The sequence below is a fragment of the Meriones unguiculatus genome, chromosome 8 (assembly GCF_030254825.1).
Source record: "Meriones unguiculatus strain TT.TT164.6M chromosome 8, Bangor_MerUng_6.1, whole genome shotgun sequence".
NCBI lineage: Eukaryota > Metazoa > Chordata > Mammalia > Rodentia > Muridae > Meriones > Meriones unguiculatus.
The window spans coordinates 114,406,512-114,550,690 of NC_083356.1; positions in this window are offsets into that span (position 1 = coordinate 114,406,512).

The window sequence follows — 144,179 nt, forward strand, 5'->3', positions numbered from 1 at the left end:
CTTTGACACTGAGCTGCCATGGACTACATCTGTGCAGGGGTTCTAGCTTATCTCCATGCCTGGTCCTTGGTTGGAGTATCAGTCTCACAAAAGACCCCTGTGGCCACATTTTTTGGTTTTGTTGCTCTCCTTGTGGAACTCCTGTTTCCTCCAGGTCTTTCATCTCCCCTTCTTTCATAAGATTCCCGTCACTCTTCCCAAAGTTTAGCTGTGAGTCTCAGCATCTGCTTTGATACCCTGCTGGGTAGTCTTTCTTAGGCCCTCTGTGGAAGACTCCTGTCCTGGTCCCTGTTTTCTCCCTCTTCCGATGTCCATCCTGTTTGCCTTTCTGAGTGAGGATTGATCAACTTACCCAGGGTTCTCCTTCTTGTTTAGCTTCTTTAGGTGTACAAATTTTAATATATTTATCATATTTGCCCTTCTGAATGAGGATTAAGCATCTTCCCTAGGGTCCTCTTTGTTGTTTAGGTTCTTTAGTACTATAGATTTTAGTATGTTTATCCTATATTATATGTCTAATATCCACTTATAAGTGAGTATATACCATGTGTGTCTTTCTGCTTCTGGGATACCTCACTCAGGGTGATCTTTTCTAGTTCCCACCATTTGCCTGAAAATGAGATTTCATGAGATTTCCTTGTTTTTAATTGCTGAGTAGTATTCCATTGTGTAAATGTACCACAATTTCTGTATCCATTCCTCAGATAAGGGACATCTGGATTTTTAAGGTGCCAATACAAAACAAACTATTACAAAGAGTAGCATTCCGTATTGTGATAAACACCATTACCCAAGACCCAAAGGAACATGGGAATATGGGGTTTGTTTAATTTACAGATTACAGTCCATCATGAACATAAGTCAGGGCAGAAACTCCAGGCAGGCACGGAAGGAGAGACAGAGGGGGAACACTACTTATTGGCTTGCTCCTGAGACCTGCTCACTGTGCTTTTGTAGACAACCTAGGACAATCTGCCCAAGGGTAGCAGCACCCACAGTGTGCTGAGACGTCCCATATCAATATCCCACAGGCAACCTGATGGGGCAACCTCTCAGTTGAAGTCCCTTCCTGGATTACTCCAGTTTGTGTCAAGTTGACCCAAATGAAACAAACCAATCAAAAACAAACAAACAAACAAACAAACAAACACAGAGCAGTAACTACATCAGACTTGAAACTTATACTAAAAAATAAAACCATTCTAAATTGAAAAGACTTCGCAAATGCGAAAGAACCTAATCAACTGTGTACCAGAAGCTATGTTTGTTATAATTTTAGACAACTTGCCAGTTGGAATTTATGGCACCTGGAAAGTACCCTGTTAACTATAGTGAAAATCAGCTATTTACACAGATAATATTTGGAAAGAAGAGATTAAAAAGTCATAGCACAAGCATACCAGAAAGCTCATAGCAAACTAAACAGCCCTTCCAACAGCTGTTCTGTGCCATTCTATGAAATTAGTTTTAAGGGAAAAAAAAGTCACAAAGTTTCAGCTCATTGATTTTGAAGTCTGACTGTGAGAAGTGCTTATCTATGAGGTTTATTTGTAATGAAGATTTTGGATTTCTGTAATTTAAGGTACAGGTGAGATAATGTCCCATGCTCAGGTACATGGGAACTTTTTATATGATAACAGTTCTCTGTTTACTAATTGATCTTCAGACAGTTCCAGCAACTTCCTCAGCTGGGGCTTGACATAATAAAAAAGAATCATTGTGGCAACAGGAAATAAACAAGAGTTAATGGAACTTCGGTTGAATACAGAGGGAATGTTTCCAATGTTTGGCTAAAGGTTCAATTTCACACTCGAGAACATTCTATTCTGTCCTCTTTTCCCTGCTCTATACCATTCACACTTCAACAAGGAGTGAAAACAAACAAACAAACAAACAAATGTCAAGCTGTCAGGGGCTCTGTGTCTCTGGGTGACACGCAGGTGCCAGGAAAAAAAACAAGGTTTTTGTACAAGCATGAGCCATTAGGGCATCTGGGTACACTTCATTTTATCACTCTTTTCTGTTTACTACAAGATACAAAGTCATGCATTTATCAGGGGGACTATTCCTTGAACTCAGTATTCTAATTACATAGTCAGATACTGTTGCTTTAGGGAACTAACTGGGTTTCTCAAGCCATCTCTGGAACTGAGCTTAGCAGTCCTGGAGGTCAAGTTTGATCATTTAAGCAGACCGTTTCTAACCTTAACAAAGAACCTTAGGGTTTCTCCTTCCCTCACCCACAAAGTCTGTGCAAGATGAGAGATTGCAAAGCACTTTTTCAAAAGCAATTACTAAACTGCTCCTCATCCACCTCTTTCAAGAGAGATGTTACTTTCCAGGTCTTTCTGGAATTGGTTCTGTTTGAGTCATTCTCAAGTAGTCTGAAATACATAGCAATCATTTTTCGCAAGCATTCCTGAGATATGCATTTCACAAATTCAAATCGTTTTACAGTGTCTTTTTGTTGTCTTTAACCAACCCCAATGAGTGACTGACAATTTGCCTCAGTTGTTGAATCACGCCTTCTTTTTCCTTCCAAATACCTTGCACACTGATTGATTGATTTGGCTATCCATTCTAAATCATACTTTTTGCATTTTTATAGATGACCTGCTAATTTTTCACAGATAATAGAAAGCTCCTTTGTTTTTATAAGATATTCAAACATACAAAACTTCTGGTTATATCTTTTTTATTAAAATGTTTTAATTAAAATAGAATTGCATTCACTTCCCCTCTCACTTTCCCCTCCAGCCCCTCCCAGCTATCTTCTCTCAAACCCTCCTCCCTCTCTCCCCCACTTTCAAGTTTGGTAGCCCCCTTTTAGGTGAACTTTCCCTTTATAAGGGAGATAAAATGCGACTATGACACTCCACCCCGATAGAAGGACCAAATACTGATTTGAGCACACAATAAGACTTCGTTGTTGTTATCAGTGCTTTCAGAACCACAGGCTTCAGGCCAAGGAGACTGCAGACCCAAGGAAGTAAGAAAAGTGCTGAACAGTTTATGCATTCTCAAGGACATGACTTCCCAGATGTCATAGTTTATAGATTTCAAGTGTTGTTTACTCAGACGTTGATAGTATTTTCTGCCCTAAAATTCTGTACTGGCTACCTCCAGCCCCCTAGTGACATAAATATCCTGTCCATGAGAGTTTCTGTCACAACGGTCCCTCCCTTGTCCAAGCATTTACAAACAAAAATATTCAACCTCGTATGAACATGAAGAGTAGCTACTTCTTTGTGCTCTTTGGACCATGGCTTCAGTATTAATTACCTTAAACTTTCCCTGGATATTGAAAGACCCATGTCTTTTTTTTTTTTTTTTTTTTTTCAATGCAGTTTATTCAGGAACATTGAACAATCCTTGGACCCCGGGGAAAGCCAGCCCACAGCTTAAATAGCCTCTGGGTAGCCAACCCAGGCGTGCCACGGGGGCAATGCAGATAGGTCCACATACATGGAAGCAAGCCAGATCCTCGGCCTTAGCCAAATGTGGAGTTGTTCGTGATAGAGAGCACTCACCATCGGGAAGGTGGAAGGCGGAAACCAGCTCCATCTTTAAGGCATAGCATTCCGCAGCTCTCTACAGTTCCCCCTTTTTTGTTTTAGACGCATCAGGCAAGAGTAGAGGTCTGATCTCTGATATTAGAAATAAATTGGGACTTTGTACAGATGTTCATTTAGGTGTCATCCACCCAAAGAGCATCAGACCCGTCCGATACCTTTTTCTCAGAGGCGGGACCTGGGGCATCAACCCGCATGCAATCAGACATGCTCTTCTCTGGGTCCAATGCGGCTGACCCTGAGTGCAGTGCTTAGCCTCGCATCCTGAGCGTATCATTTTAGCTTTTTATGGTATCCAACCATGCTTGGGGAGGATGTCCTGCTTCAATGGCTGTAAAGGCCTGAATGATCATGGCTGCATCACACTGTTGTGAGACTCTAATCTTGCATATATACCACAGGCAAACCAAGGAGACCAACACCAGAAGGCCTGCTAACACTCCCATGGCATAGAGCACGTCTCGCCCCTGGGGGCAATGGTCTCCTGAACCTACTCAGACCTCGGACACCACCACTGCTAGTTCTAGAACTGACGCAGGATGTTCCAACGAGGGGTTAAGGCTTCTCATAATATTTCCTATAAGCCCACACCTGTTTGTCTATATCCCCCATTTTTATTCATTATTAGCCAGATAGAGCCAAGTAATTGTGGTAATGATACTTGCTTTTTTGCCCAATGCTGGAATGCTAGTAAAGTTAGGTATGCCCTGGTTACTCGCATGCCTCACTGGGTGCCTATGCCCATTGATGCCCCTCACGCTATGACTCTCTTCAGACAGAAAAGGGACCTTGGAACTACAGCCACCATTGTTACTACCATCTCATTGACGGCTGTTGGAGCTACCACCAGGGCATTAGCCATGAGTCATACTGGGCAGACTGCTCAGACCCTGAATAATCATTTAGCCAATGTAGCTCATGCCTTAGTTGTACATAAAGGAATTAATGCTCAACTAAAAGGAAGCTTGATGGTGTTCAATCAGAGGATTGACCTCTTGCAGGAGCAAATTGATACCCTATGGCAAATCGCTCAACCTGGCTGTCAATGAAAGTATGCTGGACTTTGTGTCACTAGCATACAACATGAGAATTTTTCCTGCGCTGCAAATCTGTCTAAACAATTGTCGAGCTATATTTTAGGTAATTGGACTGGAGAATTCGATACTACGATGGAGCAGCTGAGAGTGGCCATTGTCACAGTAAATTCTACCGGAGTGGACGCAGGACTAGCCACAGGATTATCAACATGGATTGCTGCAGCCATGAATCATCTGAAGACCCATGTCTTGATCTCACAAAAATTGTGTGTCTTGCTTGAACTTAAAGAACATGAGTAGAAACAATTTAATTCAGTCACACCTTTATTCAATCTTTTATAAAATATCCCTTAAAACTGTGTTGAAAATTTGAATGTTGGATATTTTTTTTTCTTCCTTGACATGTTAGGTGGTTGAAAGAGGCAAAAGCTGAGGCTATGAATCCTCCCAATCCTGAGTTGTTCCTGGGCTTTCTTTCTACTGCCTACAGCCCCCAGTCCTTCGGAACTCACAGCATATGCTGGTCTATGTCGAGAACGGTGGCCTCTGGGAGTCTGAGCCTCTTTTTGAGTTTTGGATTCAGTGGAGAAAATTAAAAAGAAGCCAAGTGAAAAAATTTAAACCTGGAGTTTTCTTTAGGCAACAGTGGCACTCTGTGTTTATAAACATTATCTTGGATGTTCCATCCTCTCCTCACAAGCAGTCCCTTTAGCATGTGTTTAGGTATCGAGCAGCTAGGACAAGGGCATTACTGATGGCCTCGTTTCTCTTCCGGGCCTCGCTCCCCTTATTATTTGACAGTAGAGGCAGACGCTGCAGGTGTAGTTGTTTTGTTTCTAACTAGATTTGCTTCACGTTGAGTCTCTTAATAGATTATTCAGAAACATCTGAGTCTGTGCTCTATTACCGGCTTTATAGGAGCTGATAGGCCTTTACTCTAGGAATCCTCTTCATTTTCCTTCAAAACTGTATCTCTCAGGAATTTGAGGGTTCTATTGTTTGAAGATAGAACTCTTTGTTTCAATGGAAATAAAACTTTTTTTTCCCTTTTATTGGTGTTGGTAGATTTGAGAAAGTGAGTTGTACAAACATTTCCCCAAAGTATAACTGGCTACCTTTATTGTAAGATTATGTGCTTTATATTTCTTTTATTTATCACTTCATGTCGAGAAAGCCTACCTTACACCATCAATTTTCAATGTCTTCCTTTCATTCTGTAGTACAGCCAATATAAAAAATATCTAGAGGGGAAGAAGACAACATGTTTGAGTGGACAGAGGATTTATAGGCAGAAATCCAGGAGCATCTTGACAATGTGTGATCATGCAGATATTCTACATCATCTTAAAATATTTTCTTACACCAAGAAAAAGATTCATATCTGGGAAAATGGTTCAGTCAGTAAAGCACTTGCTGTGCAAGCCTGGGGATCTGAGTTCAGACCCCCAACACCCACATACAAAGGTGGGTACTATCACACACACACACACACAAACACACACACACACACCTGTAAAGCTAACTCAGAGGAGACAGTGATAGGAGGATCCGTGTGAGCCCTGGCCCAGCTAGTCTTGCTGAATCAGTGGACTCCAGGTTCAGTTAGAGACCGTGTCTCAAAAAGTAAAATAAAGAGCAATACAGAGACACCTGCATCAACCTGTACTCTCCACACAACCGTGCACCCACATATAAATGTACCCACCAAAAGACATGAACATGTATGAACACATGTACATGCACACTCTTAAAGAAATAAATGTAGACCCATTTATCTATCTTTCTATTGTCTATCATCAATCATCTATCTATCTATCTATCTATCTATCTATCTATCTATCTATCATCTATCATTAGCTAACATCTGTCATCCATTTTTCATCTATTTTTCTATTATCTACACTATCATTTGTCTATCAATTTTTCCATCTATTATTTTCTTTCTATCATCTACCAATACATCATGTGTCTGTCATCTATCATCTATCTATGAACCTATTATCTATCTATCTATCATTTATCTATCCTTCTATCATCTATCAACTATCTATCACTAACCATCATCTGTCTGTCACCTCTCTATTATCTATATATTATTCTATCACTTATCTATCAATCCTTTTATCATCTATCAATCTTTTATCAACTATCTATCATCTAACTATCATCTATTTATCTGTCTATCATTCATCACATATTTAACATCATCTGTCTGTCACCTTTTATGTATATATCATTCTATCATTTATCTATCAATCCTTATATCATCTATCAATCATTTATGTATGTATCTATCAATCATATCTATACATCTTCTATCTATTATTTATCATCTATCATCTATCAAGGTATCTAGCTATACTTTTCTATCTATCATCTATCACATATATATCATCTATCTCCACTCTGTATCTATATCTACTTTCAGGGACATACCTTTAGGGTCCATGTAGTGTCTTCACTTCCATCATAGCAACCTAAGAGACTGTGAACCAGTGTGCTGAGTATGCTAATCCATATCAGATATGTCTGTAAGTTCCAAGAACAATATTTTGAATTTCTTTTGAGTAATAAGTTCATTGCAATTACTTTGGTGCAAAGGGATTCTTCCTATTGTCTATTTCTGGTTATTTCCCAAAGCAACAGGAGAATGGTCTAATCAGCTTGCTGTTATGATTGTCTGTCCCTGCTACTTAGTGTGATTGTTGAGGCTGATTCTTATGCATCTCTGTAGACACTGAACATGATTCAGGGACCCTCCTGCTGACTCAGGTTCTTCAAGGGGTCCAGTGCTGCACTTTCTTGTTTTGTCACTGAGTCTGCATGAATACTACTTAGTCTATCTGGGCAACTGTGCTTCCTTTCCGTCTAGAAACTCTCTTTTCGACCTATTTATGTAAACAGTTCTAGCCATGAATGACCAGTGATAAACTTCGTGCATGGATCTCAGGAAGTGAGAAATGTAATAAAACCATAAACATTATCAGTATATCTTCCCCTACACACATAGAATCAAAAAGCCATGCTCCTGCGGTACCCAGGAGTAGAGCCATTCAAGAAATAACAGGCAGGTTTATGTGCTCTGGCCTGAGTGATGGGCATTAAGTAGGCTTGGGCTGGCATGAGTGAAGACCTGAGGGTTTATAGATACTGAAGAAGGAGCTTCTGTTGTCCCACTTAGTCACTCTGTGAGACTCAGACAAAGATATGCATACATTAGTCATTGAATAGCTGGTTTGATTCCTTGATTTTGGTCTTCGCTTCAGAATGGCACATCAATAGACAGCATAGAGCCTATCAACCATATAGATCAGTCCCAGGTTTTCCTATCATTATAAGGATGCTGGGTTATACCCTAAGTCAATTGGGAAGCTATTGGAAGATATTGAGTGAGAGATCCTGACTTGATTTGCCTTATAAAGAATTACTTGTGCTGCTCTGTGGAGAGCAAGGAACAGTGGCAGCAGCAAGAAGGCCAGTTAGGATGGCTGGGGAGATGGTTCAACAGTTTACAGTAAAAGCTGCTCTTCTAGAGGGCCTGAATTTCATTCCCAGCAGCCACAGCAGGTAGTTGACAACTATCTGTAACTCTAGTTTTAAGGATCCAATGCCCTCCTAGGGCCTCTCCAGGCACTTGCACAAACAAGTGTGCACACACAAAGACACATAAACACAGAGATAGCTTTTATAAATCTTATTTAAAAGTAAGAGAAATGTAAGAATAGTGCACATGCCCAATAGATGTGATTTTATGAGGACATTAGTAATCAAGACACAACAAAAGTTTAGGTCCAGGCACTATTTTAATGATAGAACCTAGAGGAATATAAGGGAAATCACCAAAAATGATAAAAATGGCAGTAAGGGTTTGAGTGAAAATGTCCTCCATAGGCTCAGCTATTTGAAGACTAGATCCCCAGGTGTAGATACTGTCTGAGAAATTTAGGAAGTGTGGCCTTGCTTAAGAAAGTGTGTAACTGGGGTTGGCCTTTGAGATTAATTTGTGTCCTGCTGAAGCACAGGCTTTGAGATTAAACCCCTCTACCACGTCTCTCTCTGCTTGGTAGTTATAGATCAGGCTGTGAGCTTTCAGCTTTCACATCTAGTATGTTAATATGTCATCCTGACATTATGGACTCTTATATCTCTGGGCTGTAAGCCAAAATAAACTCTTTCTTCTATAAGTTCCCTTGGTCATGGTATTTTGTCACAGCAACAGAAAAGTAACTAATACAAATGAGCCTAAAATTCTAAATAACCTTCACCAAATCAGTCATGAAATAGATACGTTTGAAAAGACAGATCAAGTCCACTACATTGTAGAACCCTATTTTTCACTTGTTTCTCAAAGATAATTACAGTATTTACCTAATTACTATACTTTGTCAGTGTGAGAACCATATGAAATACTGCGTGTCAAAATATTTCAGGAAGCAAAATATGATACAACGGTAATTATTATCTGAAGGCTGACTTCTGTGTATGTTTAGGAGTACCTGGAAAAGACTTCCTGCAATCTTATTTTTCCCGCTATTATGTGCCAGAGGTCCCTAATAAACACAGTAGACACCTATCTATTTGAGTCTTGATTTTTTAAGCATTAAAGAGCCCTTGCAGCACTTAGACGCATTGGCGGATAATAGCTTTTTTGTGATTACCAGTTCGCAGCTCAGTGGGGACTGATCACAGTACAGAAAAGTGACACTGTGTGAATAATGCTCAATTTATGCTTTAGGAAAGGATACCTAGAGGGCTGATGGCAAAAAGGAGAAGATGTCATATTCCATATTTTTGTGCCTCACCATTTCCTCCATAATCTAGAATATTTTCCATGCCCCATGTCACATAGGTATATTTTTAATAAGAAGAAAACTACAATTAACATTTCATAGTTTTTAGGTAGCTATTTCAGAGTGATAGTGCCTAAAATAAGGAGTAATTTTGACTTATATAAATTAAAGGAAAATAAGAGCTGAGGGTTGTCTTAGTGAGTAAAATACTTGCTGTGTAAACATGGGGACCTAGTTCTGGTCTCCATAGCCATGTAAAAGGCAGCTGTGGCTGCACACATCTATAACCCCAGATTTGAGGGCTCATGGATAAGAGGATACTGGGGGGCTTTCTGGTCAACCAATCTAAAGTGACTGGTAAGAATCATGTCCAGTGAGAGACACCGTCTCAAACAAAAGGTGGAAAATAGAAGATAACACCTGACATCTCAGACTCTGACCTCCTGTGTGCACATACAGATTCACACACACACACACACACACACATATGCATATGCCATACATAAAAATGGGTGAAACAGACAAAGAATTCTGTAACTTTTATGAGAAAGGAGAATAAACTGTCCTTACTGTGACAAACACAGAAAGAGGCAGTATGAGGAATGGCTTATTTTTATCTCATGTTTTCACTCCAGTCAGCTGGCTCTTTTCAAGGCCAGCAGCGGAGCAGAAGTATTAAAGTAGAAGGGCATGGTGGAAAGAAATAGCTCACATCATGGCAGCCAGGAAACAGAGTGATAGATTAAGGAGCACAGGATGAGGTGAAGTTCCCAGAACACACTCCAGGGACCTGCTATCAACAACCAGTCCATGAAATTTTACACTACATCCCAAGAACACCATCAACCAAGCACAATTAAATCAATGAATTAATCTACTGACTAGATCAGAGTCCTCATGACCTAATCATGTCAGTAGTTGGATTCATCACCGGAGGATCAGTCCTTCAATACATGGGCCCCTTGTGGAGAATGCTTCAGTTCTGGGTGACAGCAAGCAATTTCCCCAGAACTGTATCTAAGTTCGATAGTCTCTGAGGTTGTTAGCCTAGAATTAGCATACATGATAAGAACATGATCTACTTCAGTGAATTTCAGATCTTTTTTCTCCTTGTCTAACTTTCCCAGCTGTTTTTAATGTGTGTTCAAGGTACTCCCTATATACTATTTGTCGATAATAGAGAAAATGTCAATAAATTTGATGATTTCTATAGTCTTCATTTAAATCATAAAGAAAACAGTGACCTCATTCTTGAAGGTCATATGTTCAATATGTAGTATTCATGTCTTCTTATTAAGCCCTAGAATTTATAGTAATAGTAGTGTTTATTTAATACTATTTATATGCCCATATATGTATGTATGTATGTAGTCAGTCCCTTCAGCACTGTTGGATATTACTAGCTCATTTTATAGATGAGAAGGTTGAGAATCATTAGGTGGCAGCTCAGTGGAGATGAGTTGAAAGGTGAAGAGACATCCCCCATGTTAGTGGAATAAGAAATAGGCAGGTGACAGAAAAACTGATAACCAGAGAAATTATAGAAAGTCACTGAAAAATAAAGTAGTTTTACATCAAGACAATTTTAACCACATATAAAACGAACTACTTTGTAACACTACGTTCAGGGAAATCTTTTTTAAAAATAACCCTTATTAGTGTGATGACTATAATTTACTAATTTTTAAAATGCCATTATGAGTGATTTCCTGAAACATAGAGAAAAGTCAATTATATGTAGATTTACAATAATATAGTCTAGATTTTTAGTGTCAATAGTAACGCGCTCTACTCGCTGAAAAAATCCTCACCTACAGCATTGATAACTCAGCTTATTTAGTTTCTACTAAAGATAAAGGAGATGTCGCACTTCAGAAGTGTTTGTCATGTGTCTTCCGTGTGTCAGAATCTGATCCAGATACTCTGGATACGCTGGGAAGCATAGCTAGACCCTGTCTCATGGGTTCCCTGATAACTGTGGAATGCTAAACTACAAGGGAAAAATGATTTCTGAGTAGTATTACAGAAAATTTAAAAAAAAATCTTACAGTGGTCCCTCAAAGTATTATCACAGTTAATTAGTCCCTAAGACCTCAATTCTGAGCCATTCTTACTTTTGAAAATTTTTATGAAAGAAGTGTTTGATAGATTTCCTCACTAGGGTAGCTTGGGGATTTATAGTAAGAATACCATATAGGCTTAATCAAATCCATTTCAGGCTTACTGGTTACATTGAAAAGGTTCCTGGGAAACTCTAGAGAGGTTCTCAGAAGTTTTGATAGGACTGTGGTGATGGTTAAGCCACCAGGTCTGTCTGGAGCCATGAGCTACGGAAGGTATCCATGAATGCTCACTTGTCGTTGGCTTTCTTTCTCCCTCAGGTCAGTGTCCTTACCATCTCTGGCTTCTCTATCTATGAAAGTAAAACATTAAACAAAGATATGGCAATCTCACAAAGAAATCTAGACCTAACCGTAGTTAGTGAAAGCTCACACCGAACATCTTCCAAATACTTAATGTTTAGTCACACAATTTGCACATCTGTAAAATGTGGGAGATTTAAAATGCTTAGCTGGCTCTTGGGATAACTGACAGTTCTTGATGGACAGTCTCAAGGAAAAATGTTTCTGATGATCTTGAAAAGAATTATTATAATGAAAGATACATTTAGCAGGCAAAAAGAATGTGCTTTAATTTCTTTGAGTTATAAATCTCATCACTGTAATAAAAACCCAGCTTTCTCATGAATGGAGAAGCCAGTTAAAAGAACTTTGGTAGTCAGTTCTGCAAGATATTATATTCAGTAATTAATTTTATAATAACTGGTTCACACACATAAAGTAGTCCATTTGCATAAAAAATCACTGCATAAATGACAAATCAATTATTACACACAAAGTCAATTATTATACACTTGTTTAAAGTTGAATATCATAATTAAAATTTGAGTAATTTGCTGTTTTTCCTAATGCAACACAGTACAGTAATTAGTATTCTAGCACTGTGAGATTAAGCATCTCTATAAAGTCATTAAATAGAAATCCCTAAATCTAATGCATAGTAAAGCCTGATAATGTAAGGTTTCAAAGAAAGGTGCTGTTTTTCTTTTAATAGGGTTGATCATTGAGACTCAGCTCCTTGCTGCACCTCAAAAGGAGGTAAATATGACAGCTAGACAGTGCTCTTTATTTTCCTAAGACAGGCATGAGGTGAGGAACCGGGTAAACTTGGGGGGAAAGCATCTTTCTGATTAAATGAAAGTCAACCTTTCTCTATGAAGCAATTGTAATTCTTGCAGCAGACATCAAAGTGGGGCTCAGTGCTGAGTTTTCTAATTAGGCATGTAACTCCCAGTGGAGATGCGCGTGTAGTTAGTGTATTTTAATCCTACTGAAATATTCTGAGTGAGAAACACTCCCAATGGCGGCCAATTCATCATAGGTGAGCTAAAGTCTGCGAGCGACTTCTGATCAAGCTTCATTCAGGAGCAAGCATGGGTCCACAGCCATGTGGATTAGACAAGCTAGACAGATTCAGTTTTATCTAAACCTGACCCTTTGGGGATATTCTAATTCTGAACTTCAGAAGGATAAGGCCCAAAGTCACTGAACTACTGGTTCAGCAAAAATTATGGCATGTTCAAAATTGTTCTTCTGTGCAAATCCTTGAGTGGCTGTCATCTCATGAACAGTAAGTACTTGTGTCCTGAGCTGGCAAGAATGAGGGCCCAAGGTGGCAATGTGTTGAGTGCGAGGGCTGGGAACGAGAAATAGAGAAGATGAAATATAAAGACAAAAACAATGGCTGAGAACATGAGGTCTTGCACAAACTGATGACTTATTCTAAGTAAATGTATTAAGAAGTACAAAATCTTATATAGTATCTTCAAGGAGTAAAACAGCCAAGATCAAAGAAAACATAGTCAGATAATGCTGGCAAAGAGAACACGGGATATCATAGACAGAGCAGCCCAAGGACTTGATAACCACAGCCCAGGGGAAAGAGTCAGGTCCCCAGGAACCGCAACTGTTACTCCTCTATGGCCCTGGCTCCAGTCCTAGACTGGGCTTGCCAATTCCACTCTTAGACAAAGACACAAAGCTAAGCTCTCTTTGTTCTTTTATCAGGGCCTCTAAGGAACACTTGCTGAGGTCTGGTTCCCACATGTCATGAGCCAGTGCACCCTGGCCAACCCAGCAACCCCTCCCTGAATCTGTCTTCTCCTACCAGCTTACTCCCTCCAGCTCAACCTACCAGGCTTCCTTTTGCCTGGCTGTGAGATTGCTCAGCTGTGCTTTTCTTAGTCTGCACAGCTTTTCCCACACTCCCTTCATGGCAGGCTCATTCCCTCATGCCCTGCGAGTCTCAGCTCAAGTGTTACTTTATGCATTAGGCATTTCCTTACACACCGTCTTACAACTCCCTATTCCACTTTTCCCTTTCCTGAAACATCATTTAACCATTATTCACTTTTATACCTCTATTTTCCAGCAAGAATATAAATTCCACTAGCACAGGGATTGTTCCATTCACTGTCATACCGCGAGCATTCTGGCCAGTAGGGAGTGTTTTGTAGAAACTCCATTATATGCTATTGAATAGATTGGTGGATGTATTCATAACATACTGTAACCCAACACTGCCTTCAATGTATCTATCCAGACTATGTCGATAGTTATGATGAATGTACAAGTTTATACTAGCACTGGCCATCACTTATTTAACAAAGTATTATTTATTATCTCTAATATGTCGAGACTTTTACAAGTACTGCAGATGTAACAGTGGACAGAACAAACTTACACCACTGAGTATGTATTTGATTGGTGATTACTGACAACAAATGCTATATAATATAATTCCCAACACTGATGAGAGCTACACTGACAAATCAAACAGGAGCTGTTCTGAGAGAGCTGGTGAGGAGCAGGACCCAAAACGAGGAGTGTGAGTTAGCCAAGGTGAGTCCGTCCGAAAGAAGAGCTGTCGGAAGTGTACCTGGGTGAGCTGAGTGTTCAGGTGTCATAGAGGAGAAAGGGAGCTGAGGGCAGGAAGAACAGAGGTGGAGGTGGCCATGAGGCAACCAAGAAAGCTGGAGAAACACCCAGGGCGTATTCTCTTAGGGTTTTATTAACACGGGTCTCTCAAGTGACTGGAGGCTCCTGGAGAATTGCCAGCAGGACAGGGACTTGAGCTGACTTAGATCACGTGTGATGGGGTGCTGGAGACTGTTATGTAGAAAGCAGATGAGGAAGGCATGAGTGCGAAATCTGGGGAGCTTCTCAGACTTGTAAGGCATGATTGGCTTGTGCACTGATGGGGCGTTACTAAGGTCCCTTGGCAACTGGGATCTGAAATAAAAGAGCTTAGGTACTCATTCCTCCGGTATATATGAAAGCAGATTATGGTGACTGGGTTCCACAAAGGCCACTGTCACATTTATGTAAGTGGTTCATAAGGGAAGTCCAGAATTCAGCACACCCAGGATACAGTGTTTCCAATACTGGGGGGAAATACAGCAAGAACTACAGTACTTTCCAATCCTTCAACTGCAAAGAAAGAAAAATAGAATCAGCAGAAATAGCACATGAAATTAACCATCCAGGCCCGCCCACCCCCCTGGGAAATCTGTGGCCAGATTGGCCCCATTAGTTAGTCATGATCTCATAAATAAGACATTCATGGGGGAAGTCACCCATGGCCCCAAAGGAGCAGTCACAGCATTGGCCAGAGCAGAAAATAAGTTTTGCTTTCCCTGCCCTAATGTGCAATTTTCTTGTTTCTAATCCCTACCGTCACATAAGTGGCTCAGCTTGCTTTTCAGTAAAGAAAATACTTTATGCTACTCTGCCTTGAAGTCACTAATTACTGGTCATTAAAATCTTGCTAATTTAATCCTGCCATGTGACTACCCGTGCATACTCATATTGGCTGTGCCTGAGAGACGTACTAGTGAGTAAAGGTACTTCAAAGTCTTGTGGACTCATCAGATTTTGACCACCAAAGGGTTGCTGGTGCCTTTGAACAACATGATTTAAGCCTCTGCCTAGAAGAGGTTCAATTCCACACCCCAATTCTAAACTTCCTAATTATTTCTGGACGGTCCCATTATGCTCAGGCAGCTAAAATGCTTAGCTGGTAGCAGGATCTCTCTCTAAAACCATTCCCTATGATTGCATGGGATGGAAAAGCAAGAATCGGTTCAGGCTCTGAATTCAAACTATCCAGATTTAAATTCACGTTTTTCTAGTTAGTAGCTATGCAATATTTGGGTGAGTTATTTAGTCTCTGTGTGCCTCAGTTTCTCAATATGAAAAAGAGGGAAACCACTTTCTCCTTCTCTCATAGGAATTACCTCCTCAAAGTGGTGTCATGCAGAATTATGATCTGCATATGAACATAAAACATTGATAACTGTGTCTGCAATCTGAGAGGTGGCTATGAAGAGTTGTCAGCATGACTGCTGTGACTCAGGGATGAGGCCCTTTCCCACCAACCACGGTTTCTGATGATGTCACCTTGGAAATGGCTATGTCTAGGCAAAACATTCTATTTCCAGGTCTTCTCAAAGCTATCTTGCTTTGGTCCTTGGTCCTGAGCTGAGGCAGAAAAATTAACTGTCTTTGAACTCTGTTAGGTCTTTGTCTCCTGTGGCCCAAACATAATTGGGATTCAGCACCATGACAAATTTGGAGCATATGTTGAATGGGTTTTGTTGTTTCTGATCCTGGCTCTGATGAGTGTTCAAACTCATAGTTTGCACCTACATGGAGAAGAGCAACCCCTCCCAGCAAGGGTCTTCTTCCATGAAAGCTATATTGCTTCCTTAATTACTGAGTAACCTTCACTCCCACCAAATGCCAACATCTACAAGAATGGATAAGAATATATTTATACTGCCAGTATCTTCATATGGTTGATCAGCAAACTACATCTCTTTGACGTGTTGAAATTTTATCTACTGATGTGGGTCATATCTAGAAGGCTTACAATACCTTGTTCTGAAGGGCGTAGTATATTAATTAAATATATCAGCCACTGTTTCTAAGAAATGAGCCATCCCTGCATCAAAATATGTGGATTTTATAAAATGGATATTGAGCCTGTTTGGCTTATAGTCAATGAGATATGAAAAGAATAAAAAGAATCCAAGATTGCTGGAACTATCTGGCAACTCTGCTCCACTCAATCATTCAAAGACTGGATTAAATTCTTTACATTTGGATGATCTGAACCTTTAACCTTTAATGAACCTTTTAGATCTTGTTTAGAGAGAAAGAGGGGTTTGCTAAGACAAGTGCTAAGACAAGGCTGCTTCCTCGAGCACACAGTCTTTTCCACCCACAGTCTGTTATGAGAAGGTCGCATGACCACACTTTACTTTATAAAGGTTGTTAAAGGCATTCCTTAAACAAGGCTATCGATATCTTCTCGCAACACCTGTAACCTACTGAGGGCAGGACAGTCTTTCAGTGGGCACTTAACCATCTCTGAACATAGAGAGAACAATGCAGATTTACCTAAGTCATTCAAAGTGCATACCATTTTAATTAAACTTTAGAACTGGCTTAGTCCAGCCCAAACATAAAGCCCACTGATAGTTACTATCAGACAAAAGAAAATATTGTAAAAGGAATAATTTTAATTGGAATACTTATTTCTTATGGCACATTCTTTACAGGTATTTACAGTTTTAGGAGACACTATTTGCTGACAAAGAACATTAGATAAAATCTTACTCTAAAACCATGTCTAGTAAAATTTAACCTCGACTAAAGAATAACACAAACATTTAAAAATGGTGGCTGACACTAAACCTGTTAAAAAAAAAGTGGGGAAGAGTCTTGAACTCATTGGCACAGAAGACAACTTCCTGAACAGAACACCAACAGCACAGGCTCTAAGATCAACAGTCAATAAATGGGTCCTCATGAATCTGAAAAGCTTCTGTTAAAGCAAAGGAACTGTCATCAGAACAAAATGACAGCTTACAGACTGGGAAAAGATCTTCATCAACTCTACATCTGACAGAGGGCTAATATCCAGAATATATAAATAACTTAAGAAGTTAAACACCAACAAACCAAGTAATCCCATTAAAAAATGGGATACAGAGCTATATAGAGAGAGGATTCTCAATAAAGGAATATCAACTGACAGAGAAACACTTAAAGAAATCCTCCAAGTCCTTAGTCATCAGAATGATGTAAATCAAAACAACCCTGAGATTTCACCTTACAACCATCAGAATGGCTAAGATAAAAAACTCAAGGGACAACACATGCTAAAGAGGATGTGAGGAAAGGGGAACCCTTCTCCATTGCTGGTGGGAGTGTGAACTCGTAAAACCACTTTGGAAATCAATCCGGCACTTTGTCAGAAAATTAGGAATAGTATGACCTCAAGATCCAGCTATATTAATCCTAGGCATATATCTAAAAGATGCTCAACTATACAACAAGGACATTTGTTCAACCATGTTTGTAGCAGTTCTATTCATAATAGCCAGAAGCTGGAAACAACCTAGATATCCTTCAACAGAGGAATGGATACAGAAATTGTGATAAATTTACACAATGGAATACTACTCAGCTACTAAAAACAAGAAAATCATGAAACTTGCAGGTAAATGGTAGGAACTAGAAAAGATCTTGAGTAAGGTAACCCAGAAGCAGAAAGACACACATGATATATACTCACTCATAAATGGATATTAGCTACAGAATATAGGATAAACATAGTAAAATCTATGCTCCTAAAGAAGCTAAACAATAAGGAAGATCCTAGGGAATACGTTCAATCCTCGTTCAGAAGGTCAAATAAGATAGATATCAGAAACAGAAGACAAGGAACAGGACAGGAGCCTACCACAGAGGGCCTCTGAAAGATTCTACTGATTAAGGTATTGAAGTAGAGGCTGAGACTCATAGCCAAACTTTGGGCAGAGTATATGGAATCTTATGAAAGAAGGGGAGATAGAAAAACCTGGAAGGAACAGGAGCTCCAAAAGAAGACCAACAGAGCCATAAAAACTGATCCCTGGGGGTTAGTGAAGAGAATGACACCCCAACCAAGGACAATGCATGGACAGGACCTAAAACCCCTGCTCAGATGTAAGCCATAGACTCATTCTCCAAGTGGGTTCCCTAGTAAGGGGAGCAGTGACTTTCTCTGGCATGAACTCAGTGGCAGGCTGTCTGATCATATCCTCCTGGGGGGGTGCAGCCTTGCCAGGCCACAGAGGAAGACAGTGCAACCAGTCCTCATGAGACCTGATAGGCTAGGGTTAAATAGAAGGGGAGTAGGACCTCCCCTATCAGTGTACTAGTTGGGGGGGGGGGGCATAGGGAGAAAAGAGGGAGGGAAGATGGATTTCAGAGGAGACCAGGGAGGGGGCCACAGCTGAGATACAAATTGAATAAATTATAATAAATGATGATGATAATAATAATGAAAGAAAAAAGTGAAATAAAAAACATGGTAGCTGAGTTGCCTCTTATAACCACTTAACCCCCCCCCCAAAAAAAACCAAACTTTTCTATCATCAAATGATGACCAACATTAAGAGTCTCATAAAGCCAGTGATGGTGGTATGTAACTGACCTCATGGCGTTCATTAGCAATATTTAAGGGACTATTTTTAACTTTAATAAGCTAATTCAGTTCATGCTCAGGAGTTGTTGAAATAACTGGATGTTAATGCTAAACAAATACCTCCAACGCAGGCCTCACCATTGTCTACATTACTAATGCATTACACAGAAGCTTCTCTAATATTGGTGCCAGTGTGCAAACAGTCCTGTCACCAAGAGCCACATTCACCTTTTGTAAACAAATGATTCAATTAATAAACCTCATCGGGGAATAGTACTTTTGACTTAAAGGTTGCCTTTCTGAGATTGTGTTATAAAACACTCTTCACACTCTGCAAGCTTATGACCTACGTGCATTTCAGGACTCGCTAATGAACTGCCCAGCTGCTGAGCTGGGTAAATAGAAAAGGCCGTTTCTCTTTGCTCTTTTCACACCTTTTAATTGGGAGAAGTATGTTTTGGTCTGTTGCGTGCCACTTTTATGTGCTAAGACTTGTGTGCGTAAAAATTCGATTGAAATTCTACAGGCGGCAGGGGTCATATTTCTTGACGCCCGCAGCAGCGGTGCTCTGATTCTACAGGACAAGGATTAATAGATCCTGAGTGACATGACGGATTGGTGTGAGAATTACATTCCAACCTAAGTGAGTTTTAACTCCCATAATGTGTCTGTCCACGTTTCTAAAGCAATTATTTCCCAAGTAGAACGCACAAGGTGGCCCAAGGGGGTCAAGAGAGATTGTGTTAGTCAAGATTCCTTCCAGAAGCACCTCAAAGTGGATTAGGCAAACATGCAGTGTTCAGTGCATATCTGTGTAACATCTACAGTTAAGCTGATTTCAGCCGAGGCTGGTATTCCATTGGGCATCTCAAAAACAAACAAACAAACAAACAAATAAATAAATATAAAAGTAAATAAGCAAGCGAGCAGTTCTATACATACACATGCTTACACTCATGTTAACAAAAAAAACAAAAACAAAAACAAAAAAACAAAACAAAAATACCGATCCATTTATTCTGACAAGGACTGGAAGGAAGATAGAAGAGCAGTAAGAGAGTGGCCATTATCACAGTAAATTCTACCAGAGTGGACGCAGGACTAGCCACAGGATTATCAACATGGATTGCTGCAGCCATGAATCATCTGAAGGAATGGGCGGGCATGGGAGCGTTAGCAGGCCTTCTGGTGTTGGTCTCCTTGGTTTGCCTGTGGTGTATATGCAAGATTAGAGTCTCACAACAGCGTAATGCAGCCATGATCATTCAGGCCTTTACAGCCATTGAAGCAGGACAGTCTCCCCAAGCATGGTTGGCTACCATCAAAAGCTAAAATGTTATGCTCAGGATGTGAGGCTAAGCACTGCACTCAGGGTCAGCCGCTTTCGACCCAGAGAAGAGCATGTCTGATTGCATGCGGGTTGATGCCCCAGGTCCCGCCTCTGAGAAAAAGGTATCGGACGGGTCTGATGCTCTTTGGGTGGATGACACCTAAATGAACATCTGTACAAAGTCCCAATTTATTTCTAATATCAGAGATCAGACCTCTACTCTTGCCTGATGCGTCTAAAACAAAAAAGGGGGAACTGTAGAGAGCTGCGGAATGCTATGCCTTAAAGATGGAGCTGGTTTCCGCCTTCCACCTTCCCGATGGTGAGTGCTCTCTGTCACGAACAACTCCACATTTGGCTAAGGCCGAGGATCTGGCTTGCTTCCATGTATGTGGACCTATCTGCATTGCCCACGTGGCACGCTGGGGTTGGCTACCCAGAGGCTATTTAAGCTGTGGGCTGGCTTTCCCCAGGGTCCGATGATTGTTCAAGGTTCCTGAATAAACTGCATTGAAAAAAAAAAAGAGAGAGATGAGCTTGTACAGTAGCTCAGGAGCAGCAGAGAATCTCATGGAGGCCATTTGTATGACTGATGATGAGAGGTGAAGACTGGGTCTTCAGAGGAAAAAGGAGGGTAGTTTGTTTTTGGTTTTGGTTTTGGTTTTCAGAAAAAAGAGTAGAGAAGGCAATGTCATCCTGTGAATTCACTAAATCGCTGGCACTTCAGAAATGTAAGCTGAACCTCATGGGGAAGACACTCCACTCAACAGACTTGACTATTGATTTCTCTAGGATCTGTTCTCTGAAAAGTAACTCCTTTTACTTGTTGCACATCGATTTGAGAATCCGAATGCTTATTAGTCTTTTTTCTCATCTTTTCTGATTCCACCTATTCAATCCTTTGGCACTTGCCGTTTGCACAGGTAGAAAACAGCTCTGTTCTCACCTGAGAGACAGAACGAACAAGGTGGCATTGGTAATACGCTCTCAGCATTCATGGAGGATGGTTTTTGGAGAGATGGCTCAGTGGTTAAGAACAGTTGCCGCTCCTGTAGAGGACCCAGAACCCACATGGATGCTAACAACTGCCTGTAACTCCAGTTCCAAGAGCTCTGATAGCCTCTTCTGGCCTCCAAAGTCACTGGGTGCATGTGGTAGCTCCACAAACATAAAAGCAGGCAAAACATCCACACACAAAAAAGTATGGTTTGTTGGGGCTGTTGAGATGGTTCATCACTAAAGCGCTTTCCACCAAGCCTGACAACCCAGGTTTGATCTCCAGGACACGGTGGAAGGAGAACATTGATCTTTCCATGTTATCCTCTGACCTCCACATATGTGCCCTGCTGAGTGTGCCCACATACATAACTACCTTAATGCAGAAAAAAAGCCTAAGAAGTTGTTCTTAGAATTCTGGGTAGTTTAGCTATGAAAATTAGATATTTCTTGCAGATATCTGAAGTTATAAAAAATGCACAACTTTATTTTCATAATGAGGTGAATCCATAGTTTCTCTTCAGCTCTTAGATTGGTAGACAGCAAATAGCTCATTGCTGCTGAGGTTTACACCTTTCTTGTGCAAATACTCTTTTAAATGGCTCACAGCCTCTGGGGGAAACAGCCATGAAATGATTGATCAGCATCTGCGTTCAGGAAACCCCACCACCACTCCTTCTTCCGCTTAGAATTTTTTTTTCCATTTTGTAAGCAGACAAACATGAAAAGACAAGCATGATCTATTAAAAAAAAAAGGAAAGACATTTAATTTAAAATATCAACATCAATAAATCAGATTTCTATAATTATATCTGAGAAATACATGATATTTATAAAACTAATTAGAATAAAATATAAATTTAAAATATCAGAATAAATCAAATGCAATGATATTTGGGATATGTACATGATGTTTATAAAAACTAGTTACATAATGAAAAGAAATTCTCGTATCTAGGCACGTTTGCAGTTTTTCTAGAGACAAGACCTGCCCCAGTTAATATTACTTTAAAATCAATTTATGCTCTTTCTCACATTAATTTTCAGCGTCTTTAAGTAAAAGATATGGCATATTTCTGCCTACGGGCACACTAGAATTCCATTCTTTTCACAGCTCTGTCATTCTCTGTGCTTGTAATATGTTTAACCAGATGATCAAGTCAGCTAATACCCCAGCAGCGAAAGGAGCTGGTAATGTAAGGGGCATATCTCTGTGTCAGAGGACCAGGACAGGATTAAAAAGCTGAAGTGAAGTGAGGCAGGCAAGTACAGAGAAAGCTTAGCAAGGGACCCGCATGACTTGAGCCTCACATACTCGCCTTTTCCAACAAAGCACAAAGCAACCCAGGACCAATCCTGCAGGAAGCTGTAGGTACATCCCTCTCCAAACAAAGCAATTTTGTGTTACTTCAACCTGTGGCCACCTAGCAACCCTTAGTAACTTCCCTTTTGTGATCATAGACATCTGGAAATATATCCAGAAAGGAGGGGAGCAAACCAGTTCAGACCAGACATTTTAAATATACGTGCAATAGCATAAATAGTGCCCTCAGAATGAACTTCTAAGAGGACCCTCTATGGTCTTATGTATATGCATGATTGAGCATGGCCATGACATAAAATCAGGTGTATCACGGGAAAGGACATACACAGAGAAGAAAGGTTTGTGTAGCAATTGAAACAGAAAAACTTCCCCATCTCACCCTTAGCAACTGTATCCTCTGGATCCCAAACAAGGAGGCAACAGCAAGATTTCACTTCTCTTGAACATTGTAAGCTGGGTAGGCCCTGGCTGTTCTACAGAGTAGCTCTCCTGTACTTTGACTTAACTTTTGAATAAAACTCCTCACTGCTTTATTATTTGTGCGTTCTTCCATTCCTTTTAGCAAGACTGGTCCACACTGAGACCACGTTAATAAAAGCAGATGGAGGTGCGGAGAGAAGGAAGCTTTCAGTTTCTGGTGTGCCTGGATTCTCAGCTGAATGAAGATATGAGAACCCCAGGGCAGAGAGCCAATCCACCATCTACATGTAGATGCTGGAGGTGGGACTGGGCTTAGAGAGCCAAACACTGCATAGGCTACCATAACAAAGCACCATAAACTCAGACTTGTGATTTAAACTGCAGGGGTTCATTGTCCACGGAAAATGATGTCTGAGGTGTTAAAGCAAGGTGTTAGCATTGTTCTCTTTAGAAGATGGAGACAAAATTTATTTATGCCTTCCTCTGAGCTCACGGAGTTCTGCTGATGCTCTCGAGACATCGCCGTCTGTAGAACCACACTGGTAATGTCCACCTTTATCATCATGTGCGCTGATGCGTGAAAGCACCTCCTTTTACATCCGAGTCTCCTTACGGGGGACTTCATTCATTTGACTACCACTCTGGCAAGGTCATCTGCTCTATATATCAACTGCTTCTACAGAGATCTTCTTCCCAAATACATCCATATGCAGAGGTAGAAGGAGCCAGGACTGATGAACATGAAGCTTTAGAAAGCACAATCCATTTCCTGTAGGGCATTCCGGTTTGACAATCTGTGTTTAGATACACAACAGTAATAATGTCTGTACTATCAGGTCAGATTAAATGTGTTTGTTAGAGCAGAAGTAGGCATGAAATTAGGAACTACACCATGCAAGAAGAACTGGAGACTAAGAGGAGAGGAATTCTCACCTGTAGATAATGGCTTTGTGAATATTTTAAAACCACAGAACCTTCTGGCCACTCTTTCTTTTTCTTTCTTTTCTTTTTTTTTTTTTGCAAAGAACTATTAAACATACCTAAGCCTTTATTATTTTCTTTAATTTTTTTATTTTTTTTAATTTTATTTTTTTCTTATCAGTTACATTTTATTAACTCTGTATCCCAGCCCTGTCCCACTCCCTCATTCCCTCCCAGTCCCTCCCTCCCTCCCTCATCTCCACCGTGCCCCTTTCCAAGTCCACTGATAGGGGGGGACCTCTTCCCCATTCATCTGATCCTGTTTTATCAGGTATCTTCAGGACTGGCTGCAAAGTCCTCCTCTGTGGCCTAACAGGACTGCTCCTCCCTTGGCGGGTGGGGAGGCCAAAGAGCCAGTCATTGAGTTCCTATGAGAAATAGTCCTTGTTCCTCTCACTTTGGGAAACCAATTGGTTACTGAGCTACCACAGGCTACGTCTGAGCAGAGGTTCTAGGTTATATCCATACATGGTCCTTGGTTGAATGTCAGTCTTAGAAAAGACCCTGTGCCCAGATATATTTGGTCCTTGTGGAGCTCCTATCCTTTCCCCATCAGACTAACTCCCCTTCTTTCTTATGATTCCCTGTACTCTCTAGCCACTCTTTCTTGCATGCTGCCAGTGCACCGGGATATTTTTCCTGGCCTGGCTTTCTGGGGTTGGACTTGTAAAGTCTAGTGAGTGAGGAATGACTTTCTGAGCCTCATTCTTGTCTACTAAATAAATGAATTAGATCAGAACAGTGCAAGTTCCCCAAATGCTAGGCATCTGAGAGACAATCTCCTCACAGGGTTCAATGGAAAAAAAAAAAGGAAAAAAGAAACCTGGAGTAATTTAACATGCTACTCTCTCTCCTTTTAAGGAAATTAGCATTTTGGAAGAAATGACAAATCCTACAACCAACAGTATGTTTGAACATATATCTTGTTTAAACCAGAGTTTCCCAAACTGACTTCACCATATAAAATATTTTTTCACTAACTCCAATTCTTCATGCTGTGTAGCTAATGCTAGGAGAGACATATATCAGGAAACAACATGCCAAAGCCTTTTGTCAATATAGATTATTTTTTTTTAATTTTAGGAAGAGAGAAATATGATGAAGAAGGAGAACTAACAACTAAATAACTGAGTTTCATTTCTTAACATTTTAAAATTGCAGAGTCTGATATATATTTCATGTTCCTGACAGATAAAACATATGTGGGAGATTCATGGCAAGCCTAGGCAAGGCCGAGCTTCCAGAAGGAATTTGTGTAATGTATCACATACCCAGTATTTAGTTAGTTAGGGTTTCATGTCACCCAGTCTGGCCTCAAATTTACCACGTAGTGGAGGAAGACTGAACTTCTGGTCTCCTGCTTGTACCTTTCAGAGTGCTGGGATTAAAGATGGATGCCACGACTGGCTCATGCAGTGCCAGACATGAGTCCGGGGCTCCGTGGAAGCTAGGCAACACTCTACAAACTAAGCTGCAGCCCTGAAAACTATTTATTATTTGTGGCTGCAAATACAAAAGTGAAAAGAAACAGAGTTTCTTCCACTTGGCTTTAAACAAGCATGTTATGATTAAGTAACTATAGAGCAGGGTCTCAGAAAAATATAGCATGAACAGTGCTGACCGTGCCAAGCACAGCAGAGAGTTTGGTTCTCAGCTTAGCTGTCTGAGGTCAGTGCAGTTATCCTGGTTTTACATTTAGTGTTCAAAGCGCCCACACTAGTGAGGAAGAGATCTCTGTATCTCTTATGTCCATATCCTTGTTACCACAGAGTTTTGTAGAAGTCCCTCAGAGAAGGGGATATCTTAAAGCATGAGAAGCTCATTTAGCATGCTGAGGAGGGGCTTGACCAAAAATGGCTTGTCCTAGAAATGTGAAGGAAGCTTCACCAATGATGCCTCAGCCGAACGGCTGCCTAAGAAAGATCTGAACAAGGAGATCACTAATGGTTAAGTTAACATGAAAGGGGGAAAGTCCCACCACAGTCTACCTAGACAAAAAATTATAGGCAATTAAGAAATCCTGAGAACGAGAGAGTTCCAAGACTGCCAAAGCTACAGAGAAAAACTCTGTCTCAAAAAATGAAACAAACCTCAAATCCCTTGACAGCCCAGATGTGGATTATTGCAGTGACTGTATGTGATGTTCAAGGATCCTGCTAGGTGCCTGATGTACACTAGCTATTCTGGCTTTCTGAAGCTTCTCAGTGTCACAAGTCAACCAAAATTAGTATAAAATGAGATCACCAAGAGAATCCTGAAGCAGCCGGCAGCCAAGGTAGCTACGTTGTCATTGAAGTGCATAAGCAACTCACTGCAGCAGGATCCAGGGACAAATGAAGAGCAGGCTGACGTAGAAAGCTCCCTAGGGACACTGAAGCCATTTCTAGTGGCAGAGCAGAGGAGGAGGAGGTGGTGGAAGCCTCTCTGGCAGACAGAGCAGTATGGCAGGAAGCATCACAGATGGGATGACTTTTCGCTTGAAGGTGTCAGGCAGACTGTGAGGGAGCGACAACAGATTCTTCCATGACGACTGCAGATGCAAATGAATGGGCAATCACTGTGTCCGCAATGCAGAGAACATGGGTTTGCATTTACTCAGCATCAGTAACACCCATACATCCCGACAGAGAAAAAGCACAGGCTAGACTTTGAGTTAAAAAAAAAAAGAAAAAAGTTTACTCACCAGAAAAATCCTTCAAGAACTTCGAGTATTGAAAACTTGTGGTTTCCTACGGGATTTCCTTGCTCAGCACCATTCTGTTCCAACACACAGTCAGACTTCAGCACACTGAAGAGAAATCTTTATCTCCATCACTAACAGACATTTTCCTTCCAAGCAGGATGAGACAGATGGGATAACATGGGATGGAAAGAATCTCTCATATTATTATCATTTTAGCGATATAATAGAAACCAGATATTTGGTAGAGAAGATAGTGGCATTTGTCTAACTGAACTGATCAAATTAGGGACAAAAAGGACTTTAGATATAAAAAGCTATTCTGCAAGAGAAAGCACAGAGAATTCAAAAGACCAGAGCAGACACCAGTGGGAAGAAACCGCAGATACGGATGTTAGTTCAGTACCATGCAGGCTTTTCTAAATCTATATAGCAGTCTTGTAGCATATATGACATGGAAGTAGCCACCTCAATGCTGGTGGTCAGTAAATATTTGCTTGGGATGCTACAGGACATAGAATTGATTCATTTCATAACCAGAAGGTTAATTACTTTTATCTCCCATTTGTTTTGCTCTTATTTCTTCTAAAGGCTGTAAGCTCCTTGAAGATAAGAATAGGATATTCTACCAATTCCTATCTCAATAGAATATAACAGAAATATTGAAAACAGAAGACTCTCAAAACCCATGATTAAACTGATTTCATAACTTGGTTATCAGACTACTGTGGCCTAAAACTGCAACCATATCAGCTCACATTGACTTAATTAGTTCAATCCAGAAGTGATAAGTTGCAGAGATTTATTTAAAAACTGAATTTTCTTTCAACTGTTGGCCTCTTTTTCTTTGATTGCAGTTATATACAAAATGGGTGCATATGGTGGTTTGTATGAGAGGAAAAGAACAGGAGGGCAATAATTTTCAAAACTTAATTTGGAGTCAACTATATATACCATGACTCTAAAACAGTTCAGTTCTTTGTTAGCTATTATTTAATATTAGATCATATCATGTATGTCAAAAGGACCAAGGTCACTTGACTAAAGACATTTTCCACTTCCCAAGCTTAAATACTCTTATCAACTGGATACCATTATCTGCAGGAAAAAGTATCTTTCAGACATTTAGGAGATTTACAACAACCAAGCAAACTAAATGGCATCAATCTATCGTTTCTAAGCTCCTGTTCCTCCATGTATCCTCTTTAAAATGTAAAAATGTATTAAATTATTAAGCGACTTCAGTCTCATCTTTCAAAACTTAATCTTTGCTTGAATGATGTACTCAAAATATCATGGCGACCTTCAGATCTTTGCGCTTGAGACTCTCTTTAAAAATGTGGCACTGACATGCCTATCTTAATAGACATTTCATTAAGGTCACTTCTGCAGTTGCTATAATAAATAGAGGAGAATTAAGAGCTCCTTGACAGTGTGGTTGTACAACACTGAATAGCTAGAATTATGTGCTTCACGAGATGAATTGATGACAATTGGCAAACTGCTTCAAAAGCTGCTGCCTTGAAAAATATCTTTGGGCGCACATGTTTCTATGAACATTTCTCCTCCTTCAGCATATTTTATTTTGACAAAATACAGCCATAAATTGGAGTTATCTTTTTAAGATTCACACTTGGACTCCATCATTTAACTATTCTCTAATGAGGTCTCAGGGATCCATGGCTTAGCAGTTGTAAAGAAGTTCAAAATGTAGTAGTTGAGTGATGACTGAACATATGAGCTGCTCTCCGACCCGAGGGAGTAATAAAGTGATGTTTATGTTAAACAAACAAACAAAAATGAATAATAATGAGGAAATATGTTCCACGAGTCATGCAAAGGTATACTTAGAGATACTTATGACATCCTTTGTGTAAAATCTAGCATCAATCTATTTTCAGCTGTGGAGAGGAGGCATGGAAAATCCAATGGAGCTGTGAGCTGCTTATTTGTATCTTACCAATGTTCAATTTAAGAAAAGATTGAAGAACATCAGGCTGCTTTAAAAACAATTTGTGGAGAGTAAATTTGGTATGTGCCAACGTTTCTTAGAGAAAACAGCTTCTGAGCAGAGCCTGGATGTGGTGTGGCATGGGTACTCAGGCAGATTGATTATCAGGCATAAAATTAGTTCAAGAAAATAGATGCACCATAGCACTGAGTGTACAAAATGAAAGCAGCATCTGCTCTCAAAATCTATATAGGTCTTGTTAACTGAGAACAGGTAGGAAGAGAAGTGTGTTTGCTGCTGTACGTTAACAATTGGTTTTCTGTAAGAGTCGTGTAATGGCATACTATGATATAATGAATTAAAGAAAAATAGCCACTACCTGTGAACTAAGCTTGTCTCTGCTCTTCTCTAACGTGAGCCACAGAGAATCAAGATGGACAGAAGAGCATGGGATGGGGGAAGGATCTAAGAGGAGTTAATAGTGTTATCTGTAATTCTAGTGTGTACCGTACAGGTTTAAAGGGAATGGAACTTCAAAGTAAAATCAGTGACAGAAAATTCAAAGAATGCTTTTGTGGAGGCTGGAGGACCAAAGGAAGGAGACCTTTGAAGGATATACACTTCAATAAACATGGGTAAGTAAAGAGTAATTGATTGACCACAAAACCACGGTTCAGAGAAGTCTACGGAGTCAGGACACCAGGTGCCAGCTCTGCACTCCTTGTATTTGTGTCCTTGCACAAGCTACTTGCTTTCTTTGTGCCTCAGTTTCCCCATCTTCTATATTATGGCATCCGCTATAGTTTGGATCTGAAGTGCCCCTGAAGATCCCATGTACCAAAGCTCAGCTTCCAGCCTGTGGTGTTAATGAGAAGTTGTGGGGACTTTAGAAGATGGCATCTCTTAAAGGGACATTAGGTGACGGGGTAATGTTTTTGAAGGGTATATAACAGGACCACAGTCTCTTCGTTTCCTACATCACTCCTGTCATGATATTCTACTAGCCAGCCCAGCAAGGACGCATAACCATGGCCTGGAATCCTCAAAATTGTGAGCAAAACTAAGTCTTTCTTTTTCCCTTTAAGCTGTACATCTCAGGTATTTGTATCAATGACAAAAATGCTACCACGTGGGCCTATTCAGCATACCTACCTCTAGGAGTTGGCTCAGGGATTAAATGAGATAATACAACTAGAGCTGTGGAGTAGCAGTTAACATGTAATAGATACTAGAGAGAACTACTACTAATATTGACATTTTAATCATCTTTTCCCATGAGCATCATCTAGGTTGGAGTATTCATTTCTCTAATGGGTGTGAGTGCGCGTGTGTGTGTGTGTGTGTGTGTGTGTGTGTGTGTGTGTAATTGGATGCCTGGCTTCCTTAGAATGGCCTTGCTATTACATAGTTCAAGAAGAGATCCACATGGACCTCATACATTTCCTCTCCTACATTGGTTCCTGCCACCAGTGATTGACCCAGTAATCTGGTATGGCTCAGATTTTCGTGCTTAGAAAAAGCTCTCTTCTGTGCCCTTCTCTATTATCCTTCTATCTCTCTGGCACTTCCTGATGAAGAGGAAATTCATAAAGACAAATGCAGGAGGCTGGGCTATTGTTGTAAAGCAGTTTCTCTTGAAGCGATGAAGAATCAGTACCTTCTAAAGATTCAGAAAATTCTGAGGGGAGGTGTGATGGTTTGAATAAGATCGGTGCCCGTAGGCTCACATATTTGAATGCTTGGTCATTAGGGACTGGCACTACTGGACAGGGATTAGGAGGTGTGGCCTTGTTGGAGGACATGTGCCACTGGGAATGGGCTTTATGGCTTCAAAAGTTCAAGCCAAGTCCAGCATCTCCCTCCTTTTGGTGCCTGTGGTTCCAGAAGTAGAACTCCTCCACCACCATGTCTGCCTTGCATGCAGCCATGCTTCCCGCCATGATAATAATGGACTAAACCACTGAAACTGTGAGCCAGCAGCAGTGAAATGTTTTCCTTTACAGGAATTGCCATGGTCATGGAGTCTTTTCACAGCAATAGAACATTGACCAAGACTGTAGACTTTTTAAAACTGGGAGTTCCTGGGGGAAGCATCTTTAGACGCAGGAAGTAAACAACTCAGCAGTCTCGGTAAGTCCCTGAAACTGACCAAATGTTCCAGGCTCATTACTCCCTAACATTATATAAACAGTAAGGACTGCTGAGGAGACAGAGAACAACTGAGTGAGTGAGCTACGTGGAAGATATGCTCTCTGGCATGCCTGCAAGTTAAGCTGTAAATTCTAGGTTTCTGGGTTTTGTGTCATTACCCATGCAAAGGTGCACTTTCAGTGTTATAGCTGCTTTTGAGTCAACCCTGCTTCTGTAGCTAACCACTCATCCACACTTCTGTTAATAACCCAATATAAAAGTATTAATTTAGCAGGTTAGACGTTAGTGGCACTCTTACTTTGCTCTGGCTTCGTATCTGAGGGGAGTCAATGCTTGTTCACATCTCCCCACAATCATACCCTACAACAGCTGTTAGTCACTCCTCTTCTGAATTGTGCCCTCTCTCTTCAGTTCTTGTCAAGATTACAGATGGATGAGTAGATCTTAAAACTGCCAGTCCACAAATATATTCACCAAGGAGATGAGAAAATAGTGCTAATTTGGAGATGTCTTTAAGCTCAATGATTCTCTTGGACACTGTTCACATATTCGGGACCATATTCCTTATTTCTTTCCATTCTCCTAGCCATCACACACACACACACACACACACACACACACACACACACACACACACTTTCCTATTGCAGTTCCTTCTTTGAAAGAGGCCTCAAAGAGAAAGGATCAAGACAGAGGAGTAGGGGAGTAGGTGGCTGCCTTTGAAGCCACCTAGCAAACATTTAAGTGAGGATCTGCCTCTTAGACTTCTGATCTGAGGTCTTACCTGAAAATGCAGGAAAATAAGAGCAAAGATTCCTGAATATCCCATAATACATAAATGGCACCTAATGAATTAGATACTTTCAGTTAATTTTGGGAGATTCTATTCACTTTTAAAATTCCATTCCAAGTTAAAAAATGTTAACTTACTCCCTTGTAGGTGTAAATGCGATATACCATACTTAAATTCCCATGATACTTTAATTCATGAGTGTTGACATATATTCATTATATATTCCCATATTTAATAATTATAAATTATTATTAAAGTAAATATTATATTATATAACATTATTTATCTTCACAACTTTCATATTTAGAAAATTTAGGTTTAGTTATAGTATGTGTATGAGTTACTTGCCTGCCCATATGTGTTCCACTATGTGCATCCTTGATACCTGAGAAGTTCAAAAAAGGCATCTTATGTTCCCTAAAGCTGGAGTTACAGATGATTGTGAGCTATCATGTGGGAATTATGACAGAACTTGAGTTTTCTACAAGGGAAACAAGTGTTTTTAGCCACTGAGTCATCTCTCTAGCCCCTTTTTTAAAAAAATCACTTTAAGTGATAACATCATTATAATAGGAATAGTCTTCATGTTCCACCAAAGATCTCAGAATGAAGTGAGCTTAATAGAGGTAGATGGAGGAGCACTTTGTAAAGTGGATTAAATTTTATATTTATCATAGTACATAAATAGGATGAACTTTCAACAAATGGAACAGAGATACTGTTACAAACTTGAATGGTAGGATTCATTACAAATATACGTTACCATATGATATAAGGAAACAACTCAAACAAAATGGAATAACATTAAGACACTTGTTCTATGCACTCTGCCCAACAGTTGGCCATAAGTCTCAGCATCTGCTTTGATACTGCATGGAATCTAATGAAAGAAGTGGGAAATAGTAAGATCTGGAAAGGACAGGAGCTCCACAAGGAGAGCAACAGAACCAAAAAATTTGAACACAGGGGTCTTTCCAGAGACTCATACTCCAGCCAAGTACCATGTATGGAGATAACCTAGAACCCCTGCACAGATGTAGCCCATGGCAGTTCAATGTCCAAGTGGGTTCCATAGTAATGGGAAGAGGGACAGCCTCTGACATGAACTGATTGGCCTGCTTTTTGATCACCTCCCCCTGAGGGGGAGTAGCCTTACTAGGCCACAGAAGATGAAAATGCAGCCACTCCTGATGAGATCTGATAGACTAGGATCATAAGGAAGGAGAGGAAGACCTCCTCTAACAGTGAACTTGGGGAGGGGCATGTGTGAAGAAGTAGGAGGGAAAGTTGGGATTATGAGGGTTTATGGGGGATACAAAGTGAATAAAGTGTAATTAATAAAAATTAAAATCAAAACATCAAAAATTGCAAAAAAATAAAAGACACTTGTCCTAATGTTTCATTAATGAATGGTTTCAGAGTCTGAACCAATAGGAAGAAAAGAGCACCAATTTTCACACACTAATTCTCATGTAATCATAGAAAAAAATAACTCTTAAAATGTAAGATTTAGACAATATGAAAAAATATTTGTTGAAGTCATAATTGAAGGATGAATAGAAACTTGGATAAAGATTATTGGAATTAGTAAAAAGCATAAGCATATGAATAAAATCTGGAAGGAAGATGAATTTAGTGGATTAAACATATGGTATTGTATTTCTTGTAATTTAGTTTGAAACCACAAATACATTTAAATCAAATACTTCTGGATTTTGAAAATGATGCAAAACACTACTGGAACATGTTTTCTCTGTTCAGCAACCAGAGGACACCAGCTTTGTCGGTAGCTGAAGAGCCTCCATTTCTCCAGATCAGAACCTTCTGTTTTAAAGCCTGTCACCTCTCTTTGGGTCTTGTTTTCATTTTTTTCCCTTGGGTCTCTATTTACCTGTCTATCTAAAGCAAACTGTCAAGCAACCTTGAAGAGTCACCATGAGAACATGGATAAGGTGAATTCTGCCAGTCTGCAGTGGACACTAATGGCTGTCACGGTGTCAATTTGCATCTTCTTTTTTTCTTCTTTATGTTTTGCCCTCAGTGGCAGAAGACTAAAATTTATAAACCTGAGACCAAGGCTATTAGATATCTGGTCATCTGCTGAATCATTAAAGCTGCAAAACAAAAACACAAATCATTCAGAAGCCACTCACCTCCTCTGCTATCCTGTGAAGTGTTGTTTTTAAACATACATTTGTTCATTTTCTTTAAAGTCCCTTTTGTAAGACTAGCAGTACATACTGGAAACTCTCCCTGGGTAACTCAGTCAAAAATGCTGGTCTATAGAAAACAAAATATCACATATTACCAAACTCTCAGCTCCCATGCATTTACTGATTTGTGGTGATGACTTCCAGGTCAAACCTTTGGTGTTGCTTTGTGACTCTGGTGCTTCTGAGAATGCTCCATTGGAACACAGGGACAATGTTTCTCAAATCAGTGATCAACTTAAATGTGTGCATGGAAGTCTAACCTGTATCTTTCAGATAAACATAGGCTAACGTACCTACCACAGGATTTCAATGTGTCTACCTTTAAAAATATCTTCAGGTGCATTTTTGTTACATAAACAAAAAAAATAATAATTTAGAAGACCACTTTTTGTGATTACACAAGAATCATCTCAATTTTCGTCTTAACTACACTAAGCCCTCAAGTTCCCATATCTTTGTTTGGGGGCTAGTTTATCACGATACTAGAGTTACTTTTGTAAAATAAACCTCACACGGGCTATAATGTAATTACCACTTTACCTTCAATTAACCTTCTCCTCAATGGCTAAATTAACCTAAATTAGACGGGATGCTATTCCCAGCTCCACAACCTTACCGTTAAAACAGTGGTTATCTCGTGAACACAGTGTCCCCATTAGGAAGAAGAAAATCGTTTTGAATGCATAGCTGTACATTGCTCTCATTTATCTTTTGGTCTTCATTATGCAGTGCTCTTCCTGGAAATCAGTAGATACATAATGTCAGTTGACTCTGCCTCTCTCCCCCTTGTCAGCTGAAATGTAACAGAGCCAAAACAGCAGTACATTCATTCATCATGTGGGAAGTGAATCATCTGACTGTGCATGGAAGCTTGCCCCCCTTTCAGTTGGGTGATAGTTACTTGCTTTTTATCCTTAGAGATAGAAGGCACAACTGGTGGAGGAAATTAAGATCAACAAGCCTTGAGATGGTCACATTTTGAACAAAATCATTTTGTATTCTGCTTTCTCAAAGTAGCAATGTTCAACCTTCTCATAGGATGATGTGACTGTGCCCTTCACTCAAGACCTGGTGAGTTGACAGAGGGGACAGCTCATAAGTGAAGAGCAGAAAATAAGAAACTCCCCATCTCATTACCTCACTGCCTGACCATACCCCACTGCCATCTAAAGGGATCAGGATGAGGATCTGACCACTCCAGCTTTGATTACATTTTTCCCTAGAGCAAAATTAGAAATTCTGGAAATGCCTCAGCAGAGAAGGGTGGTGATGACTGCCTGAAAATGACTGTGGACCTGGGAGTGACCTGTGGGAACTGACCTGCACAGTATTAAACTATCTCTTCCAAGTCGCAGTAGTAGGACCATCAAGATTTAAACCCTAGGAAGTTGCAAAATTCTATTTCTGAAATTAATATATAGACTAAATAAATCAATAGAATTTAAGCTTATATTTTTTTCTAGAGAAAATGAAACAACAATGTTGTTTTTCACAATAATAGTGATTTGGCCATCAGGTATGATTTTCTATTCTAAGATAGGTAAGCTTCAGCATTTACATTGATTCTCTAAAGTCTATTACACAGAAGAAACACAGAGATAAGAATAGATCTATAGAATTACAGAAGTGCTGCTATCAACAGCCTTAAAATAGAGGAATTTTTTGGAAAGTTAAAAACAGTCAGGACACTTAACCATGAAAGCAAACATGTGAAAGGGAAGAAATGACCTCACTGGAAGAGACTATGTTACAACAAAGGAGCAGCCCCGTGATCAGGAATGATGGGTACAAGGGCGGACCAGGAGCGACTCTAGCAGGAGCTACCGACCATGATGGTCTATTTAAGGGGCAAGGGACATTTCTCCAGCATCCCCAATTTCAGTTTCTTGCTACAGTGTTCTCAGCAAGAGAAAAATCATGAATAGAGCTCTTTGACTAATGTAAGTCAGTGGAAGGAAGCTCTTAGAATTAACAGCGGCTCATGCCTGTAACCTGACATTCAGGATGCAAAAGTGAGAGGATCAAAGTGCCGAGGTATATAACAAGCATCTAGCCAGCTCGTGCTAAATAGTAAGACCCTGTCTAAACAGACAAATGATGGAGACTGTATCTTAGTACTTCTGTGCTGGCATAGTATTCACAAAACCTAGAACTACCATTAGCAACAAAAAGATAAGAGGGAAGGAGGAAAGCAAAGACCGTCCATGATAAACCAGGGTCCACCTGAAAGGCAAACTCCAGGAACACACAGACCAACACTACTTGTTCTATCTATAGCCTGGATCCAGTGTTTCCTATGATATTTCCTGAGAGAGAATAGAGATTTTTAACTCATATAGGAAGATTGTATTGCGCATCAAAATAGACCAAAGAATGCCAACCATTTGAGGAAATCATACTCATATATCAATTTACTTTCCAATAAAAATGTTGGTACAAAAATTTAGAGAAGGACCTAATTAGAAATGTAACCATTTGCAGAGGCATTAAAGGGGCTGGCTATAATAGCAAAACATGCAACTATGGAAGAAAAAAAAAAAGAATTAAAGTTTGAAGTTAAAAAAAAATCCAGAAAGTTGGATTACAAGAAAGACTGTTTTTCTGTCTAGTCTTTCACACCCACTAAAGTTTGGCCCTGCAACCAGCTTCAAGCTCTGTCATATAAGCAAAAAAAAACAAAAACAAAAACAAAAACAACAACAAAAAAAAAAAACAAAAAAAAGAAAAACAACTGCAGCTGTCTAACATCTTAAAATCTTTGAATAGTAAAAGTGATCTTCGTTTCTGTGTGACCCACAAAGCCTGAGTCGTTCAGGACTCAGGGCTACCCCTGGTGACACGGACCGATTCCCTAATTGATTAAAAATGAAAGGAAATAAGGTGAATTAAACCATAGGGGGAAGAAAAAAACAGTTGATATAACAAAGAACAATGTTGTTGTCAGCCCAATAGAAACTCATGTTTTCAAAATGCCAAATCTGAACTGCTGAATATGCCAGCAGCCACTGAATGTTTCTTTTTTCAACTCTTGAAAAAGTAGCGCTCCTCCGGCTCAAAACTGGAGATGCTGCTATGTGATTTCATGCTTCCGGCCAAGGATGATTTCACTGTGTAAGCAACGGTCCCGAAGATGATCGAAACTGCCTCACGACCGGCAATCATACCCATGCACAACAAAGGCAATGATGCGATATTAGACAGCATTATGGGATTTCTTGATGAGGTAAGGCCGTTTCCTAGATGGCTGAGCATCATTTTAAAGGTCAATGACTGGAGGTGAACAACTTAGTGCGTTCTCCAAATCATACGCAGAGAGTGGCCGGACACTTAAATTGTTTGTGCTCCTCGAGTGGGCCTCACACGGGCTCTCTTCCGCAAGGAAGAATGCTGACGCAGCTGCACGTTCTTAGACAGCAAGGGCTTTTCTTCCTGCGGGATAGCGTTAGGAAATAATTGATTAAAGGCTGTGCGCAAGTAGTCTTGGTGATGAAAATGGAAAAGAACGTAATTTGATCTTTCAGAGACCAGAAAAGAGGTATTTTTTTTAAAGTTAAACTTCTCTGCTGAGTTTTATTTACATGTTTGAATGAAGAAAGAAGTATCCTAAAGTATCACTTCCATTTTGACATATTTTGACAATGAGGGGGCCTGGAGAGATGGCTCAGCAGATAAGAGCACTGTCTGCTCTTCCAGAGTATCCGGGTTCAATATTTTGACAAAGTTTCCCAAGAATTTTTTAAATGGCTTGTCTTTTGTCTAATTACTAGGACTTTTATCAAACAAGCTTTCATAGTATTTAAAGATTTCCAGAAGGGTATATTACCATTTGACACATGATAATAAATTCATGCATTGTAATGGATTGCATTTCTGGAAAAACCATCCATCAATAATTAAAACAAGGTTTTGTTATTATTACTTCAAAGAAGAAGGACATGACATTGCTGCTCAATGTCTGTAAATATTAGCTGTGCTGAAGAAAATTAACTGTCTTTTGTAATCGATACTAATCCAAGCTTTACTTACTCATGTTTAGCAAATGTATTCAAAATGTTGTCATTCCTCGTTGCTGTAGAATGTTCTAGAATCTAGATGCTTAGGGATGCCTGAAGCAGGTAATAAGACTTTATTTTCAACTGTAAACCTGAATCTCCATCCAGGTTTATTTTATGGTACTGGAATGACTTCAGTGACCTCTCTGACAAAGCAGGATGTAAAATACTGGCATAAAACATAGGAGGTCGGATAAGATATGAAAGAATAGCTATTTAGAAAGTCAGTGTTATTGGAAAAATGAAGATTTGCATTTTACATGAACAGCTTCATTTAGATACTGTGAGAGGGCTGTGTCTACAAGTGTGCATGCTAAAGCACACCGAGCGTCCACACAGAGAACATGCCCATGCTTCCAGACATGTTCACCAGGCTCTCCTCCATCCCATCTACCTTTATTTCTGTCCCACCAGTCTCTCTCCCTTCCCAGTGTCACACACTCTCTCGCAACTATGTGGCTGTATGTTGGATCTCTCAGAGGGCAGTATACATCCTTTTCTTTTTAGGAAATTATATACTTCATTTTTATTCAGAATGCATCTGCTAGAATTAATTACATGGACCCCTCATTGCAAATAAAGAAATATCATTCACTCATGTGCCCTAAGATCATGGAGAATTAGACTTTCTGCCCATTAGACATGCTTATTATAAATTAGAAATATTGAATTTGGACTTTATGTAACATATTTAAAAAAATGATAGGAAGTGCTTTCTTCCTGAACTAAAAGCTTCTCTTGAATGTATACAATGCGTATAATTATATAATATAATGCATATAATTTCTTTCTGAAGTCTGAAGCAATAATAATCAAAGAAAAGGGTGTGTGGCATTCGGGAGATTGGAAGGAGATACGGGAGAGGATGTGTGATGTAGTATATTTTAATTAAAAACATTTTTCAAAAAATATTAATTTTTTTCTAGGATCTTCCATACTCTTACTGTAGTGATTTTAAAACACTAAGAGTTTCCTAAAAACAAAGGGCCAATAAAACTAAATTTTTATCAGAGACTATCAAAATCCCAAATAAATATTGTTTTATATTTCATTGCAGTGAATAGAAAGAGTGACTTCCGTGTGTACAATAGACATGTGTTATAGTCTAAAAACTTCACCTCTGAATCTTGGGCACTAAAGTTCAATGGCCACAGTGTTTAAAGAGACAAGACTTTAAAAAAAAATAGTAAAGTCATGAGGACTTGTCCCCTCATAACTAGAATTGAGTATCCTAGGCCTTGCAGGAGGAAGTTCATCTCTTTTGAAACCTCTGCCTCTGAGAATGCAGCACCAAAGATACTGTCTTCCAAGCTGAGAAGAGCCCTTGGGGCAGCTGGCCTTCCGGCACTTCAATATTAGATTTCACAAACACTAGAATTATAGGAAATAAATTCTTCCTATGGTTTAATATGGTAGCACTTGGCGTTTCGTTATAGCAGCACAAACAGATTCAGACACCACGCACGCCAGAGTTATCAGGCTGTAGAGCTTTAATCAAATTTAAAAAGGCCTCATGTGAGCTCTGTAATTTTCCAGGTAGAAAGATTAAAGCGGTTTGCGGCACGCTGTATCTCAAGTACACAGTAATGAAACTGTGTAAAATTAGTAAAAGCAGGACTTAGTCACCTTGCCTAGTGGCGCACCTATCTCTCTACTACATCTTCAATTATCAAAAAAAAAAAAAAAAAAAGATTATGCTAATGAAAAAACCTTGCCACTGACTGGTCCTTTTCCTTCTCAGCTCCCAGGTCCCAGTGCAAACCGTGACCACGCCGAGCACACTCTTCGCTAGTCATCTCACTTGGCATCTATTCACCCTCCAAAGTGTGAACTCCAGGAGCAGCACCATGACTTGAATCTCTATATCCCTTTATATGCCACCCCCCACCCCGCTCTCAGGGGTGCTGAACACAGTGTTGTTGGCTATCAAATGATCGCTGAACCCATTAACCTCACACGGAAGCTTAAAACTTCAGGATGCCTCCCAGCAGAAAACTACGAGATAGCCTTGGCACATTGATTCTGACTCCAGGAGTCCCAAAACCGCTGGATAAAATTATTATTTTATGCTCATAGATCTTGCCGTGGGTTAAAAGCATCCGATTCGATTCCCACATTCATATATTCTCTTTTATCAACAGAGTTAACTAAAGACGCCATAGGTTAACATAAACCTGAATTACAGGGTCAGTTAGCAAAAGAAGGGAGACGAAGCCCGTGTCCTCCTGCTTGGTGGGGGCTGTTTTGCAACATGGCAAGTTGCCCTACTATTAATGTAATGAAATATTTCACCCTTGTGTTATACATTCACATCGGTTTCTTTACTCCCTACGGGATGAGGATGGCTGACAGGCACAACTTAAAGGGGAAGGACGTGTTCTGAGCCGTGACTCGGGATGCAGTCTGTCACGGTAGAGACAGTGTGTCTGTGGAATGGCCGTGAAGCTCTGGCGGAAGGACCAGGAAGTGACACGCTCAATTTTGGTGAATAGGTATATGGAGAGCTCAGGTCAGAACCAGGCCTGAGCTATGGCCCATACACTCACTTCTAAAGTTCAACTCATGCCACTGGCTCCATCGTGAAAGGGTTCCTTACAAGCACCACTAGCTGGGGACCACGTGCTCAAATAGAGGAACCTGTGAGGAAGATTCACAGACTGTGACAGCACTCAAACCCTAAAGGTTCTGTGCTGCTCTAATACTGACCCGGTGACGAATCGGTGACGTTGAGTTATTGTTAACTGAAACTGCAAAGCTTCCGCATCTATAATATTGCATATAGACAACAAAAAAATGAAAGAAAAGAGCATGGTTGAGATTTAACTTGAAAACTTTTTTACTTTATTTTTATACCATATATCTGATCATGTTCTTTTCCTCCTTCCAAATTCCAAAAGCCTTCTCTGCATGCTACCAAATTTTATAATTTCTCACTCTTTTTTAAAATAAATATATTCATTTATTAATTTTACATCCCGATTACAGTCCCCTCCCACCTCTCCTCCCAGTCTCATCCAGTCATATTTGGGTTGACCAACTGTTTCTGAGCTTGTGGCCTGCCTGGAGTGTGGTTGATATACCCAATCTTACTCCATTGACCAAAAAAAAAAAAAAAAACAAGACAAGACACTTGACTTTTCCTCACCCAGCAGCTACTTATTGCAAATAGATTTTTGGCTAGAGATGGGACTTGGTGCCCATGTCTCCTTCGCTGTGCTGGGATTTTGTCTCGTTTGGACTTGTGCAGGTCCTGTGAATGCCGTCACAGTCTCTGAGGCCATATGTGCATCAGCTTTGTTGTGCCTAGAAAACGCTGTTTTCTTAGAGTTATACATGACCTCTAATTCTTACACTGTTTCTGCTTCTCTTCTGCATAGACCTATGAGCCATGATGGGCAGAGTGTGAAACAAGCTTCCCATTTAGGGGTGAGTGCTCTCAAGCCCCTCACTCCCTGCACACCGTCCGGCTGTAGTTCTGTGTTTATTACCATGTGTGCAAGAACGCCTCTGTGATGAAGAATGTTAAGTACGGCACTAATCTCCGTGTACACCAATATGTTGTTAGAGGTGGCTTAACTTCTACCCTTATTTAGCAGGATGACTGTAGGAGATTTTTCTTCTAGGGCCCATGATGTATGTAGTCTCAGGTTCTTGGCCTCATTAACAGGTCAGGTATGGGTTTCATCGCGTAGAGTGGACCTTAAGTACAATTAAAAAAAAAAAAGTGGTTGGTTACTATCATAACATACTATTGCACAAAGGGGTACAGGTTGCAGGGAGGTAGGTACTGCAGCTTTCATGATTCATAGCTGAGTGAGATTGATGGTTATTCTCTACTTTTAGTGATGAACATTTAACATATATCGTAAGTATCCCTCAAAGGCAGCCTAGACGGTCTACTGTTTGTAACTTGGCAAACAGAGGTTAAGATGAAGTCAGAGCAAGAGTTAGAGAGCATTGGTTTTGCTACTATATAAACACAACCATTTGTTTTAATTTTCTCACTTTTGGACATAATTTCTGTGATATGTAACAGGTTCAATATGACTTTATCTGCATTTTTTTTTCATTTGAAAATGAGAACATGGATTTTGTGTGATGAAATAAATTAGAGCAGGCTAGGCTATAAGACACAGTCTTTGTCTGAGACCTAAGTGAATTCAGAGAAGTACCTTAGGAGCATGGAAGCAATCAAGTATAACATGCGTCCTGAACTCATCTCTTTTCATATACAAAATATCAGGTTCATATGTTCATGGCAATCTTCGTTTCTCTGTTACAAATTTCTTACGTGACTACTTCCTCCGGACATAAATTCTACTCAGTACAAGTTTATTAAAGAATCATTTATGTTTTTTTCTTCAATTTAATACAGCCTATACAGACAGGAAAACTGGAGGTTGCTTGAGTATTTTAAGGTAGTTCAGAAATTCAAACAGGATCTGATGGAATTTTTACATGAAGTTATACTTGTAATATATGTACACAGGTGCTAATGGGGCTTCTATTTAAATATTTCTCATTTTCACACTTGACCATATCAAACATTAAACCCTCATAAGGTAAATAATAAATGTATTTGTTTTTATAATACGTGAGGAAAACTAGGCTCAAAAAATTATGCAGCCTGTCCCAATTCTTAGACCAAAGAACTTGAGGTTAGACCTTGAAATTGCAGAATCTTTCTTCTACATCCTGGGCTCCACTGACTTCACCTCTCTTCTCACCGGCAGAAGAGCCTCTTGGGCAATGGTGGATGGAATCAATGAACCTTTTGAGAGCAAAGTTGACTTTCTATGGATTCGGGTTTTTGTTTAATTGTTTTTGTTCTAGGTTGGTTACTAAACACCTAACTGGAGACAGGTAATCATTTGAAACATAAATCATTGGTTAAAAGTATAAAATGACTGAGAGTAATTAGTTCTGCTGCATAATTGCCTTGCTATGCTTCATGTAATGATCATTACAACTTCAAATTTGTAATTGTCTAATACCTTCCCACCTATTGCTCTGGGACAAAGAGACCCATTTCTGTGATATGTGTGGCCTGTAATCCTGGCTTTATATTGCTCTGTGAAAGCTGATTAGGAGCAAAATCCATTAAGGACTATTTTAAAAGAACTAAGGGAAAATAATGAATAATAATATATTTTTAAAAAACCTGACAGAGAGTTAAATGGAAAGTAAATCCTTTCATAGCTGTATTCTTTTTTCTTTGTAATGTATGTGTTTCCTTTGCATGAAAGTTGTAGAGGTCAGTTATAAATGTGAAACAAAAGCCCCATGGCTATAGATGAGCAACAGAGGGTTTGCCTAGCTGTGTGCGGGAGGGGATGGGGGAGGCTTGGGTTGAACCCATTAAACACAACCAAGAAAAAAAAATTAAAGCCACTAAAAAAAGGCCCATTGGGAGCAACAGAACAGAACTCTCTTCTTTCAGTGCAACAATTGGGCCGCAGATAAAGGATGGTGTCCACAGCATCTTCTGTATCCGCTTAGTGCTTTACAGTTGAAAAGCAGAATTTCCATATATTGTTTTTCTATTTGATTTTTCTTTATTTTAGCTTGCACATCCCATTTAGTATTTATATCTACAGGGTTACCATATTTTTCTGGCCATTATCTCTTATATAAGGCAATTTCAGGAGTTACTCATGAGTGATTATGCTGAGATCTTTATCAGTATTTATCAGTAAACATGTAGTGAATTTACCTAGCAAGGCATTTGTAACTAAGCAATAAGATAAATGTCCTGGCCATCGTGCAATAAATTTCATGACAAAATATGTCATAAATCATCTAGAAAGTCCATGTTCTCCTAGATCGTACACTTAAGAATGTCAGAAATGTAGGTATCCAAAGGTGACTCCTGTTACCAATGCATTCATTTCTACTTAAGCCTGTACTTGACAAGTGCTTGAGAATCAGGGCACATCCATACAAACGGAGTGGCACAGCTGTTAACAGTTGCTGTAAAAAAGCTGTGCTTTCAGTTAAGAATTTTATTTAAACCTTTGCCCTCTCCATGCCGGGTTACCTATTCTACCGCCATCTCTGCCAGGTTAAAGCCCAATTATTTTGCTTAAAATCAAGTAGCCTTGTAATGTTGCTTTTGACTCTCCCCAGAAATTAGTACTTCTTATATATCTGTCTAATTTTATAATTTTCTTCTACCTACATCTCAGCCAGATCCGTGTGTTTACTATCCTCAGTCAAGGAAGAGACAGAGTTTCTTATTAGTTCCCTTCCATCACAGCACATGCAGCTCCCTTAACTATCTTCTTCAATCAAATTCGACTTTGAAAAAAGTTCTGTAAATATTATTTCAATTCTTCTATAAATTCAAGTCATCCTAACCCTAAGTTTTGTTATTGAGCATAATATCTCCAAACCTGAACTGACAAATTCTTTAAGCTATAGTAGGCGTTATCTTAGGAAGGAAAAGTTATGTGGAGGTTTGCCTTATCCAGCCTTACTAGGAGGGAAGACGCCTAGAACAGCTACAACTTGATGTGACACGTTTGGTTGCTATCCACAGGAGGCCTACCTTTTTCTGAAGAGAAATGGAGGAGGAGTGGGTGGGGTGGGTAGGAAGGGAGTAAGGAGTGGAGACTTGGCGGAGAGGAGGAAAGGGAGACTGCAGGCCAGATGTAAAAATAATGATGATGATACAAAATTCCACAGGTTAAAAAAAAAAAAAAGAAAAAAAGAAAGAAAAGAAAAGCAAGGATTGATCAATGAGTCCTGAAGCATGAATTTGTCTGACACTCTATCTAGATGAAAGTCTGACTTTGAGATTCTAAAAGTAATTTTCTCTTCTCTCATCCTCTGGCACACATCCTAGAAAGATTAAGAGTAAGAACTTTAACATTTTCCCTTAAAGCCAAAAAACAATATTTGGGTAAAGAAAAATGGTGTTGAACTCAATGGCAAAGAGCAAGATTATCTCTTTGGTTTTTTTTAATAATCAAAAGTAGTCTGAAGAAGTAACTAGAGTCTTAGAAAAGTAAATATTGGAAATAGAGACATCTTTGGGGAAAACAATATACCTTTTGAAATGCCTAATTTATAATGACTTAAAAGAGGTGCAAAAATCTTTCCCCTTCCCTGTCATTCTGCCTGTGTTTTGAAATGAACCCTTTCTGCCCTTTATTCTACTGAGAACAACACTAGATATGTTATTAAAATGGAAATCTTAGGACTAAAACTTGTCTAAAGAACGGCTTTGATTTTATCATTTTATATCTCAGAAGTGACTACTTATAGAACACATTTGACAATCTTAGTAACAGGCCACAGAAGTGCCAGGAGTGTCTACATCTCTTGTGACACAGTGTGAAGCCCAGAGAGAGCTGCCCTAGCACACAGGCCATCCTACACACTCTTCATTCAATGTAACAGCAGGGTTCCCTTTCTTTCTCTCATGTCTTCTCTTTGTCTCGGGTTCATGTGGAGAATTAATGCAGTCCAATTGAGGGGACACTGGCTTTGCCATGTGATATCTAAGTCACAGCTGCAGGTCTGAGGCACTGTTCAGGACCTTCCACCTTCTGGTCTTTTCAGCTGCTGCCCCACACATTCTGGATGGAAAGGGTAAACTGCTGTTTTTGTGTCCTTTCTAAATTCCTTACCTATGTGACCAATAAGCATAATAATGAATGCTTATTTTTCCAAAATATTTTTTGTAATTCTTATACTGTAGAGGAATTCTAACCCATCAACATGGCTGCTCTGGCAAGGGAGCACATACAAAGACCTAGGTCTGTGTGATCCAGCTGGAACACATCCCTTTAATCCTTCTGTCTGGAATAGAGACAGGTCTTTAGCATGCGACTCCATTTCCAAACAATGATGGCAGACAAAGTGACAAATGAGAGAAAGATTTGACAGAATGAGTCAGAGACAGACTGATTCAGAATGCCCAGCACTCGCAAAGCAGCACAGAGAGAGTTGGGAAGGAGGCGAGCACAGAATAGGAATACAGCAAAGGTCATCCAGTCAGCTCAGTGCAGTTTGGTTGAGTTCAGTGTAGGCAGTTTGGTGCAGTTCGGTGATGGAGATGAGAGGAAGTTTTTTCCAAGAAGAGCAATTCAGTGAGAAGACAAAAGAAACCATTTTGTATCGATCAGCATGGAGAAGAATACTGAGCCAGCCAGCCAGAGTTCAGAATATACTAGAAAGGGTAAGTATATTCAGCAATAAGTTTTAGAGGCTGAAAACATTCTAGGCATAGGTTAGCAGACAAAGGTTGGAAGCCGAAGCCTTCAAGGTCCAGGCTTGCAGAAGATTAAATTGTCTGGGGGCTAGAAGCTTCTAGGCCTAGGCCTATGAATATTTAAATAGAAAGGCTCTGGGCTCTGCCCAAACCATGTATTCATAAAGCTTGGGTACAGTTCTCATCTCATCCCATCTTCTGAGGGAATAAAAGCAACATTTATATCACACAGTCATTGTAATCAAGTCATCATCAAATTAGAAATATGTACCAAATGTTTCAGTTTTCTACTCTTGGTCTGTCATCAGTGCATTTTTTGATGGTTTAAAGAAATGACAAGGACCGGTGAGGTAGGTCAACAAGTAAAAGGCACTTGCTGCTAAGTCTGATGCCCTCAGTTCAATCTCCAGGTGACACAGGGTAGAAGGGGATAACAACTGTAGCAAAGTGTCCTCTAATCACTAAATGCACACACCTTCCTCATGCAAATATAATCATTATTATTACTGAATAAAAATGATGAAGTAGAGTTTGCATTACCTGCCCCATCCTTTCTACGACTCTGAACTTCCTGTGTAGGTTCAAAGCCATGACCAGAAGCATCTCTTGGCATACTGTATTTCAATGCTAGCTCAGTTTCTTACAAGCTTCATATCAGGAACTTCTCTTCTCACTATATTCACACTAGCTCCCAAACATAGAGACACTCATGTCATTTCGATATACATTTATGGAGTGTCTGTAGATTAAAATGGAGAAGAAACAGAGAGGTGTTTGGTGGCTAGTAATTTGTGCATGGATACTGTATGTTCCTTAGAGATGTATGACGACCTTGCCACATGACCACGTAGCAGCCTCAGAGAAATGAACTTCAAGGAATAGCTACTAAGTGGTGACAAACATAGCTCAAGCACATGTCTTCAACATGACAAATTTATGTCATTCACAACTTGCCTTATTCTATTAGGATGATGATGGTGATAATTTCACTAGGAACTAGGTGTCAGTCTAATGACTGGCATACTAACATAACCTGTGGAAACTGCCTAAAACAAAAGTAAACACATAAGTTCTAAATGCTGTTACGATCCCACATCGTTCTATGTTTTTGCTTGGTGCTAGATAGTACAAAAATTAGAATGATAAATTTTTATCCTTCAATAAATTTACTCTATCTAACTGAGTATTGAGTATAATATGGAATAAAATTTAATAAATGACTCACTAAATTATTCACTTGGCAAGTTTTAAATGTTTCATGGATACAATGGGACTGAAGGTGAATCTTTTTCAAGATAAGGTTTCTCTACATTGCCTTGGCTATCCTGAAACTCAGTTGGCTGGCCTTGAAGTCAGAAACCCACCTGTGTCTGCCTAGAGAGTATTGAGATTAGATTCTTGTGCCCCCACACTGAGCTCTGAAGGTGGACCTTGATGGCTAAGACATTAATAGGAAAGCCAGTAACTCTACATAAAAAGAGAACTGTGCAACGCAAGAATAACTTGCATCTGGAATTTTTCAAAAATTGTTGAAGAGTTCGATATTCCTAGAGTAAAGAACTCAATAGCCCTTTTAAACAAACAAACTAGATATATAAGGAAAGATGCTAAAGATTTTAAAGATGATTATGGGAAATGGTTTTCCTGGAATTGGAAGAATAGTGTGATTTGAGGGCAGTATTACTTTAAGGAGCTTGAATCAAATCTCAAAGGCATTAAAGAAATGGTACATAATTTTACAGTGAAGAAAAATCAGCTCAAAACTATGCTTGGAGAGATGAATTGGTACACATTCTCCATGGCAAGCAACAGAATGCCACTTGAGATGACTTACACAAAAGTGAGAGATTTATTAATTATATTGTAGTGCCTTTAATATTTTTCACAGTGAACTGATAATAGTTATACAGCACCCTGGGGAAACACAGAAAAGGCTCCTTGTGGCATGAGCCAATAGGCCTGGGGACTGTTACTGCCTGTGGGCCCCTTAAGTTAATACCAAAGCACACAGTTCAGCCCACCTACTGGGGAGCTCTGATCCATGACATAAAATTATAGCCTTGGGGCTAAATCATACAGGCTGAAGACTAGGATAGCTTCATGATGGGTTAAAGGAGAAAACCTACAGCCATCAGCAATCACATCCCCTTCTCAGCCTGTATTCACCTCTTGATTTATCTCTGTATTACACATTTCTTCTTCTGCTTCTCTCCTTTAAAGCACCTCATTTTTATTGTGATAGAACACCCTACACTTACAAACTTTCAAATATGCAAAACACCCATTTAAAAATTTTAATAAACAGTTTACAATGTTTAGTGTTAATTCCAATTTTCCTAGAACAAGATGTGAATTAAGCCAAAACTCTGTCTTCTTTGAATGTTTTTGTGTCAGTAAGAAAGATGTCTTATATTAAACCTAGAGCTCCATTCAGCGGGAGGTAGACTTGTCCTTTGGAGAAGTAAGACCTGGAAGAGTCTAGCTACATTAAGCATGCCCAGAAGGGAAGTGTATGGGGATCATGGAGACATAACAAACTGCTGCCATAAGGCAAGAAAAGCTCCAGGGTAGCCAAGGTTAGTGTCAAAACTATCGAAGCAGAGAGATCTGAGCAACAGCTTAATACAGAACTTATTAAGCTTGTGGTGCAACTGGATATGGGTTTACAAGAAAGAAGCCAGCCTTCTGGACTACGCGATTAGGTGAAAGGGGTGGTATTGTCCGCTGACCAAGTAAGAAGAATTCTAAGTTTGAAAGATGAAAGTGCTTCACCATTTAGAGACAAATTCAATGCTTCCAGGGAATAACTATAGACCAGAACAGCCACCTAAGAATAACATAAATTTGAGTGTATTTTATATAATGACTGAAGTTTTGGGAAGAAAATACACAGAGCATAGAATAAGAGGAGAGAAAAAAAAAACTGGAGAGCAATGGAAAGAGTCCAAAGAAATGGGAGAGAATGCCAAGATGGAAGAGAGTACAAGAAAGACAGAGGTGAAGACAAAAGAAAAAGGATACTTTCTACAAGTAAAGGCTACATAATGCTGCTAAACATTGCCAAGAAAAAAAAAATAGAATGTGAAGGGGAAAAAAAAAACAAAAACATTGTAGACTCAGTAGTAAGAACATTAGCAAGAAACGGAATAGGTAGAGAATCAAGCATAAAAGCCAAATTAAGAAAACATTTCAGAATAAACAGAGATTAGAAAGTAAAGTTTAACAGTACTCACAAGAAATTTGGCTATGAAATAACAGGAAGATATGCTAATTGGAGGTTATTGGTTGAAGGTTTTTGCTGTTGTTGTTGTTTTCCTCTCCCAATATCATCATGTTCATCACAGACATCGTCAAGCTAAAGAAAGTATCTTGGGTGGTGGCAGTGGCTCAAAAAGAATGCTGTGGTACTTGTCACCAGCTCTATGTGCCCCAAACCACAGAGGATAAAGCTGAACTTGGAAATCAGAGGTGTGTTCTCTGGTCATTGGACACGCCTTGAAAACACTGAAAGAGAGTAGGATCATATCGACACAGATTTACCGTCGGAGCACAAGAGGAGACTTAAGAATGGGAATAAGGTGCCAGTACATCATGACAAGTGTTAAAAAAAAAACTGAAGGAGAACTTAGAGATATAAAATATAAAACAAACAGGGAGTACCAACTGACAGAAAATGAAGAAATAAAGAGGAAGCTAAAAGGTAGTTCAAGTCAAAGACAAGTGTGGGTCTCTCTATGGAATGCAGAGATTGACATTCTACCCAGCAAGCAGTGACTGATAGCTAGAGCAGTACAGAAGACAGGAAAGGAAATAAAAAGGAAAGTAAGAGGGAGAAAATGAGGGGGGAAGAAAGGAAAAGGATGGTGTTTGCAAGCCTAAGAGGGGAACTCCCACGAGGACGACTGTGAAGGTCCAGAGACAGAATAAATAAGATCATAGCACATAAATAAAATGTCACAGCAAACTGAAAAGTGGCTGGGATCTAAGTGCTTACGTTTAAGTTACTTGAATTGTGAAGTTAGGAAACAAAACTGCTACTAACATTGGTACTGCCTGGAACCTTCACAACAGATCTCTGTCTACACACACACACACACACACACACACACACACATATAATTTACCTTATGATTCATAACAGCAAAATTACAGTCATGACATTACAACTAAAAGAGTTTTATGGTGGGAGGTCACCACGACGTGAGGTCACAGGATTAGGATGGTCGAGAACCACTGGCCTTTGATGTGTGCTTGTTTGGCTGTTTGTCTCATGAGACAGGTCCGTGGTGCACACAGCCTCAGTGTGAACTCATTACAGAGGCCAGGCTGCACAGAAACGTGCAAGACTCCTACCTCAGTGCCCTCAGTGTGACTTGAGCGTGTGCACTACCATGCCCAGCGGCCTTGCTTTTTGTATTTTTTGGTATGGAGTCATATTCATTCTATATTTCTAGTATGGAAGGACTTTCACATGATATTTTAATATTAGCTTTTCCTTTGTCTTGTGGCTTTGTTTGCTCTTTTGCATTTCTTAGGGCTTTGATTTGCATTGACATGCTTTGGCTCCTATATGTTTCTCTGATTATCTTCTATAGGCATCTTATTTATGAATTCCATACAAACAGACAAATCAGATGAGATCTAAAGGTACCTTATTTTATAAAATGTTGAATCAGTTTCCTTTTATTTACCTTCTGAAAGAGGTAGATTATCAAATGCTTGCAAGGTACCTTCTACCTAGACAGAATGTAATCTTCTGTGCTAAATGTGCCTGTGCATTCCTGAATTAATTATTCATATATATATATGTTTTCAGAATTTGTTGGCTATTTATACTAAACTGTAATTGCCAATAAAAAACAAATATGGTCATATGCCATTCTGTTTGGAGGCTTTGGACTCAAAATAGTTATCATATTCTAACTGAGATAGAGCTAGCATCCACAGCTAAAATGTCTAAATCAAAAGCAGTTTTATGGTCACTAATCTATCCACATTTAGCACATGAAAAGTTCAGGCAAGTGAAGAACAGTGGGCTCCTGCAGGGGCCTGAGTTTTCTGTAATTACCTCCCCAATGTGTGTTTCTCCCTCCATTCTTAGGGAGTTGGCATTCTTGGGGACCACCGCTTGGAAGGCATGATGCCCTGATTTGGATTTGACATAGAGAGCCATGACAGGTTGGTGGTCTAACGAATCATGACTTACAACACTGGGCTGGCTGTATGTTCTGGAAATGGAATAGAGGGAACATATCTGCACTCAATGTTTCTTAGGGGAATGGTGATAAGGGTTCTTATGGACTAAATAAAGTCTCTTTTAAAAAGAATATGATGTCTCTTATGAAATGAGAGTCCTTGAAGTAAAAAGCTGGAATTGTCTAATAGAGGGAGTGTAGGCCTACTTTTTAAAATCTTTTTTATTTACATTTCTTTTTATTTAAATTTATTTTTTATAATTTATTCACTTCACATCCCTTTGTAGCCCCCTCCCTCATCTTCTCCCAGCCTCACCCTCCCTCCCCTTTCCACTCTTTTTCTCTATCCTATTTCTCAAAAAGGGGAGCCCTCCTCCCCTACAGTCTGACCCCAGCCAATCAAATCTCATCAGGACACCTCTACCTACCTTCTCCACCCCAATCCCTTCTAACATCCCAACACTAGCTAGGAGAGAAAGGTTAGTGGGGAGAAGGGGTGGAGCTCTCTTAGCTACTCCCTGCTGCTTAGGGGTGCTGGGTTCCTTGGGGCAAGTCCGATCTCTGTTTCAGGAGATCTCCAACTTCTCATCAAACTACATCAACAGCAATCAGGAGCATCATGAGGAAGCACACAGCAGCCTTCTTCTTTCTCGGAGCCCCCTTCCCCTCTCTGGGCCCTGACCTTCATTCTTTCTCCAGAGTCCTAAGATTTAAACTGTCTGCAACTGGCATAGAGCCCTTCTCAGAGCCCTTATGAGGAAAACAGTGTGCTGCTGTGGATCATCCGAATCAGTCCCAAATCTCATACCTGGGACCCAAACAAAAACATGTTTACATCCACAACAAGGGAGCAGCTTAGAGAACATTTGTAAAGCCCATAAAAATAGGATCCATAGATGACTAAAAAAAGATTTACAGTGAGGGCCTGGGGCAGGATCTGGTGCTGGAATAGTCTCTGGCTACAAAGATTGCACGAAGGTAACCAAGCTAGTAAACACTCCTCCCCCAGCTTCCTGGGCAGGTAACAGATATGTCTTCCTGTCCCTTGAAGGAACAACTCTCCATTCCTAACCTGCCAGGTTGCCCTGGTGCTTACTGAGAACAAACACCTCCACGTTTCCTACAGTAACTGCTGTAAGAGGTCGCCTCTCTCAGGGGCACTACTGGTGGAGCTGTCAGAGGGGATTTCTTGCAGGCCATAACAACGGGAACACGTGACATGAACCATCACAGAGTAACGATGTTCAGGCTGGCGTTTAACAAGATGCTCTGCCTCAGCCTCCTAAGGGCTGGAGTCTCCTGAAGAAAAAAATCGGAGTATTCAAACATCTTGAATTCAAGAATTCATCTTGAAAAGTTTCTTCAAATAATCGGTTTTTTGCCTCTCTTAATCTGATCTCTTCTGCCCTCAGTTTATCTGCCAACTATGGAAGCATCAGAAGCTGTTGAAAGGGTGGCGAAGTGTCTGTCTTGGGAGAAAAGACAGCATAACCCTTGGCTCCTCACTTCCCACTAGAGGAGGCCAATTTGAGTATATTCAAAAGAGAATAAATTAAGCTTAAAAATAAAATGGCAGTGTTGATCATTGCATCTGACTGGGAAGAAACAGAGCTGTGATCATTCTCTTGAAATGGAGGAGTGCTTTGCATACGTGTGCGCAGCAGGACAGGTTGTGGTTTACACAGGGTTCTGTCAGGAAGCAGGATCAGCACTAGCCCACACAACAGGATGGGAAAGACAAACAAATGGGGTGGCTGCGGACTGCATCCCAGGCTAATTGTTTGTTTTGTTTTTAGAGACAGGGCTTCTCTGTGTAGCCCTGGCTGTCCTGGACTCACTTTGTAGACCAGGCTGGCCTCGAACTCACAGTGATCAACCTGCCTCTGCCTCCCAGTGTGCGAAATTAAAGGGTGCACCAGGACTCTAGGCCCCTCTCGTTCATGGAGCAGCCAGTACGTATGTTCACAATCTCCCCGCCACTTGCTCTCTTTCCCCAGCAAATACGAGACAGACGCTTGTATTTCAGTTTCTTGCTCTTCTCCTGTAACTTGGAGTTTCAGGAAGCAATAAAGAAACAGACAAATCAGATGAGATCTAAAGGTACCTTATTTTATAAAACATTGAATCAGTTTCCTTTTATTTACTTTCTGAGAGAGGTAAATTATCAAATGCTTGCAGGGTACCTTCTACCTAGACAGAATGTAATCTTCTGTGCTAAATGTGCCTGTGCATTCCTGAATTAATTATTCCCGTACTGCTCTTTTAATGCTTATTCTTAAAATAAATGTCATTAACTAAATGATCCCAGTGAAACATATTTGTTACCAGAATAATGACTTGGTAAAACATTAATGTCAAGGTTATCCGTGCTCCTGCTGACTCCGGCTTTACAGATCATAAGTTGTCTGTTCTAGGTAAAGACTTCCATACTGTTTGCCTTAGGAGAAAACATGACAGCACTGTGGAATGAGGATTTTCCGTGACAGCTCCTCTGAAAGCCGTCATTTGGAAGCAGACCAAGTTCTCTGCCTGTGCTGAGCAACGGACAGTATAGCCAGATGGAGTACATGAGAAACCCTCTCTGTCTGAGCCAGTCACTGAATCTGTGTTAGTGCTGCCCTGAACATCTGCGCGAACTGAGCCCTGCTTGCAGCACGATGTCTCCACGCTGCATTTTCTGCCAAAATCAGGTCTTCATTAATCACTTGTTAGTAGGTGAACACTGCGTTTTTATGGAGGCCACTTAAGCCTTCAAATTGGGGGCGGGGGAGAAGTGTCTTACCTTTCTATGACATGTATACTACTTCAAGTTTGCATCTGAAGAATAGAATTTTATTTTTCCCTGAATTTTCTTACTGTGATAAACACAGGGATCACATATCAGATATCTTGCATCTCAGATATTTACCTAATGATCCATAACAGCAAAATTACAGTCATGACATTACAACAAAAAGAGTTTTATGGTGGGAGGTCACCACGACGTGAGGTCACAGGATTAGGATGGTCGAGAACCACTGGCCTTTGATGTGTGCTTGTTTGGCTGTTTGTCTCATGAGACAGGTCCGTGGTGCACACAGCCTAAGTGTGAACTCATTACAGAGGCCAGGCTGCACAGAAACGTGCAAGACTCCTACCTCAGTGCCCTCAGTGTGACTTGAGCGTGTGCACTACCATGCCCAGCGGCCTTGCTTTTTGTATTTTTTGGTATGGAGTCATATTCATCCTATATTTCTAGTATGGAAGGACTTTCACATGATATTTTAATATTAGCTTTTCCTTTGTCTTGTGGCTTTGTTTGCTCTTTTGCGTTTCTTAGGGCTTTGATTTGCATTGACATGTTTTGGCTCCTATGTTTCTCTGATTATCTTCTATAGGCATCTTATTTATGAATTCCATGAGACTCACCGAAACAGACTTACCTAAATAACCTATTGTAGACTTATAACAACTTAATCCCACACAGAACACGTTTTTATCCTCCCAATTATTGTTAATACCACATATGCTATTCTATATCTTGTAACAACATTGCATATATAGTTACCATTAATACTTTACCTTTATTTTTATATGAGATGCAAAAAATTACTGATCAACATCCCAGCAGCCCAGCATATGTATTTGTCTACATTTATCATGACTTCACTTTACTGCTTTGTGTCTTAATTTTATTTCAATTCAAAAAAGTCCCCATGGAACTTTTATATGGTGGTCAAGCAGGGATCAAGATTTTTTGGCCCAGAAAATTCTTTATCACATCTTCATTTTGAAAAATATTTTATTGAATATATTATTCTTTGTTGGAATTTTTATTTAGCATATTGAATTAGTCATCCCATGTTCTACCCTGATGATTTCTGCTAGGTACTTACTCACAGTCTCATGAAGATTTCCCTGTAAATGATAATAATTTTCTCTTTTGATGCTTAAAATTGGGTGGCCATTTCTTAGAAATTTTAGAATTTCTTAGAATCGTCTTTTGTGGTTTTCTTCTTTTTTAATATTCTCTTCTTTTTCTATTCCTTTTAACCTTGGTGACACTCCAAAATGTGTATGTCCCCTAAATTTTCTCTTCTGCTTGATCAGTTCAAAGTCTGTTTCTATGACACTGGGGCCTTCTCATGAACCTAGGGGCCTTCTATGAACCTAGGGGCCTTGCTTATGCTAGACCAAAGTTCTGTCACTGAGTGTCATATCCCAGAGCTCTTTTAATTTCATAATTTTTAATAATTAGATGTATTTATTTTTATTAATTACAGTTTATTCACTTTGTATCCCCCCATAAGGTCCTCCCTCCTCCCCTCTTGGTCCCATCCTCCATCCCCCTTCTTCATGTATGCCCCTCCCCAAGTCCACTGATAGGGGAGGTCCTTCTCTCCTTCCTTCTGATCTTAGTCTATCAGATCACATCAGGAATGGCTGCATTGTCATCTTATGTGGTCTGGTAAGGCTGCTCTCCCCTCATGGGGAGGTGATTCAAGAACAGGCCAATCAGATTATGTCAGAGGCAGTCTCTCTTCCCATTACTATGTAACTGACTTGACACTAAGCTGCCATGGACTACATCTGTGCAGGGGTTCTAGGTTATCTCCATGCCTGGTACTTGGTTGGAGTATGAGTCTCTGGCAAGACCCCTGTGTTCAAATTTCTGGTTCTGTTGCTCTCCTTGTGGGGTTCCTGTCCTCTCCAGATCTTACTATTTTCCACTTCTTACATAAGATTCACTGCACGTTGCCCAACAGTTGGCCATAAGTCTCAGCGTCTGCTTTGATAGTCTGCAGGGCAGAGCCTTTCAGAGGCCCTCTGTGGCAGGTTCCTAGGTTGTTTCCTGTTTTCTTCTTCTGACTGCCTACAGATTGGGAAAGAATCTTCACCAACCCTTTATCTGACAGAGGGCTAATATCCAGTATATATAAAGAACTAAAGAAGCTGAAAAGCAGAAAACCAAGTAATCCAATTAAAAAATGGGGAACAGAGCTAAACAGAGAACTCTCTGTAAAGGAATATCGAATGGCAGAGAAACACTTAAAGAAATGCTCAACCTCATTAGCCATTAGGGGAATGCAAATCAAAATGACCCTGAGATTTCACCTTACACCCATCAGAATGGCCAAGATGAAAAACTCAAGTGACAACACATGCTGGAAAGGCTGTGGAGAAAGGGGAACCTTCCTCCACTGCTGGGGGAATGCAAACTCGTACAACCACTCTGGAAATCAATCTGGCCCTTTCTCAGACAACTAGGAATAGCTCTTCCTCAAGATACAGCTATATCACTCCTAGGCATATATCCAAAAGAGGCTCAAGTACACAATAAGGACATTTGCTCAACGATGTTTATAGCAGCTTTATTTGTAATAGCCAGAAGCTGGAAACAGCCCAGATGCCCCTCAACTGAAGAACGGATGCAAAAATTGTGGTACATCTATACAATGGAGTATTTCTCTGCAATGAAAAATAAAGAAATCATGAAATTTGCAGGTAAATGGTGGGACCTGGAAAAGATCATCCTCAGTGAGCTGTCCCAGAAGTAGAAAGACACACACGGTATATACTCATTCGTATAGACATATAACATGGGATAAACCTACTAAAACCTGTACATCTAAATAAACTAATCAAGAGAGAGGACCCTGATTAAAATGTCCAATCCCCATCCGGAAAGTCAAAGAGGATGGACATCAGAAGAAGAAGAAAACAGTGATTTCATAATTTTTAATTATCTGTTTTTATGTCTCAGGCCTTTTTGATTTTTGTTGCACTTGGCTTTGAACTACTGCACTATGGGTTTTGTTTTTGTTTTTCATTCTTTGTATTTTCCAGCTTTATGATTTGCATCTGGCATATGCACTATTTTTTCTTTTTGGAAATATTCATAATGTGTGTGCTTTGTCCTCTTACCATGATTGGGGACTTTTGTGATAGTTATTTTGAATTATTTGTAATATTGTTACATCAGAATCAGTTCCTGGAAACATATTATTGCTATGATTGGAACTATTTTCTTACATCTTCATTTTCCTTAGTACTTTCTAACACAATCTAGGCAGTAGACAAAACAGCTTTTTCTCCAGTCTTGAGGACTTACTATATTTCTGAGAGGGAAATAAAAGGCAATCGGGCTGGCCAGAAATGATGGGTACCACTCAAATCTTCATGCTATCTTGTTCTCAGAAGTTTCCAGGATTATAGAGTGTGTGGCATCTTTGAAACAACAGGGTTGAATGTAGGCTCCTTAGCATCCACGGGAAGTCAGGCTACCGAAGCTCTGCAGTTATGACCCTCTTCAGAAAAACTGGAATCTAAACATCTTTCCCCCATTTACTCTGCTCATTCCTGATAACAAGGAGCTGTGGGCAGCAGTTATGTGATAGATCTCTCTTTAATCACTGGGTCCTAGTCATATACAGTATGAGAGCCCCCAACAGTACTGTGAGGCAGGCAGGATGCAATGCCACCCGTGTCCACTTTCTGCTCAGGGTAGCCAGGCCTGATAGGTGGATCAGCACCTACTAGGCTGGAGGGAATGAAGCTTAGCTGAGTGAGAGTGAGTGAGTCAGGGTCTCAGTCGGCGGTGACTGTGCAGTGAAGAACATACCCGGAAAGAGCTTTAAAGAGCTGGTTTCATTTACTGGGGGGAAAGAGGGAACTTAAGGTCCTGGGGAAGTGGACAGGGTGGCTGGGGCAAGGTGTGTGTGGTCCTGTACCAATGGCCAGAGCAGAGGTATTGTAAGGTGCTTTATCTGTATGTTTTGCAGTTCTAGGGTTGGGGTGGTAGTAGAGGGGAACCTTATAAGGTTTGAAGCCTAGTAACTGTCAAGGTAATAAATTCTTGTTATGGGGAAGCTGGCTTTGTGGCACCAGGCTGGGAGTGAGGATGTAGCCAACTCCTGCTGGCCTCACCTTAGAGGTTTCTGGGGCTGAAGCTTCCTTGACCCCTTTTCTGTAGCCCGGGGCCATTTGCATCCCACAGCTCTCCTCCTATGTTTTATAAAGGAGCAGTATCATCAACATCTATATGAAAAATAGTTTGGTACTGAACCAGAACCTGGTTGGTAATAACTTTTGCAGTGTTGCTTACTCTTTTGCTTTAGAAATTGGACGAATCAGGTTGCCAGGAGAAGGAAGGTCCCCATGGACAATATGGGGTCAAGAATGGGAAGAAGCCAAGCTACCAAGGGGTTTGGTTATGAGAGTAGAGGTACTTGGGGCATAGTGGGCTTGAACATCTCTGAGCACCTGTATGCTTTGTTCCACCAGACCTCATTTATTCCCACAGAAGCAGCATTTTCCCCAAACACTATGCAAGCACCTCCCTGTACAGGAGCCAGCACATCCAGGTCCCCCTCCCTGTAAAGCAGCCAGTATGTCCAGACTCCTTGGTTTTGTGATCTGTCCCTGGTGGAAGCCATGGACAGGTCCATCCTGTCCTGGAAGCTGTCAACCAGGCATTGTGTCTGGTCCTTCTGCACGGAAAACACACAAACTGTTAAAGGTGGCATTGTAAGTACATTTCTGCATTAACACATGTAGGGAATGTTCCATGTGCACAAATAAGCTAATGATGATTCTCTGTTCTATGTTTGAGCAGGTGAAAGGCATCTGAAAACTTTAGAAGTCCATTTGTACTGCATAACGGAACTGAAATATAAACCTCAACCCACATGACATGAAAGAGTGGCATGTAATAATGAGCAGCCAAAAAGAATTTGTTGGTTTCTGCAGAGACATTCACATCCCAGACATCCCATGACATGTTCTATGTAGGTTCTTTGTTCTTCTGGGTCTCTTCTTCCATGTCCACTGTCAAAACTTTCAGGGGTTCCTTCTTGGTCAAATCTAATTTTTATTAATTTTGAAGGAGTCTAAAGCTTTTTGCTTCCTGTTGAAACAAGAGCAAAACCTCTTTCCCAGCACAACACAGTTTTTGATTTCCATTCTGAGGTTAACACATCCTTAAAGTATATAGGTTGATTTAATTTAGCTGTTCTTTCTAAAATCCAGTGTTTTTCAGGAGCTGTGTTACCTGTCTCATTGACATTTAACATCTTTTGAAGTCAAAAAAGCATCATTTAATTTAATCTATCTCTGGGAGATCTTATATAACCATTTTGTTTTATAAGCATTTACTTTAAGGTGCAAATAGATCTTTTTATAATTGCTTGACATATATACCGGAAACATATTTTATATTATTACTGGATACATATGCCAAAGCATTATCGGTTTTAATCTGTAAAAGTATTCCCATGACAGCCATTACTTCTAATAAGTGTGTAATAACAGAATCAGTCTTTTTAGAACTCAAGGCAGAAGCCCACTGAAATCCAACTGTATGATGTACATATTTTAATTCTCCAAACTTCGCAAAATGAAACATATCTATCTGCCAAATTTTATTTCTTTGTGTACTTTTAGGGTTACTTTCAGCAGGTAATGGAACTTGATTATATAAAAAAAGAAGCAGAATTTTTTTATAACTTTCTTGGCTTATTGCCAGGCTGTAAGTTTTTTATTTATTTAAAGCTCTAATATTAACATGATGTCTTTTATGAAAAGTTGAAGCTTGTAATTGTAGTTGCATAAACAACAAAGTGAATATTGAATCATCTGGAATAAGCTTATAGTTTCTCTTTGTAAACCCACCTTGTTTGCATGTTGACAGTCAATAACTATATTAAGAGAGTTGGGAAAATCTATTAGAACCATGAGAATAATGTATAGTTCTAATCTTTGAACTGAATCATGTGGATTTTGAATTACTTATATCTCACAATTTATAACCTGTAATTCCTGATTTATTGGCATCTATATAAAAAGCAGGTGCTTAGAAAGTGGTGTTTCTCTCATTTTTTATAACCAGTGACTAATACATTTGGGAATTTAAACAGCATTGGCTTAGTATTTTATGTCTTGATTGTGATAGGTTTTACGTTAGAAGTTTGGCTCACCCTAGATTTTTTTCTCCCATGAAGGGACCATTGATAATGAGTTATTCCCTCTATAATGAGTTGTTCCTGGCTATCCTGGACCAGCTGCATTGTTTGATGATGCAGGAGCAAAACACTGTCATTCTTGGACAGGTGTTGCTGTTCTGGGCAAGCAGTCCCTCCTCAGAAAGATCTGACAGTCAGCCTGTACTTGTAGTCTATCTGGAGGACTTAACTCAGCACAGCTGTGTCCATGGTCTGCGAGAATCCTTTTGCTCCACCATCCACACCTGGCTGGGGGAGGGGCCACCCTTTTGTTGCCAGCTGTTCTCTTCCGCTGCCCACCTTTGCCTTTTGTTTTGTTTGGTGTCCCAGCCACGACTCACACTTCTGCAGTGCGGAATTCCAATCAGGCCTGGGAAAAGCCTAGGAGAGTGTGCTTGCACTTGTGCGGCAAGCAGCTCTTTCTCCTTCGCAAATGCGCAGGCCAGGCTGTGTGACACCACTGCCTGGCAGTGGAAGAGAGAGGCAGCCGCTTGTGTAGGAGGGGCTCCCTGGCCTGTTCGCTCATTTACCCACTGGAAGGTAGAGCAAGAAGGGGAGGCGGGCATGGGGCTGGGCGGCCTCCTGGCAGGCCAACGGATGGGATCTTGTGAGCCAGTGAGCAGGGTGGTTCTGCCCAAGCTTAAAGCAAGCAAAGGACCACTTGGCAGTAATACCCCCTGGCTGTGCTGCTTGTTGAGCTCCTGTAGAGAAAATTGTCTGTTGAAAGTGTCCATCTGACTTTGGAGGAGGGATCCAGACTGGGCGGGTGGACATTAACTGGAAATGTCTGAAATTCTGGGTTTATAATGGAGTGAGTCTTCAGTAAATAGAGAGTCAGCAATAGCAGAAGCTTAGGCGGTGTTTTCTTTCCGCCTCCACATCACATATTCATGGATATTACAAAGTTGTTGTGTTACAGAGGATGAGGGTAGGGGAGAAAGCCAAGAGGTTATGAGGCATTCCCTCTGTTTTCTTGGCTGGGTCCTGAAGAGTGAAACATTTCTGGGCAAGGGGGAAAACAGTCAGGGGCAGGGAATGCTGCTCAAGCTGCCCCAGTGGTCCCTCCTCCTGTGTAGCTGACTGCTGGGGAGTGCAGGCTTTCTGGGCACAGGGAGCAAGAGCAGAGGACTCAGTAGAGGCTTGCTTTTTGGTGAGATTTATGACATGGGTTTTTAAGAGGGCCTGTGTTTCCCTAATCTGAGGGTTTTGTTGTTGTTATGTTTTTTGTTTTGTTTTGTTTTGTTTTTATGTGATGTGTTATTTCCCATGATAGAAAAGGAAAGGAAACACCAGGGCCAGAGGAGAATTTTCCTGGGGGCCATGCAGCTCTACAGGGCATTTCCCAAAGTCTCAGACATAAACCTGACTGCAATTTTCAGAAAAAAGCACAACTACCTTAAATGACTTTTAACTGGCCACTGTGTAACCTAGTTTTTGTTTTTGTTTGTTTTCCCTTTTTTTTTTTTTTTTAAGAAGAAAAGAGATAAGAGGTTACTGCTAACACCCCTCCTGACAGTTGGAGTTCAGACAGAGCTTTCAGAGCCTTCTACCAACATCAGCAGTACCCCTGACCACAAGGTGTCAGTTGCTCTGAACCCAAGCTCAAGCCAAAATCCAAGAGAAAGATAGGCTGGCAGGCCTCAGTGTGGGAGCCTTAGAACGTCTGAGCTAATGTCAGAAGGCCGGGTGGTCACCTATCATGTGACTGCCTACCACGTGATCCTACCCGAGATCTTGTTGCCTGACAGCCTTTGGCTCGATGGGCTGGAGGGAGGGAGGGAAGCTTCGCTGGGCAGGGGAGTGCGGCACAGGGTCTGGGTGAGGGGCAAATGGAGTGTGCAGGTCAAGAACACACCTGGGGACAGCTTCAGAGTACTTGTTCAGTTTAGTGAGTGGGTGGGTGGGGCATACTTATGACCTCGGGAAGTGGCCAGGGTCTCTGGGGCAAGGTTTGTGTGCCCATGTATGCAGCATTGGCCAGGGCAGGGGTGTCCGAGATGCTTCCTCTGCATACTGCATACTGCTATAGGATCCAGGGGAAAAGCTTATAAGATCAAACAACTGTCAGGGTAATCAGTTCTTGCTGGGGTTGATGGTAGGGGAGCTGACTTTGGGGCTCCAGGTTGTGAGGGGGGTTGGTAGCCAATTCCTGCTGTCCTCATGTTAGAAGTTTCCTGAGTTAAAACTTCCTCAACCCTTTCTCTGTAGCCCTGGTCCATTTTAGTCCCACAACACAAATCATTCTTTTGGGTATTCCGTGGAAATATTGACACCTAGGTTGTATTGTCCACTGATTTCCTCTCCTATGGAAAACCTGGGAGATGAATAATTTTGACCACTAATTTGGGGCCGTGCTAAGGTGAGAGGATCTGCAAACTTCTAGTTAAATTACCATCTTTCATCTACTGCTGGCCAGTCACTTAGCACTGGAACAGAGGTTAAAAATAGAAGTAAGCATAAGAGGTGTCAGAATACTTGATGTACAGCCTAAGTCCTTTCCCAGGGAAAAGCAGAAGAGCAGGGAGTTTGCATCTACTTTCTTTGCATTGAAAGAGAGGAGTGTGAGGCCATGGTGACTGCGCACAGACTCAAATACAGTGTTTAGCTATCTACAAAGCATTTAGAGGATGCTAGTTCCCTCACAGGCTCTGAAGCAAGTGAGATGAAAGCTCTGGATGACCTCAGAGAACACCCAGGACACTGGGTGTGAAACGCAAGCCTTCCCCTTCCCAGATATGCTGGGAGTTAGGGTTTCCTTTTGATCCCGTGTGGCATGCCTGGAATGGGTTCAGAGGGTGTCTTTATTACCAGCTTCCACATGCCTGATCCATCCTGGACATAGGAATTCCCAAGCAGTTTGGGAATTTCTCACAGAACGCATTTATGATTGTGTGGTGGGGCAGTGTATTCAACTAGGAAGAAGGATCTAGGGCTTTATTTTCTACTATCCTTCTCCACCCTCTCCATCATATTTTCTGCACTCTTCCGTGAAGCTGAAATTTTCAGTGAGTTCATGTGGTATGACAAACTGAAAGGGAAAATACAATAAAGATGTTCATTGCTGAGACTTTGTTATTTGAAAATTCATCCCAAATAGAAAACACCATGTTTATAAAAAGTTCATGTGTATCAGGGATGTCAGTGAACACACTTTCTCCCAGTGCTAGCAAACAGTTCTTTGGTACCATAAAGTGGGAAGGACAAATATTATGACTTTACTAGGTCGGTGAGGAAATAGAGAACAGAATTCAAACTGACTTGAATTCAAAAGCCTGCTGTCAACTCCAAACAGGTGTTCCTTTTATGGCTTACTGAATAAAAACACTTCTTATTCATCACAAGTCTACAAGTTCCATGTCTCGTTTTAATTCTAAAATCTGCTTCAGGACCTGGCCCAGGGTAAAGAAAGCACAGAGGCAAGGTTTCCTAGTGCTGCTTAGTAGTGTTTCCAGAAGGGGGTTATTAATGGTTTAGCTTGGAGCTTCTACCTTATGCCAGAGAAACCTTTGCATGGAAGGCATGAAATATTTTTCTTTGTGACCAGAAAAAATAAAATGTGGACACAGTATTGGAACTTGGAGCCATTTATTTCTTCTTTATTTCCTCAATTCATATTCTCAAGCAGTGGAATGTTGGTCACAAAGGAACTGAAGACCATTTGAAAATCAGTGTTCTGAAGGCTGGGGAGCTGTCTCAGTCAGTAAAATGTCTTCCATACCAATATAAGGACTTGAGTTTATATCCCAAGTATCCACACAACAGCTAAGCATGGTGGCACATGTCTGTGATGCCCCTGTTGGAGCCATAGAGCTGAGGAGAGACAGGTAGATACCTGGAGCTCATTAGCCATCCAACCTAGGTGAACCAATGGACTCTAGATCAGTAAGAGACCATGCATATAACTGGTTCCTCTTGCTCTTCTGGTTCCACAAGGGAATCCAAACTCACCCGTGAGGGTCGTGCAGCCTAGATAGCTGAATTCTATCCAGAAGTAGGTACCACGTGGTTTGAGCTTAGTGGAAAGAGCAGGAAAAGATCCTGCATGCCGGGTCCCAGGTGCTGAAAGCCTGCTATCCTAAAAACAGGTAAAAGAGCTGGGGAATAGCTCGCCTTAGCCATGTACTTACCAGCTAGGTTACATGAAGAACAGCATGGGAAGGTTACATGAAAAACAGCATGGGAAAGCAGGCGCCCTTTACTTCACCTTCCCAACGACAATAGTTTCTCTCTTAGTCCTGAGGGTCAGAATGCTGTCAAGATGGACTTTTAAAAGAACAAATGCTAATTGCATTTCCTCTCTTTTAAAATCAACTGTTCTTGGCAGGTAGGTAGTATAACCTGTGTCTACTCCAACAGTTCCTGTCCAACATAATCCAGAGAAAAGACCAATAGGCTGCAGCATGGCTTCAAATGCAATGGGCTAGTTACCAAATTTTTGTAGCACATCGATTTGTGAGTTATTTATTCAAGTTCACTGAAGAAGCAATTTACAAAGTACCTTTCACCGACTTGATTCAGCACTCTGAAGTAAATAAATGCGGCCTCTCTGCTGGGTTTTTAGTGAAATGTCATTTTGGCCTAAATAGACGAAGCTGAATTTAAGTTATAAATCTAACTCTATTTTACTATTTCTGGACCTACTTTGTCATCCTATTGTTCCTTAGATCAGTGTGAAGGCTAGAGGTACATTAGTAAAAGAAAATGAAAAGAAAGGGCTTCAACAGCTTTTTGACACAATAATTAATTTCAAACAAGCAATCTAGCTTTAATGTTTAGGTCATCAGCTTTGTTTTCTGAAGCAGTTAATTAGTGAGAAATGTCCAAACATAGAAGTTTTTCTTACTTTGATTCATTCTAAAATTTAACCATGAATAAAACTACACTTTCTCATACTAGCTTGAAATTAAACATCAGCAAATTTTTTCACAACAGTGCCTTCTTTATTTTTCTATATTCAAAAGTAATTACTCACTATATATTCTCATATATATCATGGTCTATGCAGATTGTGGAAATACCTCATCTACCTTATCAAAAAGATAGTATTTATGCTCTGGTGCTCAAAGATGAAAGGAGACAATTCCAGAGAAACTACACTCAAGTGACGTTCTGTTGTTAAAGGAATCACTGCACAGCAAGACAGCGAGGAGGAATTATCTTGTATTTATCAAGTAATTAACTATTTAGAAAATTAATCAACTGGAAGAATCAGAGGTTAAAGATATGAAAGGAAGTCATGGTTGGTTATACAAAAATAACAAATTGACCTAAAGGTTAATCAGTGAAAATTATTCCCAGAAAACCTCCTGTTCCATGAATTTATAAAACCAGATTATACGGCACATAAATGCCTTATGAATTATTCCCACATGTTTCTTTGTATTTCTCCCATGTTGAAGCAGAACCCCAGAGTGCCATGTACAACTCTCAAAAGTTATTTGAAAATCACAGTGATTTCAATAATTTTGATCACAGTAATAATTGGTTTTTTCCTAGTTGGAATAAATCCAGTTTTTGAAAAATATTGACAGTAAGGAAGGTAGGTTCAGGGCTATAGACCAACACAACTACACTTTTTTTATTTTCTTCTCCTTTATTTATTTTATTCACTTTACAAAGAAGACAAATAATAAGGAAGATCCAAGTAAAGCTGTGTAAATCTCACTCGGAAGGGGAGATAGAAGAGACAGAGGTAGTGGCTGAAGAGAGAGAAGGTAAGAGAGGTAAGAGAGGGGGCACAGAGAGTTAAGAGAGTGGAGATCAGACCTGAGGAGAGCAAGGGCGAGAGGACAGAAGGCCTGTAGAGAAAAGAGAAACTGAGGGTGGGGGTATCTCTGTGACAAGCTGGAGACCTAAGTCACGGTAGGCTCCTGGGAGGATATGAGGGGGACTCAAGCAGAGACTCCTAGTAGCAACACAAAGATACTTAAAGGGAATGGAGATACAAAGCCAAGGTCAGATTTCACTGATCGTTTTTTCCTCAGGCTTGTGGGTACAATCTTGTCCATCTTCTTTTACACATGAAACAAAAACATGGAAACTAGAGAAACAGAAATGAGGCTGGAAAATGTTGAACTGTGTGAGCACACTAGTATCTTGCTGATGGATAAGGGGGATAAAGTGCTTTGCCTTGGACCTAAAGGGAATGTTGCCAGCAAAAGATGCTTACAATGCCCCTGTCACCCCCCGTCGTTTGAGAACACCAGTGGTGCTTTCAGGATGCTTAGCAGACAGCAGGAACGCGCTGGTCAAGAGGAGCACAAAGACTCAGAGCTAAAGAAGCGGTAGCAGGAAGCCGTTACCAGCAAGGAAGCCCACCAGGCATTCTGAGGACACAGCAAGCCCGAAAGTCTACCAAGTACGGTTATGTGCATGAACTTGCCCACTGTATGGCTCCATAAACAAGATACTCAACTGCGGGAACGCAGAAACAAAAGTGTAAGCATTGTGGCACAAGAAAAATGTCGCATTCCTTAAGAAGTGTCTTCTCCTAAACAGAATGTTTGTGAACAGATTTGAGGACATTAACTATTCCCGAGCAAAGAGGAAATGGAATCTTCTGGCAATGATAGCCAACATAATAAATAGCTGTAAATTTTTTCTAATAGTACCATATGAAACTGGAGAGTTGCCAGCTGGTAAGGGTGCTTGCAACTATGCAGAGTCTGAGTTGGTTCCCAGCGCAGTTGGGCAGTTAAATACAAACGCATTTAACTTCACCTCCTGAGGATCCGAAGTCGTCTTCGGCCTCCACAGACACCTAGCTGCACGCATAGATGCATGCTGTCATGTGTGAGCATACACACGCGTATAAAGATAAACAACAAATTTAAGATATCAACTGGATTGAGATCTTATGTTGTGTATTGGAGCTGGTAAATATAAAAAAAATCTACTTGCCGTTTTCACACAATCCTGGTCTAAAAAGTCATGCTAGGTACTATGATAGCTACACAGCTGAAATAAATGACAGTGGGGTGTTGAGTTAGACTTCCCTTGAGTGTGATGGGCAACCTAATCCCTACCTTACCTGGACAGCTTCCAATCACTGCCTTTAGAGAGAGAGAGAGAGAGAGAGAGAGAGAATTAATTGTAAAGGTGCCACGTTCTGCTGGAATAAGTCACAATCAGAATTGTGTAGCCCATATGAAGCTTGTTACACACACTTGAATAACAAACATAATTCTATGATTTTTTTAACAACATATATCAATTTCAAACCTCTCAGGAAAGAAGAAACATATTCGGTGGAGTTTGATGTTATGTTATTTCCTCTTAAAGTTGTATCAAAGCACAAGAATGTTTTTATATTCCCAATCTATAAAAGATGAGAAGAGAGATATAGATTCATGAATTCTTGAATAGCATGGGTCCAGGATAAAGTTTAAGCTTGTAATAACCCTAAGCTCTGCTCCTGGTGGTACAGGTAATTATATACAGCTCTGTGTGGCCCCTGATGTCCACAGAAAGTTCACAGCACTTCTCTGTGTTCTGGCATTATCCCTGGGCTTAGTTTATAAAACGAGCGGGGTTGTGCTTTCTCTAATGCCCATGTCCATGCCCTGCTTCTATCTTCTTTTGCCTACCTCACCTTTCTATTACCATCCCTGAGGGAACTTTCTGCTGACTAGAAATTTGTCAGAGGAGATCCTACATACATCTTCTTGTTTCTCCCAAATATTTAGTCTAATCTTTGAAGGACCTTTTCCCGTCTCCTAACGGCTAGATGTCTCATAAGGTTTCAGTTTTCTCTTCACCGTCACATCTGTCTCCCAAGGATCTAAACAACAAAGCTACTGCAATGAAAAACTTTCCCTCCAACAAAATGTATCAGAAAAGAAATAGTGGTTAGTATTGTGTGTGTGTGTGTAAGATGCTGGATGCCTCTTACAGTTGCTTCCTTCCTTTTGTTTTTTGAGACAGGATCTCTCCCTGAACTTGTTCACAGTTTTACCCAGACTGGATGGCCAGCAAGTCCCAGGCTTCCTCATGTTCCCACCTCCCCAACACTGACATTAGAAGCATCTCAGCTATGCCTGGATTTTTATATGGGTGCCAGGAACATGATGTTAGGCCTTAAAGCTTATGTGGCAAACATTTTACAGACTGAGCCATATCCCTGATTCAGGTTTCATACTTTTTAAAGGTCTCTGGACACGATAGCCTTTACAATGAGATAACCAGAAGCTTACCATTTATTTTAGATATATTGAGATTTACTGAGACTTATTTGAGTTAAATACATGCATGTACATGTCCTAGAATAGATCACATGTATATTATTATGCCTTAGCATTTGAATTTATGTCACCAAGTTTAGTGGAAAATAAATACAATGTAATGAGTAATTAGTGCTTTCAACAATGATCTGAGCTTAAAATTTTGATATTTAAAATCTTTCAAGAAAAGATTTTTTAAAAAAAAAAAAATCTGAATTAGACCTGAAGATTCAAAATAAAATTATGGTTTCTACTTTTAAATGTCACCTTGTTCTGAGAATTTAGCTTTTAATGATAAGCAGAAATTTCTGAAGACATACAGCCACAGTCATGACATCAGACAGGAAAGAAGAGCCCTCTGCATAACATGTTCCCAGGAGAGATGGCCTGCAGAGGAAATGTCACGAGCAATGTTTTGTCAAGGATTTCTCTAAGCCCATCACTGCCAGGCACCTGTGCTCCAGGGCGTCTATCCAATCACCAGAGAGCAGGCACCTTGCCATTTCAGCAGATGGGTATTAATGCTGAAGGCAAAGGAGCCATGTAGAGTATATATTTCAATTATGAGTGTGGAGACTGGGAGTCCCAGGTGGAATCATATCCATTCCTTTTTAAGCTATACCAAACTTGAGAATGTACTCTCCAGAATGCACCTATACTGAGAATTGGCTTTCAGGAAACATACACGTTCACAAAGAAAGAACATGCTTTAGATGACAAACCAAGAGTCACAGAAAAAAACAAAACAAAAAAAAAAAAAAAAAAAACCTCTCAATTATACTTGAAGAAATCCCCAAAGTATTTTATCTGTACTGAAATGGTATTTAAGAACTGTAAAGGATGGAACATTTCCAGTCCATACATAACCTATGTTAGAACTGCTGGGGTTCCAAAAGCTTGTATATTCCTAACGTGTCAAGTCATCTTAGTCAAACAAACCCCAGAGCTGAAGTGGCTTTTGGAATAGGGTGAACTTTCTTTTCTTTTCTTTTCTTTTCTTTTCTTTTCTTTTCTTTTCTTTTCTTTTCTTTTCTTTTCCTTTCCTTTCCTTTCCTTTCCTTTCCTTTATTTATTTTTGGTTTTTCAAGACACCATTTTTCTGCATAACCTTGGCTATCCTGGACTCCTCTGTAGACAAGGCTGACCTGGAATTCACAGTGATGTATCTGTCTCCACCTCCCTGATAGGATTAAGGATATGTGCCACCATGCCTGGCTGACCTTCCATTTTTAAGTAAAATCTTGGCATTGATTACTATCATTCACTGGCCAATTATTATTTCAGAATATAAAAACCTAGCATATTGTGTCACTTTGTATTTAACTATTTACCTAATATTATGGTCATCACAAAATTATTTAAATTCTCACTTCACGTTTTATGCATTATTCTGGCCAATCAGCATTATAAGTCAGTGGCTATATTTGGTAGACTTCTGATTAAAGAAAGATAATCCTTTTTTTCTTTTTTCATTGCTCTGACACAAAAATCCATAAAAGTCTTCTTAAATAAGGGATTTAAACTATGTTCTGTGACTGGCTCAGGGAAAGAAAGATAATTTTTATCTTCATCAAAAGTACATTGATTGCTTTACCTAGTCAATCGTGCATTGTTAGGAAGTTTCTTTATAACACCTGGAGTTGACATGTGAGAGAGAGAGGACCATCAGCACATCATTCATGTGGAATCTCTATTTTCAGTGGAATCTCTAATTTCTTATCCAAACATTCAGCTATGTCTATCATTGACCAGGAGAAGTGCTAACGCTGAGAGTCTGCCACTACTTGTGAGCCAAATGAAAATTAAGAATCTGAGAGGTTCCAGCGCACAGTAGGAACATTATGTACTTTAAGCCATGGTAACCATCCCCAGACCTAAGAGTTCTGCCTGTCTTCTAAAATGCCACCTGAGTCTTTCTCCCTAATAACATGCTCTGGTAACATGGTATGACTGAGTTAATACTGCAACACCAGAGGAGGCCACAGAGCGATCAGATGGCTCAGGCAGCCCTGAGGATACAAGGCAACACTAGTCACAAAAACATGGCCTGTACCACTGTCTAGTCAATGAAGACAAAGAAGCAAGTCAAATCAAACTGCTAACCTGCCCACCATTTCTGTTAGGACTGGACTCGCTGCTGAATCCCCTTTCTGTGGGACTCTAGGTTGGAACTAGGAACCTCAAAGCTGCACTTTCTTCTTGTAGTAGAAGTTGCCTTGGGTTCCTTCTGACATCAGGCTGTCCCAGAATGGAATCCTTACTCAAGAGACAGACTTCCTGCGTAGTGAGCTTATGCTGACTGACATGCACGCTCCATCCTTCTCACGCCCCACCTTTTATTGTGGTGACAGCTACCCCGCGTGAGCACGCACCGTGCACCAGATGCTACCTACATTGGCTCCTCCGAAGGCCTCAGAGAGAATTGTCCCCATTGGTCATCTCAAAAGCAGAGCAAACCCCAGCCTTCCAATGACCTTCAGCCATCTCTGCCTTTCAGAACAGATTATCATGCTATGTTTATTATCCAGTAATGAAAGTCAAGGGTTGTATCACCTACTTTCACTCATGTTTGTAAACATTTGTGGTACACATACATGCATTCATGCAAAAGAAAAGAAAACCTCATATATACAAATTAAAATAAACAAAATTTGAAAATGTTATAATTCTTTAACGGCTTAGTAAAGGAGATATAAGAAGGAAAATAATTCATATTACAGTAATTTCTATCTCAAGTGTGGCATTCATGCTGGCACTATAAACCAGGTAAAACATGGGATTCATAGGCTGAGGAAGAAGGAAGAACCTACTACTGATATTTCGCTAAGTGGACATGTTGTCAAACTGCCTCCTAAATATTTATGACTGAACCTGCATTTAGCACTCACCAGAGACGTTTGTTTGCTGTGGACAATGGTTCACACAGAGACTCATAACTGCTCCAAATGCTGCAATAAGCGACTTTGGATGGAGCACTCAGTTATAAATGGGAAAGCTATACCATGCCCTCCTCCAAGGGCCAGGAGCGAAACAAAACGAAGTAGCCAAGCAAATCAAACAGAAGTTGAAAGTGGAAGTAGCTGGGAATTATAAGGTTCCAACAACACAGGGAGAGAAACAGGGCTGAATATGTGCCCAGGATCTTGTTTATATGGATGAAAATGTCAGTGTTTAAGTTTAAGCTAATTAATGTATTTTAAATAGTTTCTCTTCATAAGGAAATGCATAAGAATTGTTTCTCTGGGACACACAGTGTGAGATCAGTGGGGACACACACACATCACTGAGAGTTTTGTCTTCTCAGCTGCAGTCTGGCAGGCACTCACACTCCTATTGACGATCTGAGCGAGGGCACGGAGCCAGGGTGAGTTGTGTGATTCCGTTTCCAAAGGCTGGACAAGCTTTGCAAGGAAGCAGAAAGGAAATAAAGTATGCTTCTTCCTCAGTCCACGTGTTAGCAAACACGTTCCTGGAAACAGGTGTACGACACTAAGTGGGCTAAACGGTGGCGTTTCTATATCACACTGTCAGTTACAATGCGAAAAAGGAGAGACCGCAAACTCCAGAGAAAGAGAAGTGAAAGTGGAATGGTTTGCAGGGAGGAAAGGGAAGGAGAGACCATGAAATTATCATTTAGTTAGAAAATTAAAACTGTGCAAAAAGTCCATTCTAGGCTTATGTAACTATAAAGAGCTTTTTGTTTGTTTTTAACGAATGTCTTACAGCTGTGGACAAGGAGCTCAGGACACAGTTGTCTAGGATAGGGGCTGTGCGCCCTGCCCCACTCACCATGCCTAGTCTCTACCAATGCCTTTACCAAGTTGGACCCTCACAAGAGGTGTAAAAGTCCATCTCCACCCGAGCAAATCACCATCCTAAAGAATAGCATCGTTACCCTGCTGTACAGACTAAATGCCTGACACTTAAATAATTTACCTAATTCTAAACCTCTGGTGAGCTTTCAGTCTAGGTCTGATGGTCTCCAAAACACTAAGCTGTCTGCCTGTGTTTTTGCACCGCGTACCCTGGAGAATGCATTGAGGAGGCTGAGGCAGGAAGGCTGCCCAGGCTGAGGTCAGTCTGGGCTACAAGGTGAGACTGCGTCTCACAAGGATAAAATGAAGGAAAGGAACTTTAGTATACAGACTCCTAGGCATAAGTCCACTGTATTTCAATCATTTCTGCTCCTCCATTTGCTCTCGTCAGTACCTTTGAATCCAACTGTTAGAACTCAGATAGATGCAAAGCTGGGGTTTTCAGAGTAACCCCACGGCACAGGGAGTTTTACATCACAATTCAGCAGTGCTCAGACACAGAGCAGGGGGTTCAGATAAAAAAGGGGCTCAAGTGAATCTTTGCTTCACATTAGATAAACACAAGATAAAAACCCTTTATTTTAGTAAATGACTGTAAATGTTAATAAAATGTCAGTACAGTAAATGATCAACTGTTGTGACATTAAGGATAAGAATTAACTAATCCATTCCAAAAGGTTAGCTCAGGATTGGAGTGTCATTATACTTTATATGATTCAGTCTGGAAATAAACTACCTTGAAACAGTCTAGACACGTAATCAATAAATGCAGTACATTCTTCAAGAGATGTTTTTATAGAAAAGGTGTTAAAACTTTTATGAAAATATTGATGCTTTGTTTTGAATTAAGTATGGCATCTTGATTTCATAATCTGTCTTATAAATTATCTATGACTAGCCTGGCTTCTAATCTTTTACGCTCCTCTCCTGAGGAACTTACCTTTATGTAACACAGAAAATTATCAGATTTGCCTCTGTCTTCCTAGTGAGAATAAAGATTTCATGTAAGCTATAGATTCAAGTTAATTTTTAGTTGGTTCAGAGTAGAGCGGTGCAGTAATGCACTGCAGGAAAACCAAGTTCTCATTTAATACCTCCTATGTTCCATTGCAACCACAAACTACATGCTTTTTAATATGGGCATAAGATGATTTTATAATTTCAAGACAAATTCAACTGACTTGTATTTATAAATTTCAACGTGGGAATTTTGGAATGTACTTCTCACTTTTTTTTCTTTCTTTCTTGTATGTGTGTCTGTTTGTTTGTTTGTTTGTCTGTTCTGGCATGTGTATATGTCCGTGTGCCTGTCAGGCATGTGTGTGTGTCCGTGTGCCTGTCAGCATGGAGGACAGACACCTAGTGTCCCCTATGTCTTACTTTATTTGAAGATCTCTCACTGAACGTAAGTTTGCCAGTGGGTTAGGCTGTCTGGACAGCAGGTATCCCAAGTCCTCCTGCCTCTGTCTTTTCAGTTCTGGGATTGCATTTGTGAGCTGCCACACCCCGCTTTCTATGTGGACACTGGGGATGGAACTCAGACCCTCACACTTGTGTGGCAAGTGCTACAATGGCCAGGCATCTCCCCACCTGCTCCAGTTCTTTTCTATTAGCAGTGCTGTTTTTAAAACCCTTGTGAACAGTTATTTATTGAGTGTGTGTATATACCAGCTCCTCCCCTTCCTCTCTTCATGTCCTTGTGGTTTGGTTGTAATGGAAAGACAAAAACTGCCTTCTTCATCCCAGCATTCTGATATCTCCCTTTAAAAAGTGTGTGTGTGTGTGTGTGTGTGTGTGTGTGTGTGTGTGGTGTGCTCAGGTGCATAAGCATGAGTCTGTGTTTGGAAGCCAGAGATATTGTTCTTGGGGAGTCATTCACCTTGTTTTTTTGAGACCTTGCTCTCCTGGACGTTGCCAGGCAGAGTAAGCTGACTAGCCAGCAATCCCAGACCTTCCTCCTCCTTGCTTGCCCATCACTGAGATGACAGCTATGTGTCATCATGATTGCACTCGGGTACTCAGGTTTGTGAGGTGAACACTTTACTGATTGGTTGTGTCTCCACAATATCTTCTTCTTCCTGACACAACCGGAAGAGTGGCTGAGGCAGGAAGGGAATGAGAGAGAACAGTTAGGGAATGAGGGAGGGATCAGAGCAGAGGCCAAGAGACATGAAAGCAGCACAGTGGCTGGCAGAAACTGGGACTGAGGCCAGAGAAACACAAAGACTTCTAATGAGGTAGCTACAAGACAAGCTAAAAGTGGAAACAGAAATGTGAGTTTATGTCAGTTTTTGTAGAATCTGAGAACATTCGGTGCCTTCACCCAAAATGATCCACACAGCAGAGGGCCTAGCAACCACTTATAAAACTAATATTTGAAGGTTCCGGTCAGTTACATACATAGGACATAAAACTTCACAAAGGATGGGTGAGGAGATCAAAGGGGTAAAAGCCTTTGCTGCCAAGTCTGATGATCAAACCTCAGGACACACATTGTGGATGGAAAGAAAGGAATTTTACAGGTTGTCTTCTGACATATAAACATGTACATATATGAATGAATGAATGAATGAATGAATGAGTAAATATATAAATGTAATAATTTTTAAAGGTTATTATATTTCTTATTTATTATCTGGAACAGTCAGCAAAATAGAAAACAGGTTTTAGGACTCACTAATGACATTCACAGTAAACCAGGAAGGCGAATGGAGCATATTTAAACAAACCTCTTATATTAATTAATCTATTAACTATTTAGGAGAGATAATCATTCAAAAAGTTATATAAGCCAGAATTTTCATCCTTCAGTCTTTTTAAAAGTTGTTACCCTGAGGATAAAATTCTCAATACTGTGGTTTTAAGGAAGCCACTTCTCACATGAAGACTCACAGCAGCATCCTTTGAGTCAGATGCTGCAAAAATGTCGTGGCACCATCACATGAAGGTTATGATTTCATTTCCAATCAGTTCAAATAAATAACCAAAGAAAAATCTGAAGTGTGCCTTGGGGTTGCTGAACATGTTGGTTCCTAGTGCACACAAATTTGAAGTTTTAAGGTAAACCTTAAATATCAAATAAAAGTTGATTTGATAGCCTGCCCCCAGTGTGTTGTGATCATATATTAAACTCTACGTCTTTTCAGTAACTTCGATTAGCTTGATCATGTAATGACTGTCACAACAGAAAAACAGCTGGTATGACCCTATGTCTCATGCTTTTATTGTGTCAAATGTTCCACTGGCTGTTCTTTCAGAGGTCATGAGTTCAGTTCCCAGCAACCACATGGTTGCTCTTAACCATCTGTAATGAGATCTGGTGCCCTCCTCTGGCGTGCAGGTGTACATGCAGACAGAACACTGTATACATAATAAATACATCCTTTAAAATAAAAAGTTTTCTGAGTCCAGAGAAGAACCAGGCTGTGGATCCCACTTTGTTCATGGTGCTCAAGTAATAGACTAACATATTTATTTCCAAATTCTGGAAGCAGAACATCACAGCCTTCTTCTATGAAATTCTGATAGCTGTGGTGATTAATATTGTTAATATATATATATATATGGTTGTTAACTAATGTTCTTTTCTTTCTAATCTATTAACATGTCCATTAAATTTTCATGATAAATAATGACTTTGGCTATGGACACCAGCTTTGACCTGCTGGTTTGTCTGAAGAAGCCTTGGCACCTCATTCTCAGCGAGCTGAGCCACTGAGACTATCTTATAGTTAGTATCAGACTGGCTTGCCATAGCCCGTGTCCAGGGTGCTCTCCTAAGATACATTATTTATAGTGCCTAGCAGCTGAAAACCACACCACCCTGTGTTATGCAATACAGCTCAAGGCTGGAAGAGAAATGGGTTTTATTAAATATAGGTCATATTTGATAAGGAAAATAAATCATGTGTCCCACCCAAAAAAAAGAGAATGTTAGCATCTTTCTAAAAAGGAATTAATAATTATTCCCTTAGTGTCAAAACAGTTTATGCTATTTTTATGCACAGTTTTGGATCACATTGGAATGGAAGTTAGCTACTTCTGTTTCTGGAAAGGACTGAGTTCATTTAGTAAAAGCCCTTAGTAATAATTTTTCCTGAGTTGGCACTGATGCACTGACCTGGATAGGAATCGCTGTCTGCATGAGAAAGAGGAGACAGTGTGGTGCACAGGAGACAAAACCTTTGTGTTTTCCTCAAACTTAGAATGTGGCGAAATCTCATGTTCTTGCAACAAGAGCTAGAAGCCCCTCTACTATTTGCATCAAAAATATTGTCTCCTAAAACAACCTAGGACAAGTTCATGAGTTTTCTTCCCATTCTGACATAATTTACTCTTCTCTGCCTTCAGGCAAATTGCTCAGACACAAAATAATCAAATTGTCCCCCAAACCCTTACTATTTCCAGCTAAACTCATTGAGATCTTGTTAGGTACCAGATTCTGTGCTAAAAATGTTTGACATGTATAGTCTCCTAAAGAGTGTAATACTCTAAAGGAATTATTCACAAGCAGTTATTAGCATAAGAGTTCTGTTTCTCTTTAGGGTTACTTGATCGGGTGTTTATTATAGTATTAACTGGGTTGGTTTACTCTTTCTGTGACTTTGATTTTGTGTTAATGAGGGCTAAGAATGCAAAGAGAAACTGGAAGAGAAAGTACAAGATTGGAAAAGAACAATTTGCATTTTGTAAGCCAAGTACAATTTTCACCACCTCAAGCCTCATTATAAGCAATTTGCACACACAAAAAGATTTTACATTCTCCTTTTGGTCCTATAACATTTGCTGCATGCTTCTGGTACAGAATATAGCAAAATCTCCTGCTTATGTTCAGGAAGTGCACAGACAGCCCCTAACTTTAACTCCTTTAACACCTGCTTCATTTGCAGCTAACCTGACTCAAACTTCCATTATCGTCTAGGAAACATCCATGTGAACTCACTAAGCAATGCAGATGGATAAATGCCTTCCTGTGCCAGTTTGCCATGGGATGCTCTGATGGGCAATACTTAGTCCGGAATTTCCTGTAGAGCAGGTATTGGAGGTTATTCCCTGCTATTTTCCCTTCTCTTTCACACGGTATTAGAGTCCACTTTAATGGCTCAGAATGATGAGAGCTCTCAGCCATAGTCTGAGAAATCAGGTAATAAAACAGTTTTGCAGTTGGATCACTCATGTCTACCTAGCAACAAATGCCCCGTCACTGATGGAGGTAAAGTGCCAATAGCCCTGGTCACAAAGTGGCAGTCTCCTTATAAAACTTTAACAAGGGGTGAATTAGGAAGCTCTATCAGTACAAAGCACTACAGTGGGAACAGACTATCCAATATTTGCAATATGTGGAAGAAATACTACCTACAAATATAATAGGATGGGATGGCTATATTTAAGAGCCACTGAGGCACTATTAAAGAAAATGTGCAATAAAAGGTGAATAAAAGCCAAATGAAATCCAGGGTATTAAGGCCAAAGAACTATTTTCACTACACACACACACACTCACACACACACACACACACACACACACACACAAAATCTCATTACCTACATGTAGAGCAGAGAAAGTTGAGGAAAATTCCTAATTTTAAATAATATAAGCAGCTTTATTTTCAAAAAGATTAATGTACATCATACAATGGAAGGAAAGTGTGTATGTATGTTGCCAAAATCAAGAAGTTGTTCTAAGAAGGAAGCCAATACAAATTTAGAAAGGCCATGTGACTAATTGTAGAGACAGTTTCTGAGGCTGTTTCAATCAGGCCAGAGAATTAAATTATACATGAAAGAATATTTGGGCTTTGGATCTCTCTCTCTCTCTCTAGATATATCCTGTGTGCTGCTGTGAACTAGAATGACCCCTATAGTCTTGGGTATTTGAATACTTTGGTGGCAATGTTTGGAGAGGGTTAAGCGGTGTGCTCTTTTGGAGGAACTATGTTATGGGGGCAGGCTTGAATATTTAAAGGCCCAAACCATTTCCAGTTAGTTTTCACACTTGTGTTCTGTGCCTGTGATTGAGATGTGGATGTGAGCTTTCAGCTTCCTGTTCCTGCTGCTTGCTTCTATGCCTCCTTACTATGACTGACTTGTGTCCTTCTAGAACCATAAGCCCAGATAAATTTCTCCTTCTATTAGTTGCCTTCATCATGGTGTTTTGCTCTAGCAAAAGAACATACCTTGGCAGAATTTAAGAGATAGATATAGTGTGAGCTCATTATGAGGACAGAAAAAAATTAACCTATCTAAGAAGACGCAAAATGCTGAATTGTCATGGTAGACAGGAGAGAAAAAAAGAAAGATCTCAGAAAACTGAGCATCCTAAAGTGACTACCCAACCAGAATGTCGGAAGACGTACTAGATGATTATTGTCCATAGAAAGACACAAGAAAAATAAGACATACCAGGACCACGGGAATGTACTGGTGAGAAGGCAATGGCGTGAACACAGTGTTTAATATTGGCTGTCCTTTTCGAGTCAATCCAGACAATAGAAATTTTATTTCATACATTGATTTATTGATATAAACAAGGAATGCTATAAACCCCAAACCCTACAATTTACATAGCACTTAACCTCCAGAAACCAAAAGATTATGGTTTTTTAAATGACTAGGCAGAACAAGGCAACCTGGGCTTTGAAGAACAATGGAGACAGTTTGAAAGAACACAATATCCTAAGGGTCATAGAGATGTATAACCAACAAAAGAGCTTCCTAATTTACAATACCAGAAGAAATCATGAGCAAAAGGCCAGAGGGCTGAGGGATGTTGCCCAACAAAAGTCAAGATCCACTGTCCATTTCTTTAGACACAAGCCATTTCCAAGACCCATAATTCAATGACTGAGGAGGGTGTTAGATCCTTAAAAAGGGGTTCCTGCATACTTCAGCAGGCTTATCCAGTATGAACCCTAGTCATTGTTCAAAGGGAACTTGGCCATCAACAATGACAATTAACCTTTTTACAAAAGGGTGGTAGGGAGACATCCCAGAAACAGTTGCATACAATGTTAAAGTTAGCATTGCTATCTAGAAATGTGTTGCCAATAGCCCTCCGATGATTGGGGGCACACACTAATTCAAGTCCTTTGAATTGTTAATTCAAGCAAATGTTAAATTTGGATTGAAACATCAGGAATTTGTTTGGAGAAACTCCAATTAAAGGTGAATGAAAATAGAGAGAGATACTACTACAGAAAAACAGCAATTTCTCCACCCTGGCAAAAAAAAAAATCAACCAAATTATAAACTGCTATAGATTAGGGAGAAATTCACCACAAGATGTAAGTAACTAAGCATCGATGGGAACAAACACTGTTGTACTATTTCCCATCCCCAGCTTGTTCCTGTACTTGTAAGGAGTCCTCTATATCCAACTGAACAAGGAGAAAGACTCCCAGTAAACAAATGAAAGGTAACGTACCCTCTTCTTCATTTTAAAAACCTGGGTAATATCACAATATATTCATATATGTGGACAAATGGTTAAAGTTCTAGCTGAGTTTATAAATATATGAAAGAAAGAAATGTTTGTTTATGGGGAAGCTGAATTAGGTACATGGGATCTTTGTGAGGTAGGCATATAAGAATGATTATGAAGGGTGAAGAACTGTGTATCATATGTCCATGGACAAGGGATACCTACTGTAAAAGACCCAGTAGTCAACTAACTTGACAATATAACTCAGTCATTTAATATCAGCCAGTTTCTGCAATTACCCACTCCAATGATGACTTATAAATACAAATACAGTTATTGTAATAGAAAAAGATGAGATAACACATGTTAATTAACAGACTCTCATCCATCAAAGCAAATTTAGCTATTGAATTTCCAAGCTACAAATAACAGATGCCAATGAGGAGCCACTGCTGAGGCATCATTTCTTAAGTAGAAACATGGAGCTATATAAACCACTTCTACCACAGAAATGGCATTAGTTTACACCTGTAAGATTGGACATGAAATGCATTCCTGGCATGGGTGTTAGTCTCCTATGCAAAGACCCAAGTCAGCATTCTCTCCAAGTAATTGCAATATGTGTGATCTAGTATGACGTATTTTAACATCACATTTCTTCATCCCAAGAGAACACTGACAACATAGGATGCACTCTTTTGATACTATGACAATAATGAATTATGCTATTAAGATTCTGATGGACTAACAAAGCTTTGCAATGGCCTATTTAGTGAACAGCCACAGACCCAGATATGAGATGCTACTCAGAGGACACTATCCTTTGAGCAATTGTATCCATCATGAATCAAAGACCCTTCTGCACCACAGAGTCTTATATGAGAAGAATTCAGGTACCCCAGAAACAGGAACCATCAAAACCAAAGATCCCTGGGGAAATTTGTGCTTTTTGTCCCAGAAACTCTGTGCTCTGCACAGTTATGGGACACCATCTACCAAAGACCACAGATTCAATAGAGGTCTGCCATAAGAATCCTGTAAGAATTATGAACAATCTGGGGATTTGGGACTAGAAGATAAGTTGTGATCTTGGCAAGAATGATTAATTGAGTCATCAAAAGGGCAGAGAGCAGCTGTTAAACAATGAGAACAGCAAGAAACACATATGAAACAACAGATGATCCTCCTTAGTCAATTTTAAGTGAAAATGGACAGGTTTTCAGCAACACAGCATGAAAAAGGATGGCTACAGATTGCAGATGAATCTAAATTAAGGACTATGGGGGTGTCAGTTTGACCTAAACTTCACTGAAGCAATTGGGCTGTGCTTGGTTCTGATTACCTCTTTCTTTTTAATTTTCTTCAAAAAGAGATTCCATCACAATGCTCTAGGAAAATGGCCTGTCCAAACACTTGGGAAGAAGTGGATATATGTGATTAAAAGATAAACCATGAAGGATATGGAATTGCACTACCAGGATGAACCTTTAAGAAAGGACTTATTGCCTTCATGTGTTATCAGGACTTTTACAGCTTTATTGCTACTTAATTACTTCTATAGCTTAGAAACCAAATTTTGTACCTTAAATTTCTGTGTCATAAGAATCAATGTGCAGCATAGCTTGGCAACTCTCCTTCAAGCTCTCTGAGACTGTGGTCCAGCCGTACATCTTGAAGACACTGAGTGGGTGTGGCAGGTGGAGGAAGGTTCATTCACCAGATTACCAATGCATGCTTCAGGCCTTCACTGTGTGACCCTCTCTCAAGAGGATTTATGGCAACACAGCAGCAAGCATTATCAAGGTGAGGCATCTATGAGAAAGAATAAAAGGATGCCTCCACCAGCGTCATGTCTTTCTTGAGTAGCACATCCATTAACTAAATAATGTGAAAATGCCCCAGCCATTTCATCCTGCCATTGGTCACTCTAGTAGGTAACAGTCATCTGAAAGCCCACTGACAGGCCGATGAAGGCATTGTCAAGGCTATATCAGAGAACAAGTTTTCCTCTTACCAATTTCCTCCTCTTTTGTCTAATAAAAACTGGACCCTAGTAAACATATTGGGCCCATGGTCCACCTCTGTGTCTTTTTTCAAAACACCCAAACTCTTCTTTTAGAGTCAATTACTTGGAACTGGATGTTTTGTTCCCTTTCTTATCTGCTAAGCATTTTGCATTCAGGAGGTTACAAGTCCTTCTTTCAAAGTTGCTACTTTTGCACACTGAGCTATAGCTAAAGGGTCTAGAAGAGTTCACTCCCCTGAACCACACCCTATAGAGTCATTATGCTTTTCCTCCCGCCGTGAAGGTTTGGTGCTCTGATATGTTAGAATATTTGAGATGACGTTCCAAAAGGTGATTCTGCCTTTCTATTTTTACAAGCTTAAACTAAGCAGAGAGAAAACTGACTTATAAAGATCAGTTTGGAGGCATGAGAGGAAAGCTCAATCAATGGAATAAGAATATCTAATTCTTTTGAAAGTAAATGAATCATCAGTCTTAGTACATACAAATTAGAAGCAGAATTATAATGAAAATGCAAATTAATTCAAAGGTCTATGGTGAGATTGCTTGGCCATATGGCCACTAATGAAGTCTGAAACTGCTAAGATTTCAGTATCCTAGTAGGGAGACAAAAATAGAGAGACTGCTGTATTGTCATTTCTTAAAACATTTTTAAAACTTAGAGTAAGCTTGGAAATAGTTTCTGTCTTGGAAACATTCCTTTTATCTTAAGGATCATTGAAAACTTGTAACTACAAAGCTTTAAAGGAGAATGTAAGTATTAACATCTCATGTTGTCAGATGAAAAAAATCAAAATGCAATATTCATAATTTAGCATACAAAATATATGCCAACATGGATTTTATAATGAATATAATTAATTTATTCATCCATCCAAGACATATTAATTAGCATGTATAATGTGCCAGAAACTTCTTCTAGGAACTGGAGAGATAAAGAATTTTTTGAAACAAGAATCCTTGTCTTCATGGAATCTGTATTCCATTTGAGAAGACATAAAGTAAAATGATTTTTAGAACTAAGTGGGAGATATGGAGGTTGGAGTGGCTACCTCCTGTAGCCAGGCAGGACTGCCAGCCAAGAGATAAGGACACTAATCCACCGACAAAATCTGAGACCCAAAATTTGCCCTACAAGATGTGCAGGGACCAAGATGGAACAACGATTGAAGGAATGGCCCAAGACTGGCCCTAGTTAACACTCATCCCACGGGGAAGAACCAATCCCTGACATTATTAATGTTACTAGGCTGTGCCTGTAGACAGGAGCCTGGCATAGCTTCTCTGAGAGGCTCCGCCAGCAGCTGATGGGAACTGTTGCAGAGACCCACAGCCAAACTTTAGTCAGAGTGCAGGGGAGCCTATGGAAGAGTGAAGGGGACGATTGAGGAAGCTGGAGGAGTCAAGGACTCCACAAGAAGAGGCAGTTAACCTGGGCCCATGCATGGAGGCTCACAAAGACTGAACCACCAAACAGAGAGCATGCATGCATGTACCGGTCTGAGGACCCTTGCAAACATGTAGCAGATGCACGGCCTAATCTTCTGTGGGTCCCCCAACAACTGGAGCAGGGTCCTTCTCTGACTCTAATGCCTTGTTTTGAATTCCATTCCCCTAACTAGGCTGCTTTGTTTGGCCTCAGTGGGAGAGGATGAACCTAGTTTTGCAGCAACATAATGTGCCAGGTTGAGTTAGTACACATAGAGGACCTCCGCCTTCTTTGAGAAGGAGAGGGGAGAATGGAGGGGGGTATGGGAGGGGGAGCTGGGAAGAGGGGAGCTGCAATCAGGAGGAAAATGGAACAAATAAATAATTAATTTTTATTAGTTAATTCAATTTACGTCTCTGTCATAGGCCCCTTCCTCCTCTCCTCCCAGTCCCAAAAGCTGCTCCACCACACAAGGAGGACATTTGCTCAACAATGTTCATAGCAGCTTTATTCGTAACAGCCAGAAACTGGAAACAGCCTAAATGTCCCTCAACTGAAGAATGAATAAAGAAATTGTGGTACAATTACACAATGGGATGCTACTTTGTCATTATAAACAAGAAAATCATGAAATTTGCAGGTAAGTGGATGGAACTAGAAAAGATCATCCTGAGTGAAGTCACACAGACAAAGGAAGACATACATGGTATATACTCACTTATAAGTGGATTTTAGTCATACAGTACAGGATAGACATACTACAATGTACACACCCCAAGAAGATATGTCCAATGGACTTCTTTAGGCTTCATGTCAGCCGGCCTGTTAGGGGGTGGGGGGTACCTCTGACATAAAAAAAATTCTTTTTAAAGAGAAAAAAAACGAAGTGGTGGGTGAAATAGAAAAAAAAAAAACCTTTGAAAAATGGGAGTGGACAGTGGCATAAATAACAGATGCATGTTAGAAGAGAGGGTAGAAAGTTTGCACCCTATAGTGAGGAAAGTCCCTGACGAAGAGAGCGGAATAGGGTTGGGTGGGGTTTCCTCTGGGTAAGGACCTGGAAGCAGCAATGTGCGTTCCTGGGGCCTGACTACAGCAGGATTCAGCCTGCATACCAGACAGCACAACAAGAGTGCAGCGTGGCCCCTGGTGAGCTCAGCAGGAGCAAACTCCTTGAGTAGAACCTGAAAGATCAGAGCAAGAGGCAGCTCACAGGAAGACTGTGGCTTCATGCGGAGGAGAGGCCTTGGAGAGCCGATGGATGAATATAATGTGGCCGAATATCATGTTTTGGCAGGACAGCAGAGCTGTTTCTGTAGGTAATGAAATCAGAAGATAGACACATTAGCTGTTCTTACAATTAGCTGAGAGATGCTGGAAACTTCTCCAGAGCAGCATCAACTGGACTGAGGAAAGTATCGAACTCTGCCGTGCACAGGATTCCGCAAACGTCCATAGTCCTCTGGAGAAAACTAGGACTCAAAAATGTCTTTACCTTCATTTCACAAAACATGACTAAAGATAATGCTAAACCTGTCTGTCTGATCTTTATTTCTCTAACCTTATTTTCTTCATTCTTAGTAATGACATATTTCAGATGTTTTCATTCAATATTGTTATATAAGTCATATTTTGTCAAGGAAGGTTTCTATGTTCAAGTTTGTCATTGAATAACAATAATAAAATGTTCAACCAACTTAAAATGTCTATTTTTACTGAATAATAACAAAAAAGGTTCAATATGCTCAGACTGGCGGTACGGAGATGAGGTAGCAGCTGCTTGGGAGGTTGGGATAGAAAAACCTCAAGTTGAGCACTAGCCTGAGGAACAGTGAGTGCAAGGCCCTCCTGTGTGACTTAGCAAGGCTGTGTCTCCAAATTGTAAAAACCAAACAAGGCTCAGGATATAACTTAGTGGTAAGATGCATGCAAATGGCTGTACGTTCAAACCTCGGTACCACAATTTAAAATAAACACTCAGGAAAAGCTTGACCTATTATCCATCATCTTAAAAAATATCTTTGGAGCAAAGTGCTATTGAACATGTTATTGGCCTCAGCTTTCACAAAGTAAAACCTGACTCTTGGCTGCCTAGAAATGGAATCACAAAGGGCCAGTACAGAGGCTCCGAGAACTATCACTGCAGGCTGGTACGGTAGCCCACGCCTGTAAACCCAGCACTCGGGAGGCAGAGTCAGGCAGCTCTCTGAGTTCAAGGCCAGCCTAGTCTACAAAGCGAGTCCAGGACAGCAGCCAGGGCTTACACAGAGAAACCCTGTCTCAAAAAGCCAAAAAAGAAGAACAAGAAAAAAAGGAAGAGGAAAAAGAAGAAAAAGAGGAGGAGGAGGAAGAACCGACAGCCACCTCACTACTCCTCAAAGTGGAATTTTGGAATCAGTGGTTGTTCAAACACCCAGATGTTGTATTAGACTAAGCTGTTACCTATCTTCGGATCTCTCCTCCAACTCCTTCCATTCGCTTCCTTCTCCTCCCCTCTGGTCCAGAATGTCCCACCCTATTTTCTCCATTGTTCAGCATTGGGGCTGGTTGTTTAATCGAAAATATAGAGAACAAATGGTGGCATGTTTACACAAACTTGAGACAGGTGATGCTCAGAATAAGCATCAAAATGCAATGTCTGGATTGAAACTAGATAGTGGAGAAGAAAAATCAGCATTTGAATGAACAAGGGTACATTCCACAAGAATATTATACCAGCACCCAGAGTACTTTTACTATACACCTCAACGTTCATGATATTTAGAAAACTAAACTTTCTTCTTCTGATTTGAAAGAACAAATACATGTGATCTATGACAACTTTTGGTCAAGTGACATAATGATCCCCAAATGCACAGCTGCTCTCCAAAGGCTGCTTCTGCTAGCCTGAGCACTTTTCTGCTCTGACACATCTTTATCATCACCGCCCTTGAGCTCTGTTCAAGGTCACGAATCAAAAACGGAGATTCCAGCAGATACTTCTACTTTTAAAGATTCATCATTGTCTCCAACTACAACTGGTTTATTTCCTTTCTGCTCCCACCATGCCTCCCAGTTCTCTTACTTCACCCTTTGGCATAGTACCCACCGTTGTTTTTTTCTCCTTGCCACTGTTTCTAATGCAGACATTAGACACCAAACTTTCTGCCCTTCAGCTTCTAGAACAATGGCATATGAATCTTCTTGAATTTATTTCATATCCAACGAGCCTGTGCTTTTTGCTAGCCCTAGCCAAAAATGAATGCCAATTCTTCAGACCCTTCGCACTGTGATATTGTTTTGTTTTTTTTTTTCAATGCAGTTTATTCAGGAACATTGAACAATCCTCGGACCCCGGGGAAAGCCAGCCCACAGCTTAAATAGCCTCTGGGTAGCCAACCCAGGCGTGCCACGGGGGCAATGCAGATAGGTCCACATACATGGAAGCAAGCCAGATCCTCGGCCTTAGCCAAATGTGGAGTTGTTCGTGACAGAGAGCACTCACCATCGGGAAGGTGGAAGGCGGAAACCAGCTCCATCTTTAAGGCATAGCATTCCGCAGCTCTCTACAGTTCCCCCTTTTTGTTTTAGACGCATCAGGCAAGAGTAGAGGTCTGATCTCTGATATTAGAAATAAATTGGGACTTTGTACAGATGTTCATTTAGGTGTCATCCACCCAAAGAGCATCAGACCGTCCGATACCTTTTTCTCAGAGGCGGGACCTGGGGCATCAACCCGCATGCAATCAGACATGCTCTTTTCTGGGTCCAAAGCGGCTGACCCTGAGTGCAGTGCTTAGCCTCGCATCCTGAGCGTATCATTTTAGCTTTTTATGGTATCCAACCATGCTTGGGGAGAATGTCCTGCTTCAATGGCTGTAAAGGCCTGAATGATCATGGCTGCATCACACTGTTGTGAGACTCTAATCTTGCATATATACCACAGGCAAACCAAGGAGACCAACACCAGAAGGCCTGCTAACACTCCCATGCCCGCCCATTCCTTCAGATGATTCATGGCTGCAGCAATCCATGTTGATAATCCTCTGGCTAGTCCTGCGTCCACTCCGGTAGAATTTACTGTGACAATGGCCACTCTCAGCTGCTCCATCGTAGTATCGAATTCTCCAGTCCAATTACCTAAAATATAGCTCGACAATTGTTTAGACAGATTTGCAGCGCAGGAAAAATTCTCATGTTGTATGCTAGTGACACAAAGTCCAGCATACTTTCATTGACAGCCAGGTTGAGCGATTTGCCATAGGGTATCAATTTGCTCCTGCAAGAGGTCAATCCTCTGATTGAACACCATCAAGCTTCCTTTTAGTTGAGCATTAATTCCTTTATGTACAACTAAGGCATGAGCTACATTGGCTAAATGATTATTCAGGGTTTGAGCAGTCTGCCCAGTATGACTCATGGCTAATACCCTAAACTTGTACAACCACTCTGGAAATCAATCTGGCGCTTTCTCAGACAACTAGGAATAGCGCTTCCTCAAGATCCAGCCATACCACTCCTGGGCATATATCCAAAAGAGGCTCAAGTACACAAAAAGGACATTTGCTCAACCATGTTTGTAGCAGCTTTATTTGTAATAGCCAGAAGCTGGAAACAACCCAGATGCCCCTCAACTGAAGAATGGATGCAGAAATTGTGGTACATCTACACAATGGAATATTACTCAGCAATGAAAAATAAGGAAATCATGAAATTTGCAGGTAAATGGTGGGATCTGGAAAGGATCATCCTGAGTGAGTTGTCTCAGAAGCAAAAAGACACACATGGTATATACTCACTCATATAGACATACAACATAGGACAAACCCACTAAAACCTGTGCATCTAAAGAAACTAAGCAAGAGAGAGGACCCTAACTAAAACGTCCAAACCCCATCCAGAAAGGCAAAGAGGATGGACATCAGAAGAAGAAGAAAACAGGAAACAACCTAGGAACCTGCCACAGAGGGCCTCTGAAAGCCTCTGCCCTTCAGACTATCAAAGCAGATGCTGAGCCTGATGGGCAACTGTTGGGCAGAGTGAACGGAATTTTAGGTAAGAACTGGGAAATAGTAAGAGCTGGAGAGGACAGGGTCTCCACAAGGAGGGCAACAGAACAAGAAAATTTGAACATAGGGAACTTCCCAGAGACTCATACTCCAACCAAGGACTATTCATGGAGATAACCTAGAACCCCTGCACAGATGTAGCCCAGGGCAGTTCAGAGTCCAATTGGGTTACATAGTAATGTGAAGAGGGACTGCCTCTGACATAATCTGATTGGCCTGCTCTTTGATCACCTCCCTCTGGGGGGGAGCAGCCTTACCAGGCCATAGTAGAGGACAATGCAGCCACTTTTGATGTGAACTGACAGACTAAGATCAGAAAGGAGAGGAGAACCTCCCCTATTAGTGGACTTGGGGAGTGGCATGCAAGCAGAGGGAGGAGGGAGGGTGGGATTGGGATGGGAGGAGGGAGGGGCTTATGGGGGGATGCAGAATGAATAAAGTGATATTGTTAATGTTACTGGTGCCAACAATACTAAATTAGTTTAGTGATGTTTTTGGAGAAGAGCCTTTGTAAAAAAATAAAAATAAAAATCCAAATTATTAGCATTCTAAAGTGGTAAAAAGAAAAAGAATTAAAAAGGAGTCTACACATAAAGGAGAAAACCATATTTCACTACATGGAAGCTAAATAGTTAGAATCTGGCAGTCCCCTGTCTTAATTTCTTTCTATTACTGAGATGACCACAGCAACTTACAGAAGGAAGGGTTTATTAGGGTTCACAGTTTCAGAGGGTGAATCCATGACATTTTGTTCTGATGACAGTGTCCTTTGCTTTACAGAAGCTTTTCAGTTTCATGAGGTCCCACTGATTGTTGTTCTTAGAGCTTGTGCTGTTGGTGTTCTATTGAGGAAGTTGTCTCCTGTGCCAATGAGTTCAAGGCTCTTCCCCACTTTTTCTTTTAAGTGATTTAGTGTGTCTGGTTTTACGTTGAGGTCTTTGATCCACTTGGACTTTAGTGGTGAGGAGCATGGCAGCAAGGAGGCAGGCGAGGTGCTTGAACAGTAGCTAAGAACAAGACAGACACAGAGAGAGAGAGAGAGAGAGAGAGAGAGAGAGAGAGAGAGCACTAACTACAAGTGAAGTGATTTGGGTTTTTAAAGCCTCAAAGCTCATCCACCTCCAATGACACACCTCCTCCAACAAGGCCATGCCTCATTTTTTTTTGTTTTGTTTTTCACCAACTAGGGACCAAGTATTCAAAATATATGACCCTATGGGGGTCATTCTTATCCAAACCACCACTTCTCCCAAAAACATTTGTGTTGAACTCTTATCAGCTGATACCACTCTTTCAAGAAGCCATGGAAGCTTTAAGAAGTAGGACATGCCAGGCAGAAGTCAGTCACTATGGGTCTATAACGGTGATCTGCCTGCAGGATAGGCTGGTGCAAACACTGTGGGAGAAACCGACTACTCTCCCATTGCCTTTAAGGACTACTTCATGAGATGTAATCCATGCCTGGCACTGCTCTGGTGGTAAATATCTCAAGGCTAAATAGCCCATGGACCTAGGGCAAAACTAAAACTATTCTTCTGCTAATACAATGTCTCCTAATGACACCTCACTATGCCCATTGTAATGGTTGAAATAAGAATGACCCACATTGGCTCATATATTGGAATGTTTGAGTCCCGGTGATGGAATGTTGGGCAGGATTAGGAAGTGTAGCCTTGTTGAAGGAGGTGTGTCACTAGAAGCCTACAGTAGACATAGTCTCTCTGTCTCTGTCTCTGTCTCTGTCTCTGTCTCTGTCTCTCTCTCTGCTGCCAGCAGATTGAGAGGAAAAGTTCTCAGCTACCTCTCTAACACCAGGCCTGGCCTTCTGCCTGCTACCAGGATCCCTGTTGCACTGCAATGGACTAACCCTGTGAAACTGTAAGCAAAGCCCCAGTTCAGTGATTTCCTGTATAAGAGTTGCCATGGGCGTGGTGTTTCATCACAGGGATATAACAGGAACTAAGACACCCACAGATGACTGCCTTGCTCAGCCATCGTCCTAGAAGCTTGCTCTTGCAGTAAACACAGAGACCCACAACTGGGCAAAGTGTAGAGAATGTGAGGCTTTGGAAGAGTCAGTCCTCAATGGAATGTCTTCAAAGCCCTCCCCTCAGGGCTTGGGGATCTACGCAGAAGAGGAGGCAGAGAGATTGTTAAAGCCAGAGGGGATGAATGACTGCAAGAAAGGGTCTTCCAGACACAACAGGATTGTGGTACATATACTTACATATGTGCTAACTATGGCTGCATGCACAGATTCAAGTTAGATGGAGTCTGAACACAAGGGGAGAAATGGAGACGAACTCCCACCCCTAACTAAGAAGCTATCTCCAGTTGGCATCCTCTTGCAAAGGAAAAATTAATTTTCTTCAACAGAGTCTTACTGAGTATATTAACTACACTTAAAAGCAGGCCTGAGGCCCAGAAGTAGACAGCCAACAGACAACAATCTCAACGGTGTTTCTGTAGACTTTTAATCTCATGTTGCTTTGTTTGGGCTTTTTTTTTTTTGTACGTTTGTTTTGTTTTGTTTTGTTTTGTTTTGTTTCTTAAGAGAATAAGAGAAAAGGCATGGAGATGGCTGGGTACAGAGGATATGGAAGGAGTTGGAGTAGGAGAAAGCATGACCAAAACATATTGTATAAAAAACATTTTCAATAAAAATAATAAAACTATTTATAATGTTGAGATAAAATCAATATGGAACATCATATTTTTGTGATTAATGATCAAATTCTATATTTTATGGAGAAATTGGATTTATCCTTAAGATATGACTTCCTAATAAAGATCTATAATAATATAGGACTATATGTAATGTATTATAACTATAGTAATGTAAGAATACTTAGATGAAAGCATTTTGTATTTGTTAGAGGGAAAGTTTTAGTTTGCTGTGCAATTACATGGTTTAATTGTGACTTCATGGGAACCAAAAATTTGTAGAAATTTTCAGTTGTTGCATTATGATACTATTTAAACCATTTACAACTATTGTCTAAACATGACAAAGAATTAGAAAGAGTTGAAAGAAGCAATAATAGTTTCTCAGGATGAATATTACTGTAATCCTACCATGGAGTAAATACACAGTTCTTTCTAATGCTTTGTCAGAGATCTATCAAAAGACAGTGCTGTTGGACCGCCGCTTTCTGATCCAGGATCCATACCTATCCACCCAGCATCAAATGATGCCAAGAAAGATATTCATACAAGTAATTGCTACCTTTACCTATGCATGTAGTATCATTTATCATTTTAAAAGTGAAGAGCTTGCTTTTAAACACTTCTTAAGCAAGCATTATTAGCAAGCAATTCTCTCCTGGATGCTATGAGAGATGAGAAATGAATGTAATATTTGAAGATCATTCCACGGTAACGCATCTGGGGTGGATGTGCAAATGCGTACATGGTGTGAAATACAGCGAGGTATCGGGAATGAAACAAGAAGGCACAAGGGAGAATTTACTTTCAGCCAAAGGAATCAAAGAAGGCCCGGAAAGGGTAGCATCTGAGCGGGGCTTGAAAATGGACTTTGAAATCTATCAAATGATTCTAGTAATTTAACTGAGATTAAAGTATTATCTGTCTCTCTTGATCAATCTATGTAACTGTGTTAATAATTTCATTGTAACAATCCATTTCTACACCTGCTCAAGATGATGCACTTTTTTTGAAAGCATCATTCTGCATGTAATTTGCATTTGTTTTGTGTTGCCATCAAAATGGTTATTATTACATACTTGTTCATAAATATTTCATAAAATCCTGTGTATCATTTAGTTTCCCTACAGAGACAAACTAAACAAGTAGAATTTATTTTTACTATAATTTACGGTGACGAGATCAAAGCCATCTGAGCCCGTCTTCATTCTGTGCAAGACTACACATGTTCTATATGACGAGCGGTCACTGCACCATCCAGTTAACAGAACACGGATCCCATAGCATTTTGTTCTTTCCACCCCATTAAAAGAAGTCTTAAGAGGCACTTAAGTTCTTGGAAAACATGAAAAGATTTCCTCGTAAAACTGTCACATGTTGGGTTCACATTACTTCTGCGGTGGCCTTTCTAGTTCTCTCCATGATTCAATTGCACCAAAGTCCTTATTCAAGTCCATTAGTTCTTTAAGTTAATTGTAGTGATTAGTATTTTCCAGAAAATGTGCATTTTGTTTCGTTTAGGTTGTGAAATGTGCTTGCTTAGAGTTTCATAGTTTTTCTTCCCATTATAGACATTAACTTTTGCCATTAAAACATTGTTCTCTTTACTTTTATTGGACTTTTTTCTTACTTGTGTTTTTTTTTTTTTTTAATATTTCTTGGTTTATATTCACCAGGGGTGCTGGTGCTCCAAATTAATAAAATTAGGAAGCATAAATTCAGATGGGAAACTTTATACTAACCCCCTAGAATAAAGATGCAGGCTAGAAGAGAGACAAGTGGTAAAATTTTCATCAGATGAAATATTTTTTTAATAGCAGTGAGGGAACAAAAAGAGAACAGGACAGAGTTCTCTTACAGATAAACAATATCATGTGTCTTGATAACATAATAATTACCTTTAAAGCACTATTTTACTAGCTCGGCCTGTTAAAATACAATGAGCATTGTATTGTAATAGATAGACACATTTATCAAAATGAATGTTTTCAAATATAGGCCTGTATTTATCTAGAAAAATTGCTGCGCTGATAATCAGGAATGGTGTGCTTACTATGGCGCAAGTTGAGGGGAGCTGCTGTTCAGTGTTTTATTTGCCTCCTCTCATTCATCCTTTATGAAGCAGGGGTGGTGTTTGCCCCATAATTAGTTACCAAGACTATCTCCATAATAAGTAAGGAAATACAGGAAATGTTTTCATTTTTTTTAAAGATTGAATGTTAAATAAGAAATGTTTAAAGCTTTCAAGGTACATCTAAGGACATATTTTCCTGACTGGTATTAATAAATTTGCTTCACTAACAGAATATCTACCGGATGCTTTAATATCAGTGTTTGTAGGCAAACTGATTGACACTGAGGCTATCAAGGAAGCCTCGGTTAGAAACAGGTCCTCGCAGCACTGAGGTCCCTCGCTTCGGCTGTCACCCGGCACGACCAGGCACAGGGACTATCTACGTATTGAAATAAGCACAGCCATTCCACAAGGAGGTCTCCATTATTTATACTGTTGGCCCTCTCCTCGTCTATCCGCAAGCACAAGCACAATGAGATCCTGGAACAAATGAGCTTATTAAGATCATGGTTAGACATATCGTTTTTCAAATCACACTCTACAAGACAGATATGCTGGCAAAGCTGTAATAAATGTCAGGGCTCAAGGCATCCACCATTCTTTTCAGCAGCCGGTGGCTTGGCTAGAAAAGCTTTTCATAAATTTTAGCACACACCTGTCAAACGGCAGGTGCGATAGTCTGCTATCACAGAGGAGCCTGAGCTGTGATTTCTGGGCGGGCAGCGCTGTCACCATTTTCAGAGCAATCCTGTGCTTTTCTCTGTTTGCGACCAGAAAATCTCTGTGATCACACTGAGACTTTGTGTACCCTGGCAGATATGCCAGTGGTGCTCAACACATTGAGATTATTTTAGATTGCATGCCATGAGGTGTGGCTTCCCATTTGCTAACACAATGGGGTTTTAGGACCGTGACAACTGGAACATACTCATTTGTGTAAGAGATGTGTCCGTGCTGTGGATACAGAGACAGGTCCATCTTCTCCACTCCTTCCATCTTTCAATGTCAATCCTCTACCTGGAAAAGGTGCGGTGTTAATTATGTGGTGTATTTTCCTACGCAGAAAACAGAGGAAGAGAGCTTTTATTTTGTTTCGATAAACTTAATTCACAAGTTAAAAATAAACTTATTTGAAAAACAGTTGAGTTTTCTATGTACACCTACATGTATGCTTAGAACGTTCATGAAGATTCAAACATTCAAGATGGCACTAAAGAGAAAGGAAGATTTGAGGATAAGCGAGTCAAAGTCTTCCATTCTCTTCTCTGTATATTATGATAATGATACATTTTTTGTGTAATAAAGGAGAAATTTACAACAGAGAAACCTAAATATTAATGTTGAGAAGAGAACAGGATACTGCAAGATAATGCTTTGATGAAGTACCATATAGTCAAATAATGTGTGCTTTCATATACATTTCGTACCTGAATCCCATAGAAACAGGGCAAAGTGATTCTATCAGATATTTGCATACAATTTACATAGGCAAAATGTGAAATTTAATGAGCTTCAGTGATGTGCTAAAATTCCTTGTTAAGTTCTTAGGTGAAGACTGTAACCTGGGTCTTCAGACACCATATTGATACTCAGGTTCCCCAAAGCTCCTGTCACTACTGCTTTCTGCTCTGAAAGTAACAATGCATTTTATTTTCTGTTTTTAAATTTTTCATACATGTGTACAATATGTCTGTATTCCAAACTACCAATAGATGTGGTTTTATATGAGTAAAATAGACCAACCAATTACTTTGTGGAATTGTTCAGACATAAACAGAAATTTAGGTTCTGACACATAAACAGAAATTCCATTACTAAGCTTCCCGTTGAAGAAGAAATAACTGTAATTATGTTGAGCACAATAACTTTTTTCCCCCAAAATCATGGCAAGTGCCGTGCCTCTGGCTTGTCAACCGATGGATGCCTGCCATCTGAATGCCGCTTCACAATAATTGCAATGTGGAAATATTAGTTTCTTCTACAGCCTAGTTTATGAAATTAATAACAAATCAGCAGTTAAGTACAGGCACATTTGGAAAAAATCTTTACTCTAAAAACTAATAATTACTCAGGGGGAAAACAAGCATAAGAATTTCAGAGAAACTGCTTACCTTCCCCTCCTTTGCTGGTGTGTCTCTGTGCTTCTACAAGCACACCATATCTCCTAATCATCCTCCTTCCTTTCAAATAGGTTTTGTAAGTCGTAGAGCAGAAGGTACTGACAGGAGGCTCTTACCTCACGTTTGCACCTACAGTAGTGGAGCTAAAACAATACCATGCTCTTGTCTCCAGAGTAAAGGGCTATGTACTTCTTCAGGAAATGTTAGGCTATCACAAACCCACACACCAAATCATCAGCCTTCACAGGACTGACCCTCAAACCTGTATTCCTGGCACTCTTTAGAACTAGATGAAGATCCTAATAAATGTTACAGGTAATTAAAAACTTGAAATAAAATTAAACATGTGCAGTCACAAGCACTGAAGAGCGGGGTCTCACATACCTTGCAAAAGCACCTTGCTGCTTGCTGCCCTCTCACTGTTCCTCAAGAGATGAACAACAGGGCAAACTGCAAGCAAACCCTTACCTCCTCCATGTGGCTGTTCACTGCTCCTCCGAATGAAACATCAACTCAGGCAATTTTTAGGGTACACGCCCTTCAGTAATTACTCTGACCTCATCATTAACTGATGAAATTGCAATGTGTGTGGGTTTTGTTTGCTTGTTTGTTTGTTTTGTTTTGTTTTGTTTGGAAGAAAGAAGCGATAGATCCTGAAGTGTCTTAATTATTGTCCTGTTACTTTGAAGAGACACCGTGACCAGGGCAACTTACAGATGAAAGTATTTATTTGGGGGCTTGCTTACAATTTCAGAGGATTAGAAAATTAACATAAAGTGTACTCACAAGCAGGCATAGTACTGGAGAAGCAGCTGAGAGCTTTACAGGCAGGAAGACACTGGATCTGGCATGGGCTTTTGAAACCTCTAAGCCAGTGACAGGCTTCCCACAACAAGGCCACACCTACTCCAACAGGGCCACACCTCCTAAACTCTCCCAGACAGTTCCACTGGGAAGTGGAGACCAGACATTCAAATATGTGAGTCCATGAGAGCCATTCTCGTTCAAACCACCACCTGGATAGAGATCAACACAAAACCCTCTGGGAAGCTGTCTCATCCCTTCCCAGGAGAGCCCACTGCTCAGGCTACCCAGTGATTGTTGGGGTACCCAGGTACTTCTGAGTGCTTGTGGACAGGGATTTCCTCTCCTGGCCAAGACTAGGATTTCATTTTGCTTTACCTTTTCCTAATGTGCTCATATCTTTACCATGTTTTCCCACGTAGGGCCTCTTTCTCCCACTAAGAGCTAGGGGGGACAATTTTCTGTTCCTGTCAACCTAGAGGCAAGAGATACCAAGTTACTGCATTGAAGAAGCAGTTTCCATTTTTATATTTGCCTTTTCCAACACATTTTTTAGAAATACTGACTGTGTACTAGGCATTCTTAAAGCTTTGCATGAATTAAATCACTTACTCTGGAAAATAACCATTAAGAGAAGGCTACTGAAATTACTCACATGTTATACATGAAAAAACTGAGGTACAGATAAGCCATGGAACTTGGAAAATAATAAAAGAGTTATCATCAAGCCTCTGCCTTTGTGAGATACTATTTCAATCACTGACTTCTCTGCCCAACTGTTGTTAACTAGAATGCTGAACTTTTGATGGCATCTTCCTGGGGCAAACATTTAATGATGAGGGTTGCATTTTACAAATCATCTTTCACCTTACAATCCTAAGACAACAGAAAGCAATCCAGCCTTGAGCTTTTCACTTGGGCTTCTTAGCACATTGCAGGAAAATCCTAGCTCTCTGTGAAAGTAGTCCTTTCCCTTTAATAGCTACTGAAGATATCACCTGACAAAGGGCAGAAAGGGATTGTGAACAGGAAGGGATTGTCACCATGACGAAATGTTGTTGATGTCAAAGGAGGTTCTGTGGAAGTTCTAGCAATGAGCTCACAGCTTGTTTCCACCACAGAATGAATGTCTGAACCCATTTCTTACACAGTTTCTGCGTGTTGGCCTCCTCCTGTGGCCTCCCCATAGGCTGCTTATGTGGCCCTGTGCTAGTTCGTCAGAGAGTAAAGAGAATAATTGAGCACAGTCTCATTCCTACAGTGTTTCAATTGGCTCCGTTTCAACAGCCTCTATCATGGACTCCATGAGTTACCTCTGTATTCATATTTTAGCTTGCCATCTTTTCGTATTCTAATTTAAGCTGTGTTAATCATTCTAGTGCCCTCTCTAACTGACACTCTGATGGCCTAGAAAACAATCACACCTTACTAACTAAACAGTTGATCAAAATCTGTGAGTATGTGAATGAAGCAAAGGCAACTATCAATCCAAAGGAAATGCTCATTAGGTGCTGCCAGGGAAATCATTAATACTTGAATCATTTCAGGGAAAGCAATCAGACTCCTGATTAATGCAAACTGTGTGCACAATTCCGAACAAAATGGGGTTTCCCTGATCCAGCTTTCTCCCTCTTCTGTAAGGACTTAAAGGAGAAAGGGACCTATAAATAGCTCTGTCACTGCAGTCTCCAGAGTTAAGAGATTTATTCGGGTGACTCTCAGCTCAGCTGGTTCATTTCTCTGGTCTTTAATAATAAAGTCTGTGATGATTACTTTTTTAAATTTATAGGAAGTTGTTGCATTCAATGTAACATAAGACTGTAGCTTTTACTTAAGAAAGGAATGGAGTGATATTTTAAAATGTAAAATTATGCATTGTTTTAACCAATGAATTGCAGATGTGCTCATATTACCTTAGTCGCAACCACAAAAAGCCATCTGCCGGCTGCAGCTCTACGTTTGTCACTGAGGCGAGGCATCCTGGCCATGTGCATACTACCTCAAGGTCTAGGTCCAATTGCTGTCCTACTGGGCTTATACAGGAAACGCTATGAAAATCTGTCTTACTGTCATATTTTTACAGACAGCCAGGAGTGTTACCTACCATGTACAAAAAGACAAAAATGTGTGTGTGGGAAGATCTACCACACAGTAAACCAAATCACACAGTAAATAAGTCAGTGTGAGGTTCTTCACTCCCATCATTTACTTGGTGACAGGAAGAACCGTGCTGATGGGGTCCTGTTTTGACAAATTAATTTCATAAATATGCAAGGTAGATGTTATAGTATCACCATCTTAGCAAGTGTGGGAAGAGAGGCTCAGGAAGAGTGAGTGGCTTGGTCTTCAGTCCAGTCATTCAGCCAGTCAGCTGTCTAATTAGGACAGGAGCCTGGCCCAAAGCCTGGGCAGGCGACTGTGAGGATTGACATGCTGGCTCTGTGTAAGCTGTTTCTCTCCCAGACTGCAAGGAATGGAAGCCTTTGGGTTAAATAGTACATTTAGTCCTCATTTCTTCACTATGACAAATTACAATAATACACTTGTATTATTGTTAACTAGTACATTTAGTCCTTATTTCTTCATTATGACAGGTTACAAAACATATACTATTCTCTTTTAAATACAAATGAATATTTTTAATAGATCTGTAATTTCTTAATCTGTTCATTTAATATTTCATGATACCGATACACTACCTGGAGCGAAGCCTTATTATGTTACAGAACATCCTGATATTCCCAGATTATGTTCTAGCCAACAATATTTCTATAAGCAGCTTCTGTTACTGCATGTATTTACATGTGTATACATACTTACACATACAAAAACACGTCTACATTTGTGTGTGTATAGGTATATGTAAAGAAAAAGAATCAGAAAGTGAAAGTGGCCAGTGGACAATATCCCCACTGACAGGTGCCTAAAGCAGAAAAGGTGGCCAAACTGCCACATCCTTGTGTCAGCTGCTTTACTGTGCCCTCACTCGCTGGCAGGGCCTGAGGGCAACCATCTTGCCATCTCATCTCCTGATTTAGCTATTACTATAATTTTTAGTTTTCATCAATGTGTTGGGTGGAAAAATATTTCCTCAGTATCGCATTACTTTGCATAGCCTCACTAGAAAGATTCAAGGATATCAACATGTATATTTATATTTTACTTTCAATACACCATTGACAATATGATTTGTTTTTCTCTTGGGCTTTGCTCTTTTTTATTTTCATGGTATTAAGGTCATTGTGTGTCAAGGCCTTAGAAAACCTGAGACTTTACTCAATTTGCAAGCTACCAATTAGTCAACGATTGGTTTATGGATGGTGGCTGAATACAAAAGACTTATGGGTCAGAACCAATGAGCATTGCTCAGCATGCCACAGAAAGCATAGTTGGCATTGTTGTATTTGTGTCCATCCTTCTGACAACCACATCTAATACAGATGTCAGACTGGGTCTACCTGTGGGTGAAAAGGCAGAGGCAGTCGCCACAGGAAGGAAAGCCAATGTGTTTATCTAGGCAGTGAGGGACCCTGTCTTCTGACCCAAATGTTGTCTGTGTACCTTCCACAAGAGAAAGTCATAAGGGAACTTAAGGCCCACTCTTGACACATTGAAGAACACAGAGGACTCATGATGCTCACGATTGTATCCCAGAATTTTAACTTAGTTCATTGCATCTGCTTTCTCCCAAACAATAGTTCTAAAATATTCATATTTTGTCATTGTTTATTTGTGGTTTTTTTTTTGGTCTTTGATTGGATAAGCATGTTATTCATGTATTAAGTTCAAATAGCATGGAATTTTTACCCTAGGTGTAGGTGCAAGCTACTACTTTACCCCTGGTCAAATGAAGAGAGGTACTGTCTAATAAATTTATGAATATATCTATGTTATATTTCTTTTGTGGTTTTGACCTGAAATGTGAGGGACGGAAGGCATAGAAAGGAATTCTTCCCAACTGGAGTAAAACTAGATGTTTCTAAACCTCTTCTATCAATGTAATTTTTGTTAATTCAGAGTCGGTAGCAGATCCCTGCACTGTGAAAGAGATGGAGTGGAGACAAGTGTGTGTTTTGTGTGTGGCTTGATGGACTAACACCTTGGATAACAGGAAGGCCAAGTGCTTGAGGTTTAGGAACACAAGATTGCATACCATGCAAGTTAAGTCTGCCCTTTAAAGGTTAAAAACTGAAGTACTAGCTACACTTTAGTCTTATAACTCATTTTTATATCAGTTTGACACATTCTGGTCATCTGAGAAGGTGGAACGCAATTGAGAAAATAAGACTGTGCTGCAGAAAGGCCTGCAGGGTGTTTTCTTAATTAGTGATCGATGAGGGAAGCCCCGTCCATCATGGCTGGTGCCATCTCTGGGCTGGCGGTTCTGGGTTCTCTGACAAAGCAGGTGAGCAAGCTGCGCAGAGCAGGCCAGTGCGCAGCCCCCTCCATGGCCTCTGCACCAGCTCCTGCTCCAGGGTCCTGCTCTGATTTCAGGGATGTGGAAGCATAAGCCAAATAAACCCCTTCCTCCCCGGGTTGCTTTGGCCGTGGTGATTCATCACAGCAATGGTAACACTAACCAGCACATATAGTGTCGCAGGCAGTGTACTCTTCCTCATAAAGGATATGAAGAAAAGGGCAGAGGCGCATCACAGTTGTGCTTGATGTAATCGCCACCCTAGATTCATACCATGTTTGAATGTTTGGCTCCCAGTCAGTGGAACTAGTTGGAGGTATGTCACATGGAGCAGGCTTAGCAGTTTCAAAGGCAGGTCCCAGGCCCTGTTAGCTCTCTCTTCCAGAGTAAGCGAGAGCACGAGCTAGTCAGAGCTGCGCCTGCTGCTGGCAGGCTGCCCGCCATGGTGCTCATGGACGCCGACCCTCTGGAGCCATATGTTCCACAGTGAACACTTTCTTTAGTAAGATGCCTTAGCCGTGCTGCCTGAGTTACAGCAGTAGCAAAGCAACTAAGACAATAGCGTCAAGATTTTGCTATTGTGCTCCACAGTGCTCCTTTGTTAAGCTCAGCAGCATATGCAGTATTCCATAGCTTCTGCCCTTCCGGCCCTTGGATTATGCTGGACTTTAATCTAAGACAAGTAATTTTTAATAGATTATATCATTAAATAAAGAAGTGATCCTACTTAAATCCAACACAGTTACCCCAGTGCTGTGTAGAGTTGGGGTGGGCGCAATGACTAACATATTCATTCTGCCAGGTGCCCTTCTGTGACCTCAAAGGGAAGAAATACGTTAAGAAGTCAGGCAGAGTTACTGAAGCATCATGACACAGGGACTGACATTTATGGATGTGCAGAATGAGTACTGTGTGAGGCAGCCCAGGCCCTCTCCTCTTGTCTTCCTGACTGCCTTTTCTTCACATAAGATGCTTCACACACACACACACACACACACACACACACACACACACACACACAGTTTCCCCTCAGGAGCTGCAGGATTTGATCTAGAGCAGTGGTCCTCAACCTTCCCACTGCCGTGACCCTCAGGTTGTGGTGACCCCCAACCATAAAATTATTTTCATTGTGAGTTCTTAACTGTGATTTTGCTACTGTTATGAATTGTACTGTAAATATCAGATATGCAGGATATCTGTTATGTGACTCCTCCAAAGGCTTGAGAATCACTGTTCTAGAGTTCTCTAGGATATCAAAATGTATAGATGTTCATATTAATGCTGTAATATTTACATATAACCTTCATATAACCCTCTATATACTTTAAATCCTCTACATATTATTCATTATACCAAACACAATGTATACAATTCTACTTATAACCACAAGAAATGATGAGTACCTGAGTACAGAAGCAACATCATAGATTTAACTCGCTGTATACACATGAGACACAGGCATGTGATGCTCAAAAAGGCAATGGGAGCAGGTTTCAGGTCTCTGAAGTGGGGGCACAGAACAGCAGTAGCTTCCCCATAATTCATTCTTATTTTAAATGATGTTTTTAAAAAATATTTTCTATTTTTTATAATTTATTTACTTTATATTCCAATTGTAACCCCCTCCCTCATCTCCTTCTGATCCCATCTTCACTCCCTCTTCCCCACATCCTCCTCCCCTAGTCCTCAAAAGGGGGAGCCCTTCTCCTCTACCATCTGACCCCAACTTATCAAGTCTCATTAGGAATGCCTACATCCTCTACTTCTGTGGTCTGGCAATGCCCCCACACCCACCATCACCAAGAGGAAGTGATCAAAGAGCAGGCATCAGAGTCCAAGTCAGAGACAGGCCCTGCTCCCCTTCCTAGGGAATCCACATGGAGACTGAGCTGACCATTAGCTACATCTGAGCAGGGGTTCTAGGCCCTCTCCATGCATGGTCCATCTAGGTTGTTTCCAGATTCTGCCTATTGTGAATAAAGCTACTATGAACACCGTTGAGCAAATGTACCTCCCCATAATTTAATTTGTATTGATTCAAACAGTTTTCACATATCGTAAATTAAGCTTTGCTTTTTGGAAACTACTGGAATTTCTTTGATATAAGAAAGTGGCGAGTATGTGTTATAACCACAGTTGGTTGACTCTGCCTCATAGTATTGCTGCACATCCCTAATAACTCAGCCTGGGTCCATAGCTAAAGAAAACGCAATGCTAATAAGTGAAGAGGTAATGAGCAAGTAAAACTGTTACGGTGCTCTTTCTTCACAGAATTTAAATTTTCTTATGGAAATAAAATGACACAGGTAACTCCCTTGGCTGATAGAAGAAACTTGTCCGTGTAAGAAAATGATTTACATGTAAAGATGGCTGATGGGATAAATAACGTATGGAAGGAATAACATTTGAGGTGATTCCTGAAATCTGAGGCTGTCTACAGAGAGCAAAAAAAGAGTTCCAGGGAGGCTGAGGATCAAGGCCTAGGAAGTAAAACATTCAAGAAACAAGAAATAATCCACTTTCGACTATTGACACATAATTGAATTCCTCAGGCTGTGGAAGCAGTGGCAGTATCGCAGCGAGATCTCTCCACCCGTGTGCAGGCGAAACACTGGTGGAGGGGTCCATGGAAAGCCTTCTCCAGCACCAGAATCTAGGAAGGCACTCACAGAGAAACGGGTAGTGTACTTAGAGAAAAGAAATAAAAATTCAGAATAGTGAGTTTGGCAGAGTTAACTGGTACTGCGGTGGGTGTGGAAACAGGCTGTTTGTAGGTTCACTGCTGAGCTTAAAGCACATGAAGCCAACGAAAAGGTCCAGAGAGGAAAAGAATGACAGTTCCCTGGGGTTCTGGGAGGACAATGTATCTAATGTCTATAATTTCTTATCTATTGTCTTGCTCTCTCTGTCTCTCTTTCCCTCTCTATCTCTGTCTGTCTGCCTCTCTTCTCCTTTTATTATTTCTCATTAGCAACACCCTGCCCACCACCTTCCTGAGTTTCACCAATGGCACCTTAGATTCAGACCTGTGCTAACATTACAGACCCTGTTCAGTGTACCAGAGGAAATCAGAATTCAGTTTTTCTCATTTGAGTGCCAGATGGCCTCTCTGTAAGTCCAAGGCAAGTCACTATAGATGAAAAATATTTTAAAAACACAAATGCCATCAAACACTTCCAAATATGAACACAGCCACCAAGAGACCATCTTGGCAGAAGGGGAAAAACATTCATGGGCAGAGACAGTAATGAGGTAACTGATACTAGGTCATGGTGCCAGGAAAAATGCTCATGACCAAGCATGACTGAGTACAATAGGATCACACCCTGGTGAGGACAAAACCCAGCAGAAATGGACAAGGCATTTGCGAGGAGAAAGGCCCTTATTATCTGCATTGGGCAAGGGCGCATGGGAGTTCTTTTAAAGCAGTGTCCTCTCTGACTACAGCATGGGGATTTTATTTTTGGAGCTTATACCTGTTCATAGAGGTAAACAGTGAAGCCATGGGCACATTCCTGAGCATGATCTATTTACGTTCAAAAGGAAAATACTGGACACATTCTTTGCATGCTTAGGACAAGTTCATTGAGCTCATGTTGGAAAGTTAAAATGGTGGAATGGGGCACCTCTAGGGGATGCTCAGCCAACAGCCTAACAACGTAGTTAGCTGAAAGCCACAGAAAGATGGTCCGTTCATATAGGCGTTTACTCCTAAAAGCTAACACATGTTGCCACAGAGACCCTCTATGGTTTGCAAAGGTACGAGCCTATCGAAGGAAGGAGTGCTAGCTGGTACGGAGCACCAAGATGCTTCTCATCGGCCCCGAGTTCCCAGAGCCTGCGTTCCACGTCTTCATTTCCATCTTGTTCTCCTCATCCCAGCCACAGTCAGGACACAAGCGACAGAGCTGACAGGAAGGAAGATCTAATGCTATAAAATAACAGAGCACTTCAGCTTATTTTCTGACATGCCTCTTTTCAGGGATCTTCATTCCTCTCCGTCCTGAAAAGCAGAATCATACCGTCTTGATTTTGCCTATGACATGTCAACAGATTCTTGACAGATGTGCTCAGGGAAGGAATGTGAGTCGGAAATTCACAGTAATTGACTTCCATACCAGAAAAACAGATCATTCTACCTACTCTGTTTAATATCATCGGGAAAGTATTTTAAAATTTCACATTTACATGCATGTAACTTGGTCTGTGCTATGGCTGGAGCAAATACCTGTCTAGGAAATGGTACATTTCATTTCTTATTGATGACATATTCAGAGATATGTTTTGAGTCTCTAGTAAAAGGAAACTGTAAAAATACGTTCATAAAATTACACTATTATTACCAGAGATCCCATCATTTCCTACAGTCCTAACATTCCTGAATTGTCAGGGGTTCTGTAGAAACTTGCTAAAAAAAGATGCATCAGAGAACTCCAGATCTTTTATGCGATCTAGCCACTGTTTGTCAGTGGGATAACCACCGATCAGAGAGCGACAAGGCAATTTCAGGTCACTACAAACTCAGACAAAAACTGTTAGAAAATGTAAACAAGGCCCTATCCAGGCTCCGTCCAACACAGATCTATTCTCCATTGACCCCTTTACCAAACAATACACAACCACAAATACAGACTTTGGTACAAATAAGTATTTACTTGTAGGAAAGGAGGGAATTACAAAAATGATTAATTTTAAAAGACTGAGAAAAAGCACAAGCACAATTGTAAATGTGTTATATATAATCTAAATAATCATTTTTCAGAGATGTTGAGTTATACACTCTTTTGTTACCTCTTCATGAGACCATGATTTTATCATAACATTTTCTACCAGGACGGAATAATGAGCAGCGGATTGAAATGTATTTCCATTATTGATAATTGAGATGCAACACTGACGGTCGTCCACATTTCCATATATGCTCTTTGTAGTGCTGCCTTGGGTTTGTACCTTCATACCAGGAATTCTAATAAATCCCATTATCTCTTAAAATATGATATGCATAATACATTTGTAATTGTATGTATTCATTATTAAGACCATCCCTGACAGGAGAGAACCTCTGATTAGGCCTGATACCAATGAGAGAAGAATCCAGTGCTGAAATTTTTATACCTCTGCTACTTGAAATAATTCATCCCAGACTACTTCTGGCTTTGTGCATTTTCAACCTCACTTTTCTTCATCCACTCACACATGGATACGACCTCTGACCCTTTCCAACTTTTCAGGAGGAAGTCTTACCTTGATTTACCAGTGTGAGGTGTGACAGGCACTTCAGAAGTGTGTTTCCTGAGCCATGGTCAATGAAAGGTTGCTGTTGGATGACTGCTGCTAGCTGTTGCCCTGTGGGTGGTAACAGCCACCCTCTCCATTCTGTCTAGTCCTCCTCCTATGTTGATGAACCCCTGCATATAGCAGCCTCAAGGTAAGGTGGTCCCATGTGACTAGCTTCCTAAGTTCCTGCCTCATAGCCTATCTAGCACCCTCACTCCTCTGCAAAGCTCAGAGAAAACCCTCCAGGCTCAGATGTCTCTCTTCCATAAAGATTACAAACATAAGGATTCCCTGTGTTCTGGGGGCTGCAGTTGGTTTCTCCACCATCCAAGTGGCTGGCACTAATAAAGGACCTGCTTGCCTGAAATATACCTCCATACCTGTGTACAGAACCAGCATGTACAGCTTGTTCCTTCTGTACCTAAATACTAGTGCCGGACTCTGGGCACAGGCGGAAGAGTGGAAGGCCCGTCAGAACCTTGCCATTGAGACACCAGCCCAGAGGGCTCCAAGGTAAATACATTCTACACTCTGCTACTCATCTTTATTCCCAAGTGCCCACATCCGTACTAAGAGTATCTGGGATGAAGTAAGAACCTCAAAGGGTGGGGTCAACTTTTCTTTGTAGATGTGGGAAAACACACCAGCATGTCAAAACAACACCACAGTCATCTTTAGCCTCTGAAAGTAGCCTAAGAAAAGCAGACTGCGCAATTGGAACCCTGGAGAAATTCAGAAACTTAGGATTCCTGAATAAAACCATAGAAAGAATGTAACTAAAACTGCCTTTTCTACCTGGTCCTGATTGCCTAACAGACAGCTATCTTATAAACTCACCCAGCAGAACATACTCAGTAGGAGGACCACCCATTCCAGGACTATAAAAGGCATTGGTCTAAACTATTCAAAGGTGACATAGGGATCAGGGATTTCTAGTTGACTGACACTCTGGTAGTCTTATCTGGAATTTCAAAGGAGTTACTGTCAACAATTACTTCACAAGAAGAGGGTGAGCCTGCCAGGGTCATGGTGTTTGGATCCTGCTGGTGGTGATGACAATACGCTCACAACCTTAAAATACTTTCTCAGAAGATTATCAGACTTATTATTTAAACTTGTAAATGTGTGGTCATAGAGGAAAGAGGGAGTAGGAGAGGAAATATTTGAATTGCTATCTAACAAAAACAATGTTCCCGCCTCTCCTTAAGAATAAAAGCCCTCACAGCAAAACTTTCCAGAACGTTACAGAAAAACATGATTGTACTTTCATTTCAACCACTACCTCTTCTACTACAAATGGAGCAGGGGAACAAAAGTAAAGATTAGATAGAATCTTCCAATACTCAGCTGAGAATCCACTACATACACAATATCTCTTAAGAAAAGAAAGAAAGAAAGAAAGAAAGAAAGAAAGAAAGAAAGAAAGAAAGAAAGAAAGGAAGGAAGGAAGGAAGGAAGGAAGGAAGGAAGGAAGGAAAGATTGTAAAATGTACAGGGCTCAGTTTTCCAACTATTTGCTGTCCCCAGATAGCAAACAGAAGTACACAAAACAGTTGTTCAAAGAGCAATCATAGATGCTGTTTGTTGGAACTCCCATGTTTCTTCATTAGGGTTTCTATTATTGTGAAGAGACACTATGACCACAAATGAGACCTCCAAGCCCGCCCCCACAGTGACACACTACCTCCAACAAGTCCACGCCTACTTCAGCAGGGCCACACCTCCTAATAGTGCCATTCTCTATGGGCTTATGGGGGCCCTGTTTATTCAAACCACCACACCAAGGACACCTGTGTAAAATGCAGGATGACCTTCTGCACATGGATTCCACAAAACTGTGTACTGACACAGGCATCAGGGGATTCCAGACCATCGTACCAATGTTACCCAAAGTGACAGGTACCCCAAAAAAAGGGACTGGAGGTGCCTGTGAAGCATGCTGAGAGATTTGCAATTCTGAAGTCCAGAGCTGCTGAGAATGCAGACATGACAGCAAGCACACACTCGCAGCCTGCCCTTCCTTCTTCAAAGCTGTGCTTTCTGAAGACACATTCCTGTCAACCACATCAACTTGTGCCTTCCTATTTCTACTGTTTCACCTCTTCCTTCCTACTTTTTGTATATTGCCATCCATTTTGGGACATTTCTTGGGCCATGGGCTCTTACAACCAAATGAGACTTTAAATCCAAACAGTGTTAATCCTAAGTAATTGTGAGATGTTGCCACATGATTCTTTATTTGCTGATGGCTCCCAAATTTAGTTCTCCAGATTGACCTTTCTCTGATTCTGATTTTTTGCCTGCCTTACAATGTCTAATGGGTATTTAAATCTTAAATCCAAAAATGAGTTGTTGTCTTTTTTTTTTTTTTTTCGTGTCTACTGCCTGCAAGATATGGTTCTACGAATCAGCATGAGTCACAGTAGAACACCCAGTGTGTTAGGCTAAAGCTTTAAGGTCCTACTTGAATTTTTTTATTTCTTGTAACTTGTCCTCAGTCCATCAAACAATTCCTGTTAGATATGTATATTCTTATAACATCCACAGATGCTCTCTTCCCCATAAACTTACCCAGTCTGAGAGAGTGCTAGTAATATGCCAACTGAGCAGTGACCTCGTTGGACTATAAGGACCGTGATTATTTTGCTAGTCTATGAATTTCTCAACTGTTTCATGCAAGTCTGCCCCAGAAAGCCACTGACTGGCATGAGAACACTAAAGAAGTGTAAATTTTCTACCACCCCTTTCTGTCAATATTTTTCTTTAAATTCTTTCATGTTCCATTACAAGTTTGGAGCTTGAGTTATTCTCTGGTCAATAGCTCTTTGTATATTTTGACTGGACCAGACATAAGGAGACCCTCTGAGGAATGGCAGAATTGTTGTTGCCTATTACAAAGGAATCAATTTTAGTCAAAAGCAAACCAGCTTGTTTCACCTGACAATTGAACTAGAGAAGATAGCTCAATGATAAATGCCACAATTGGCATGGAACACACTGAAGAAAACCAATTACATTGTCAATGTCATATAAACAAATGGTAAATTTTACTCAATATTTAGACTCTGCTTGCTTACTCACATTGTATAATTAATTTTGTACAGTATAACAATTATATAAAATTATTTTAATATTAGCTATGGGAAATTTCATTTTAATTCCTATTACATCTTTAAGTACCATAACAAAAATTAAGAATCCCACTTGGCAATGTAACAAAATAAAAAATGTGTTTTAGACCACTTTTCAAAGATTTTATAGAAAGAGAATCTATATGCAGGAGAATTGTTACAATACTCATAGATTTGGAAGAATATGATAATAAAATTTCATACAGAAAAATTAAAGAGCTAAAATTACACCATTATTTCCCATACAAAACCAACTACTTAAATCAAGTGCCTTAGATACGTCCTATCAAACCTTTTCTTTGTAAATGAGTCAACGCATGTCTTAATTTAATATAGTGATTTCCTCTTAAATAGCCAACCTGGAATGCTGTCTCCCTCAAATAAGTAAGATTGAGTGTTTATATGAGCAAAGAATGAAATTCTTCATTTGACCTTTTGAAGTGGATGAAAGATGAAAGCAATTGATTGAGTACAAAAAAAAAGAGAGATTTAAACTGGCATTACAATTTTAAGGTTGACCAACTGTGAGCTCGAATTTCCAAATATTCCTCAACATGGGTAACGTAAAGCAGGGTTTTTATCCCCCATGCTGAGAGGCCCTGGGTTACTCAAGGGTGAGGGGCGGTACACTGAAACTGGGTCTTCCAAACCAACAAAACAAAACACTAGTGAACTCTGCCACAACAGGGACTCTTTAACTAAGGAAAGTCAGTTAGACTAAAGCTGCAGGCTACTGTTGAGAAGGGAGATCTTGCTCCCACTGCATTATCTCTGTTTTACAGTGTTGCTTTTGTCGTTCTTTGTATACTTTCATTTGTTTTCCATACTCAAAGGAAAGAACAAGTTCTGCCCTTGCAGAGAATAGGAGTCGGGTTCCCAGCAGAGGAGTTGTGAGTGACCGACCACATCTTCTAGCTACTCTGTGCATGTGCACAGACACGCATAATTAAAACTTTTACAGTCAGAATATTTTATATGAAACATTTTAGATATTTGGCTCTTTGAAACACACAGAGAGATATTTACAAATAATCTAACAGATTCGTTCTGAATTTGTATACATAAATTTATCAATAGCAAAGAGGACAAACATGACTCTTTGGATGGAGATCATCCCAAAGCCTGATTTTTAATCATACACACACACACACACACACACATCACATCACATTTATTTACTTGAGTGTACAGAAAGGGGTGAGCCATGGCAGATAGTTGATGTGGGAGCCATTTCTCTCCTTACATCATGTGGATACTAGGCATAGAATTCAGGTTGTCAGGCTCAGCAGCAAGTGTCCTTACTCATGGAGCCCAGCTCACCAGCACTATGGTATTTTTGCCTCTGATTTGATAATTCACATTTTTGCCTTTTTACTTTATGATCCTAATCAAAATAGATTTAAAGGCTTCCATTTAAAAATGCACACAGAAAAATTTAGCTTTTAAAAGTTCAGACTCCCCAAAGTATGGCTTTAAGATGTTCGTTTTGATACATGAGTAACGACTTTGAATAGTTTATAGTTTGTATACACAGCTGGTCAAGTTGAGAGCTCAAGTCAGTGTGGACAGAAAGCCTTAGATCCTTAGGTACAATGTGCTTCTGATAACTGCCTACTGGTAACTCTGATAGTACAGTGTCATTGTGGTAATGAAGATCAAACCCAGCTGTGAGTATGAAAGAAGATAAGGAAGACAAAAGAGAAATGGGTCTTCCTAATCAGTCCCATTTAATATTTGCTTAAGGTCAAAACTACATTATTCCATGCTTGTACAACTCAGTGTAATCCCTGGGATAAAATGCCAGTGGAAAACATTCACAACATGAAACCAATTAAGCAAGCCAAAGAGAGAGAGAGAGAGAGAGAGAGAGAGAGAGAGAGAGAGAGAGAGAGAGAAAGAGAAAGAGAGGAGGATGTCTTCAAGACAACTGAAGGGGGAAAAGGTTTACTCTGACTCACAGTTTCAGTCCAAGGTGACACAGTTGTGTTGATCGTGAGCCCTAGTGAGGAAACATCACAGTGAAGAGTTTGTGGCAGAGCACAGCAGCTAAACCACGGTGGTGGAGAAGCAATGGATGGGGCAGTGGGCAAGATGTACCGAGTGGAGGCATGTGCCCAGTGGTGCACTTCCTCCAGCTAGGCTGACCTTCCTTCTGTGGGTCCAGCCCTCCCCTCAACAGCCTACCTATCAAAGCTTGCACTCCATCAGCGGATTAAAGCCATGAGTCCAGCCATCTCTAAAATTGCCCCATAGGCTCTGAGGTGTGCTTCATTGGTCTCCCAGACACTCTTAACCTAATCAAGTTGTCAATCAACAATAACTTCATAACTAATATGAATAGCATTCCATAACCTTCATAAATAGAGAAACCAGTGAGATGCTAGAATTACAACAGTCTTCCCTAACCTTAAGTTTATCTTTTCATAGAAATAAAAAAAACTCAGTCTACTTATCTATTATCCAATATTAGAAGAACTAAACATGAAAAAATGTATGCCCTAGAGGCAATCTATTGCTATTTCTAACATAGGTTTCACATTGTGTAAATAAGGTAAATAAGTATTATTATTTCAGTAAAAATGAAAAAAAAGGAGGGGGAAACACAGCAATAGGCTCACCAGTAGAGTGATTTGGGGAATTATTTTAGTGGACCAAAACTGAAAGTGTAGGAAGATAATGAGTTGCCACAGGAAAACATTCACAACATGAAACCAATTAAGCAAGCCAAAGAGAGAGAGAGAGAGAGAGAGAGAGAGAGAGAAAGAGAGAAAGAGAGAAAGAGAGGAGGATGTCTTCAAGACACCAATTTCATGACACGTACAAACAACATAAAAATGCACATCAAAATATAAACACATGTATATACACACATCCATAACAATGTTATTCACAATAGCCAAAATGCGGAAGGCACACAAGGGTTTGTTCACAGATAAGTGGATCGGGCAATGCATATAGGCACAATGAAATGCTATTCAAGTCAGGAAGGAAGAAAATGATGATCTGTGCTACATCACAGAAGAACCTGGACCACATTGCACTAACTGAAATAAGCCAAGAAGAAGAGAGCAAATGCATGAGTCCATCTCTTTATACAATCTGGTGCAGCACTCTTGCTCTCGTAACACTCTCACTTTCTTGTGCTTCCCTTCTCTCTGTCAGGGTGCCTCCTCCCCTCCCCCTATCATCTCTCTCTCTCTCTCTCTCTCTCTCTCTCTCTCTCTCTCTCTCTCTTTCTCTCTGTGCTGGCCAAGGGCTGAGAGGACTGGGAAATAAGTGGGTATTATTCAGCTGTTAATGAATTCTGTCTTCTGTGGGTGTAGAGTCATGGAGATGGTGGTAGCGGTGTCAACTTTAAAGGGAGACTCTACAGCAATGGGACAGAACAGTAACATCTTTTCATGACTAAGAGGGAAGAATGAGGGCAACAAGGGATGTTTTCAGGGGCAGAAGAAGAGGCAGAGCTCTAGAAAGCAGCAAAGCCGTGATAGGAAAGCTAACCAGAGCAGAGGGGCAACCCAGAGACCAGCAGCCTGTCCACGCCCCCAATGCTGGCTCCCTGGTATAGAAGAGAGAGAAAGTAGCAGAGTGCTGAGGGATGCTCAACACTTCAACCATGAGGTAAACCTAGAGAGTGCAGTTAGCCCCAGCGATAAGAACGTGTCAGTCTCAGCTTGGGAAAACCCTGCAGCTCTTACCAGGCACATATGCACTACAGGGATTTTGTCTGAAAGCAACTGCTTCTGCACAGTCAGGTGCCTTTAGAAAACAAAACAACAACAAACAGAAGCCCACATGAGTCATTCAGACTACTAAACCCAGGAACCTTTTTGGAAAGGAACTATCAAGGACCAAACAACTTGGGATCAGGAAACATGGAATAATGCCAATTCAAGTCCTTTGGACACCGCAGGGTAGATCTGTTATAACAGCCATGCACAGAAAACATATGCAGAGGAAACTACTGTATGAAGTGGTCATTAATTTTCTCTCCATGAGTAAGATCTTTCTTCTATTTTGTACATCAAGCACATCTCTTTCACAACAAGAAAATTATAACCTATAGCGTTAAGCTGTAATTTAAGTATTTTTTTAAATAACCTATATTCAAACAGATTCTAAAATTCTGAGTGTATTAAATCTTGACAGTTTTATCATTTTCTCTTCTGCATTTATAAGACTTGGGAATAAATCTCTCTCTCTCTCTCTCTCTCTCTCTCTCTCTCTAGGAATTATCAAGTGTCATCCAGATATATTAATAGTAAACATCAAAGTCAACTGAGAAGATTGGTAGAGAATCAATAAGCCTCTTCTGTGAGAGTAATCATGTTTGGTTCATATAATATTGATTTGATTTCAGTAAAAGATATTTCTAGAGTAATCATGGAGTGAATTCAGCATGGACCAAATAAAACCTGGCATACCTGGGTACAGAGCAGAAAAGATGCAAAATAATGCATGGAAATAGAAGATTGGGATTCCTCTAGTATGTCTTCAAGAAATTCAGGACTCCATCACACAGCACCCCTGGCAGGCAATAACTCACTTGGCAGAATGAAGTTGCATAAGGACTTGTCAGCTGCCAAAGACACATGGCTGCTTCATCGCTGGCCACCTTCAAAGGAGACTCACATCCTTCGAAAGAAACCTATTCTGCATTTCTATCATTTCACTTTCTAGAAAATCTTTGTGTTGAAATTATATCTGTCAGAAGCAATGAACATTTATACTCACATTCAATAATTGTTTTTCATACTTACATTTGCTTTTATAACTAATTTGGTTCATAGCTTAAAACTATAGATGTAAAGAAGCTGGATTTAGAAAGCAAGAGATCAACAGCTTCTCTTGCACAGCAAACTTCTTTGTATAGCATTCTGTCCTGACCACTTTCGGTTCTGGTCTTGGACTCGTTCTCTAAAAGAGTACAGCTCTCTTTTCTCTCTGGACAGGTCAATATGCTTTGAAAAGGTTACTTTGTCTGGAAAATGATATACAATATCCCTACATTCACTTTTGAATGAGTGAGTTTATTAAGTATATAGCAAGGAAAATCAAAAGAAAAAGAAACAGTAGGGACTAAAAAAATGTCTCAGAGGTTAAGAGCACTGGCTGCTCTTCCAGAGGTCCTGAGTTCAATTCCCAGCAACCACATGGTGGCTCACTACCATCTATAATGAGATTTGGTGCACTCTTCTGGCCTATTGATTTACATGCAGGGAGAATACTGAGTGATAATAAATAAATAAATCTAAAACCAAACCAAAACAACAAAAAACCCCAGCAAGTATGTAGACTTAGGTTTTTCACCAAACCTACTTTATATAAGGTTCTTAAACACCTTTACCTCCCTTCCAACCCCTTCCCCACCATGACCTTAGGTAGATTTAGTAGGGGAAAGGCCTGTAGGCCTCTTTTATCTACTTCCTACCGATTAGGGTCAATGAGTCCTCAGGGGATTACCAAACTCAGTCTTCGGGATACTGACAGTCCAGTGTAAAGGCCAACACCAAGCAGCAACTCCAAGTCAGCGAGAGCTGCAAAACTCAGTTGGATTGCCCGAGTTCTCTGGAACATTTCTCTCTTCCAAGTCAAGTGTCAAAGCACAAAGATCAGCTTAACGGTGTTAATCCAAAAAGCTATGTCTCACTGTGCATGAGCCTCTATATATCTCCTCTCCTCAGAGTCCACCCACGGATATTCTCAGCTGGCCAAAGTCACGCCCCTCACCTAAGAGAGTTCACAGCCAAACATCACGTGCCCTCTCTCAAGACAGCTTGCAGCAAAACATCACATGACAAAACTGAGTCTTCAAAGAAACCAGAAACTTCCACTTCACAAGCAGCAGAAAAATGCCACAGTGTCAAACTGGGCCCCAAGACAGGAACATCAGAGGAAAACTGAGATGAATATGTTTGAGTCTGAGACAAGGGTGCCTACCTTGTCCCCAGAGTGTCTGTGCCGCTATCTTTTCGTGATTCTCGCCCCTAACTGGTTCTGTCACGAGTCAGTTTTCCCAAGGTGCTTTGGGTATAACCCGTGAGACGGGTCTATGGTAGCAGTACTCGTGGTGCAGGTAGTGCGGGCACCTTCGTAGCAACAGAGACAAGAAGCAGCGGGCAGCATGGAGCAGCAGCAAGTGGTGTTGTCTAAGGTTTCAACTCTCCTGTGCGCCTCAGGGTACTAGAAAACTCCGCCATCCAAGTGTCTCAGCTCTTGCGTATTCCTAGAAACCTAAGATTCTTCAGCTGGCAGTACTGCTTTCAGAGACAGAAGTTGCTGTTCCTTGGCTTATGATAACAGCCAGTGCTACATCCCTGTCTTTGGAGTGTGTGGGACCCATGGCCCTAGGAGTACGACGGTGTTCTGAACCTCTCCACAGTCCGGACAGCAGTTTCTCTTCCGTGCTTTCTCACAGCTTTCTATCCATGGCTCTTTCACCTTCTTGCACTGCTCTTCCTTGTCACCCTGCTCTGCCTCTCATTTCAGCTCTCCAGTCATCTCACGTCGCCGTGGCCATGGTCACAATTGCCACCATTAAGAGGCAGTCACTCTTGCTTCTTGGCGGCCGCTGCTGTAACAGGCCACCGATGTAACAGGCAGCTCTTGGGGCTTCTTCTCGTGAACTTGTGCTTACTGCTGGTTGCCTTGACACTCTTAAGGCTGGGCCTGCCGATTGACCAGTCCCAAATTTGCAGCTGGCTAGGCCGGCAGCCTTACTCCACAGCTCCAGCTCTGCCTCCAATCCAGGCTCTGCAGGTTCCTGTGGCCCTGTCTCTGCCGACCATCAGGACTTCCTGGTTCCCATGGCCCTCTGGTCCTCAGCTCAACCTGCCACCACTCTGTGTTTTCCCTCTGCTGTGGCTGTCAAAGCTGCTGCCCCCATACTCCTCTGCACTGGAGGCTCTGCCTCAGGCACTCTGCCCTGGCAGCTGCCACTGCCACCATGTTGTCTCCGTGGCTACTGCTCCTTGCTTCAAGTCGCCAGCTCAGCATACTCAACTAAAAGTAGGTAAGCAATACCGCTAAGACTGCCTAGGAAGATGTCTCCCAGATTGCACACCAACTGAGCCCAGCAGCCTGCTTATATAGCCAGAGATTGTGTCTATACCAATAGGAGCAAATCTTTCACGTAGGTGACGATCTGGAGCTCTTTCTGCCGATCACAGCACTGTGCGGTTGTCCCGGTCACAGAAATCCCACTGCGTGTCACTGGGAAAAGCCTTCTTCCTTTTCTTCTGTTGGAGATGGTTGCAGGGAAAGTCCAGCGCAAGCTACTTACGCAGTCCTGGTGGGGCTGCACCCTCAGGCACGAGAAGAAGCGGATCCTATCACCTTATAGCTCCCCTCTGGCTTTCATGGAGCTTTCAAACTGGCCAGTGTTACTGGAATTGTAGTCTAGCTGGCTACATGGCTGGAGAGCTTTTTGCTCAAGGCACACAGAGCAACAAGGGTGCTCAGCAGACTGCTAATTAGGCAGTCCAGTCACCCATCCCCAGGAATCCTCGTTTATTTACAGGAACAGGAACACTGACGGGAGACTTGGAATGAAACCTTAAAAAGCGTATCACTAACCCTGGCAGTGAATCTTTAGCAGAGGTGAAATGTTTCAGTGATGCCTGGCACCTGCCCAGCACCCCAGAAAGAGAAGACTCGCCCTTATCTGCCTTGGTCCTGTTCTTGCCGGAGCACCCTGAACGAACACCCCCACACCTGAGGTATTTAGACCTTTGAGAAAGCACACACAACCTCCTCTCTTATCTCTGCCTCTCTCGGTTTCTTTACTTGGTGTTTAGACTCAGTATTTACATTTCTGGCCACATTTCTTTGAACTAGTCTTGTTTATCCACTGATCCATCCACAGCCTGGCTCCTGAGAGCCAACATGTTCCACGTGTGGGGTGGGCACTCAGCAGCAACGTGCTGACCCGTGTCCCCAAAATCAGCTTAGCCGAAGTCAGGGGCTGGCCAGGCAGCTACAGGTCCGTCAGAGTTTTCATTAGAATATCTTTAAATTTTTGAGGCTTCTTTTTCCTTTCTTCTGAAAGGGTGGTACTTTTGAAAAACCTTAGTGGGCAAAACTTTATATTTAGCCCTTATTGAATTTCAGTGCTGTATGTCTTAGAGTCTTCCAATTTTTTTAAAAAGACTTCTCTGAATATTAACTCATCTTTGCACAGAATAGCCCTGAGAGTCCAGCACCAATTCCAAACTTCAATGAGATATTCACTTTGTCTTTCAGAAATTTTAAGGTAACGGCTCTGAGGTTCTCCACATACTAGTAACTATGATAGTGATGGCATCTAGCACTGAATGTCTCTGCCCTCCAAACACTCTTCGAAGTGTGTATCTTCACATCAAAACCACGTGAAACCCTTGTGCAACAAAGACTGTGCCTACCCTCCTGCTGAACGCAAAGACACAGCTACTAAGCGCTGACAAAAAGGCTGCCAATGAGTGGGTTGTCTCAGAGTTCATTTGCGTGGCCTGGCTAGTCTAGCAGTATCTTCTAAGTATTTTAAAATATCCCCTGAGGGATGCCAAGATTTGAACCCCTGCTGCCCGACTCTAGAATCTGGCTTCTTAACCAGGCTGAATTCTGTCCTCCCATGCCAGATGAAGTAAAGGTCAAACGAAATAAGTGACAATTCAGTTCTCCCACGTTTGTGCCACAGATGCTATGCTTTTACTTCACTGGGCATTTGATATGTAAGTAAAAATATCTGCTGCCAAAACTTTAATAGCACTAAAGGGCAAATGAAAACACAGCAAATGGCTGAATTTATCATGGATAGCTCCTCCAGTGCCACAAATGGATGCATTTACTGACACTGAATATATCATTTAAAAGAGCCCTGTGACGCTATCTGTGGTGCTGTGTGCATGCAAGGTGAAGCATCTCCCCCCTGAGAGACCACGTGCAGCCTTAATAGATGCTTAGGTGAGTGCAGGCATACAGCAGTTCTGCATTGCACAGGCTCACAGCTCCTGTGACTTATGTGCATAAACGTGCTCATCTTTCAAGGAGACGAGGCAATAAAGCAATATCCTTGTTGAAAACATATAAACCATAATTATGATCCTTAAACTCAGGGATATGATATCAAGCAAAGTAGTTGTTACATCTGAGCTTCAATTTCACATTTCTGAGACAGGTAAGGATGGCATCTCCTTCAGAATGCTGTGGGAGAAAAGTGAACTATGTGAGTAACATGCTTGGGATGACTGCTGGTGCAAGGTGGATGTGTAATGTACATTTACACAGCGTGAGCAATGTCCTAGTCCTAATCACAGTGCAACATTCTCAAAGCTAAACTACCAAATAAGGCACATTTTTCAGAATGAATTATGGTTATGATTTTTTTTTAAAAATTAATGTTACTTATAATTTCAAATAAGTGTTATTTGAACAGGAAAAAGCCGTCTATCTGAATTAGAAGGGGTGACTTCACAATTCATTCCTCAAGGAGGACTTTATCTGTTGGTATACATCAGTGGAAACATTTGACAAACGCTGAAGCCTGGATTGATTTCCAGCTGGCCAGTTTAATGAGACTCTCAAAAGTAGAAATAACTTTCTGTATTAACAAAACAAACGCTAAAAAGGGGGGGGGGGGGCGGGGAAGCAATAAGCATTGCTAATTTTTTAGTTTGACCCCGCGGTGCTGTCAGAATGGCTCTGTCTGGCCTTGCAGTCCATCCTGGAAGCACAGGTGCTAACAGGCCTGGGTGCTCCATGGTCTCCTCCAGGGTAATGTGTTGCTATTGCTTTGGGAAATAGAGGAGATGAAGGTTGATGACTGCTTACAGTGATCACCATAATGTCTCCACTAGGCAGATGCTGAATGGACTTGCCTGCTGTTAGAGGACGCGGGAGTCCATACGCCTCACCCTGACTATACAGGTGTCCCCTGCCCTGTCATAGCACCTTTTAGGAATTAGAACTTGAAAAAAGGGCATCTCATCAAACCTCCTTCCAGATACTCACATTTATAAGTGTTGTTCTCATCCTCAGAGGAGTTTCTAATTACCTTGGGAAGTGGTTAATGCTGAGATTCATAACTGGTCCAAGTGCCAAGGATACGTAAAAATGTAAGACCCTGCTACTTTTCTTAGTGTTTGTCCCCACCCATCTTCTCTGACCATGGCCTGTGGCTTTGCCTGTTGTGGGGCTTAATTCCCAGGGTCCTTCTACCCATCACACGGGTGGTGGCACTCTGTGAGCCATGCCTTTAACATTCGGAGCCAACACTGCCAACCCAAAAACAGACAGACAGTGTGGAAGAGACCAGAATATCCACCATCTGTACATTACATTTCCATCTTTCTCTCTGTACTGAAGTAGCCATGTCACCCTACCAATGCACAGCAAACTTCCATTTACTAAGACTGTTTTTACAAAAGTACTGCAAAATCAGGTCTACATAATTTTGTGAATATATTATGTAATACATATGATCTGCACATACTACTTACTGATCACTGGTTCCATGAGCACCTGTATTTTATAACGTTGTCAATGAAAAAGTCAAAGTCATCAGTTTACTGGTATAACTGGTATACAACAAGACTTTCCTATCTATTCAAATTGAAATTCTGAACTTCAAGTGTGAGTCCAACTAAAAGACTTTATATAAATGTGTTATATCAGAATGTGGTGCCAAAAATGTTCACTCTGCATCTCATCAGATGAAATTAGATCCACAAAATAAATATTTCATAATTTGGTAGCTATTTTATAGCGTTGGGCTTTTTAATGAAATTTCTTAAAGATCTCTTCCTTGTTGAGTATGATTCACACTGCCACCATTGACACTATGTCAAAATTCCATGAGCAAAATATACTCTCTTCTTTGACCTGTAGCAGCAGTACAATTCTATTCCAGGCCTGACAGCTGAGCCTCATAAGACCTCTGGAACACCAGGCATAGTCCATGACAGCTGACTCTGGCAAGAGTAATCACTGCAGACAAACAATTCTATTCGACTAGTTGTTTGAAAGAAGCAAGAGGAAAACACGTATTTGACTTGACTGTGTGTCGAGATAGGCTTTCATTAGATCCAAATCTGGAATGACTAGAAAATGCTCACTTTGAAAATTCACATCTACTTAGAGAGTAGAGAGGAGCAATTTGGTGATTTACATTCAGGTTTCCCTCAATCCCTTTCTAGCAGCTGCTCTTTAAGCTTGAGGAAACTCTGGCTGACACACAGAATCCCAGATCAAGAGCCACCAAGTTCTTTGCATAACCCTGGAGCTGGCCCAGCAGTTCACACAGCATGGAGCAGTCTAGGTGAATAGAAAGCAGGTCATCTGCAAACTGTATTTTCAGAGACATTCCTAACCCCTATGTCCTCCCCAAAGGTTACAGCTACCAAGCATCTGCTCTACATCCTCAACCCACTTGATTTGTACATTATATTTTATTAATACATGACTTTCAGAAGTCATACTGATGTAAAAAAAAATACTGGATGAAACACAGGTTATAATTTGTTTAGTGATTCTAAATTCTTATGTCTCCAATTCACAAAGCCCTCACCCCAGAAGTTAACAAGACACTGGAAAGCGTCAGTGTTTCTGATATAGAAGCATTTACTCAGTGCACACACATGCATACTGAAGGGGCTGAGCAGATGCTCACTGGGTAAAGTCGTGGTTGCAGAAACAAGAGGACCCGAACTTGGTTTCCCGGCACTCAAGTAAAAATCAGCCAGTGTGCATATGCAGTCTCTACACTGGGGGTGGGGGAGTAAGAGGCTGGCAGTTCCCGGGGGGAGGGGGGTCAGGGACCTGCCCGTCTAGCTGAGCAAGCAATCTCCAGGCTCAATAAGAGAACCTGTCTCAAAAAAAAATGTAGCAGAGAACAATAGAGTAAGAAACCAAAGTTAGCCTCCAGCACTGCACAACCAGGTACATGCAACACCTACCTTGTGCATAGGTAAGTGTGCGTGTGTGCGTGCATCTCCCCCACCCTCCCCCACACAAAGGTACAAAGATGCTCTTTTCTCCTTTGTAAGAGGGTCCTTGCAACCAGCCCAGAACTTGAGTGTACAGTTATCCCAGTTTCACTCAGCCAGTTGACAGATGTTACATTGGCCAGGCTCCTGAGAAAGATGGCTCCAGGATTCTCCTGTGTGGCTCAGCTTTAGCCATCTTGGAGAGAATTTTGGCCCTGTGCCTCCAAACCAATTAAGCAAGGACAGACTTTATGCACACACTTCTGCTTGAGTTTCTCTGATAGATTGTGATGGCTTGGTCAATGGATGGCCGTGACTACGTTACGGATCAAAGTCCTTTTGATTGGGTTCCTTCAGAGGAAAGTTCAGCACTGAAAATTAATGCTGCTAAGTGTGAGTATTGGCTTCTCTAACAGAAGACAGAAAATACAACTCAGCTGCGTTGTGAGAGTGGGTGTTTCACTGGATGTTTCAAGCCTCTTTGACAAATAAGTGACTCAGCTGTGACACTAGACAATATCTCAGCAAGCATGTCATCACATTGCTCAGTTCTTCACACCAAGAAAGACTGGGAGTCAATGATCACTTAGGATTTTTCCCTTAACTTCTGATTTGTTTAAATATCAATCATATGCATGATTTCAATATTTCATTCATATAGTTCAGCAACAAAACTGTAAATTCCCTGAGGACCTCATAGCTTAGATGTTTTTTATTTATCTGTATCTTAATTTGTCTTCATAACCACGTGGCAGAGACATGCTAGTGTATCCCATTAGTCTTTGGGGCATCAATTAAACTACACTTTTTCTCCTCCTTTGGAGTTAAACACGGCCATGTGCCTGAGTTCTGCACAACAGAGCGTGGGCAGAAACAAGGTCGCCATTTCTAAGCCAGGCTCACAAAGCTTCCCACCCACGGCCCTCTTGGTCCTTCCCTTGCCTGCCATCTGAATGGAGAACAGTGAGGAATGAACACTTGGCAGTGTGGGCAGTGTCTCCAGACAAGGGGAAGCAGTCTTCTGAATTTCCTGTTCTGGCCAGCAGCTGGTGGTGCAGGCCTTTAATCCCAGCACTTGGGAGGTAGAGGCAAGGGGATCTCTGTGAGTTCCAGGACAGCCAGAGATACAGAGAAACCCTGCCTCAAAAAAATAAACAAAAAAGGAAGTAAATTCATCTAATGCCCTGAAATTCTAGAGTTTTAAAATATGAGCGTATAGCTTTCCTTACACAGAGCTCTTAATTTAAGTGTGTATCATGTATGTCTAGTTTATTTATTACTTTATTTCCCTAAATATTCTGAAAGGCCCTTGAAGCTGGAGCTGTGCCTAATTTTGCTCTCAGGCAAGCATTTGCTCCTGGCCCTGTGCCTGCTAAATAGCAAGTCCTCAATAAACCCTGCTGAGTGCTTGAATACAGGGAAGCGTGTGCAAACACAAGTAAGTTAATAAATGCTTCTTCCGTTGAAGCATAGAAACAGGGGAAGAAATCCTAAAGCAAATTTTAGGAAACTCCCATCATTTCTTATTTTGTCTTTCTTCCTCTGATGCAAAACATTTCAAAAGCACTTGGAAGCAAATTCTGGCATGCTTTAATTAATCCAGTCATGTCGTGGCTACTGAACAAATGGCCTATGATATTTTCTGTTCTCATACCATGTCCATGTAACTTACTCTTCTTTGGTGAGTGTGATTGTATTGCTATGTGACATATTTTAGCAGCCAGCCAATGTCACACCTGTGCTGGTGCCATTTGAATGCTGTACTGATTTTGCCTAATTTGTTCTGATACATAATAACTCTTCTAGCCAGACAGCTCCAGATGCCTGCCTAAAACAACCTGCATCTTTATATGAGCCCCTGTGTAGATCCGATTAGCTCAACAGCCCTGGCACAAAATGCTGAAAGGTAATCTCCCTTTGTCTGCCCTGACTACAAAGCCAAATCAATGGCAGCAGGCACTTTACATGTCATTGTGTTTGCTGCCGATCAGCTCCGACACAGACAAGCTCGATGGAATTAGGAGAGGCGGGATGACCCTTCAAGTATGTGTGATGCCAAGGCATCAGGGTACGTTGCATCTTCTGCCTGGTATTCACCTTCACAACGTCCAACAAAAAAATATAGTGTAGGGTTTAGTAAAAGGTAAGGGAGTGAGCATCAAGCAAAACTGTTAATGAGGCACAACTATGGAACACGAGCACAATTCAACTATTCACATAAAGGCTGCAGGGCAAGGCGTCCACTAATCATCTGATCCGTACATCAAATATTTTTAAGAGACATCTCCTTTCTTTAAGTTTGATTTAGAAATTAGCGATCCTCCTTCAACAGTACCTGCTTGGGACTGCATGAAGATGCAATCACCCTATAAATACTGTTAATTGACTTATATACAGTAACAATTTTAGTTTTTCCAATTTGTATTTGTCTAGAAGACTCTCATTTTTTGCATGCCAGTAGATTATAAATAATACTTGAATATCTTTTATCAAGCATGAAATACACTTACCATTTCTTGAGTCCAGGCTAGCCTGTCAATATCTTGACCAGTCTATGCAGTGAAAGAGATGGTAGTACAGTTTCTGTCTTACTTTTTCAAAGATGGCAGTTCCTGCTTTGACCTGTTCCAAGCCTCCATGTGAGAGGCTTACAGCCGTGCTTAGAGAACACACATCTTGTGAAAAACACAAAAATCCATGTGAACGAAGTCATAAACCAATAGGCCTCAGTTGTAGCAGGTTTCTGAGGAAATCCTCCTTTGTTCCTGTCAGACTTGCCAAGACACCAGGTGACTTTCACTAAGAGACCCCCTAAAACAAACACCTTATACCAGAGAAGAATCACCCCGCTAAGGTCTGATGGAATCCCTCTCAAATCAAATAATTCCATATGAGAACTTAGCCCTAAATAATACAAGCACGTACTCCCTCCAAAGCACTGGGGATATTCAGTAAGAAGGGGCAGAGAGAATGTAAGAACCAATGAGGGTGATTATAGCAGTGTCCTAAATATGACGTGGCCATTCCACTCACAACAGCACAGCAGCTATGATTTTCTGCATAGGTCCTACACAAAGCTGATCTTGTCATCATTGCATCATGGCTGGGGGGAGGAGAATTGGAGGTGCCAACTCTCCTTAAGGACTCATTGGCAGTGAATGACTGGCATGGGGCCCTCTCTTCTATGGTGTAGCCACTGGCTAGTTTCACACGCTCCAGTAAATACATGTCCACATATGCTTTTGTAAGCAACCCTAGTTAAATTCAGTGGATCTCAAAACCTTAAAAAAATAAATAAAAGGCATGAAAATAGGAGGGGGACCTGTTAGGGACAAATAGGCATTTAGCAGAAGTGAGAGAGGAATAGGAGAGGACTAGGATTACATGAACCAATTACATCAAAACTTACATGACACTGTCAAAGAATAAATAAAGGAAATTATTGTCAAAGTTAACATAACATGCAACAAGTACTGACTACACACAAGAAAATGTGGGAACTCTATTACAGAGAGAGAGAGAGAGAGAGAGAGAGAGAGAGGAGGAGAGAAAACTGTTTCATGTATTAAAAAAACGATGGTTTAAAAGTATTGAATTCGTGGGGGTATTCCAAATGCAGCAGTAAAACAAATGAAACACATAGGCATAAAATGGGAAAATTCATTGGTATGGCCAAGCCATAAAATGACCCCATTGGAAGAACAGAGGGGGAAACGGATGCGGATGGTTACACCCAGGGAGGACAGGGCACCCCGGAGCTGGCAAACACAACTGTAATCCCTCTAAACCACACCTCAGTCACCACTGCTTAGCTTCTGCTGGCTGGCCTGAGGGATTTCTTTCCAAAGGCCATAAAATTAAATTAGAATTCACTGCTTAAGTGTAATGATTTCCCACTGTTTATGTGGGTTATCGTTTACAACCAACTGGCATTTAATCAAACCACTATTTTTACTTCAGGACCGGAGGCCACGACATTGTGTATTTCCCCTATCTCCTTGTCGACTAAAGCAGCTTCATCCAGACTGTGGGGGGATATCAAATTGTTTAGGAAGAGCCAGCATGAAGTATTGTTTCAAACATGGCTGTGATTTCACACCAACTTAGGAAGGATTTAGTTCATTTTGTTGATTGACACATAATTTCCCATTTACATATATAATAATAACAAAATCTGGAGAAAAAAATGTAAGAATTAAAGGAACATAATCACATTCTGGAATGAATTTCCTAATAAAATTGGTCACATCTCAGCTCTGGGGCCAGGAAGAATACAGACTGCACGCTATCGCCCGTCACAGTGAATCTACCCTGCTCAGGACACGTTGGGTCTGCTCATACTCACATTTGTTCTCCTGCTTGGTCTATAATTTCAGTTCTTCCTCCTTTCTTCTTCTAGAATCGAGACTCCAGAATCGAGACTTATTGCGTGTCAGTAGGACCCAAGTATGGTGTTTGTCTGCTCTGAGCGTCTCCTGCTCTCCAGCAAAACTGATCATGTAAGTATTGTCTTCCTCCAGACCCTGACTCCAGATCCTCATTCAGCTGCGGCACAATAATAAGGAACGCAGATAGGCCGTGTACTCGTAACCCTGTCTTCTAACTTCTTCCCTTTGAAGCCTTTCCTCTCATCACACTGCACAGCGTCACCTGGGAACACCTAAAGCTGTGCCAGTTCCATGGGAAAATTATCTCAAGTTAACATGCCTGCCCTTCCTGACAGAATGGACGTTCCTAAAAATAGACTCACTCTTCCCTCACACTCCCGAGTACCAAGCAACTATCCCACACTGCACTTTCTCTGCAGGTGGTGGGCACTTATCTTGCGGATCCTGTTACATCATAAAATATCTGTCAAAATATTAAACAGAATCTCAGAAGGGCTTTCGTTCTTCTTTGACAGATTATAAACAGTACAAATAAAACTTTGGAGACACGCCAGCCAGTTACTGTGGGGATCATATTTGCATGCCATCTCCCACTAGAGTCCTCTGGTGATGCTGATATTGGGCAGATTTCTGTCCATTGAATAAATGATTAGTTAATGCTGGGTGTGCAGTACCTCTGTGATTGGAGCTATACATAACCGTTTTTTTCCTAATAAACTGTATTTAGATCAAGGCTATTAATTAATTTAAAAGAAATGTTTGGCTTCAAAATCTCTTAATTCATAGGACCAATTTTTTTTCAATTGTATGAATTTTTCAGGATGTTTCAGGTAAGTTGATAATTAAAAGTGAGGCGCAGTAAGTAATAGGGTGTTTACATATAGGGGCAATCTCAGTTCAGGGAAACCGTACATTTTATTTTATACATGCCAGTAGCTGTTATGGTCGTGACACAGCTGCTAAAAATTACAGGTTTTCAGTGGCAAGCCTCAGCCGTCACTATAATTATTATTATTTCATCAAAAACAATCGCAGGGAGTATTTTCGGCTGACAAAAGCCTTCTAGGTCTTTGTTTATTCAGTGCACCATATATTCTGCCCTCCATGCCAACTGAGTTAAAGCTCTCTTCCTCCTGCCTTAAAACCTATTATTAGAGCAAGCAAAGGTTCCCATCTTTAACACAAAGTAGAACTGGAGACGGAGAGAGCACCCATCTCAAGATGTAAAAGAAGGAAAAATACAACCTGAGATTAATCAGTGGGTTTTCAGCAACATTCCCACAAAGGGACTGCAGTCCGCTGGACGACAGGAACGCCAAAGACAAGAAACAACCCTCAGGTGCCACCCAAACGGAGCGACACTCGGAGATAACATCAGAGCTCAAGGAGGTCAAATCTGCCAGCTAAGCACCAGATGTGGCACCTGCTCCTTTGCAAGCCTGGAATTTTCCTGTCTGGTAGGATATAGGCATTCTAAGCTGAACTTTCCCACCACTCTGAAGGCTTGTCTTATCCTTTATGCTACACAAGAAGCCTGTGGCAGCATTCTGGAAAAGACAGAGTGCTCATCTGTATAGTGTTCAAAGAAATGAAACAGCGGGAAAAGCACTTGCACAGCTTCAGGACAGAGCACCAGTCAACGGATGTTAGCATAAACAATGAAGCATCTCCTCAAAATCCATGTCAAAGGCCTTGTCTCCAGCACAGTAAGATCTCTGACTTTTCCAGGGATGGAATATACTTGTAGATGCATAGTGTCCTGGGATTATTGGAAGGTGATGCAAACTGGGAGGAAGGTCCTGGCTGGTGGAAATGGGTCACTCTGGCTGTGACTTGGAAGGATGTACCTTGTCTATGGCTCCTTCTTGTCTCTCGTTCTGCCTGCCAGAACAGAGGTGAACAGTTTTGCTTCAGTATAAGCTCTGCAGAATGGCTTCTCATTCACGAACTCATCTGGCCGCACACTGAACCCTCTGAACTGTGAGCCAAATCAAATCCATTTTCTTTCAAGGGTTCTTTTCCCCCAGGCATCACCACAGCAACATAAAAACTTGGCTAACGCACCTAGGAATGGACTACTGAGACATTCCTAATGGTCCAGATAGTAGCCATGACTGCCAGCGAGCAGTTTAAAGCACACTGCAGATTGACATTGAAATAGACAAGTTGTCTCAAGCCACCACTGTGCTAAAAGAACGATGTTTCATTTTTGGTTGTTGAGTAAAGTAGGAAAATAAAGGTTCCAAAATTCTTACTTTACAGTTCACAAGGAATCTGCCCACATTTCTATTATGAATAATGTCAAGAGCTAATGCTTCAGAACGAAAATGACAGTCTGCAAAGGCTGTAGTATGATCTATCGAGTTTTATAACAGGAAGCTGGATGCTGCTATTTTGCCCAGTATTCATGAACAAAAAGCCATGTTTAAAGTCCTGGGAGACCTCTTGCAATGTGAAGTCCCTTTCCCATGTAAATTAAGGAAAACTTTAGTAACTCTTAGAGTCGTAATGTCAGAAATCTATAAACGTTTTAAAATGAGCCCACACTTGCGTACCAAACACAGTAATCCAAAATAAATCAGCCAGTCACAATTATACATGGAAATGTACACATTTACCAATATCTAAGCATCATTGTTCTTTTTAGGTTATGTTAAAATACAGCATTCATCATTACATTTCAAGTCTGAACTTTCTGTCTTTATGTGCTCCTTCCAATGGTTTCCTACTTAATACCATTACTACACTAAAAATGGGAAGGTCTGTTTCAGGCTTAGTTGTTACATAAGACAAAGATGGGCTTACTTAAAAATCACATACTTGCCCTGAGGTTGAAGAAAGACAGTTCTCAAAAACTATATTATATTATAGCTCCATTAAGCTTAGGAATATAAAGGGGAGGGGTCCAATTTGGGTCACTGATCTGCCTTTTCAATGCCAAACTGAAGGGTTATTTTATCAGGTCATGCTTGAATATTTAACCTAGTCAAGTTTTCACATTTTATTTTCACAGTCCAGTGGCTATAACACTAATTTCCCCTGAAAATTAACCTGTAGACATTTCTCTAAAATGACCCTCTACTAAACTTAGAATTATTCATTGACTTTGGTTTTCAACTTTAAAATCTATGGCAGGGCTTTGAAAAGTAAAATCTATAATAGGAAATATGTCCAGCACTCCAGTTTCAGAGAAATGAATATTCCAGAAAATAGACGATACCTCAACATTTCTAAAAGCATTTGAAGAACAATGTGGACACCAACATCTCTGAAGTAAAAACTGAAATGGAAAAAATATTTCAAAGAAAACACAGCATAAACTCTGAAGACAGTACAGTGAGCAATGAATTGAACTGTGTATTACTCAATTTATATAAAGATGTGGCAAACATCCAAACTGCCTCAAGATATAAAATAGTTACTGCTGGCAGCTTGACGAGAGTCAAACTCTGTGGAAAAGAATTGTAAAGCCGATTTGTTATATCAAGGTAAATGTGAAATAAGTGCTCAAATTTGCCCATAGCACATGTAAGAAAGCCCACCTCCTTATTCTCTCTCATGCAGTGAGGGGAGGCATTGCAGACCACTCCCTGTCTATAGACACGGTTAACATGAGCAGAGTTTCGTGAAACCGAATGTGACAAGCTCACATCACAGGTGCTCCCCATTTACCTAAGTCATAACCGTGTACCCAGAGAAGGAACAGCACCCCACAGACAAGGAGAATGCCATTCAGACAGCACAGGGAAGTGTCATTAAAATGAGTGTGTTCTCCTCCCCCTACCTACCAGAGGAGAAGGAACACCACCTCACAAACAAGGAGAATGCCATTCAGACAGCACAGGGAAATGTCATTAAAATGTGTGTGCTCCCTCCCTCTCCCCACCAGAGGAGAAGGAACACCACCCCACAGACAAGGAGAATGCCATTCAGACAGCACAGGGAGGGGTACTAAAATGTGCATGTTCTCCCTTCTCCTGGAATGACTTTATTTCTTCACTGAAAATTATTAGAGAAAAAGAAAAGTTTGGGAGAAAGGAACAGATTTGGGAATCTGAACAGAAAGAGCATTCAGATTTCCTTAGCTGCATTCCCTTTGTTGTGGAAGTACTTAATGTAGAAAGTGTATACTAAAAGGATTAGGGATAAGAACCTGGAAAATATAAAAAGAGTTTGTGGTGGTTTGAATGAGCATAGCCCCAAAAGCTCATATATTTGAATGCCTATTCCACAGTTGGTGGAACTGTTTGCAAAGGATTAGGAGATGTGGCCTTGTAGGAGAAAGTGTGCCCCTTGGAGGGGGCTTTGGGATTTAAAGGCTCACAGCCTTCCCAGTTAGCTCTCTCTCTGCCTCATGCTTGCAGCTAAGATGCGAGCTCTCAGTTACTGCTCCAGTGCCTGCGGCCATGCTCTGTCATGCCCTCAAAACTGCAAACAAGACCTCACAAAATGTTTTCTTTTCTAAACTGCCTTGACTATGGCTGTTTCTTCTCAGCAATGATTGAATTTAGATAGAATTTAAATCTTGTTATTCTGTATTGGGGGAGGACAAAACCCTAGTGAGATTACATATGCTTTTGATTTGCTAATAAAAACCCCAGTACTGCTGGGTGGTGGTGACACTCATTTAATCCCAGCACTCAGAAGAGAGAGTCAGGCAGATCTCTGTGAGTTTGAAGCCAGCCGTGATTCCAAGACAGCCAGGGCTACACACAGAGAAACCCTGTCTTGAAAATCAAAATCAAACCAAAACCAAACCAAACAAAACCCACTACCACAACTAGTATCTCTTTTTGTTGTTAGCCAGTGGGACCCTACTAACCTAAGAAACATGACAAGCTTTGTCATTGTTCTCCGTTACTCTCCAGAGCTTTGGTGGTAAGAACCCAGTGCTGAAGAGGGCACCTACTTAACTCATAAAAAATGGAGGATCGAGGGGGTGCTGGGAAACTTCATCCACACTGACTAGCTTTCATAGTACCAGAGGAGAAGAGCAAACATCTTAACCAGCTCAAAACCCAGTGGGCCATAATAATAACTGCCTTGGCATGATCTACCCACTGCTACAATGGTGGCATGACCATCATAGGAGAAACCAAACCATTTCTGATTGGACTTAAGGCCTGCTCCATGAGGTGGAAACCCATACTTGGCATTGTTATTTGTGCCAAGAACCTGTGACTTGATAAAGCATTAGTCCAAAGGAAGAACCTACTTTGGTTATACTGCTGAATGAAGACAGTTTTAAAACAACTCATATTGACTTATTACTTTACCCAGTATAGTGAGAATTCTAGAACTTTGGTTTCATTTTAAAAATATTATAACACTATAAAAATAATATATTAATTAATTTACTCATATTATACTTATTTATATTAATATATTGATTATTTACATTAATATAAATATAATAAATGCTATTATAAGAATATGTTTTCATTTTAACTCCAAGAGTGGGGGTATGCAGTTGGTTCACAGCAGCTGACTATGATTTTCCTCATGCTCTAGCAGAGGCATGATTTTGCCACCTGCAGATAGCTTCTGTGACTGTGTGATGTCTGGAATTCTGGGGACTTTGAGAGTTTATATCATTGCTGGGGTACCAAGAGGTTGGGGGAAGAGGGTTGTTGGATGTTGTTGGTCACAGTTTGTTAAATAATTGCTCCCAAATAATGAAATAAGAAGAAATTAGATATCCTGACATCAAAGATCAAATACGCCCCAAAGAACTTGACACACCTAACCAGCAGGAAGAAGTTTACTGATAATGTCACCCTTTCTGACCCCTGAGTTTATTCAGGGATCTCTTTTCTTTCCTTTCTATCCTTTTTTCTGTAGTATCTGGTGTTAGGGGGTTGAAAAGGTGGAAGAAAAGGGGTAGAGAAGGGTGGAAAAAAGAAGAACCCACAAAGTAGTAAAAGACAAGTTACAAGTGGTGCCCAACATAAGATTAGGCAAAATGGTGAAATTGATTTCAAATGTCATAGAAGAAATGGAAGGCAATGAAGGAATGAATGATTTTTTTCAAGAGGCCAGGAAAACGTTTATTGCAGCTGCTATCACTAGGCCAGCCCCTGCCTTGCTCCCAGAGGGAATTTTCTGGTTTTGTTGTTGTTATATTCTGTTTCAAAAAGTGAAAGACTGGATGAGCATTTGGAAAAATTGTAGGTTGAAATGGAAGGGCCTGAAAAAAAAATCGCTGAAATGGGAAAACAAAAGGGTTCACTCTGCTTTCTCATTTCAAAAAGGACTGCAGAGCTGGCTGTACAACTGGAAAAAGTGTGTGGAAGCACTTGGGAAGTGAAGAGCACCAGGGAAGAGAGAACGAAAAGACTCAGTCCCGGTGACTGAGCAGGAGAGAGGGAGTTTCCTGCAGGAGGAAACAGGGAAAGAGACTGTGCCATAATGCAGTCCTGTCAGAGAAAAGCTGAGACAGCAAGAGGACAATCTGATGGCAGAGCCTTTTTTGAAAGGGTTAATCTCCAACAGCCTGCACCTCCAGAGTGGGAGGAGGGATTAAGACAGCACCATCTTTCCCAGTTTCCATACAGCATATGCCTGCTAACGATGTGGAACAAAGTTATGATGACGTCAGATGGTGTCCTACAGAAATGATTGATGTAAGGCATTTTCAAGAGGCCACGGTTTCATACAGGATGAACTTGCCTTATGGGAAACAAATTCTGAATGACTGGGCTACTCAAAATGGAATTATTCCCCAGGCCTGGAAGGGATTGCTTACAACTGTACTGGACGCTGGTCTGCAGTTGTAATCATTAACTTGGTGGAGGGGAGAAGATGCAAATATGGAGTGAGAAATAGCGGAATGAATATAGTGAAAGAGCAGTTGGTGGGTGAAGGGCAACACTCTGATATACAAGAATAGAGCCGATATGAATACACTACTACAGAACATTGTCACTTAGCAGCCTTAAGAGCTTGGGACAAAGCTGAGGAGCCTGGGGAAAGGTCCACCTCATTTATGAGATTATACAAGGCTCTGGAGACACCTTCTCTGATTTTTTTTTTTTTACAAAAATTAGTCTCATCCATGAACACATTACAACCCAGAGATCAATGAATTGCTCAACATATATCAAAGAAGCTTTCTTGCAAAACATGAAAATTAACACAGAGACCAACAACTGGTCAACATTCAGAGAATAAGAGACAATAGAGCTTATATTTCAATGAGACAGCTTTATCACAGTCCTCTCCCAAGGCACAAGGATCATCTCAGAAAAGTGGGTGGAAAGATGGCAAGAGATAGACGTTGTAGGTGACTAAAAAGAAACAGTGACTTCTGAAAACATTAAGGCAGTTAGTTGCACATGTGAACTCACAATGATGTGATAGCACGCACAAGCTCTGTTCCAAGTCAAGACAGATAGAACTCCAGTGTGAAGATAAGAACGTAGTCCTGCTCCTAGCTGAGGAGCCATTGACATTCAACAGCTGCTGGGAGAGGAAGGCTGTTTCTTTAAGGCTATGACCCTCGGTAGTTGGTCCATTCTCAGGCGGGCTCCACATCCAATAATATTCGGGCAACACTACTTGAATTTGATGGATGTGTAGGAAGTGAGGCTGAATTTATGAAACGTCCTGGGGTATAAATATGATCAAAATACAGTGCATGAATTTCTCAAATAATTGGTAACCTATTCATATTATTTAAGAAAAGATCTGGGGAATATGTTAAGTTTTCTGAAGGTTTCACTATGTTCAAAATTAAAATGCCAAAAGATACTGCATACTATAAAAACTGTAACAGACATTTTGGGTATGAATTTCTGTGATAATAATTTATAACTATAAACTAGTTCCTGCTCATCCTTTTAAAGAGCTCATGAATTAAATTCCGAAGAACATATACTTCCAGGCTATGCTTTTCCACTGATGACATCAGCCTTTCTTTTCCTTTCTCCCCATGCCTTTAGATGCTTGCACTACTTACAACCTCAGCACACTAAGTTAAGTGATACTTCAAGGTGGTCGTTGCCAGGAGTTGGTACAAAAAGTCAGTATTGGGAAGTTGTCGGACTCACGACAGCCAGTGCTGCAATTCGTCCGGAGAGCTCCGCTGATCTCCATTTTAAGTTTACCTTTGTGTGGGCCAGCACAAAGAGAGGATTGGCTGTGATGATTCGAACTTCGTTCCTAGAGGGGCTGGAGTCTGCGGACTGACCCTTCCATCCATATATATGCTGTCACAAGCCAGAAGGACGCTAAGAGGCTTTCTAGAGACTCTCCAGGGAGCTGAGTGTGGTCCTTCCTTCTTATGCAGCCCCACCTCTGCATGGTAATAGAGATCTTACCTCCAGCCAAACTGGCAGGTCTTAATTTTATTACTTTATGCACTGGTACAAAAAAAGCCCAAACAATCACATGCCCGGTAAGGTTGTGGGTCTTCGGTGGCGGTGCACATTTCCACATGAGAATCAGGTTCGCACACAAAATGAGCCCGAGGAAACGGGATGAGGTGACGGAATTCCCAAAAATGCATCTACATTTTGCTTCCCTTCTCTAATTTCCCCATAATCAAAATATAAATGTAAATGGCCACATGTCTTTTGAAAACGGTCTGAGGAAGATTTATTGTTTATTTTCACAGTGGGAGTCTTTCTCCAGAGGCTCTGAAGAGAATCTGGCCAGAGCATGGCAAGCCCGGCCCTGGCAGATCTTGCCCTTCTCCCCGATCCCTTCTGACTTCTTAAAGAAATAAAAACAGAAACAACAACAAAACCCAACCTGTTAGATTATATTCTCTCAAGCTAGCCAGCCACAAGATCTATTCCTCTGTTTGGCCACTCCGGCCCTGAGACTGACTACCAAGGTCCAGCTATTAAGCTAATGAGGTCCCAACAATCAAAAGCCCCCTTTGCTCATCTAATTAACATGTCTAATCAAAATTAACACTTTATTCATGACAGGGGGTTCCCATTTTACCCTTATAAACCACCATTTGTTTAAGGGCCATGTCTGTCCTCTCTCTATCCAGAACAGTTCTTGTCTTCCTGGGACAAATACTCCCTTCCCATCTCCTTTCTCCATTCCTCCCCTCTCTCTTCTGCCCTTCCCCTTCTCCCACATCCTCTATCTCCTCTCTTTGTTCCGTATCTATGCCTTCTGTCCCACTGGGACAGATAAATCGCCCTTGTGCTGAGAACTTTGGCCTTGAGGTGTTTTGAGCGGACTTCAAGGTCCCCACAGCCCCTACCTTTCTCCTTCAGTTAACAGACTGTGACAGTGAGAACTCAGTTGTGCTAGGAGAGGGTAGAGAAAACAAATTTCCATTGCAGTGGATAACATGAGCTGTCTTTCTGCCAGACCTTGACAACTTTGCATTGTCTAAACCAAGAAAGTACAAGTAGGACGAACAGGGCAAAGGAGGACTGGAGGTAAATAAAAAGAGAAAAAAGAGTTGGGATTTAGAGTCAGTAAAGGTCAATAAAAAACAAAATAAGTGAATAATCAAAATTACAGTGCACTATATCACAGCTTTCAAATTGACACAGGATGGTTTCCAGCCCCACTGAAGGTCTCAGTTCTCCCTTGGTAAACTCAGTCTCACATTTCACTCCCCAAGCTCTCAGTCCCCTTTCTTTCACTCTGCTAATGTTAGATCTAGTCATTCCATGTCACTAACTACAGGCTTGCAAGCTCCAAGGAACCATTCCAGCATTCTAATGAAGACAGCTCTACCTGTCCTTGCCAGAACATTAAATTAGAAGTCACAAGAGTGCTGTTCTTACACTGCATTCTCCTCTACCCAGCCTCTCGGCTGCAGTCCCCTCAGCAGCTTTTCCCAGGCATGGATCCCTGCTCTGCAGCTCCATACTGTTTGGCTCCTATGCTTCTTTGGGTGAGTAGACTGCTTGCTCCTAGGATGTGACAGCAGTTGAGGATCACACTAAGAGAGAGGATGACAGTCCAGTATTGGAAGCCAGGCCTTGTTAATGATGCAGCCAGGACCCACATCTGAGTGAGTTACTCATCTCGAGACAGAAAGAGGCAACTCACTTTCAGAAGGAGAAAGGAAACTGATTTTCCTTACTGGAGGGGTTAGGAGAATCTAGGGATTGGAAGTTTATGTTTATCCATCCTCGGGGCCTATCTCTGCTTCCAGAACCTCATCTGCTTTCTAATGGAGCCTAAGCTTTGCCATCACCCCTACAGAATCTCTTCTCTGGGACTTTTTGCTTTGTTGCCTTTGGCTGCAGAGGGTTTCCCTCTCCTTCCTATGGAGGCTTGCTGACATTCATACTGTACCCTGAGTTCACCCTCAACAACCCAAACCAATCAGTTTCTTTATCCAAGGCTTCTAAAGTTATTAATGCAAGCCAATAAACCTTTACCATTGTCATAGTCTCTGTTCTATTGCTGTGAGAGGGCACCATGATGGAAGCAACTCTGATAAGAAAGAAAGAAAGAAAGAAAGAAAGAAAGAAAGAAAGAAAGAAAGAAAGAAAGAAAGAAAGAAAGAAGCATTTAACTGGGGACTTGCTTACAGTTTCAGAGGATCATACCATTTTCATTATGGTGGGGAGCATGGCAGCATTGGGCAGACATGGTGCTGGTTAAGGAGCTGAGAGTTCTACATCCTCATCCACACTCAGCAGGAAGAGACCCAGAGTGAGCCAGCTATGGTTTCAACAAAGCCCTTTCCAGCGACACACTTCCTCCAACAAGGGCACACTTCCCCATCCTTCAAATCCTTCTCAAACAGTGCCACTCCCTGATGACTAAGCATTCAAATATATGAGCCTATAAGGGCCATTCTTATTCAAACCAGGACAAGCATCTTTAAACAACCGTTGCACTCACTATTTATCTGCCATCCAAAACTTAAGCTATTGCTCTGCCTCCCTCCTGTACCCTATCCCAGTGCCCATCAGTCCTCTGTCCCCAGCATCAGCACCACTGCGGCTCTGCCATGCCGTCAGCCTCATGTCTCACCAGCACAGGCCTTTCAGGATGAATATTGCTCAAATCCAGGATCCTATTACTGGGGCTTGTTTCCTGGGACTACTTCTGGTATTAATCATTTTGTTTGGATTCTCTGAAAAAAAAAAAAAAATCAGAGCCTGAGAAGAGTATCTCTGGGTAGTTAATTATGGAATTGATCCCAGGAAACTAGAGAGGTAAATGGAGAGAGTAAACAAAAAGAGGAGCCATCAGTTCAGAATGTGTAATGAGGCTGCTTGGATACCTAATTCATGTATTTCACTGCTGTCTGCCTAATATTTGGAAGCATTACTTATTAACTGGCTTCCAAATTGCATGGTTCGAAAAATCACCCCTAGGTTGTGTTCTCACGTTTCAAAGTACATTAGAATCACCTGGAGATCTTTCGACACTTATGATGATGCCTGGGCTGAACCTCAACCAATTAAAGGAGCATTCGGGGAGAGAAAAGGCTTTTTATTACTATTATTATTATTTTAAGATCCCCCAGTGATGCCCATGTATGATTGTATGATTCACTTTGGGAACAGCTTTAACAAGGAGACTTAAGAAAATCCTAATCCTTCCCACATTAAGGTTTGTGCATACACTAAGCTGACTCAGCAAATTTCTATACAAGTCCCAGCCTTTAATAGCAGAGAGAAAGAGAGAGAACAAAACAACAACAAAAAACTTCATAAGCAAAGCAAAAGATACAGGACCCAGCTGATGGAGGAGCTATTATGTTTGTGGGGAGCCAGTTGCCCACAGCCAACTCCTACCACAGCTGCCACAGCTGGCTGGCAGGAGAAAGGCAGAGGAGGGATTTGTGAAGCTGAGTATAAGTATCTGAAGAACTAATGAATAATTGATGGTGGGCTTTGGTTGTGAAGTAGGATGTCAGTGCACTGCCAATGATTTAACGAAAGAACAACCCCCAGTAAGTGGTAAAACATGGTCAAGTGTGAAAACTAAGGTCGGACTCTGAAGGCCAATTGGCTGCTTGCTAAAGTGAAAGGGCAGAGCAGGTATCAGCCAACACATAAAAGAGAGTTTTATTCAGATTATCCAGGGACTTTTCTCATGGAAGGTTCCTTGTGTCATCAGAAAGAAAATCTGAACTAATCAGGAATTATTAAGAGTGTCACCATGAAGCAGTTCCTCTAATAAAACCTGGCATTAAAAGATTAGGGAATGACATGACAAATGTGCATTCAGGGATATTTAGATGGTGCCTACTTATCCAAAAATCTCCTTTTGAAGTTCAAACATAGAAGGCCAATTCAGAATAGGAAATAGATGTTCTGTCTGTACACCGGGATTTTGACTGCTCTATCCCCAATAAACATGATCTAGGCACAAGAATTGTACCCATCACCTAGTTGAGGAAGAGGACATTATCGTACGATAGCCCGCTTCTCCTGATTACAGCATAAAAGGAAACCACTGCATGTAGTTACGTAGCTGAGAACTCTGGAAGTCATCTCAGTAAAGACTGTGCAGGGGAACCAAGCTGGAAAAGCGGCTCACCTGGGGTACCCCTCCCTCCTGCTCTCAGTTTACAGGTCATTGTCACTGGGGAACTTAAACCCACAGGAAGAATCCATCTTGTCTGGATGGCCAGGAGAAGCATCTGGACAGATAATGTGGAGACGAAGGCTCTGAGGAAAAGAAGGTTCAGTAGGGAGGTTGCCTAATTCTATGTATAAATCTGCCAGAGGCTCTGCCAAGCCTTTCAGTAATATATTCACAAGACAGACCCAGACAACAAGACTCAGAGAATTTAGCTAGAATTTGAATGAATCCCCACAGAACACACCAGCAGACCTTCTGGAGTTAGCTTAGTCAGACTGATTGCTAAACAAGAAGCAATATTATTTTCCAGAGGACCATAAAAAGACTCAGAATCTGCATAGAACATTCACTTTGTCCAGGATGCAATCCAAAATGACTGGACATAAAAAGAAGCAGAAAATGCAATTAAATCTCAAGGGAAAGGAGAAATCACAAGGCAGAGGACACCCCCAAGGGTTAGCCCTCCCAGCCCACATCTTTCAAGTGGCTGTTACAACTGTGATCCATAAGGTAAAGGAACCATCTTCAGTGGAATGAAAGGATGGGCATCCCCAGAAGAGAAGTGGAACTTACAAAAAGAATATAATAGCAACTTCACAAGTGAAAAATATATATATATAATGACTGAAATGTTTCAAACTCCTGAAGTCGGCAAAGTGATGTTAGAGTTAAGAATCAAAGCCAAGAACTTACCTACCAGAATGCACAGCTGTGGTAATCAAGACAGTTTGGTAAGAGCCATTCCACAAATGAATGAGACAGTAGGGAGATGCAAAAAAGAATGGAGGTGGTAAATTACTTCATAACAAAGGAAGCAAAGAAACTAATGGAAGAAGAAGAGATTTTTGAACAAGCCATTCTGAGTAAGGTAGACATCCAAATAGCTAAGAGGGTAGCAGACCATACCTTACCTCTCACACGATGGGCAACATTTGAAAGACATGGACAAGCTAAGACTCCAGAATGATGAAACCTGTACAAGAAAATGCATGAATGAGTAGTTGGTTTCTTGAAGTGTGTAAGGACTTTTTAAAATAATGCTGGAAACGTGAAATACTTTTTAAATGACAAATGAGACTGCATCGGAACTAAGAGATTTCATTGTAGAAAAGAAACTGTGCTGAGCAGAATTGTTATACAGCCTTGGTTAAATCTGGGCTGTACTGTGCTGAGTGACACAAGCCAGGTTCGTGGGTTATATACAACTGTACATCCAGGACATTAATGAGGACAAATCTGCACTATTGGAAAATGTAGGCACTATTGTCCAGGGTTATGAGTGGAGTGGCAGTAAAAGAGAGGCTGGGTTTTCTTTTTACTTAAATACAATAGTCGTTTCTAATATCTACATCTACCTACGTTTATATTTCTACACACCTGTCTATAGAGGACATGGGGACATTGCCTCCTGTGGCCAGAGGAGTATCACTTTAAGAATCTTCACCACCGTAAGGCAAGATCCTTGACTATGCAACAGAGTTTCAGAGTAAAGCAAAGGTATCTCACCTAGGGTAGATTTAAAAAACAGAGCAATATTTAAAAACTAAGTAAAGCTTTAAATGCATGTAAAATTATGAGCTGGTTTCCTTATTCCTCTTAAAGAATTTCATTTGACTTTACAATGACATTATAAGATAATAAAGAGTGTTGTGTGTGTTCACTGATCAGAGAGGGGTACCTATGCAATTTAATTCAAAACTCTTCAATGTTCTAGCCCTCGCTGAACATAGTCTGTTTGTTGAATTTGATACTCTTGTTTGAGATATCCCTTGGGAATGGAAATACTGTCTCTACAGGAAATCTTGTTATGTTCAAGTTCCTGACTCTCAGGAAACCTAGCCAGTTCCAGAATAAAGGACTCCTTTCCCATAGGCACTTCTTAGTGTCCCCTGTATTTTTAAATAAATCCTGCCTCAAATGTATAGAAATTTAGTACCATACAACAACAACATATATGTGTGCGTGTATTATACATGTTAAGGTTATTAAGCTGTACTCTTAGAAACAAGTCATGGTTGCTGTTATAACCACAAAGTAACAACTATCCCGAATGCTTATCCAGGCAAATATCCTACCACATTTCCATTAACTGTGTGAGAAAGAACATGCTTGACTCGATCTTGAAAGGCAGAACTCATAATTACTTTTCAATATGAGAGGTGAAAGTAGAATCCTAATGAATTTAAAAAGCTATTTTATGTGTACAGGACTTTTTCCTGCATATATATATATATATATATATATATATATATATATATATATATTAGCTCTTAAACATTGATTTTATAGGCTCCTCGCAAAATAACAATAAGTATTTTAAGCTAACGGGATTATAAGAAATGTTAATGGAATAGTAGAAGCTGAAATTATCAACACTCTTCGAAAGCACAGTTTTCTCAAGGTGAGCCTCAGTGTTCAGCTTGCTCATTCAGACATTTAGATAGCAGCAGCCCACTTGGCAGTGGCTTCCACTGGACAGCCAGACACCAGACCTACTCACGTGACTACTTAGATAGCCGTGGGGACTGAAGCAAACATGGCCTTGTGAGGTCTGCAAGCTCGGATGTCTAGGGGTACCTGGACAGTGGTAGTGCACACCTTTAATCCCAGCACTCTGGAGACAGAGGCAAGTGGTTCTCTGTGAGTTCAAGGCCAGCCTGGTCTACAGAGTGATTCCAGGACAGCCAAGACTACACAGAGAAACCCTGTCTCATAAAACAAAACAAAACAAAAAAATGTGAATACCCCGCTCAAACTCCAAACAAACTACTTTTCAGGTACGGGGAAACTGTTTATCTTGCACGCCGTCTGTAACACTGCATTTCAAGGATTCCTCGTGAGAAAGAATAAAACCAACCCCCTCCCTGTTCACCCACTCTGTGTTTTAGCTGCTGTTCTTCCCTGATCTCGTCTAGATGACCTTAAAATATACACTTTTATGTTGAGCTAGTGTCTTGGCTCTCCAAAAGCTGTGTAGCTAGATTATTTACTGAGCTAGTTTTGCTGTTCTTTCTGGCTTTTGTGATTTGTGTGTGAGCAGGGATGAACCATGCAGACTCCAGGAGAAGGGGCGTCATAGCCACCACTATGCACTTCAGAATAAACATCGCCTAAAGTGCCAGGTTTGACTAGTAAGGTAGGTTGAACACAAAGTTGAATCCTACATAAACATAAACTTAACTTTTGATAACCGATACGGCCACATTTAATCCCAGAAATAACAAAATGAAATAATGCCTACCTTTTCAACCAAAGCAATAAAATACAAACAAAGCCTGCTTTTGTCTTTAAAATTCTATATAATAATATGATTAAATACACATGCTCTCAGTATCCATGTAAATTAGAATAACTAAATGCTTAGGGAACAGTTTCAATTTAAATAGTTACTTGGGGAAGTGAGCTACTTGTAGTTTGTATAAACAAGTTATTTAGACATAATGTTTATTTCTAAGTACTAAAATGATGATATAAAATTCTTTGGAGCTGAATTCCACAACCCTCTATAATGTTTGCCATTTTAGAGTATATTACTTTTCCTCTCCTGTAAACATTTTTAATGAAGAATTTAAATGCATGCAACCATATGTCTCCTTTCCAAGCAGCAACAACTCAAAGGGACCGAAATCCCCAGTGATCATTAGTTTATGTGTTAAGTAAAATAATATCCTAAGGAGGATATACATTAGTACACTTGGTGATAATGGAGCCATTGCCATATTTCACGTAAATAGAAGTCGTGGACTATTTACATAATTATGTTATTTAAAAAAACTAATTACATTTTTTTAACTAGAAAATTGACTTCATCTATTAAATCCACATCCAGGCACTAAATTCAAAAGATGACCCACAAAGAAAGTTGCATAAATCAGTAACAGAGAGGACCCTGGGACAGTCTCACCCTTGTCTCTGTAATTACGAGGACTCTCAGAAGGCAGCCACCACGAGGAGTTGGTTTGTACCTCCACAGGGAGAGGAAAACACATTTGCTGTTGCTGTTTCGGGGTAGGTCTGACTCTGTAGCCCAGGTTGTCCTAAAACTCACTGTGTCCTGAGATATCCTCCTAGAACATTCTTCTCTGCTCCCTCAGAGCTAAGACTACAGGTATGAGCCACCTGGCTTTCTGCATGGACTTGACATCAGTAGACCCTTCCATCTCCTCAATGGCTATTCACAAAGCAGGGCTGCACTGGAAATCATTACAGACAGTTACTGCTCTGAATCTGAGCAAATGTAAGACAGCTTTAGATCGGACTTCCTTGATTTATATATGATTTCAATATCAGCAGCAAGCGGTAGAAAATCTTGTAGGGTCAGAAACATTTGAGCATTCCCCTTCCATGTTAGCATTCCATTGTCTTCTTTGTTTGGGTCTCGGGTCTTGTTTAGGTAACTATGCTGAAGAATCATCACGGGTGTGGCCTCACTGACATTTCCAGGAGACACAACCTCACACCAGCTTCCTCTTTTTCTGGCTCTTATAATCTTCCCACCACCTTTTCTGAAATGACCCCTGAGCTTTAGGTATTTAAGAATATATAACAACGGTTAAAAAGAGGCGGTGGATGTGAGAGAGAGCGAGAGGAGAGCATGAGAAAGGTTAGGTATGGGGAAAGAAGTGCAGGAAAATGATGTAATTATATTATAATTTTTAGAAAAGACATTTGAGTAGCATGTTGCCTCCTGTTGATGATTTTCATTTTAGTGCTATAGCTAAAGACTTCAAATATCTCCACATGCTAATGTTTTTCTAAGTAGAGCATGCATATAATTTGATACTATGAACTAAAGCTAATTTTTTCTTTCTTTTTTTTTTTCAATGCAGTTTATTCAGGAACCTTGAACAATCATCTGACCCTGGGGAAAGCCAGCCCACAGCTTAAATAGCCTCTGGGTAGCCAACCCCAGCATGCCACGTGGGCAATGCAGATAGGTCCACATACATGGAAGCAAGCCAGATCCTCAGCCTTAGCCAAATGTGTAATTGTTCGTGACAGAGAGCACTCACCATCGGGAAGGTGGAAGGTGGAAACCAGCTCCATCTTTAAGGCACAGCATTCTGCAGCTCTCTACAGTTCCTCCTTTTTGTTTTAGACGCATCAGGCAAGAGTAGAGGTCTGATCTCTGATATTAGAAATAAATTGGGACTTTGTACTGATGTTCATTTAGGTGTCATCCACCCAAAGAGCATCAGACCCGACCGATACCTTTTTCTCAGAGGCGGGACCTGGGGCATCAACCCGCATGCAATCAGACATGCTCTTCTCTGGGTCCAAAGTGGCTGACCCTGAGTGCAGTGCTTAGCCTCGCATCCTGAGCATAACATTTTAGCTTTTTATGGTAGCCAACCATGCTTGGGGAGACTGTCCTGCTTCAATGGCTGTAAAGGCCTGAATGGTCATGGCTGCATTACGCTGTTGTGAGACTCTAATCTTGCATATATACCACAGGCAAACCAAGGAGACCAACACCAGAAGGCCTGTATGAAAAAAATTTCAAATCTCTGAAGAAAGAATTAGAAGAAGATATGAGAAGATGGAAAGATCTCCCATGCTCATGGCTTGGCAAGATTAACATAGTAAAAATGGCCATCTTACCAAAAGCAATCTACAGATTCAATGCAATGCCCATCAAATTACCAACACAATTCTTTACAGACCTGGAAAGAAAAATTCTCAACTTCATATGGAATAACAAGAAACTCAGAATTGCTAAAACAATCCTCTACAATAAAAGATCTGGAGGTATCTCCATCCCTGATCTTAAGCTGTAATATAGAGCAACAGTTTTAAAAACTGCATGGTACTGGCATAGAAACAGAATGGTGGATCAATGGATCAATAGAACCGAACAGAGGACCCAGAAATAAACCCACACACTTATGGACACCTGATCTTTGACAAAGACACCAAAACCATACAATGGAAAAAAGATAGCATCTTCAACAAATGGTGCTGGTCTAACTGGATGTCTACATGTAGAAAAATGAAAATAGATCCATGCTAATTTTTTCTTAATGATTGAGTCCATGTCTGTATTTCAGAAGCAACTCAAATTAAAGCAAAGGACTCAAAACCTGTGTTTATCTTATTTTGTTGAATATGCCTCCTCATAGTATTCATTTATAATCAGCTTAAATTCTTCAGACATTGAGATTATACTGTTAATGCTCTGAGGACTGAAATATGGCAAGCCTTTGATTAATAACATTTCTCAAATATGATGCTGTTTTATTGAAATTTATTCTTTGTGCAATATTATTGATCTACCCAGAACTTGTCTCCATAGTCCTCCAATTATTCTATCATTATAAAATTGGATGATGTTATATGACTTTCAAGCCAAATTCCTATTGTCATTTATATTCATTGTACTCAAAGTAATCTCTTTTTAAACATGGTTATGTTGAATGGCCTCCCTAACCCGACAGTTAGATTTGCCTTTGGCATAGCACACCTACGCATAAAATAGCACGGAGCCTTAGAGCTGAGGTTGGTGACAATCTTTCTGATGGCTGAGTATATGGAAGATGAATTAAAGCAAAGCTCGTAAACAGAATGGGACAAGATCACTAGGGTGTACCAGTAAT